Source organism: Tripterygium wilfordii, chromosome 3, assembly GCF_013401445.1.
Source record: "Tripterygium wilfordii isolate XIE 37 chromosome 3, ASM1340144v1, whole genome shotgun sequence".
Lineage (NCBI taxonomy): Eukaryota > Viridiplantae > Streptophyta > Magnoliopsida > Celastrales > Celastraceae > Tripterygium > Tripterygium wilfordii.
In genome coordinates, this window is record NC_052234.1 from 6,626,045 (window position 1) to 6,732,060 (window position 106,016).

Below are 106,016 nucleotides of genomic sequence, written 5' to 3' on the forward strand. Positions count from 1 at the left end.
CAAGTGAACTCTCTTACTCCTAGTTGTATTATTTGTTTTTGAATTTATTATACATGTGTTAACATCGTGGGGATTTTGAGAACTTTTTGAATTGGTTGGTATACGTGGTTACTGGTAAGTGATTATAGTCCACTGATTTTGTTATTAGAAGTTGGATTTCGACAAGTGTTGGGCTGTTAGTACATTTTTTGGTTGTAATAAAGATTGCTCATCAAGTGTTTGATTAAAGTCCACAACCAATTTGTATTAAGTTGTATTTGAGAGCAAGCTTGTAACTGATACTTGCATAGTGAGATTCCGTTTGCATCATTCTCCCATAACTCTCCTCTATCCTTCATTTTTCATCCAAGTAAGCCTTAAGAATATATTTTCTTTTAAGGTAGTCATATTCACCGATAAATTGCTTTATTTTCCTTCATCATATTTTTTCGTATGAAATACACCGAAAAAATAAAAAAAATTAAAAATTAAAATTAAAGCTAGGACCTACACTAAAACCAAAACAAATGATAATTAAACCTAATTTGTCATATTCAAACATGAATTATTGGCTTATATGTGATGTGAATCATGTGATATTCTCTAAGTTTATTAATTAATCAAAGGAAGTTAAGGTTTGAAGGGGAGATTGATTGATATCCGGTACATTAATCATCTTAATTAAAATGAGAAAGAGTTTAACTTATGCGTTTTGTTCACGAATACCGCTGTATTATTTAATTTGCACAATTAATGTGGACCCGAAAAAAATGCTAATATCTTTGCTTAGTCGAACAAAAACTATTAATAAGAGGGGGCATTGGTACTTGCTTTTGATTTCTTCAAAGAAGTTGAGAAATTTTATTTGCACACCACAAAAATATTAAGTTTACACCACTTACATCAAAATTTAATAAGTTTACACCTAAATTTTAATGAATAGACAAAATAAATTTTAATGTAAACTTAGTATTTTAGTGGTGTGTAAATAAAATTTCTCAAAGAAGTTTAATATATAAATTGTATTAGTTTATACCTATATATATAGTAGCAAAATTAAATGAGATGTTCTTGACTGAGATGGATTTGGAGCACCTCTTCAATGGTTTGTGCGCACCACATCAACTCGTTGATGTGGTGCACAAAGGGATGTCCACAACTGATCCACAACCGAGAAACCGATCAACAATCGTGGTTATTCGGTTTGCGAATTCGGTTTTTCGATTACGGTTATGGTCATGGTTATAACCGAAAAAACCAAAAAATCTTAATATATATTAGATTATATATAAATACATATATATACAATTTTTCTCTCCTAAGGACACTATTTGCGGACACAAATCACAGCTATTCAATCTGTGCAACGGTCAAGATCAAATCACTCAAATAAACCCATTCCACGTGCATCTCTCTCCCTCCCCTCTCTCTCCATGTAAACCCATCCCGCTTCTCCTTCTCTCTGTTATGATACTGTTTCCATTATGTGTTCATTAAGTCTGGAAACTATGCGTTTCATTGTTAGTCTTTAGTTTGTGGTTTTACACGTGTAATGTTGGTATTGGTTAGGCCATCATTAGGTCGGTTAATCAGTTACTATAAATACTGATTACTGTGTAATGTTTGAGGTACGAATGAATATATGAGAAACTCTATCTTCCACATTCTTCTATAATGTTCCATTTCCTCCATTGAACCATCTTGCTAGGTCAAGGACGTAAGTGGTTTAACATTGGTATCGAAGCCTCGATTCAGTGCACCTTCTGTTCCCTTCCTTTGTATGACTCGTCGCCATACTCGATCTTCCACCATGGATACCAGAATGTCTACTGTTGAAGCTAGTCTGGAACAATTATCAGTTGCGTTCCAAAAATTGCACTCTATGATTGACGGCGACAATCTCGACTCTAAACTGGCAGTCGGATTTGAGAAGTTGCGTCGTGAGATGATGAAGCAAAAGGATGTTGAACTTGGATCTAATGAAGATGTTGATCGCTCTGAGTTAGGGTTATCACATTTCCAGAGGCGAAATGAAGGTTTTGATGGTGAAGGATCTTCTCTTCGACAACCTTGGCAGAAGATTGATTTCCCTAAGTTCACTGAAGGAGCAGATCCATTGGCGTGGGTACATAAGGCTGAGTAGTATTTTCAGTTTTATGGCACTCTAGATCACCAAAAAGTAGTTGTGGCATCTTTCAATTTGGAAGGAGAGGTACTCCAATGGTTCAGATGGATGGATTGCCTTCAGACCACTCCACGTTGGGATGATTTCACCACAGCTCTGTGTAAGGAGTTTGGTCAATTTGAATTTGAGGACAGTGCTGAATCCCTACTCAAACTACAACAGGTTGGTACTCTCAGTGCTTATATCAGTGAATTTCGTAGATTGGCCAATAGAACCACTAGTTTGAGTCCAGCATTGTTGAAAAGTTGTTTCATAGGAGTTCTTAAGCCAGAATTGCGTTATGATGTGAAATTATTAAAGCCAGAAACTACACAGGATGCAATTGCCTTAGCTGTTCAGGTTGAGGCTAAACTGAATCATCTGAAGAATGGCACAGTTAAGCCTATTCCTTATAAACCTTTGGGTGCTCCTACTACATCTAGTCCTTTGATACCAGCTACTCCAATGATAACCAAACAAAATATAATTCCAGCTAAACGTCCTTCCAATGACTTGCCTCTGAAGAAAATTTCTCCAGAGGAAGTGCAAGATAGGAGGCAAAAAGGACTTTGCTTTTATTGTGATGAAAAATTTACTAGGGACCATAAATGTGATAGAAGGTAGTTGTTATTATTGGAAATACATTTTGAAGATGTAGTAGAGGAGGAACATAAGGCCAATAAGCAAGAAGAAGGGCAAAAAATTGAATTTAACCAGTTGGCTCTAAGTAGTTGTGCTTTCTATGGAATATCTGAAGAATTGCCTATGCAAACCATGAAAATTAGGGGTTTCATTAAAAATCAGCCAGTTCTGGTATTAGTTGATTCAGGCAATACTCATAACTTTGTGGATTCCAGATTATTGAAACAATGTGGATGGCAGTGTGAAAAAACTAGGGAATATGAAGTAATGATTGCGGATGGGGAAACAGTAAGAAGAATGGGGTGTTGCAGGAACATCCAATTGTCTATGGGCACTTATTTGTGTCACACAGACCTTCTGGTTTTGCCTTTAGGTGGTTGTGATGTTGTTTTGGGAGTTCAGTGGTTGTCTACAGTTAGTCCTATTTTATGGAATTTCAAGGAACTTACGATGGAGTTTTCTTTGGAAGATAGGACTTATGTCTTGAGGAGTGAGGTTTCTAATCTGCCATTGGTTCAGGAGGTTTCCTGTCAGCAGATTGAGAAACATTTACAGGAAACCAGCTTAGGGCTGCTTCTGTATTCATTGGAAACTATGGATACTGGTTTTGTTGACAGTATGTTGGAACATCAAAAAGGGGAATTACAGTCACTATTAGATTTATATGATCCAATTTTCCAAACTCCAACAGAATTACCACCTATCAGAACACATGATCACAAAATTCCTTTGATTGATGGGGCCAAACCACCTAGTAGGAGGCCATACCATTATGGTCCTCTTAAAAAACAGAAATTGAGAAGGCTGTGGAAGAACTATTGCAAGCTGGATTTATTAGACATAGCCATAGCCCATTTTCATCTCCTGTCCTCCTTGTTAAAAAGAAGGAGGGAACTTGGAGAATGTGCATGGATTACAGGGAGCTCAACCAGCTGACAATCAAAGATAAATATCCTATTCCCTTAATTGATGACCTACTTGATGAATTGCATGGAGCTCAATATTTCTCTAAGTTGGACCTGAGATCTGGTTACCATCAGATTAGAATGCATGAAAATGACATAGAAAAGACTGCTTTTAGAACACATTCTGGGCATTATGAGTTCCTTGTCATGCCATTTGGTTTGACTAATGCACCAGCCACTTTCCAGGGATTAATGAATGAGATATTCAGAGAATTCCTAAGGAAATTTGTGTTAGTTTTTTTTGATGATATATTGGTGTATAGTGCTAGTTGGGAGCTTCATATGCAGCACTTGGGAGAAGTTTTTAGTAGATTACAGCAGCATCAATTGTGGGTCAAAAGGCAAAAATGTGCCTTTGGACGGCAACAAGTGGAGTATTTGGGACATCGTTTCTAACGAGGGAGTGGCTGCTGATCCTGGCAAGTTGCAATCCATCCAAGATTGGCCAATTCCAACGAATGTTAAGGAATTGAGAGGATTTTTAGGACTTACTGGCTATTACAGGAAGTTCATTCCAGGTTATGGTAGGATTTGTCATCCACTATACCAATTGACAAAGAAGAATAGGTTTTTATGGACTGATTTGGCTACTGCAACCTTTGAGAAGGTTAAAAGAATAATGATGTCACCACAGGTTCTAGCATTGCCAGATTTCTCATCAATGTTTGAGTTGGAGTGTGATGCTTCTGAGACTGGTATTGGTGCGATACTTCAGCAGCAGGGTAGGCCAGTGGCATTCACTAGTCAAACTTTGGAACCTAGGAACCAGGGTTTATCTACATATGAAAAAGAATTAATTGCCATAGTTTCTGCTGTCAAAAAATGGCAGAACTATTTACATGGCAGGCACTTTGTTATCAAAACTGATTATCAAAGCTTGAAACATTTCTTGCATCAAAGAGCTAGTTCCCCTTTTCAGTAGAAATGGGTATCTAAACTGTTGGGGTATGACTATGAGATTCAATATAAACATGGTAGGGAGAATGTGGTGGCAGATGCTTTGTCAAGCTTGCCAGCATCTCCATAACTTCCAGAGAAACCCTTGCTGCCTGAAGCTATTGAAACTTGTGCTATATCCTATCCTTATTTTGGGTGGATTGATGAGTTGAGGAGGAATTTGAAGGGAGATGAATGGATTTTGGCTAAAATCCAGGAGGTTAAGACGGATGCTACACCCTATCCAAATTATTGTGTAGATAATGGATTTCTGAAGTATAAAGGAAGAATAGTTCTAAGTCCTAACTCAGAGTGGAGAAGTAAACTATTCGCTGAATTCCATGCAGCCCCAACTACTGGACATCCTGGAGTACTTAGAACTTATCACAGGATTAAGAAGGGCTTTTACTAGCAGGGTATGAAGAAATACATCAGAGTTATGGTAGCTGAATGTGCAGTTTGCCAGTAGAACAAATATGAAACCATATGTCCTCCTGGCTTGCTGCAGCCTTTGCCAATTCCAGAGAGAATTTGGCAAGACATTAGCATGGATTTTATAGTTGCATTGCCTAACTGTAAGGGAAAGTCAGTAATCTTGGTGGTTGTAGACAGATTATCTAAGTATGGTCACTTTGTGGCTTTGTCTCACCTTTACACTACAGCTATGGTAGCACAAGTATTCACTGATAACATATACAAGTTGCATGGTATGCCTTCCTCTATAGTAAGTGACAGAGACCCAGTCTTTGTAAGTTCTTTCTGGAAAGAGTTGTTCAAGCTACAAGGCTCCAAACTTTGTATGAGTTCTGGCTATCATCCTCAATCAGATGGCCAGACTGAGATAGTTAACAAATGCTTGGAGACATACTTGAGGTGTTTCACCAGTCATCAGCCTAAGCAGTGGCTGTAGTGGCTTCCTTGGGCTGAGTGGAGTTATAACACCTCCTTCCATACTACTGCAAAAGCTACCCCCTTTGAATTAGTTTATGGGTACTCTCCTCCTACTGTTGTATCTTATGAAATTGGATCTGCCAAGCTGGATTTAGTTGAGAAGGCCTTGTTGGACAGAGATAAATTACTGGAAGTTCTCAAGCAGAATTTACAGTTGGCTCAAGAGAGGATGAAGATTCAGGTGGATAAACACAGAACTGAGAGGGAATACAATGTGGGAGATTTGGTTTATTTGAAGCTAACTCCTTACCAACTCCCTTCCTTGGCATCCCATAGTTACCACAAGCTGCATCCAAAATTCTATGGACCTTATCGGATTTTGGAGAAGATTGGTGCAGTTGCTTACAAACTTCAACTTCCTTTTAACTCTAAAGTGCATCCTGTATTCCACATCAGTTGTCTAAAAAAACATATTGGACCAGCTATTATACCTACCATATCATTGCGTGTGGTATCTGAGGAAGGGTTGATACAGGAGCCCACTCCTCTTACTGTGCTGCAGAGGAGAATTTATAAGAAAGGAGTTGTGGCAGGTACCCAGTTGTTGGTACAGTGGTAGGATCATGCAGTGGAAGAGGCTACTTGGGAAGATTATGATGATTTTGTAGCCAAGTATCCAGCTTTCCAGTTCTAATGGCTGAGTATTTCTATCATGGCAACTCTTGAATTGTGGTTGTCTTTGTTTTTACTATATTCTTGGGGACGAGAACATTGTCGAGGGGGGAATACTTGTTATGATACTGTTTCCATTATGTGTTCATTAAGTCTGGAAACTGTGCGTTTCATTGTTAGTCTTTAGTTTGTGGTTTTACACATGTAATGTTGGTATTGGTTAGGCCATCATTAGGTCGGTTAATCAGTTACTATAAATACTGATTACTGTGTAATGTTTGAGGTACGAATGAATATATGAGAAACTCTGTCTTCCACATTCTTCTATAATGTTCCATTTCCTCCATTGAACCATCTTGCTAGGTCAAGGACGTTAGAGGTTTAACACTCTCTTTCTCAAACGTGAGAAAGTACTGAGTCGCAGATCTTCAATGAACTACAATCTCTCTCTCTTAAGCTCAAATATCACCCATCCCGCTCTTGAATCTACAAGCTTGACCCAACCTCAAGGGAAGACGACTTCCCTATTCTGACGAAATCGTGCCTCTCCGCTGGACCGAGCTGGACGAAGAAACAACCTACAGGTCTGGCGATTTTGGTATATATCAAGGTATACAACATTCATTTCCACTAATATAGTCACTGTGTTGTGAATCTATGGGATTTATGGATTGTACTTCTGGGATTTCACGATTGTAGATTAGGTTATGAAAATCAATTTATTTTGGGGATTTATGTTTGGGGATTCATGTTGGGATGTAAGTTTAATGGCATGATATAGGAATGTTATGGTTTTCGGTATGCTAGTTGGAATTCATGTTCACTTATATCAATTTTTGTTTCTTATTGTGGTGTTCTGCTACTAGTTTTTGTCATTTATAGGATAATTTTTTATAGTTATAGAGGGTATTGGTACGGGTTATAATGCAGAATCACAAATGAACATGGTTTCGTCGTCGTCTAATGATTTTATGTATGTTCCTCAAATAAGGTTTGAGCAAATTCCAAAAATTGGGCAAGAATTTGATACATTAGAAGAAACCCACAATTTTTACAACGAATATGCAAGGGAAGCTGGGTTTAGTGTTTGAATGTGGAGTATGAGAAAAAATAGTTGTAAAGAAATTATTAGACGGGAATTTGTACGCTACAAACAAGGGATTTGAGATGTGAAGAAAAAAGTATGCCTTTTCTAGTGCCATTGTTTAAATACATTATCCAGATTGATGGGGGATGAGTTGTAGATCATGAATTGAGTCGCAGATCTTGGCTCAATACTTTCGCACGTTCGAGAAAGAGAGAAGGAGAAGTGGGATGGGTTTACGCGAAGGAGGGAGAGGGGAGGGAGAGAGATGCGCGTGGGATGGGTTTGTTTGAGTGATTTGATTTTGACTGTTGCACAGATCGAACGGCTATGATTTGTGTCCGCATAAACTATCCGCAAATAGTGTCCTTAGGAGAGAAAAGTTGTATATATATATATATATATATATATGTAAATATATGTTACATATTCAAGTTGTTGAGACGTCATGGGAGGCCAAGTAGTAGATTACGTCTCTATAAAAAATTATAAATTAAGATGTCAATTAACCTAATCAGTACATAAATTATAAATTAATATTGATTAATTGGAAGTCATGGTTTATCATTTTAAGTATGATGAGATAATATATTTATTATCATTATCATGAGTTTTTATCAAATGTTGTTAGATGGAGTAGGAGTCGATCATGGGTTATTTTCTCCCTCTATTTAAGATTTATTCATACTTCCTCTATTTCTTCAAAAACCAAAAACCAAATTGATCTGATTCGAAAAATATTATTATTTTGGTTTGGTCATGCGAACATATATCCGATTATGGATTCTAAAATATCATAACCGAATCAATTCAGACATTTTGGTTTAAGTTAAAAACCGAACCGAAGACTGAATGGACACCCCTATGTGCACATTTTGCACCGAACATTCGACAATGGCGTCAATAATCTCAGTCAGCAAATTTTGGATGACATGGCATATACATGTAATTTTAGATAAAAAGAAATATTATGTGTGATGTTTTGAAATTTAAAAAAAAGGAAAAACATAAGCACAAACCCATATCTTCTTGCATTGTCGTCCAACTAGATCTACCTCTTCCATCTTCAACTGCACCATTGCCGTCCATGCGTTGTCACCAAAAAGTGGCTTAAGGTGATGATGATTTGCAGGTGTGTCAAGGCTTATAGTTTTCGACACTAATTTGAATGAAATGCACCAAATGTAAATAAGACTTCTATCTAGACAATTGAACGAACTATCTTAGGACCTCGATAGTTCTAGGTTCCCCAACTCCACTGAAGTGCGCTTTGTTGAGATTGAAATGAGAAAGACTAACTAGACACCAAGAACAATTTACACAACAATGGTTGACATTGAAACTTGACGAGTAATAAATACAAGAGAATTTGGAATGAACAACATAATATTTGCTTGAAATTGACAAGGATCTGGAAATGTAATTCAAATGCTAGGAAGCTTGAAAGTGCCTTTGGGTTTGAGTTTTTGTTGTCTGTTTGACTGATTGTTTGTGTGTCTTCCATTTATCTGTCTACCATCTTTTATACCTCTTGTCCTGCATGAAATTCTTCCCCATAAACTATGATCTTGTTGCAGTTATCCTTGATTTACTCCATGTTCTGTAAGTTAGAAGTTACTACCACATTCTCACAACAAGTTGCCTCATTTCTCTCATGTACTGCCACCTGGACCATCTTGTTATAACTGCCACAACTTCTTTGCTTTTCGTGGGCCACTCTCAGCACTACTCCACCTGGGCAGTTATACTCATCAATTGGGCTTCTTCTCCTTCCAAATATGGGCTTACGGGCTGTGATTGATGATGGGCCGTATGGGCTGCAACTTGGGCCTTGTACATGGACTAGGCTTAGCCCATAATATTTTTAGTGCCAACAATTGCCCCCTCCAGCTTGAATTCAACTGTTCAAAATTGGATTCCAAACTGATTTTTCGGCCCTTCTTAACAGTCCTTCAAATATCAATTACTATCAAATAAAATCCATTTAAAATTCAAACTCTTCTCTTACCTCATTTAATTTGATCAGCTGCTGCTTTTTCATCTCTCACTCTTGCACGCCTCTTTCTTCCATAATCTGTTTGAGAAATCCTTTACCTTTTCCTCTCTTCTTTTTCTTCAATCGATGGCTTCCTTTCTTCCAAATACTGCTTCTATTGACTCCCATCTTTCCACTGAGAAGATGACAAGCTTTTCACCAATCTCTCGTGAAGAACTCCTTGCCAATCGTGTAAATGAGTTACCGCTATTGGAACGACATCGTTCTTGGCCCAAACCACCTCTGGGATGGAGAGACTGGGTTAATCGACTTCGAACTACCTTTGGTGTACAATGGATGAAGCAAGGACTCGATTGATTTATTGACATGACTCTTGAGCCAATTCCCTTCGACCCAACTTTGATTTCAGCGGCCTGCTGTTTCTGGTCCCGTTCGACAAATTCTTTTACTTTCCCGATGGCCATATGACCATCACCCTGAGGGATATGTATGCCCTAACTGGATTGCCCATTACAGGTCCAAATGCTCCCTACCTCTTTACTTCCGTTAGAATCACCAAGGTAGGAGTAATGGAGGAAAAGAAAACCTTTTCCTATCAAGGTTTAAGCTCCACAAAGCACCTTGGAGAACCTACCTTCAAAGAGCATGCTCTATTCTTGTGGGGTCTACTCTGCAGGTATGTTTTCGGCGCCTTTGCTAATCAACTTCGCGCCTTTGCTAATCAACTTGCCAAAGATTATCATCCCCTTGCATGTACCCTAGCTGAAGGTCAGAATGTAGCTTTAGGGAGTATTTGGCTAGGCTGTATTTATCACTATCTTTCTTTGCTCACCTTTGAGAAACCCTACTACCATCCTTTTTCTGGTAGCCTTTGGATTCTTCAGCCTTGGTTGTTCAATTACTTCCCCGCTCTACGTGCTCCTGGTTATCAACTACCTACCAAATTCACTTAGTATGGGCAGTCTGTCTTTGCTTGCACCAGTGATAGGTCTTTTGTAGAAATCTTCAATTTCTTCTTGTCCTTGCCTTCAGATCGACCTGATTCTAAATATTTCTTGTTCACTAACACTTTGCCTGGTGGTCCTTTGATGCCATTGTTGTCTTCAAAAGTTACCATATCTATGGTAATGGACCATATCCTTTGTGATTTCTGGGCCAATCTTGTTACACCCAGGTATCTCCATGAAGGTGTCAATATCGATAATCCTATGAACCCTACTTGTGGCTTTGAGGCCTACAATCCTGAACTCTGTGCTAGGCAATTGGGTTATACCCAAAATATGCCTCTTAACCACCTTTCCCATTACAATCCTTCTGGAGAAGAGAGGACCAGTGTTCAGTCCAGAGAAAGGATTTAAAACCAAATGGCTGCAATAATAACGCTTTGAGAGGATTTGTGTTTCAACTGCTACCACCTTTCAGTCCTAGTTGTACTTCTGACTACCTATCTTGGAGGGAAAGGTATTACACAGATCTGTTTTCACTTGATCCGCTTCCTTCTCTCAATACTGAATCTGAGGCAGACATTGTAGATGTTACACTTGGTATGCTTTCTTCACCTCTTCATCTATTTGCTTGTCTGTCTATGAGATTTTGATCTGGTAACATACTATGCAGCTATTCTTGCTATTCCGATTTCCTCTAGAAAATTGAACATTAAAAGTGAATCAATCTCCCCCAAGAAGAAGTCAAAAATCAATAGGAAGGTGGTGGCTATGAGAAGATCTCAACGATCTTCTACCAGAATTAGAAAGACCACCCAATCCAGTTTAGAGCCTGTTACAATTTTAGGAGTTGATGATAGTGAAGCTTCTGGAGATGAGAGTGAAAACATTTACACTAGCTATACAGGAGTTCCTTCATCAGATGAGCCAATTGTCACTCCCAAAATTTCTAACCAACCTTCTGGCTCAGTTACTCCTCTCTCTTCTCAGGTTGATGTCTTTCATTTTCTTTATCTTGCTACCACAAATAATTCTTTGATACTTATGACATTACTATATGTATGCAGGCAGCAACATCATTTAAAATGCTTACCTCCATCATTCCAACCAGCGTGCTAAATCCGTTAGCAGTCTGGATTTCTCCTTCCTAACTCCACCTCCTCTTGCTAGCAAAGTGCCAACTGAGGAAGAACTGTAGCATGCCACCAATAGGTTGGTCCAACTGTTTGAGAAAAATCTTCCAGATGTTCAAGAAGCAGATGGTAAGGAAGCTTTAAAACATATGAAGACTCTGCTGGCAGATCCTCAGATAGCTCTCGAGAGTAAAAGTAGGCTCATTTGTCTGGAGCATGATTTGCATCATCTACCCACTGCCTTTCATCAAGATTATTCTTTGGAGCAAACTTTATCTAGCAAGTTGGAAGGTTTATCTAACGATCGGGCTGCTTATGAAATTTTACTTGCCAACTCTAAAAATATGGCTGCTAAAGACCTTGGTATTCAGAAAGATATCATTGCTGCTCAAGAAAAAATTGAAGCTTTGGAACTCAAAATCCAAGGTTTGAAAGATAAGATTTTGCTGCAATATGATGCACGAAACCAGGTGCATGAAAAATTTCAAGATGCGCAACAAAATCTCAATACTCTGGGTGCTTCCAAAAAGTCACAACTATCATATGCTCAAGCTTGGTCTTTAGATTTGCAGCTAACTCAAGCACGCCTTCAAGCACATCAGAATACCTGGTCGGGTCTGAAGCATATGTTGTCTTGATTTTTGGATTTTGGCCATTATTTGGCCTCGGTTGGTTTATTAGAAATAATTTTATTGCCATCTGTATTGGCTTCTCATACTTGACTTTGGCCATTATTTGACCTTAATTTCTGATATTTTCTTTTATAATTGCTAATCACTTATTTGCAATTTCTTTTGTGTGTGGCCTATGGCCATCTACTATTTTTATTCATAATATGCGGCCGCTAAGGCCAGCTTATGGTTGTGGCTAAATAGCATGCTTTTACATTCTTTATACCATTACAGATACAGATTCCCAAATGCTTGGGAAATATGGCTTTAAGTATTAGCCATTGATAAATCTCTTATGTGGCTGACCATCTAGGTCTGCCAGCCAATATGCATTGCCTTTGAGGATTCTGCGGACTTTGAAGGGTCCTTCCCAGTTTGGAGACCATTTGCCCAACTCTCTGTCCTTGACTCCTGGTGGTAGGATCACCTTCCACACCATTTGGCCTTCATGGAATACTTTCTTCTTTACTTTCTTGTTGTAGGCCTTTGCTATCTTCTTCTTTTGGACTATCATCATGTTCCAAGCCTCCATCCTACTTTCATCCAATTGTTCCAGTTCCATGTTCATAGCTTTCGAATATTCTTCAGCAGATAGATCATGTTGCTTCATGATCCTCAAAGATGGGACCACCAGCTCCATAGGGTGCATCATGCCCATAAGTGAGAGCAAAAGGACTAGTTGCAGTGTTTGTTCTCTTGGATATGCGGTAGGCCCATAAAGTCTCTGGTAGTATCTTGTGCCATGCTCTGGGATTATCCTCAATAGTTTTTTTGTAAGATAGAGATGATCACCTTGAAGCCTCTGCCTATCCATTGGCCTGAGCATAGTATGGAGTAGATGTGAGCAACTTGACTCCATAATCTTCTAGAAATGTTTTGACCTCCCCTCCAGTGAACATTGTCCCCTGGTCAGTTGTGACGGTTTCTGGAATGCCAAATCTGAAAATGAGGTGTTCTTTGATGAAATCTACCACCTCTGCTTGTTCGACCTTTTTTAGGGGTATTGCCTCTACCCATTTTGTAAAATAATCAGTAGCCACCAAGATAAAATGATGACCCTTAGATGAGGCAGGAAAGATTTTTCCAATGATATCAAGTACCCACCCTCTGAATGGCCATGGTTTAATGATAGGTTGCATGTCCGTTGCTGGTGCCTTTTGAATGTTGTCAAATTTCTGACATTGTTGACAGCCTTTTGCATATTTAATGCAATCTTTCAAGATGGTAGGCCAATAATAGCCATGCCTCTTGATTAACCATCTCATCTTTAGACCGACTTGATGTGCACCACAGATACCTTCTTGTACCTGTTGCATTATTTTCATACTTTCAATAAAACTAGGGCAACGAAGTAACAAACCATCAGCTCCTTTTCTGAAGAGTTCACCCTCGATCATTACATAGCTCTATGCCAATACTTTAACCTTTCTGGTTGCTGGATCATTGGGATATGTCAAATGGTTAATGATATCTCTCCTCTAATCTTCCATCTAATCGTCAAGAGCTAGGTATTCAACTGTCATGCCTCTTTCTCTGATAGATGGATGAGATCGTCTTTCCACCTTGATGATTTGTTGTATCAAACTTTCTGGAAGTATTAAACCAAAAGCTAGTTGGGCCAATCCGTTGACCTCATGATTTTGTTCTCGTGGAATGTACTTCAACTCTATCTCCTGGAAGTCAACAAGCAATTGCAAGGTTGTACTGTAGTATGGAGCCAATGTAAAACTAGCACATTTGTATTCTCCAACCAGTTGTTTTAGCACCAATTGAGAATCTCCAACCACCAGAATATTTTTGGATTTTAGTTCAAGCAAGATCTCCAAGCCAATGATTAGCGCTTCATATTCTGCCTGGTTGTTAGTGCAATCAAAATCCAAATTAAAAGCTAAAGTAGTTTTTGTACCTCTTGGGGATTGAATGACTACCCCAGCTCCAGCAGCCATCTCAGTGCTAGACCCATCGAATTTTAGCACCCATTCACCTTCATCTTCAAAGGTTGGTGTAGTGTGCGCATCTATCATGCCTTGTAAGGTCTCAGGAATTTCCAGGCATGGATGGCCAACAAGGAAATCAGCAAGTGCTTGCCCTTTGACTGCCTGTTGTGGTCTCCATTTGAGGTTGTATTCTGTCAAGGCCAATGACCATCAACCTATCCTTCCTGTCAGCAATGGCTTGGTCAGCATGTGCTTGATCAAATCCATCTTTGAGATCACGTACACCTTGGTTTGAAGCAAGTAGTGTCTCAATTTGGTACATGCAAAATATAATGCAAGACATAGCTTCTCCACCACATAATATCGCCCTTCATTATCTGTCAGCAATCTACTCAGGTAGTAGACTGCTCTTTCTCTTCCAACATCATCATCTTGGGCTAGTGGGCACCCAATTGAATCATCAGTAGCTGATATATACAACTTCAATGGTTTGTGCCTGTGGTAGGTGGCGTAAGAACTGGAGGTTTGCTTAGGTAGGCCTTGATGGTTTGAAAGGCCTCTTCATGTTTTGACTCCCATCTGAATGCGTCCTCCTCTTTAACTTCAATAATTCTGAGAATACCTTGGACTTACCTGTAAGATTAGAAATAAATCTTCTAAGGTAATTTACCTGACCAAGGAAACTTTGGAGCTGTTGTTTGTTCTTCCGTGGTTGAACTTGGCATATGGCTTTGGCTTTGTTTTGGTCAACCTCCATGCCTCTTTGATGGACCAAAAACCGCAGGAAGTTTTCAGCTTTAACTCCAAACGCACATTTCAAAGGATTGAGCTTTAGTTGCACTGCCTCATCCTTTCAAATACAAGTTTGAGATCGGCCATATGGTCATTGGCCTTGACTGACTTGACAATGATATCATCAATATAAACTTCCAGTTTCCTACCTATCATGTCATGGAAGATAGCATTCATTGCCTGTTGGTAGGTGGCTCCGGCATTTTTTAGGCCAAAGGGCATCATTATCCATTCATAGGTACCCAATGCTCCTCGACATCTTAATGTCATTTTTGAAACATCTTCTTCTGCAATAAATATCTGATTGGCCGTATAAAGCCGACCTTAACCAACTTATGTATTTCTTCTTTGACACGCAACTCCACTTCTAAAGACATTCTTCTAGATAGTTGCTGGTATGGTTTGTATCCTGGCTTGATAGGCAGTCTGCGTTCTACCAGCTTTCTATTCAACCCTGACATTTCCTGGTAATCCCAAGCAAAACAATCACGAAACTCGTGAAGTAAAGCTATTAGTTTTACCTTGATATATTAATCCAAGGTAGAACTTATGTACGTGACTCTGAACTCTTCTTGCCCCCCCAAGTTCACTTCTTCCAAAAGATCTTGGGTTTCGACCTTCAAATCATCTAATTTGGCCGGTGCTATTTGCAAATCATTCCAATTCAACTCCTCTTTATTATTCGTGGCTAAACAGCCATCATCTTCCATTATCATTTCTTTTTCACTAATTTCTTCTGTTCTGTCAATGGCAGTTTGTACTACAATCTTATTTATTCCAGCAGCCACTATCTTTTCTTCATCTTTAGACCACATCATGGAACTTCTTCAATGATTGGCTCTGATCTCCTCGGCCTATAAGGAACAATGGTCGTTGGTTGCAATAATTGTCTTGCAATTTTCTGCATCTCTTCTTTCTTGGTTGCGAACTGAATTGGTCCACATTAGGCATGGTAGTAGCGAGCTTCCACCTGATCTGATGTAGTGTTGAATGGCTGGTTGTCTGCCCAAATGATTTCTACATCATTTCCTCTCAAACACACCAAGAGTTGATGTAGTGAGGATGGAATGCACCAATTGGAATGAATCCAATCCCTTCCCAATAAAGCTTGGTATTTGGCCTGGCTGTCAATGACAAAAAAGGCTGTCATGGAACATTTTTGCCCGACAGTCAGCTCCATTGGTAGTATACCAACTACCTTCGTAACTTCCCCTGTAAAACCTACCATAGTCACGTCAGTTGGAATTAAATCTTCTTCTTTCTTACCCAGCAGCCTGAGAACTGATCGTGGAATGGTATTGACTGCAGAACCGTTGTCCACCAAGACTCTGTCTATTGGTTTGCCATTCATCTGTGCTCTGACATACAATGGCTTGATGTGCTGTGACATTTGGATTGAAGGTTTCTCTAAGATCACCCTTTTGGGGGTCTCTTCATCCACTATCTGCACCTTCATTGAACTGAAAGGTTGATCACCTTTCCCTAGCTGATCGAGCTTTGGCATTTGATTTTCTTTTATGTACTTCTTAGCTTGCTAAGCAGCTGGCAAAACTAAAATAATAGTAGAACATTCATATGGTACCTGAATTGCTCCCACCATGAACTCCTTTGTAGGTGGTTGATTCTTTTTCACTTGATGGTTATCCTCTTGCTTCTTCTCTTTGAGAACCCATGTCCAGCTCTTTCGTTGAATCACTGGAGGTTTGTAATGGCTCCTCATATAGGCAGCATACTGCCTCTGCTGTCTCCTCAACTGAGTTGTAGTTGAAGGTGTTGGAAACTTCTTATGTTTCACCAACTGCCATCTGTTAGCAATGGTGCTAGCTGGTGGTTGCACATAGTGCGGTTTCCATCCCTTTTCTCCTTGTGGACCTGAGAATTTTGAGAATTATGAGCTTTTGGTTCTCATACCTGAGATTTCTCCTTCAGTTTCCTTTTAAGCTCCAGGTAGTCAAGAAGATCTACATCAATTGCTTGCATAGTGGTCACCACTGGAGGAAATGGATCTTCATCTACCAGCATCGACTTCTTATCAGGGAATCGCAGGACACCCTTGTTTATTTCCTCCTGAATCATATTCTTTAGAGTCCAGCACTTGTTGGTAGTACAAGACCACAGGTCATGGTATTTGCAATACTCATTCCCTTTCATATCCTCTTGAGATGGTATTTTGTGTCCAGTTGGAAATGTAACAAATTTTCCCTGCCATAAAAAATCAAAAATCTCCGTTTTGGTCACATCAAAAGTATAATTGATGTTACCACCCATGGGTTGTTTCTTGACTGGCTCAGTTGCTTTCAGTTTGGATAGTGCGGGGCAAACCCACACTTTCTTTTCTGAAGTCACCTCCGCAGCAGTCATCTCCATCTCCTGGTAGTAAGTTCCCATAGAAGATTTTTTTCTCCTACTTTCTTCTTTCAACAATTCTTCATACTCTACGACCTTTGCTGCCATTTCATAAAAGTCATAAAATTCCATACCTTCAAACTTTTTGTGCAATTTAATGTCCAATCCTCGTTGGGTCATTTTGACAAATTCTAACTCAGATAGATAGATGTGGCATCTATTCCTCAGCCTCTTAAAACGAGCAATATAAGCATCAGTGGTTTCTCATACCTTCTGCACCAATCTGGATAGCTCAGCCACAGACACCTCTGGTTCAGCCTTAAAGAATTGAGTGTGAAATGACTGTTCCATCTCCCACCATGTGTTGATGGAATTTCTTGGTAATGTAGAGTACCAAGTAAAAGCAGCTCCTGTCAAAGAGCTTAGAAATAATCTGAGACGAAGGTTGTCAAAGTTGTCATAGTTCGCCAATTCATCACATTGCACAGTGAAAAGGCCGATATGCTCCACCGTGGACAACCCTTCTTCTCCAAAGAATAAAGTAAAATCAGGTACTCCAAATCCTCTTGGGTACGGATTCTCCCTATCCACAACAGCTGGATAGGGTTTGATATACTCTGGCTGACCAACCTGTCTAAGACCGTGGCCATATAAATCTTGAACTAATTGTTTGAGAGTCTCCAGATCAACAGGTGTTGTTTGTGGTGGAATAATAGGTTGAATCCTACGAGCAGTACCCACCCCTGCAGCGACGTTGCCTCCTGGTCCAGCAGGTTCAGTGGTTGCATAGGCAGTTGGATTCTTCATAGGATTAGTATTTCCATATGCAATAGGCTTGAAATTCTAACCATTACCAGATGGAGAGCGCATTGGAGGAGGAGTGTATTTGCTGTAACCACCATCAGCCTGGTAATTTGCTCCTTTCTGTGATGGGAATTGCCCCCCCATAGTCATATCCTCAAACTTCTGCTCCAACTTTCGCTCAACCTGCTTCATGGCATCTTCAATTGTTTGGTTAGAACGTACCTCTAAATTCTTGATGGTTTTGACCAAATGTTCAAACAAAATGGCGGCTTCATCAGATAAGCCAGCTGGTCGTTCAATGAGCTCTTGCTTTTCTTCAGTGCTACCATCATTGGCAGCCTCTTCCATTTCTACTAGTGGGTTTTGCTCCTGCAGATTCTCCCTAGCAATTGGTTCTTTTCCTGACAAGCAAGTGCACGGTGCCATGGTAGTTTTCAGATGCTTCTTCTCCAGTCCCACCAGGTGTGCCAAAAAAGGTTGTTATCACCAAAAAGTGGCCCAAGGTGATGATGATTTACAAGTGTGCCAAGGTTTATAGTTTATTACACTAATTTGAATGAAATGCACCAAATGTAAATAAGACTTCTTTCAAGACAATTGAACGAATTATCTTGCGACCTCGATAGTTCTAGGTTCCCCAATTCCACTGAAGTGTGTTTTGTTGAGATTGAAATGAAGAAGACTAACTAGACACCAAGAACAATTTACACAACAATGGTTGACATTGAAACTTGACAAGGAATAAATACAAGAGAATTTTGAATGAACACCATAATATTTGCTTGAAATTGACAAGGATTTGGAAATGTAATTGAAATGCTAGGAAGCTTGAAAGTGTCTTTGGGCTTGAGTTTTTGTTGTCTGTTTGACTGATTGTTTGTGTGTCTTCCATCTGTCTATCTACCATCGTTTATACCTCCTGTCCTGCACGAAATTCTTCTTTATAAACCATGATCTTGTTGCAGTTATCCTTGATTTACTCCATGTTCTGTAAGTTGGAAGTTACTACCACCTTCTCGCAACAACTTGCCTCATTTCTCTTATGTGCTACCACCTGTACCATCTTGTTATAACTGCCACAACTTCTCCACTTGTCATAGGCCACTCTCAGCACTACTCCACCTGGGCAGTTATACTCATCAATTGGGCTTCTCTTCCTTCCAAATATGGGCTTACGGGCTGTCATTGATGATGGGCCGTATGGGCTGCACCTTGGTTCTTGTACATGGACTAGGCTTAGCCCATAATATTTTTAGTGCAAACACCATGTAATATGTGCAGAGCCCACCACGTGATTCCCCAGATTCCTCTGTCTTGTTCCTTCGATGGCTGCCTAACAAGAACGCTTCAGGTGACACATCGGCCACACTTGATTTTGCCATTTGTTTCCTTCTCTGCACTCCCTAAGAGAAGACTCAAGCAGGTGATGCAAGTTGGAGAGATTCAAGTGTCATCGTAATCCACAGTGATCCGGTATTAAAATTCAAAGTTTGTTCTTGATATGATCTGATAAGACTTTTGTTCGCTTTTTACCAAAATTCAGCCTCAAAATCACAGAAAATCTCGATTATTCAAGCACGTAAGGACGTCTCATCCGAGATTTGCCAATCTTCGAAGAAGAATAAAACAAACAAACAGCTAACAAATGAAAATGAAAATCACATATATTTGGACAGAGATAACAAGAGAGAGTAAGAGCAGAGAGGGTTGTCAAGTATATCAATCTATATATATATATAATGGAGGATCCAAAAGGCTTCTCCTTAGTGCCACGTGGATGTCTCTAAAAAAACCTACACAAAAAACAAAAGAAAAAATTAAATATATTAAATAACTTTAAGACACACAAGCACATACAATTAATAATATACAAATAATTTTAAAATGATATTTAATAATAAAACAAATAATCATATCAATTATCACTTATTAAATGCATATAAAAACAAAAAGATAAAAGCTTAAATGAAACATATTCACAATATAAATTTAAAATAACACACAAAAACATATAATATCACAATAAAGTTCTAAGACATAGTACAAAAATTTCATGTGAAAAATGAACAATTTCAACAAAATTCCTAACGATATGTCCCTACAAATCATAGAATTAGTTGTCAAACAACAACCAATGATGATGGAAAAGATCTAGTTTAGGATGCATTCTTAGGAGATTTCATAGAGAATGATCCCAATGATCCCGTATAAGATAATCCCTTAGTGGATGATCATACAAATGAAAAATTTAATCAAATGTGAGATACATAGTACAACAAATTATATATTATATATGCTTATTGACATAGTATGAAAAATTGTGGCTTACTGACATAAAAAGCAATAATAAATGAGATGTAAAAATTAGGAGATAAAGAAGTTGCGCTATATTTTCTATATAATTTATAATTTATGAGATGTTTTTAGTTATTTTACAACTTTGTTAAAAAAACCAACGTAAAAAATAATTGTTAAACTCTGAGCATATTTTTTCTTTATGCATCAAAGTTTTCGCTCATTCTTAGAAAATTATTTATTAACATATTGAGAAAAATGTATTGTAGTTATTTGTTCATCTCATAATTATTTTCATTTTCTATAATTCAAGCTTTGTTATTTATTATGGTAATAAAGTATCGAAAAATTATCAAAAATATTTATTTTTTAAATTAATTATGTGTCGCGCGAAGCGCGAGCATGCAACTATCAATCATCAATCTATATATATATAATGGATGATCCAAAAGGCTTCTCCTTAGTGCCACGTGGATGCCTCTAAAAAAACCTACACAAAAAACAAAAGAAAAAATTAAATATATTAAATAACTTTAAGACCCACAAGCACATACAATTAATAATATACAAATAATTTTAAAATGATATTTAATAATACAACAAATAGTCATATCAATTATCACTTATTAATTACATATAAAAACAAAAAGATAAAAGCTTAAATGAAACATATTCACAATATAAATTTAAAATAACACACAAAAACATATAATATCACAATAAAGTTCTAAGACATACTACAAAAACTTCATGGGAAAAATGAACAATTTCAACAAAATTCCTAACGATATGTCCCTACAAATCATGGAATTAGTTGTCAAACAACAACCAATGATGATGGAAAAGATCCAGTTTAGGATGCATTCTTAGGAGATTTCATAGAGGATGATCCCAATGATCCCGTATAAGATAATCCCTTAGTGGATGATCATACAAATGAAGAATTTAATCAAATGTGAGATACATAGTACAACAAATTATATATTATATATGCTTATTGACATAGTATGAAAAATTGTGGCTTGCTGACATAAAAAGCAATAATAAATGAGATGTAAAAATTAGGAGATAAAGAAGGTGCGCTATATTTTCTATAAAATTTATAATTTATGAGATGTTTTTAGTTATTTTACAACTTCGTTAAAAAAATCAACGCAAAAAATAATTGTTAAACTCTGAGCATATTTTTTCTTTATGCATCAAATTTTTCGCTCATTCTTAGAAAATTATTTATTAACATATTGAGAAAAATGTATTGTAGTTATTTGTTCATCTCATAATTATTTTCATTTTCTATAATTCAAGATTTGTTATTCATTATGGTAATAAAGTATCGAAAAATTATCAAAAATATTTACTTTTTAAATTAATTATGTGCCGCGCGAAGCGCGAGCATGCAACTAGTCTTCTAGGTAAATCTTTGGACGGAGATAACAAGAGAGAGCTCCTCCGTTACCGAAACCATCCAGATCCGATTGGATCTTGATTGTTCTTATTTATTTCTTTTTTAATTTACTAATTTTTAGTCTTTGTCGGCTGGGTATAGAGATGTTGTAATACCTCATACTTTTATAGTCTTTGTACAAATGATACGTGTTGAGTACGTATTCATTTTAGTATAGTAGACAAATGTGAATAGTTAAATAGGTGGTTTAAAAATATTATAATTTAATATTTTGTTATTCGAGATAGATTATAGGGGTTTGGGACACATTTTGGAGTATTAAAATTTCTTAGAAATAAATACGGATTGAGTATGAGAGGCGTTGGTAGAAAAGAGGTGAAAGGGGACTATGGTGTCCAATTTCGATCGATCGGAATTGGTCCTGATTGATCAGAATTCGTTACTGTGAAAAAAACCTACACGCGTGAACCTTGTTAAAAACACTCATTCCGCGATTCTTTCTCAAACTACCCGACTTAAACACCCCCAAACTTCATTTTCTCTCAAAATCCATCACCTCCATCACCCTAGAGCATCAAATAAGGTAAGATTCTTCTAACTTAAGTTATTTCCAAGTTGGATTATGGATTTCATCTCTATATTACATGTTCTTCAACTTCTCTCTTTGTTCTAATTTTTAAGGTTTGAACCCAAATTCGAATCCATGGGTTCTTGCATCATTGGAGGTCTAAAGGAGGCTTGAATGCCTCTCTTTTATTTGTTTTTATACCCTTGGTAAGTCTATTTAATCTAAATGCTTGTATTTGGGGATTTAGATGATTTGAGATTTTAGGGTTCAACGGATATTTTAGGATTTTTAGTTGGAATCAATTATTTTGGTTTGTTAATCATAAATTGTGTTGTTTATGGGTAATTGGCTCAATGTACAGTACTCGAAAAGTAATTGGTGCGCACATGAGACGATTTTGTGAATTTTGCAAAAAAGGCTAAGGAAGAGAGGTAGGAGATTTCTTATCTTTGGGCTCCTAAGCTTTAATATTGTTTTGTTGTTGCTTATTATTGAGGTGGTAATCCTTGTGTAAACCACTCTTTGTTTGGCTATAAGTGAATTCCTTGAATAAATGGTTTGTATATCGTTATTTTGGCTTGATGTTTTAAATGGCCATGCTATATTGTTCATGAACTTCTAATTTATTTAATTCCTAGTCCTTGGGGTATTTTGATCATTGATATTTTCGGACTCTTCCTATTGATTAAATTCATATTCTTTGGTGTATTAGGGATTGATGAACTTTTTATCTTCCTTTGATTAGGTTGCTAGAGTTGTTTGTGAAATCTTGCAAAATTCTTGGACTCATTATTATAATTGTTGTCCGTGGTGTCTTCCTTGGAGTTTGTCGAGCTCCCAATTGATGAACATTCTTGATTTCTCCTATAGAAGAAGGTGGTACATGCATGCATGATTGGATATGATACACGGGTTTTAAATCCCTACATTGAATGAAATTATATTTTATATATATGTTTAAATGCATAAGTCTGAATATTATATGTAGTTAAATATTTAACACTCGGTTTTTCTGGGCTTAATGTGGTATAGTTGGGCCTCAAAAGATAGAGTTGTGCAGACCTGTGAGTCCCGTTGTGACTAGGGTAAAGTTTAACTACCTATAATATTTGCACTTGGTTTTGTTAAAGTTCCATGTCTTTGGAAAATGGGTGGATAAGGGGATATTGATATGGAAATATTTAAGCTTTTGAAAATACAACATGCATTATGAATTTTGATGAGATTTTTACATTGGAATTGTGGATTGGATAAATAATTGACACAATTGGTATTCTTGGACCGGATTGAGCAAAGCTCTTGGTCAGGAACCAAAGTTGTGGGGGTCTAGGATTGAGCAAAGCTCTCAGCCCAAGATTCTTTAGTCGGAAGTAGGCTATTGGAATGGTATACTCCAATACCTAAGGTAAGGCTCTGGATGTCCTGCTAGTTGTACTTATAACCTAGTTAAACAATAACTGGTGATTGGTTTTCGGTGAAAGATCGATAAAGGATCATGGCAAGGCTAAAGAACGGTTGACTGTTTGAGGTTATTATTATTATATCCTCGGTGACCGGTGATGTTTGAAATGTAATATTTTACTTAATAATTACCTGATATTTGAGCATATGTTGAGAAAATATTATATCATTAATTGCATGGGCATGATTGATGGATCGGCACATCCGGTTTATTCCTGTTGTCTTCAAATTCTACTTTTAATTCCTTTCTGACATAGGTTATTAGCTTTCTATATTCTACTAGACATTTGGCTCACCCTATTATCTTTCCTTGTTCCTTGTTTACCTTTGTTTTCAAGTGAGCGGGTGAGGAACAGTTGTCGGGCGCGTGATGCGGGCATAGTGCATTTGTTGTACTTGCATTTTGAAATTCTAGTAGAACTACTTGTTTACTATTATATTGGTCAATTACGCTCTTAGCATATTAGGTTGTTGCCATGTTGGCATGGTATTCTTGGATATGTTTTTGTATTATGTTTTATGTTATTTAGGTGTTTAGACACCAGATGAGACATTCTTATTTTTGGATGTCTGGATGCGTGAGGTGCATGGTTTGCGTATTTAATTATGCTTTTGAGAAAAATAAATTTTGGGCCACTTTTGACAATTTTTCATGTTAGGGATTGGTTCGACGGGTTGATGTCATTGTTATGCAATGTTGCGTCACGTCCATCTTTTGATCCCAGTGCATTTTTGTCATTTCCTCACGTTCTTTTTTTTCTGTGGAAATCAGGGTGTGACAGATGCCATATGTCATCCATTCAATGGAACATGCCCACCACATTAGCGGGACGACGTGATGCGCAGAAACCACTAAAGATTTTCTCCCCATAATGGTCACCCAACTCATTCCCAAACTCAATTGTAGTTGACAGACATGTGAGAAGTTGTAACTTCTCATGGAGGAGCTACAAATCCCTTTGAAGGAAACTTCTTATTAATGAAACAAAACACATAAAAAAGAGATTGAGAACAAAACAAACAAAAGCTCGTGCTCATTCTTATGATGAAATATTGCTGCCTGCTGCGAGAATCACGAAAGCTAAGCTTTTAATGATTTTTATAGCATGAGAAAATCAGCTAGAGGATACTCTTACTAAGACATCACCTATGTGAGTGTAAAACGTGGCCACCTCAATGCCAATAGTAATCAATTCACTCCGTAACTAATTTGAAATAGCTTCCTTTGTTCCAGATGTACCACCAGGACTTTCTTGCATCTGCTCATCCCGTTTTCCTTCCGAGTTAACTACCAAAGAGCATCTTTACAACTCATACATGAATAGTTTATCCAATTCTTGGTACCTTTCACTTAATTATTTTTAAGTCAAAGTCTCTATAATTATAAAGTATAAGCAAATAATTTTTTCTTTCGGGACCCTCAATCAATAATTATTTTTTTAAAAAGTCCCTGAGGCCTAACTTGTCCTTCACTCTACTCTACAGGGTCCAAGTTAGGATTTGTTTAACCTAGGACCCTTGAGCCCAAACACTTTTGGAGTGGCCCTAAGAAAATCATGGTTTTTAAAGAGCCCGTCAATCATTTGTACTTTCTTCATTTCTACGCTTCAAGTCCAACTTTAAGATGAGTATAAAAGGCATCTCTCACATTTTTCTCTCATTCATAAATATCCAACTAAATTATCACTCTTTTTTTTTTTCCTTCTAATTTTGGAACAAAGAGACAAAGATGTTCTTCAAGGATGAAACATCCTTCATCCTTGATAGGTACGGCATTTGGGTATTTTTTCCTAGAATTAGCTGAAATATTTTAAATCACATACATTGATATCATCTAATGACCCTTCAAATGACATGCATGTTACACTTATATCTCTATCCTCTTCTCTGCAACACCATCAACAAGACCCATTACCTCACTGCGGATTAGTAGGACGTCAAAGGTAAGCAGTTGTTTTCTTTTAGATGTTCATTTGAACTCGCGTAGGGATTGTTTCGTTGGTATCATAACTTTTTATGTTGTTTTTCTTATATGTTTACTTCGTCGGTATCGTGTTTTTGCTGCTGTTGTTCTTTTGTGTTTACTTTGAGATTTGTGTGTTACCCCATTGGGGAAATTTTCGATTTTCCGAGTCCTCGTAAGGATAAATTCATATGTTAGTAGTATGATCGTTATAGAATGATTCATTCGTAGACCCGAAATTTTACGTCATACTTTAAATTGTGACGACTAGGTATTTGTTTAGTTATGTTGGAGTTTGTTGGCTTTCCTGACATCCTCAAGTTGAACTTGTTGGGCGACCACCTCGGTGGTGGCCGCCAGCCTGAGATGGAGTGGTCCCCACCAGTGGCGACCCCGATCGTCGCCGATGGTGGAGATGCAACTCCACCGAGTCATTAAAAGAGAGTGACTTGCTGACAACGACTCTGTTCACTGTTGGGGACGAAAGTGGTCTTGGACCCGTGGGCAGGGCTGGGGTATTCCCTTTGACCCAAATGGTTATGTGAGACCCAAAATGTATGTACATGGGACTAAAAGAGAGTCAATCAATTCACTGTTGCTTGGACCCGTGGGCAGGGCTGGGGTATTCCCTTGGCCCAAATGGTTATGTAGATGGGACTAGGCCCGTACAGGCCTCTAAGGGGAAAAAAAAGTGTGTGGGCCCACTATTAATGTAAATATTTAATTAGAAATTTCGGCCCACATTGCTACTTTCAAAGCAATAGGCCCATCAGAGAATTAATTTGGTCCATTGACCATGTATATTAAGTTCGAGGGGTGTCTACCGGGTACCTAAACCCGATTGACCCGGATACCTGGACCGACCAGGACCTTATCGGGCTAGCCCTGAAACAAGTCTTACCGGACCGGACCTTATGTAGCCCATTAATCACTTAAGAGGATCGGGCCTCGGGTTCAATATTTGTGTATTTCCCGGTTATCGGGTGACCCGGTAAGTTATTTAATTAAATTAATATTTTAGTTTTACATATAATATATATGATAATGTTGTGACTAATTATGATTACCTATTAAGTATTAACTAATATCAATTAACTGTAAGTCACTAAGTCTAACTATTTTATTTTATTTTTTTGAAGAGAAAAACCATTCATTAAGAAGAAGAAAAGAGACGGTTCGTCTCGATTACATGAACAATAAAAGGAGGACTATTCCCAGTCCATAAACTAGGTACATTACTAAGCCAACTCGTCTACAGCTTGGTTTGTTGTCCTCTTAACATGGTAGCATCTCACTAAAGAAAAGTGACCAAAAAAAGTTTTGGCCTTTTGAATACAAAGTCCCACATCAGACAAGTCATTGACTGCACTATTCAGGGCCTTAATTACCAATAAAGAGTCACCTTCCAGCACAATTGAACTGTAATTTAGGGGCATAGCAAACATCATACTTCTCTTGCTGCTAGACTTTCATCAGCAAAAAGAGGATTCGATGGGCCATTAAACCAGAGGGAAAGAGAAGCAATATAAGCCCCATCCTCATCTCGAGCTATCTATCATACCCACCCCCACTATTGACTCTCGCAAAGCCGCATCGAAATTGATCTTCACAACTGAACTTGGAGGGGGCCTCCATCTTGATGGGGAAGGAGCAGGTCTAGGTGATGTTGGAGAATTAATTACAAGAGCTGCCTGAAATCCATCTAATAGGCTTGCAGCCCTCCTTTCCACTTCTTCAGGAGCGCCTAAGGAATTAAGACGAAGAGCTTGGTTTCTCATACTCCAGCCAAATACAAACTATCAATCTAGTAAAGTCCTGATTGTTTAGAGACAACACTACATCGCTAAGCCAATGCAGAATTGGGACACCCCCACTGAATAAGGCTAAGTTGAAGGAGTCGAAACTCCTGAAGCCATGACCCCCATGTCTTTTGGTTTACACATAGCCTACCATTTTAGCCAACAAATTCCTTTTTCACCTCTGTGCTTCCACCAAAACTTGTTCAATGCAACCATAATCTCCTCGAAGAAGGATTTTAGGAGTCGAAACACGCTCATGGCATAGGTTGGGATCGATTGAACAACAGCCTCGATAAGAATTTCTTTGCCCGACAGAGACAAAAATTTCTCCTTCCACCTATTAATACATTTCATAATTCTCTCTTTCAGGTGATTAAAAGATCTCCTCTTGTCTCGCCCAATCATGGCTGGAAGGCCAAGGTAATTTTCGGGGCCGCTCATGTGATGTACACCAAGCAAACCTGAGATCCGTTGCTTGTCACTAGCACTGGTGTTAGAGTTGAAATATGCCCTTGACTTCTCAAAATTTATCTTTTGCCCCAAAGTTTACTCATACGTATGAAGTATCTCTTGAAGAACATTGCATTCCTGCAGGGAAGCTTGCAAAACAATATACTGTCATCCGCAAAAAAGAGATGGTTTACCTTTGGGCCATTCCTACTAGCAGCTACACCACTTATGAGATTTCTTCCTTCCGTATTATCAAGAAGAGCTGAGAGACCCTCAACACAAATGAGAAAAAGGAAGGGGGAAAGAGGGTCTCCTTGGCGCAAACCCCTTCCGGGATGAAACTTCCCATAAGCATTACCATTGATTAGGATAAAAAATCTGACAGAAGATAAGCATCTCATAATTATAGAGACCCAATATCGGTGGAAGCCAATCTTAATCATCATTGCCTCAAGGAATCTCCAATCAACCCTGTTATAAGCCTTACTCATATCGAGTTTTAAAGAACATAACCCATTGGGACCTCTTCGCTGATTCTTCATAGAGTGTAGAAGCTCATAAGCTACCAATATGTTGTCAGAGATGAGTCTATTAGGAACAAAAGCACTTTGTGCTTCTGAAATAATAAAGGGAAACATACCTCGCATCCGGTTTGTGAGGGCATTGGCTATGATTTTATAAATGACATTACAAAGGCTTATTGGCCGGAATTTGGTCATGTCTTATGGGTTCTTCACTTTCGGAATGAGGACAATGATTGTAAGATTGAAATCTTCCAAGTCTCGGCCTCCATTCAGCATATCCAAGCAAATCTCTATAACTTCCTACTTCGCAATGTCCCAGTGCTTTTGATAAAATAAAGCATTTAACCCATCAGGTCCTGGAGCCTTAAGGGGATGCATTTGGAAGAGGCTTTTCTCCACCTCCACCTCAACCGAAGTAAAAGGCTTCATCAGCTCTTCATTCATAGACTCAAAACACCCAAGGAAAGACTAGATCAATTATGGAATCCATGTCTGAGTCTACCTATTGAGAAAAAAGCTCCTAAAACTAATCAATAGCAACTTTACCAATCTCAGAGTCCCCTTTCACCCACACACCTCTCCTATTTTTAATTTGCTTAGTATGGTTTCTTTTACGATGCTCAGTAGCAAATTTATGAAAATAGGAAGTATTTTTGTCCCCCATAGTGAGCCAATCTACCCTGGATCTTTGTCTCCAAACTATTTCCTCCCAAAGACCCATTTTGTTGATTAGGTGTTTTAGTTCTTTCTCTTTCAAACTCATGTCCAAGGTATTAGCAGCTGACTAAACCTTTAGTAGCTCCGATTGAAGTTCCCTGACTTTGTGCTAATTTACCCAAAAAGAACACCTACTCCAGTAAGATAAGTCAGCACAAGTCTTACGAACCTTACTGAAAAAGGTGGACATGCATTTCTAATGATCTTACTGCACTCAGGGGATCTTGTCCAAGCCTCTTCAAACCAAAACCTGTTCCTGCGTCTTCACTCCCCCAGCTACTCCGGCTCAGTCAGATTAATAATCAGAGAACTATGATAAGATTTTGCATAAAGGACAACATTAATCTTGTGGTGGGGGAATTTTAATCTCCACTATGAATTAGCAACAGCCTTATCTAGTCTAACACAGATATTTTCAGAGCAATTATGCCATTCGACGAAGTGAACATAGGCCCATGAGAAACCAGGGAATTCAGATTACAAATAGATAAAGAATCGTGGAACCTAAAGGTTATCTCCCACCTTTGAAATATCCACCCCTTTTACTGGTTTCCAGATAGACCTCAGAGTTGCAAACATGGCCTCCTGGTTGAAAGAACTGGAAGATAGAAGGCACCCCAAAAGGTTGAATCTGGCGTCATTCTCTTGTTCCTTCACTTGAATATGAGCCACAACTACTTCTTTACTCTCGTCAGTGGTTAATGATAGCCATTGCCAACGGGTTTCCAAGTCCTTATCCATGGTACAAAGAACTTTACAAGACAAACCTTACTACTGCCGCCACCAAACCCTCACCTAAAGAAGAGACAAAAGCTCACACCAACCCTAGGTTGAGAGAGACCGACCTAAGTCTGTACATAGGGCAAATGCAATGGTGAGCTTTAGGGCAAGAATGGATGGGTTAAATGGATCTTTAATGGGGAATGGAGAGGTTGAATCCATACAATGATGGGCTTTTTGGCAATCAAAGTTGTTGGACCAATTTTGGGAACAAAGACTTCTATTGGGGCTTCAAATTGTTGGATTGGTGTGGCCCACACAAACATCAACTGCAAGCTTATTCTCTCCTCTGCGAATCCTCACTTCGTCTCTTGCTCTCTATCGGATCCGCGAATCCTCACAGCCCATCGCTGCGACCTGTGTTCCAACTACGGGTCCTCGATCGTTGCTCGTCGAAGAAGAAAAATATCAGGTTTGTGGATCTACTTCTTAATTTAACTATAACCTCCGTTCTATTTATTGGTCTGAGTAAGATACGACTTATTTAAAATGAATTGAATGAGCAATTCAGAAAAAAAAAATCTCTGCAGTATTTCATCTATTCTATAGGTGCAAATTTCCAGTTCTGGGTCATTGAGATTCATGAGTAATACAGATTAATATTTAAGGATAGATATTACCTCTCTTTTTCTCTTTTCAAAGAAAAAATGGAAATGATTGAAGTTTTTCTATTTGGAATCGTCTTAGGTCTAATTGCTATTACTTTGGCTGGGTTATTCGTAACTGCATATTTACAATATAGACGTGGTGATCAGCTGGACCTTTGTGCCGTTTGACAGAACCATTTGAATCAAATAGAAGAAGCATCTGTTTGGTATTTTTTGTGAATTTCAAAATTCATGTTTTCATGGACTTATAATTTCGTTTTTGCGTTTCTTTCGTCAATTCAATTGGCCTGTGATGTTTATGGATTGTGTTTTTTGATTGTTTTTCATTCATTCTCCTCTTGATCATTGTTTTTTTTATTGTACTAGCTCAGTTTTTGAATTCGGGAGAATAGAAATGTTGTTTGGTTTTTACGATATAGCATAACTTCATAATATAGTGGTGCAATTTCGAGCCTGACCCCTTCCAATTATTTTGCAGTAAACGGTGCCATTGCCATGAACCCAAGCCAGCCTCCAAATTCCCAACATCCACCAAATCATCAACAAATGATTCAAGGTGACAATTCTGCTTTTTGGAATTCCTTTGTCCAAATGGTGCAATCTGGATTTGACCCATCAACACTCCAGCACTTTGTATATATCAAACAACCAAAGTTATCCAAATATGACCCACCATCCAATTGTTAATGCACCCAATGTGAACCAAAGCCAGTAGGTATTTGATCAAACTATGCCAGCTTTGGGTCCTACTGTATTGCCAAACGAGACTGGAGGGTCAAGACGCAGGAGGAAGTCACGCCTTCCTCTTGAGGAGCGCACCCCAAGACCACCAAACTGGTCACTAGAGGAGGACGTCGATTTGTGTAAATCGTGGGTCACCATTGGAACAGATCCGATCACTGGAATTAATCAGGATAAGCAATCCTTCTGGACACGTGTCAGGTCAGACTTTATTGAACGAAGAGGACCGGCAGCTGGATGCAGGAATGAGCAGGCTTGCGAAAGTCGATGGGGGCTTATTCATCCATGGGTCACTAAATGGACTGCAATATGGAAGCAAAGCATGGAATTAATCCCTAGTGGCTACACCATACATGATCAGGTACATTATATGTGGATTTTCTTAATAATAAGTGTGTTTATACTATGTAATTATATAAGTGTTGCCTTGTGGTGATTTGTATCAAATCTATGCATACATATAGGCATAATTGGGTATCCAAGAGATTAACGTGTGTCACAGAATCCACCTTTAATATATGTCCCGTTGGGCTTCACCTTTTCCAATATCGAAAGAAAAGAAAATGTTTAATAGAGAGACTCTGTGGGTATGGTTAAATGGCCAGGTCCCCCTTTCTGTCGTTACACTTCCTTGACTCAGGAAAAAAAAGTTTCTTTTTTCATTGCACACTCGCACAAAGGTACAGTCCCACAGAGATGCAGAGAGGGAGAGAGGTGTTGAAATATTGAAAACTTTTTGTTCAATAATTGTTAATGGGTAATTGAGTTGAGGCCTTCTACGTTGAAATTTGCAGAAAACTGAAATGTAGAGTGGACTAAAAATATTTGAGTCCAACAATATCTCCATTGCCAATCATTGAGATTACACAATTTGTTCTTCATTGGCTTCTCAAGCATCCATTCACATTTCCATCTCAATCATATAAACTTTCATTAATAACCATTAATTATTGTTATCAGATGATTAATCTTTATCTGGGTTCAATAGAGTTGAAGGAGGTAGAATGGTTTATTTTGGACACATGAGATATTTTAAGTTTCTCCACCAAATACAGTTGAAATTTTGGTCCCAATGAATAAACAAATGAAACTTCTATTTTATCTTATTATCAATATTGATTTTGCACAACCCAAAGATGCCAAAATTGTGACAGAATCAAGAACACTATGAAGTAATATATTAGATTTCTCGAGCAAATTTTCAATGGAAACTGACAGACATGGTTATGGGCTTGATGAGATAATCAAGCTGCATTAATTATGTTCTTTAAAATAACATACACAGAGTTCCATGCTACTGAGATTTTTTCTTGGAAAGTTATCAGTTTTACAAAGCAAGAGATTAGGTTTGGTTCCATGGTTATTTTTGTGAAATATACCTTGTAGATGTTGATATAAATGGCTCTTGCTTTATACATTTTGGATGGCCTTTTAACCATTGTTTTATTCATCTAAAAATTGCTCATTAAAATTTAAATTTCTTTAAATGTATCCTAATTTTCTGTACTTCTCCGAACTACTTATTAAGATATGTTTAACTTAATCTTGTCTTCTTCTTTTTTCTGCATATTAGAGGGCCTTTTATTCTTCATTGAACTGATATTTGGTTTGGATTTACTTGTCTTTCGGAAAAATGTCCTTGCCATTTTTATGAAGCTTTTTAGTTTTTACTCAATGTTAGTTGATAGTTGTTTTTATGTTTCCCCAATCGTATACAGGAACGAGCTGCAAGATCACTATTCCACAAGACATACAATCATCAATTCAAGTACGAGCATTGTTGGTTGGTGCTGAGGAGCTGCTCCAAATGGCAACAATATAGTGCTGAGAGCAAAGCTGGTATTGAAGTTGGTCTTGACAAGCGAGGACCGTTTGTTGACACAATGTCAGATCGGAATGTTGGTGGGTCACATGGGGATGATATGGAAAGGGAAGTGACTGAGACAGGGCTGCCCGATCATAACTTTCAGCCAACATTCCCCGAGACACCTATCACGGATGAATCACCATTTCAAGCATCGAATGGTAATGGTAACGAGAGAAACGATGAGGATCAAAGACCAATTGGTACTAAGGCTGCCAAAGAAGCGAAACAACGTAAGAAGTCTAGGAAAGGAGAGGCCTCAAGTCAAGTTAGCGAGAGTATAAACGCTGGATTCCACGAGATGATTGAAACAAGCCGTTCAAATTGGGAGTTATTGGTGAAGAACCGCGAAGATACACGAAGGGAAAAAATAGAATTTGACCGGCAGCGCCATGAGGATGATAAAAAGGCGTATGAAGAGGAGAGACAACTTACCATGAAGGCCAAAAAATCAAAGATCATGAGGAACATGGCCGGGATCACAAAGGATTTGATATCCGCAAGAAGGGAACTTAGGCATGTACAATCAGAGACTGAGTATAGGCAGCTAAATGCTTTGGTTGCTGCCCTAGAGGTCGAGCTAGAAGCGGAGATGGAAGGTACAATCATATTAAATAATATATGTTTCTATCAGCTTTGCTTAATTGTAAGCCTTATTAATGTATATACTAAAGCTTATTCTAATTCTACAGATATGAAAAAGGATAAGAACGTGGAAGTAGTACGTCCTCCAATTCACACCGTTGAACACGGAACGCAACCCTTAAACTTAGATTGGCGTCAATGTTGGTAATTTTAATCATTGACAATTTAATATACTTGGTAGATGTTGATATAAATGGCTATTGTGATTCTATGACAATTGAGATACTGTTTTGTATGAGATATTGTTTTGTATGTGATACTGTTTTGCCTGAGATACTGTTTTATATGTGATACTGTTTTGTCTGAGATACTGTTTTGTATGTGATACTGTTTTGTATGAGATACTGTTTTGTGTGAGATACTGTTTTGTATGTGATACTGTTTTTATGAGATACCGTTTTGTATGAGATACTGTTTTGTATGAGATACTGTTTTGTGTGAGATACTGTTTTGTATGTGATACTGTTTTTATGAGATACTGTTTTGTATGTGATACTGTTTTGTCTGAGATACTGTTTTATATGTGATACTGTTTTGTATCAGATACTGTTTTGTCTGAGATATTGTTTTGTATGTGATACTGTTTTGTGTGAGATACTGTTTTGTATGTGATACTGTTTTTATGAGATACCGTTTTGTATGAGATACTGTTTTGTATGAGATACTGTTTTGTATGTGATACTGTTTTGTCTGAGATACTGTTTTGTATGTGATACTGTTTTATATGTGATACTGTTTTGTATCAGATACTGTTTTGTCTGAGATACTGTTTTGTATGTGATACTGTTTTGTATGAGATACTATTTTGTATGTGATACTGTTTTGTATGTGATAATGTTACTATAATGTTCTGAGCATGTTGGGATGAGTCATTTACTATACATAGTCAAATATTAAATAGACTAATATCTCCAGTAATCTGGATAAGATCTCATTCCTCCGATTCATATATTTGTGATTTGCATTTGTCTATACAAGATAGAAAGGGGTGGGGGGCCTGTCACTAAAGTTCTAAAAAGGACAACCATGAATATGTGTTTTCATTGATTTATTTCTGATTCATTACTATTTTAGGGGTGGGGGGCCTGGCACTAAAGGTCATTGTGTTTTCATTGATTTATCTGATTCATTACTATTTTAGGGGTGGGGGGACTGGCACTAAAGTTTTTAGAAGGACAACAATGAATATGTGTTTTAATTTATTTATCTCTGATTCATGACTGTTTTGTCAAAAACTTTAATAGATACCAACTTATAGCCAAAATGTTTCTTTATCTTATTTGTGACAATGAATACATGTAGGATGTCGGACGACCATTGGCTCGAGAGGGAGAGGGAGAGGGAGAGGGAGAGGGCGAGGGAGACACATGCTTCTGACGATGACACTAGCTAGATGTAACCTGGAAACCGAGTTCACGTATTATTAATTTGGATACTATCTACTTTAGCATGCAATTGAGATGGTTGGATGTTTTCTCCTTTGTATTTCAAAGACTAATATATGTTTATTGTGAAGTTTATTTATTTGGAATGTGATTCACGTTGGATATTATTCATTTGGAATTATTTATGTATTTGATATGATTGTTCTATATTGAGTAGATGTTTTGTTGTGTTGTGAAAACGCATTATTGATGTAGGAAATCTTATTGCTTTGATATCTATGGTCAATATTTCATTTTCATGCTTCAAAGATAGTAGATTCCTAACTAGGACTAGACTGGTTCCAGCTGAGGAGTTGGTTACAAGGAGTTCACATATTATATTTGAAGGTTGCCATGTAAACTCCATATATGAGCCATCAAATCCATTTTCAGACTTGCATTGATCTGGTCATCACGTATCTGTTCCATACGCGAGTGAATGTATTGTGCAAGAACCTCTGGGGTTGTAATGGTGTCAAAGACGGATACAACCTCATCGGACGGAGGCATCCATGGATCGATATCAATATGCCTCTCATCGTCAATAATCATGTTATGTAGAATGATGCATGTAAGCATAATTTTTTTAAGCTCAGAAGTCTTGTAGTAACGAACTGGTCCCTTTGTGATGCCCCATTTAGCTTGTAGAACGCCAAAGGCACGCTCGACATCCTTTCGAACACTCTCATGTGTTCTTGCAAATACTTGTTCCACAGGTGTGTGTGGATGAGGGATTGATTGCATTAGTGCAGCATATCGCGGATAAATTCCATCCGTCAGATAATAGGGCGTGTGGTAAACGGACCCATTGACAATGAATGGTACATTTGGCGTGCGACCTCTTATGAAATCGTTGAAAATATGAGAGTGTCGTAATATAGTAATGTCATTATAGGAACCAGCCATACCGAAAAATGCATGCCAAATCCATAAGTCATACGAGGCTACTGCTTCCAAGATTATCGTAGCAGATCTAGTGTGACCAAGGAATTGACCCTTCTAGGCGGAAGGACACCCACGCCACTCCCAGTGCATGCAATCAAGTGATCCTATCATCCCAGGGAATCCCCTTGCTGCATTTTCTTCCATTAGGTGCATAGTGTCATTCATGGTAGGTGTCCTCAAATATTGATCCTTGTACAAAACCAAAATATTTTCACAGAATTTGTTAAGCGCTACCTTCGCAGTTGACTCACCAATTTTGATATATTCATCAAAACTATCCATTGGACCACCATATGCAAGAATTCTAAGTGCGGCCGTCATCTTCTGAATGGAAGATAAACCCAATCGTCCGGTGCAATCAGGAAGACGCTGAAAATACGTGTCTGTAGCTTCTAGATCGTCCTTGATCCTTAGAAATAATTCCCGTCGCATACGAAATCTTCGCCGAAACATGTGAGGAGGGTAAGTACAATTTGGTGCAAAGTAATCTCGCACAAGATCATTGTGAGCCATCTCGCGATTTCTATGAATGGTAATGCGTGTCCTTGGTTGGACTGGACCAGGTGATACCATCATGGTAAGCATTTGAGTAGCATTTTGTATTTCCTGCTACTCAAAAGCATACAAATCTTCATCTGAATCATCACTCGACTCCTCCTCAACAATGTTGGCTCCTCGATGAAAGAAACTCCACCTTCTATGAGAAGAATCTCCAGCCATTGTTATGTATTGATGACTTTCATAAATGAAAATTTTTTGAAGTAGAATGGGAAGTGTATTTGGCTCTGCTCAAAATATTGAGTGTATAGGATATATATAGGCAAAGGAGGATGCATGTATACAATAAAGGGAAATGTAGATGTCGTCATTTACATTTTTTAAAAAAAATTTTCTTTCATCATTTACTATTTTTTTAAAATATTGTATTTATTTGCTGTAAATTTTTATTAATTAAAATAATTAATTATGGTTAATGTAATTTTATAGAAAATCATTTTGAAGAGTATATATATTGTTGTATGTTATTCAAATATTTGCCACCAAAATTAACTAACTCACACCAATATCTATTTAACACCATTGTACAATGGCAAGAGACAATACATTTCTATTCCTATCCACATCAGCAAAACACAATTCCCAATATAGTTTACTATTCCCATTACCTACCAACCATTGCATTTGCCCTAACTAATAGTCTAATAAGCAATATAAATCAAAAGTTCAGAATGACACAAAATCACAAAAACCTAGGTTACTTAGACACTCACCTAGTCACCCTTCTCTCCCAATAGAACACATGACATAAGTCACTCTCTGAGTCTCTGTCTTGCTTTCACGTCGACGCCAACTCGTCAAGAGAGAACCAGATCGGAGATTGGAGAACAACATAGGCTTCTTGTTTTCACCAATAAGGGATTGACTTCTTGCATACTCACACTCAGCCACTCACAAATCACAATCTCTCACAGACGCATACTTGCACAACGCACAGTCTATCAGTCTCTTGTGGAGTTGTGGGTCGTTGACTCGTTGATTTGAAGATATCAGATTTTTGGTATGATTTCTAGTTTGATTTTGTATTTTGAAGGAAGATAAATTGTGGCTATGTATGTGGCTATACTGTGTTGACGTGTTGTTGGATTAGACTTGAGTGTGGCTATCAAGCTATGCAAATACAACTATGCAACTGCAAGTTAATAGGTTATCTTATCTAGTTACTTAAGCAGGCGCAGCACAGTAGTAGGAGCAACTGAGCATTGAGCAAGCAATTCATTTTTTCCCTCTTTTAATGTCAATTTGTCACAAATATGCAGGCAAATAGGCAAATCAATTCATTTTTTAACTTGTTTTGTTTACTGTTTTAATGTCAATTGACTCAGGTGGGCTAATTTGTATTGGGCCTATTACCCGGTACCCTAACTGAAAAACCCAAGAACCCGAAGACCCAATACCCGGGAACTCAGAACCCCTTAATAGGGTTAACGGGTGGGTCAGCACCCTATAAAAAAAAACTGGATCGTGCCAAACCCGATTTGATAATCCGAAACCCGGCGCGGTGGACATCCCTATTAAGTTTTATATACTTTAAATGGTGGCCGAAAAAGGGCTTTAAGCCCAAAGTAATAAGTTGGCCCACTTGACCTAATTTATTTATATGGTCAGATTATTAGTTTGACTATATTAACAAGTGTTTTGACCAAATAAATAAATGGATTTATGACCCAGTAGGCTAAGCCCCATGGGTCAATATAGGTCAGATAAATAATTAAAATATTTCAGAAATTAGTTTAGACAGCTTAATCACCTGCTATATGTTGGTATATTTTTAGAAGATCAAGGAGACACAGTAAACACTTAGCTTTGATTGCACTACTGTCGAGGTAGGGGTTAAGCTCTCTTTGGCCTTCTATACCCAAATTTTCATTATGTATAAATTCTGAGATATTATTCTCCTTATTATTTGCTTGCTTGATAAATTACTTAATGTCATTTACATTACGAATTATTAGTATTCTATCATCTCTGATTTGACTAGTGTAGTTCCCGTTTTTTTTATAAGCTAGTTCTTGTTCATTGTGCTGTTGGTTTGGATTCCTTTCATGGCATGTAGATGTGTGTCTTTTATTGGTCTCAAGTGCCCAATATTTTGTGTTCTGAAATTTCTGAGATATATTTACTTGCATGTTAAACACCCGCTTCATTAAATCATATTCATTGATTCACATATTTTTTAGCTCATATATATTCTTCCGCCATGTAGTTAGGCTTGCACTATTTTGGATATTGGGATAAATGTTTTGTTTGGTTAGAATTCCTCGTAGAAACTTTGGATTATATTTAGGATATAAAAATATTTGTTAACTATTTCGATTGTATGGGAAACTTATTGAAAGTTCATGCATCATGATACATTGCTGATTGTATGTTTGGATGGACTTGATTGTGATTGAGAATTGTATGAGTGGTTGTTATAACGTTGTTTTGTTGGTTGGTTTGTATGGTGGTTGTGCTTGCGACATACCACCATGATACGTGATCATTTTCCGGGATTATATATCCCCTTTCTGTTACCACGTGATTATATGGGGTAGTTGAGTGCCACGATCTCCGATGGTGGTTCCAGACAGCCGTGTGCTGCCTTTGATGGTTGTTGATGGGTTGGATGTCACGATCTTCGATAGTGGTTCCGTACCATCGTGTGTTGACTTTGATGATTGTGGATGATTTGGGTGCCACAACCTTGACTAGTGGTTTTGGACGGCTGTGCCCACGTGGAGTTGTGATGTATGATTGCATATGTTTTTGCATGCTCGTATGTATGCATACTAGATGGTGATTGTGGCATGATTCATATTCATATTGTCTCTGCCCATTCTTTTGCTTCGTATGAGTTGATTGTGTTCTACAGACTAGTTCTACTCTTGTTTGCATCTTGATATTGTTGTGGTTGTTCACTCGAGTATCTGTATCATGGGTATCCGGGGTCTTATCGGGTATTACACCCCTATTGGGTTATTTAGCTCAACCTCTTTTTTGTGCTTCCCTTTTAAGTGAGTATGCAAATGACGACCAAGATCCCTAAGCGTGAGTGATATGCCATGGATATCAGTTAGTGGGTTGATGGATAGTGTTTAGGTTTAATTATATTGGATTTCTGCATGCTTCATTTCGTAGAGACACAATAAATTCTATCTTAATTGTTGCTAGCTTAATTTAGTTTTATTTTATATTTTTAACAAATGATTTTGGATGATTTTGCATACAGATTTGTACGTTTGTGATATTTTGGTAATTTCATAGACCCCCTTTCAGGACGGGTCGTTACACAGGGGGACTCGCTCACTCGCATTAGAGTTTCTAACATATTTTATATTTTACCTAATCAAATATAATTTTTTGACAATTTACAACATCTCTATTCAATAATAACTAAACCGGTATATCTCTATCCTAAATTCCTACAACATTAAAATATTATTTATTTATATTAAAAATTTAAAGAATGACGTGCCTACAATTTGTTTTGGAGAGAGAAGAGAGGAGAAAATATTATATTTTATGTTTAAAGATTGCAATAGTAAATCTCTATATGTAGAGACTCACTCGACAAATTCGTGAGGTATTGACATATAGTTGATGAGCTTTTGTTCAAGCAACAACACTGGACTTCGCATCACCAATGAGAGGGAGAATAGTCCCATCAATTGACGCTTCAATGGCATGTAGGATGAACTTATCCTGATTTTGCCATTTTTGAAATGCAATGACTGATTCTTCAGTAGATTTAGCATTGGGTAGAGGGGGGCAGGGGTTGGTTCTATCTACATATCCGACCAACTTATAGGCATGAAGAAGAGAAAGAAGTTGGAGTCTCTAGGAGATGAAGTTGGTGGAGGTGACTTTTAGGGGAATAGAAAAAATAGCATAGACAGAGACAGTTGATGTATTTCATGGAACTGAGATGGTGATAGCATTGATGCTGGAAGGAAGCGTAGAAGATGGGTTTGCCATAGGTTCACTAGAGTTGAACTTGTCGGAGCATCGAAGCTTAAAATCCATAAAATGATTTTGATATATTATTTTCACGAATTGTAAATAGATACATAATTACAATATATACAAGATGAGACTGACTTGCCGTGTGAGTAACGACTCTCTTCTGACATAAATAAGGAGAAGCTTTTACAGAGAGTATGATGTATTATGAGAGGTAGTAGAGATGCGTTAAGATACACGGATCTCATTTAATCTAGATGGACTTACATGTTTGGGCTATAATGACATGCAATTGCATGAGCTTGCATGTTTGGGCTTGATTATCCTCGTTATCATTTTTTTTTGTCTAAAACAAAAATCAAATTGAATATGGAAAACATGAAAATTATGGACCGTCAATTATAAACTTGAAATATTCTTTGTCTCCCTTGCGATGTATTTGATTTTTATTGTGGAGAATAAAATATGATTTGTCTCGTACCGATCAAAGCGCATTTTTTATTTTTTTTTTAAAAAAATTGTGGGCGTAAGACCCGGTGCAACCAGCAAGAGCCCAATTTCTTTTTACTCAGCTAAACAAATTAAATCAGGATAAGTTTGAGCCAAAGTAAAAGATTAGGAGACAAAGTCAAAAAAAGTGTGACTAATGGGTCCAATGCATCATCAATTTCATGGAAGAAACCAATGCAAAGATGACCAATGAGAACATTAAACATGAATGAGACCCCATTAGGATAAAAACAAACGGCTATGTAGAAAAAAGTGTCTTGAAAACTCTAAAAGCCGACCCCTCTATCTTGTGCATTCTCCTCTCTCTGCCTTTCCCTCCACAGCTAATCCATCACAAATACACATTTCCATATTCCGCAAGACCAAGAAAAGGAGAAAAGTGGAGCAGACGTAAAATATTTTCGACCCCAACCGAAAACTGTCCTTCAAAGCAAGAAAGTGAAGAACAAAGAAAAGACTGAAAAGAAAAGCTGCCTCTCTCTGTCTCTCTCACTCGCAGAATAGATGCCCCATAGAGCCCCAATAAAGAAAGAAAAAGATTGCCCCAAAAGTAAAGAAGTAACAAAATCAAGAAAAGCAGGGTAATGGTGGGAATCTTTTGTCATCTTTCACTGTTTAGAAGATCCCACATGGACACCTTTAACTCTCCAGCTGTTCCTCTTTTTCTTTCTTGTTTAAAGCTCTCACAGACAGACACAAAAGTTGGATTTTGTGTCCCTTTACCCTGAAGTTCTTAGTCTTTTCTTGTGAGGATGGTTTGGTAAGCCATTTGTCTCATTTGGGTTTGTGGGTTTTGTTCTAATAACTTGGTTTGTCTCATTTGGGTTTTGTGGGTTTTGTTCTAATAACTTGACAATTTCTTCAACATTGCACTAATGTCAGCAGATGTTCCATGCCATGATAATCAAGAACTAAGTGAAGCTCTACTAACAGATGAAACCAGAGAGCTCAACAGACAGAGGAGTGGCATGGATTTGTACTATCATGGAGTACATTTCAACATCGAGTTCGGGCCGCTGGAACATCCAATGGAGCCACCGGACGAGGATCGCCCGGTGAAATGCCCAATGCCTTCTTCCTCTGTCATCAATGTAAGTAAAAGTTGAGAATTAGCAATCTTTGCTTTTAAATGTTCCATTTATTCACAATATAAAATGAGGTTTTTATCGTTGACATGGAACACATAGATGGATAGAGAGATGCAGGAGGAGCGGCGGTTTGGAGAGTGCTTTGGGAAGATAACAGAATTGTCGGCTGGGGTGAAAATGGATGGCATTGTTTTTGAAACTACAGAGGCACCTGGACGAGCTGTGCGTAAAAGGCAGCATAAGCTTACTCATGGTGATCACATTATAACACCTTTAACCAGAATGCCTCCTCTCCCTCCTTTACCAACCCAGAATTTCACCGTCTTTCAAATGCTTCAGCAGTTGGACAAGTTCGAGTCTTGACATGCATATCAATGACGTCTTCATCCTAGATGAGAAATTCATCTTGATTGCAAGTAGCTTTCTTTGACAGAAATGTTCCTAGATATGGGTTTTTTTTTTTTTTTTGATAAAGAATTTTCCTACGTATGTGATACATAGAATGTACAATATTTTCCTACCTAATTCAAGCTCATCGTCTATGAGGACATAATCTCAATCCGCATCTTACTGTTGTTTCAGCACGAACCTCCTGCACGGCTGAGCGGACATGTACGATACCAAGTAGGAGTGAACGTGAACCTTGTGGGCATAATCGAATATAGTTTCTTCACTAACTATGTGTGATACTACTCATGGCTGCTCGTCGCAGGGTGCCCAATCAAGGGTTACCAAACGAGTCGAGATAGAATCTCTTGGCAAACCCATTTATTAAACGAGTAATGTCATTGATTATAAACACACATACATACATGTAGGATGAAACATTATTCTTATTAAACAGCTCGAATTTAAATTGAAAAGAAACTCATCAGAAAAATTTTCAATTCTCCATTTGTCAAACCTCAAATAAAGTTTTGTTTCCGCAATTCAAAAGTATAAGAGGTTTTTTAAACTAATGAATCCATATTCAAAATCATTCATTCCATTTGGATCCTTCTCTCTTAAACATGGCCCCCGGGAGTTCTTTCCAGAGCTTGCTGAATATTTTTAATGGAATCTCTTGATTCGGACTAAATAATAAGCTAATGAATTGCCTTCTTTATGCCACGGGACTTCTCAATCAAATTCGTTGTAACATTCATAATGAAACAAACAAGTCGCCAGTCAACATGAGTCTCCTTCCTTTTGCTTGGCACATGTATTTTCTACTCAGACTTGGCATATTTCCCTCGTATAACTTCCTAGTCTCGTCTATATGCTTGTCATGGGGGCGTTTGAAATTGGATGGTACAAGGGAGCTTCGAACAAAATGCCCACTTCCCAAGGCATATTCTTTAGGCATTTTCCTCAAAACAACCACAATGCTATGATTTTTTACTAGGACATGAATAATGTATAAAGATTCATATTTTGTTGATATGACTGAGAATGAAAATAAGATGCCTTTTGTATTGATACAATGATCTATGTTTTGCTCATGTGATTGAAAATGAAAATAAATTGACTTTTGTATTAATAATAATAGTATAAATTTGTTAACTTGATTTTATGTAATAACGGTAAATCCAATATTGATTTTTTTTGTAATAGAGGTGACATTCAATATCGATTTAAAGATAAAAAATATGTTTGCACGCGAGACATGTGAACCCCATGTTGGGGAAATTAAAAAGAGGCCAAATAGCCCTTGTTGGAGCACAAAAAATTTTAATGGACCAACAAAATGTCACTTTTTTCCTCCCATACCCAAGCAAAAGTTCACCATTGCATTTGCTCTACCCAAGAAATATGCAACAATAGTGTAGCAGATATAAGAGATGCATTCGGCCGCATCTCAAAAATGACACTCTATGCGTAGGCCACTATATAGAAAGAAGTAAAAGAGTAGGCAATCATAATAACAAATATCATTTGAAAGATAACCACTAGCCTTACAATGACATCAAATTACACAAGCAATCTAGTTCACAGCTCCCAAGTTGTTTTTAGAATAAATAGTAGGCTTTAGGCTTCTTTCATGTTACACCTCTCAAGTCCCACCAAGCTCTAACAACTTAAACCTCCTATGAAGGATTAGGGATAAAAAGACACAATTAAAGCTACATGAAACTGATCCCTGACCTCATAGGATAAAAAAAATAATCATTGCATGAATTCACAAGTGGGTATGCCTTCCGAACTCCTTCTTGCTTTATGCCTTCGATGAACCAAATGAAAATACTAACCACAATAGAGGTGGGGCATGAGAACATAAATCCTTGATCCTGTGCAAATAATTTATAGTACAACTACACCTACATGCATGCAATCTTATTCTACAAGCGAGATACATAGGGCAACAGCCATCCCTATTATGAGAGAGGTTAACTGGATGGCTATACTTCTGAATGTAGTCTTACCACTACTATTCATCTCTGCAAGCACTCCAGCAACAGCTATGTATATAAATCCACCAGCAGTAAATCCCTGTAGAATGAAGAATACTTCATACTGACTGGAAGCCGAAATTGCAACAAAAAAAGAAGTGAAAAATAACTAAGACAATTATATTCCTCAAGGGATAGTTTCACCTCTATTAAAGATGACTGTCCTGGATCATGTCCTAAGAGCAAAGCCTACAGAAAAAACCAACAACTTTTATTTCCATTCCCATTATTTGAGGTTACCCTAGAAGAGGTTTGCCCTTATCCAGCCAAAAACTACTTACCGAGGCAGTTCCTGCTAGTGCAACCAGCGCCGATAGGAAATTGAAGAAAAGAGCTTTGGGTATGGTAAAACCTGAACTCACTAAAATACCAAAATCACCAATCTGCATGCGACAGAAAATAAAAAACAGTAAGGGTTAAGGAAAATAAAACAAGATACAGCATCTCACATGATTATTCATTAAAACTTTACATCATAACACTTTAGGAATTCTACGTCAAGAACTGAATATACCTAGTAAAAGAGAGAAAATTAAGTAGAATGACATTGAATTCTCGTAAATTCTTGTTGGAAGGAAAAGCAATAAATAGATTACGGTGTACTAACTATAAGTAAACATATTTCAAACATTCCAGAAAATAAACAAACACACACACACACACACACACACACGTATAAAGCTTTCATATAATGAAGAAGTGACTGCAAGGGTAGAAGAAACATTACTCAAAATTATACCAGCGCCTAGACAATTATAAGATGTTAATGGTACTACTACATTAATCTCAAATGTACTAGAAGAAATTAACCAGCATAGTAGCACCATAGTCCTCACAGGCTCACCATGATACAGAGCAGTGAAACTAATATGTGAACGATCAACATTGATTCCACTGTTTTAGGTCCCAATTTTTCAAATAACCAGAACAGAGAAATCACTAACACATCACATAAATTTCCCACGGCATTAACTGCAGAAACTGATGCATACTTCTCAAATCTCAAGGCAGTCCTGCATATACATGTGGCTGTTTTCTATCAAGGTGTTGAGATCATACCGAAATTTTAACAACATCAAAACTTGCAGTTCCAAAATGACCCGGTCCTAAACCTTATGACTATTTTCTTTCTACCACAAGGAACCCTGCACTCAGCAAGAAGCATTTGTGCAAAATAAAATGTGTAGGAGATTCAAGATTTACCCTCCCCAGATTCTATTACAGTGGAATCACTATGAGACAGCAGCCTCTCCTAAGAAGAGATGCAGGGAAGAGAGAGAAAGACCACTTCAGCGGGCCACAAGGAGTCAGCAACCTTTTCTAAGATCAATTATGCCTTTGCTACCTAACCAAATTGTCAAGTCCGCATAGAAATTTGCAAGCTCAACAGGGTAAAAACTAAAAAAACATTTATCCACAATGACCTTTTTACACATAAGAGGAGAGCGGATAAGCCAGTCAGAGAAGGAAATGGTGAAACAAGATATGGGAATTTCTTTCACTTCTCAGAGTAAACAAAGCTTCTACATTAGCTAGTTATTAAAAAGAATTTGGCAAATGTCAAAGCTGAAAAAATAATGGTTTCTAGTTCAACTAAAACTAGTAAACAGGGTAATCTTCCATCACTGATTTCTTTAAACAATTCACATGACATAACTCTAGTTCTCCATCTTTCAAAGTTGCTCAGAATAAAGAATATTACAACCCTAGACATTTTGTCAAATTCTCTAAGAAATTATACCTGTAGCTAAGTCTCCAAATTCACAAGAAGATTTCAAAACGTTGCATCAGATCAATTTTGTTACACGGTACTGTGCGAAGATACCTTGAGGTACAGATTATTGATTTTCGGCCAAAGAATTTTCAACTGATTCGAAATGTGCATTACATAGAAGTAACATTAAAATAAAAGGACTAGTAATGGTGGGTATCCCTATTATGCAGGGTCTGCAGATGAATACAAGTATACCACTGAAAACCATTAATATGAACATGTCAGCAAACAAAAAAGAATCAAGACTTATCATTTCCTGACTGTAACATGAAATTGCACATTCACAATCAATGGATTCATCAATCCCATGCATGTTGCAAAAATCCCAACTTTCTTTTAATTGAAAAATTATCAATGCAACAGAGTCATACCATTTAATTCCTTCCCTGATAAGCCATGCTTCATAATATACAAAGAAGATGCTTAAAGAGAAAAGGTCAAAAGAAGTCTGTGATCAAACCTCTTGGGGAAGTTCATGTGCAAGTAAAAATAGAGTTCTAGACCATCCACCAACTGATCCATAGAGAAGGAAAGCACTTCCTAAAGCCATTCCATCCGTAAAATTGTGCTGCAACATTGACAAACATTCAGCCTAAAGGAAATTTTCTTTTCGGTCAATGTTTATATTAATATATTTCTTTTCCATTGTTTTTGTTTTTCTATTGCTTTGTTAGAAAGAGATTTTAAATGGTAGGACTTCAACTCAAGAAGGACTAGATGATAGCTCAATCATAAACAACACAGGTCTACTTACAACACCATCAGAGAAAAGATTGAGGTATCCAAACACAAGATTTGATGGTGATTTTGCGGGCTTTTCCTTAGTCAAGGAAGCAATACCATCACTGAAGCTATTATCAGCATCTACCTCTGGTTTGACATCCCCGGTACCAGAGGTCATCTTTCTCTAAAGAAGCAAGCAGACCAGGTCATGAGTGATATCATAAATACCGACATTTATATCAATTAAATCATTCAATAAAATTATTTTCTATTCACCAGGAGTTACAACTTAACAAAGAAAAAAAAAATATGCTTGTAATTAATTAAGACCACTTACCTTCCAAAGAGATTCATTTTGACTTAAATTATCTCCATCCAAAGAGTCATCTGTCCTTTCATGCAACTCTTTTCTCTGTGAAGATCGAGATGATGTTTTTTCATTATCATTATTATCATTGTTCAAGTTTCTATTCATCTTATGGTGATGATTATGATGACTATGACTCCAGGTGTTAGCTGCCCCTGAGTTATCTTCAACATACCTCACCAACTTCTCCACTACAAGAAAGAGTAGAATTCCGGCTGCAATAACCAATATTTTCAGTAAGAATTCGAGGTGTATCAAGGTTAACGTAGGACAACAGAAAATAGGTTGGCAAGATTATAATACATCACACAACTTTGACACTGCATTAGACAGCACTAGATCAAGACAAGAAAACTTCAAGTTGTTTTTTCCTTTGTTCTTCTTCTTGAGCTGGAAATTCCAATACAACCATGAAGAAGAAGTATCCAACACTTTATAGTGAGGTAATGCAGATCTAACTCCAGAAAAATCCCAAGGCACATTTTTTTTTCTGGAAAATCATCTTCGCATGCACAAGAGATGGTTTTCTGGGAGATATCACGGCAAACAAGGCTTAGATTTTGAAGAGAGAGCATTAATAGAGTTTGGGACCTACAAACAGAAATAAGAAGCAAATAGAGTTAAAAGGAAAAATATTTATGAAAGGAAAGGGAATGACTGAGACTTGCAGGATAATAGAAAGTTTGAAGAGATTTGCAAGCTATGAGCTTTTAACTCGAGAAAGAAATAAAGCCAGATCTAAAAGAGAGAAAAACAACAGAGGAAAGAAGAGAGGAAGGTGAAAGATGGACATACAAGGAACACATGTTGAAAAAGGAAGAGAACTTTATTCATTAAAGAGTAAGGAATTGACTACTTCCATTAGGGCAAATGATTTAAAATGCTGGGAAGACAAAAGTGAGGGTTTTGGAAATACAAAACACGGTATAATTTGGATCAATCCTCAGGCACTTCATTAATATACCATAGTTCAAATTAACCATAAAAAAGAAGCAAACAGGTTGATTGTCTAATCCTCGATACTCTCATTATCTGCTGACAAATGGTAGGAAAGGAAACAACACCTTATGTACATGGCTCCAGAGGGGTCTGAGATGGGGCATAAATATGCAACCTTAACCTTGCATAACAAAGATACTATCTTCAAAGTTTAAACCTATGACCCCTAAGATGCAACGAGGCAACTCTATCATCTGCTATAAAATGAAATTTTATAAAAAAAAAAAAAAATAGTTATGAGGGGATATGTGGCATAGGCAAACAGGTTACAGGTATTCCTTACCATACACATTTTGAAATTTTATCACATTATTATTCTAAAATGATTCAACAAAATTACATAGCTAATCCATGAAAGAACACTTCAAATTTGTCAGGACATACAGTTCTCTGTCTAATGCTTGAAAATCCACATCAAGCCATTAGACATGTGTAGTTGCAATTGTTTGAGGGAGAGAGAATTGTCTCTACAGAAATGGTTTGTCTTCACTGAGATTAAATGCCCTAAGAAATATCCATTATAGCAATATCTTTAAACTTAAAATATAGGAAAGTATGGAAGTATTAAACCAAGTAAGACCTCAGTTAACTAGTCCAAACAGAAACTGGCCATAGAGAATAGTATCACCAAATTAGATTAAAAAAAGGGCCAGTTAAGTATTTCCACTAGTATCTTTATTCTCATCAGAGAAGTATTGTCAGGGGTAAAGTTCCATATCTAGAAGCTCTCCATCTGCCCAGAAGGAAGAAAGCAAACTCATCCATCAGAACTGAATGGAGTTCATGAATGGAGGCATGACCACAGACCAAGTGCGTCCCGTACTCCTAAATGAAACATCATACTGCCTCCATGTTACCACCCAACATCTGCTAAAAATAACCTTCCAAGGGGCTTTTTCCTTACTTGATCATATCCAGCTTGCATAAATTTTAAGTTAACCAAGTTGATTATAAGTTGTTGCTACATAGCTACTAGGTTATTTTGCCATTTGAGATACCCACTTAGATCAATTACATTTCCACCAAAAAAAAAACCCACATTATTTTACATCTAATGAAAATTCATTTCAGACAATTTACATGATTGTATCTACTTTGCTTGTACTGATGAGCATTGTATGTAAACTGATTGACAGAAAGTGCATACTTACACAAAACAGAAATTCCCACAGAAAGGTCTGTCAGAGAATGAGAATGTGAATGTCCACTTCCAACATGAAAATGATGTGGAAGGTCTGCATGTTGATCATGCGAGTGAGATTGTTCACCACCTACAAAACATAGTTTGTTAGTTTAGATACATGACTAATTCTAGCATTAGGACTTAATAGTACATAATCAATGCATATCTTTTTTTATTCTGGCATATGCCAACGAATGAAGAAAGCACTCAAGAGCAGTTCTTTAGTGATCACCCCAAGAGTTTTCTACTTAATCTTTTCACTGTGTCTTTGATTCTGACAATCTAACGCAATGTTATATATTTCCTACTCTCTTTCGCTCTCACACACAAACATATAACTTGGTATCATGCCTCATCGACCAGTTTTCCTTTTCATATTTAGGCAAATACACATTCTTTTGGTCCCTTGTGTAAAAGCAGTTCTGGAGAAAGGCTAAATGGATTTAGGAGCAAAATAAGACAGATATCCCCTTCTTAGTAAAGTAGCAAGCTCAAGGCAAGATAGAAGAAGAAGCTGTTCTCAGACATCTCAGAAAGATATAAGAATCCAATAAAACAGTCCTGCCGACAAGTAGCCCCGGTACGGCCGACAAATACAAAGAGTGAAGGTGCAACACTATTATACCCAAAGGTTAGCCCAGTCACTTGTGAGTTAATACGAGTTATCTTTCTCTTTCTTGATACAAAGAACCTCATTTTTACAAAGGCGGATTAGAAAAGATGCAATCCAGGTCACCTGATTCATCAAAAAAAAGAGGGGAATCTCAACTGACAGAACCAAATAATACCTTTAGAGTTCTATGGCAAACCAACTACCTACAAGAGTCACATCTCCCAATTGATCTAGTTTGAATCCCCCTCCCAGCAAAAACACGGAAAAGAACAAAAAAAATTGGAACGGGGGGTGAAGAAAAGCATCTGCATATCCAGAGTTCTCATAGATTGCCATAACCCCGATGATTCCTGTTTTGGAACCGTTGCTTGCAATGAAGGACCATTTTACAGAAGATTCGGAATTCGGCAAAAAGCAAGCCTTTAACAGTTGTTAATCATTTCATAATTTGAATAATTTACAGAAAAAGAAAAGGCAACCATAGGAATCTAAAGCATTGTTAGCAAGATAAAAAATCAGCCCACTGCAACTGTCCATAAATCTGTCTGCCACAATTCATTTGTTGAGAGAGAGAGAGAGAGAGATAGTGAGATTGAAGGATTTCCTTTTGCAAGAGAGAAGAAACAAATGGGTTTGGTGGAATGTCAATAATGAGAAGTAGAACAAAATGTCATAATGCACATTACAATGTCAGACACACACAACAAACAAATGTTGGATTTACATACTTTCACTCTTCTTATGTATTTTAAAGAAGCCTAACCCTTTGCCAGAATGTTCCATAAAAAGTGGCAGATCATGTTCCTATTTTCAGTGCACATTCCTATCTGGGTTTTCTATAACTACTAGCTTCTTAACGCCAGAAGACATGTACATAATGTGACACAAAACTTTCAAAACCGTACATCGTTCATACATGATGAACACTTTACTAGAGAAAAAATTTAAGCAGGAGTGAGAAAGACGCTCTCCAGTAGCCTAATTAAATATCTCCAGAAGACATATCTACTGCATCAAAATATGTGCAGATAGAGACTTTCCTTCCCTTTGTTTAATAATAATCGGCAATGTCATTGCATGGTACAGATGGCAACCATTTTCATTTTTCAGAACTACACAAAAAGAATAAAAAGGCCCATACAATCAGAAGCGGAACAGCCTAGGCAAATGTACACTCCAAAATCATGAAAAATTTTCCAGCAACGAAAAAGAAATATCTAAGAGAAAAAGCATGCTATCAGTGTCATACCAAAAGCATGTGGTAGTTGGTGAAGAAAAGCATCGCCTAACATAGCTCCTGCCTGCAAATAGCAAAGTTATAAAAGAAACAAAACCACTCAAAATAAGCAATAACACGAGGAAAATATCCAATTTAAAGCAACTACAATTACTAACAATGGCAAATTCACTTGAAAATCAAACTCACCAGCAACAGGAATGGAAAATAATGTAAGATTATTTTAAAAAAATGAAAGACATAAATGTGCCGGGATTTTTGACAAAAGAAATGCACATGTCAAGGGAAAAGAAAATACATTATATTATGCAGAGTGCAGGAGTTACATTTGAATGCAAACCATTTGTAAACATACTAAGAATATTTGAAGAAGTGTAAATCTTTAATGCGTCAAGCAATGTTAAAACTGTCTCAATGGGTATGTAATTTCTGTTCTGAAGGGAGAATTCTAAAACTAAACTAGTAAACGGAGTAGGATATGGTTTATTCTGTTTATCAACATCCCACCATTCAAGATGATGGACACAGCCTTCCAAGTAAAATAAGTACCACTGATACAAAAAAAGAAAGGGGGAAGGGGAACCTGATTGTAATGCAATCGCAAGAAGAAAAAAAAAATGAAAATCAAACAGAAATATGGTAAAAATTCTAACACAAAATCTGTTACCCTTGACTTACATTATGAATATCAGTATATCACCTAGAGGAAAAGAAGATTTATATAGAACGATGAACACCTAAGCATAAAACTCCCGTAGTAGGTAGGGTCAGATACTGGCAAGATGTACGCAGACCTTACCCCCACAAAATATGTGGAGAGGCTGTTTCCATGAAATGAAATTGTGACCTCAAGGTTGCACCCCTACAACTCCACTAGGCCACATGTTTGCAATTCTCGTGCACACGCCTATTGCAATGGGCAGTGTCAGAGAAAGGCAGGATGTACGCAGACCTTACGTCTACATAATATGTCGAGAGGCTATTTATAGAAATTGAACCCGTGACCTCTAGGTTGCACCCTTGCAACTTTACTACTGGGCCACATGATCGCCTATGGCCCAATGGTAGACATTTTATATTTGACAAAACCAGTATTAAGTTTTCTCAGCATTATAGAACAATTGAGACACATAAGTATCATATTTAGAAAATAATGGAAGTACGAAACAACATTCAAATCATGAAACCCATATAAATCTATTATCAGACAATCTTTGAACTGAAAGAAAGCAAAACTAGAGATGAAACAAAGAATAACTCATTCTATATTGATGATAATAGGGAAGAAATATCATGCAAGATCTCAAAAAACACCCCGTATAGTAATAGTTAAGAATAAAACTGAATAAAATTAATGATGGAAACAAAGGGTGTGAAGCAGCTTCAATGATGAAAAAAAATGGAAAAGTAATATTTAAGCACACAATCCATGATCTATCAAAAAACTTACAATCAATATTCATTATTAAGTAATAAGGTGAAGGATCTAACCCCAAACAAGGCCAACGAATCAACAACTGCCTTGGACAGTTTTCCTTGTACTGAAATAAATCAACAAATGCATTGTTTGTTCACCCATATAGGTAACGATAACTAAAGTCATGAGCTAGCTTCAAAGTATATCTAGGCAAGTTACTTACTGAATATCACCGGCAAGATAATCAAGCAAATGAAGGAAGCTAAGCTCACCAAGAGTGAGCAGCCCAATGCGCGAAACCAAAGGCCTAGCATAGGGAAAAAAAACTAAAGTAAGAGAAACTTTTAGATCATATGTTCAACCCTCACTTTCAACACAATAATAGGAGATAGAACACACATTTCAGATTATACTGAATGCTAACAAGTTAACAAAACCCAGAATAATCAGTTATATTTTCACTTTTCAGTAAAAGAAACAACACACCATTGTTATAAAACATTAAGCAAGTTCAACTAGATTAAACAACTTTAATTTTGGTCTGGGTAATCCACCTTTTTGCTTGTCACCAAATGCACACTTTTCCATTAGGTAGTATGCTTTTCACTCATCAGGTTAATTTCCCAGCTCATATATGTAGGCTTATATGCAGGAACTAACATACATTTCCCATATAAAAAGTACTATATGTCCCATCAAGCCTCATCGCATAACTCACTAATGGAAACTATTGGTTTCTCTTCTTTCCACCCACATTCAAGAAACAAAACACCTCAATCAAAATAAATCCTTAAAAAAATGAAGCAGTCCGAGTACTAACTATGTGGACAAAGTAGGCAATGGAGTAGAAACAAACAGTAAAGCACTTAACTCATCCAAATAAACTTTGTAACCAACACAATCTCGTAGAAGGGAATGACAGCAAGTACCTAAACCGGAGAGTTTCGAACTTCCATGATGCTCATACTCATGATCATCGTCATGACGGTAGGATCCAAAACCATTCCGCATCATATCCTCCTCTTCGGCCAATTCTTCCGGGAGCAGCATTCTCTTCTTCTGTTCATGACTATCAACATGGCGGTGCTGGTGATTGTGGTGGTGATGATCGCCGTGTCCATGGTCACACTGATGGTAGTGATGTCCGTGAAGGTCCTCGTGTTGCGGCGTAGAACAGGATCCACTTCCCAAGCGCAGATCGAAACAAAGGCAGAGAACCACCGCTAGCAATAGCAAGGAACTCCATTTATGACGAGACGACATTCGCATTCTCGCGAAAAAAGGGCGTGTTTGGATGGAATCAGGAACGCCGGCCCTTGCAGGTGCCTTCGATTGTGATATAGCAAACAGCGCACAAGAAGAGTACGATTATGCCGATTATGATGCCAAATGTGACCACATCCATTCAATACCAGTTCTACTTGTACCCCTCCCTCTGTTTCTTTTATCCTTGGAGGAAACCCTTCTGTGCTTTAAAACGGTTTCCTAACATGAAAGAACTCCCCCATTAAAACTTGGGGCTTCATGGGCCCCATCATCACTCCATTTGTCTTGCACCCTTGTTTCAACCGTCCGATGCATTTAGTAGCAACCGCGGTTAACGGAGCTAAACAAACTTTGGCACGGATTTGGGGGCTCTCAAATTCTTCCAAATTTGAGTCTCTCAAATTGCCCTCATCTCTACCGTCCATCTAATTCAAAGACAGCAAATAAGTCACGTGGCCTCACTATTCCCAAAATTCATGAAAAATAAGAGGGATTTTTCCCACGCAAAACATTCGTCCAAATTTGAGACCCAAAACAATAGATAGGCTCTCTCGTCCTGTTCCACAAAGTTTCCATGAAATCTTTTGCTGAAGGATATTTTGCTGACTTCAGATCACTTTGTGCCCTCTCCCTCCTAGATCTGAGTATGTTTCTCCTTTATCTTTTTTTGTGGTAATTAGATGGAATAACATTCAGAAAATACAATGGATTTACTCTCGTCCTTTCTAATGTGGTATTGCTTCGAATGTGCCGAAATTAGTATTTGTGCATCTTGTTTCTACATTTGTGGGGGAGGAGGGTGGGCGAAGGAAAGGAAATGAAAGCCCAAAAAAAATTGTTCTCGCAACAGTTATTGCATAAGAGAATTTCAAAAAATTCTTTATGGGTTAGTTATTGCAGTGTCATTGTTGTTATGAATGTGATCTCTGTTTGGTCTTTTTCAGAGTTCATTGTTTTTTTTTGGCATTGGCTTTATAGGTATTGAATATGAATGTGATCTCTGATAAAGGCAATTTGACTCCTGAAATTGGTTTGGAATTTAACACACTCGATGAGGCTTGGAATTATTGGATTGATTATGGCAAACATATGGGATTCTCTGTTAGAAAAGCGTTTGTGAATAAAAGTAAAAAAGATGGACGGGTTACTACGAGGGGTTTTGTTTGCTCAAAAGAGGGTGTGCGGAGAGTAGACCAACGTCAACTCAATCCTGATAGTCATAGAGATGAGACAAGAACCAATTGTCCTGTGAAATTGTCTCTTTCATTGGTGCAGGATAGTGGAAAGTATAGGGTTTATGAATTTGTGGCTGAGCATAACCGTCTCCTAAATCTAGCAAACACCACATATATGATGAGGTCACAAAGAAACATCTCTGAGGTGTAAGGTTTTGAGATAGATTTGGCATGTAGTGGTGGCATTAAGCTTAAGAAGGCACATGAGTTGATGAGTAGACAAGCTAGTGGGAGAAGCAACCTTGGCTTCACCAAAGATGATCAAAAATACTACCTCCGAACAAAAAGGGAAAAGGATATGGAGTATGGTGAAGCTGGCTCTATTCTCAGGTATTTTCAGGAAGAGACTATTTGAAAACCCTTCTTTTAACTATGCTGTTCAGTTAGATAATGAGGAACAAATTACGAATATATTTTGGGCAGATTCTAGAATGCTTATTGATTACATTTACTTCGGTGATGTGATTATTTTTGATACAACCTATGGTACTAACAAAGCTTTGAGACCTCTAGCTGTTTTTACTGGTTTTAATCACCATAGAGGTATTATAGTTTTTGGGGCTGCACTTCTATATGATGAAACAATAGCATCATTTAAGTGGCTTTTTAAGACATTTTTAGCTGCACACAAGGAAAAAATGCCTCAAACAATTTTTACAGATCAAGATGCTGCAATGGCTAAGGCAATAAATGAAGTGATGCCAAACACATTTCATGGTTTATGCAGTTGGTACATAATGCAAAATGCCATTAAGCATTTGGCTTATTTGCAAAAGGGTGATTCTACTATTCTGGAAGAGTTTGCGAAGTGCATGTTCCACTATGAAAATTCTTTTGAATTTGAAGAGGCTTGGGATGCCATGAATGATAAATACAACACTCATGAAAATAGTTGGTTGCAGGGAATTTACTGCTTGAAGAAGAAGTGGGCTACATGCTACTTGAAATACATATTTACTTTGGGGTCAAGGAGTACTCAAGCAAGTGAAAGTATGAATAGTGATGTGAAGGATAATTTGCAATATGATGTTAGTATCGCCAAGTTTTTTGGTCACTTTGAGAGGGTAGTGCAAGACAAAAGACATAATGAGTTGAAAGCTGATTTTGATTCAAGGGAAAAGTCACCTACATTAGCCTACAAAAACTCACCTATGTTGCAACAAGCTTCAAAAGTGTACACACCTAACATGTTTAAGAGATTCCAAAAACAGCTTGATTGTGCAACTGCAGCAACCATAGTATATTCTGATAATAGCAAGGAAGTAGAGGAATACAAAATTAGCCTTTTAAAATCAAATGGACAATGGGTTGTATTGTTCAATCCCAAAGACAAAACAATCTCATGTAGCTGTGGTCTGTTTGAAAGTCTTGGAATTTTATGTTGCCATGCGTTGAAGGTCTATGATCGATTTGATGTAAAATACATTCCCGAAGCTTACATTATGAAAAGATGGACAAGAATGGCAAAGAGTGGTTATACTGAAGATGAGGGACAAATTATTGTTGAAGATGTTAATCTTCAAGTTACAAAAAGATATAGAAGTTTATGTCCAAGGATGGTACGATTAGCATCACGAGCTAGTGAAGATAAGGAGATATTTGCTATGGTCTTGGCAACAATGGAGGAGCTGGAAAAGAAAGTTGATAACCAGTTGACAATGAAACAGGATATTATACGTGAGTCATCTCAGAATGAGCAACCATCCCAACTTGTAATGGGGAACATTAAAGGGATTAAGAAGCGAGTAGTAGGTCGTAAGGGTGGGAAACAACCTTTATCTTTTCTGGAGAGGCAACTAAATGGAAAGGGAAAAAGAACCTCAAGAAATATATCCAAGGTATATGTTTTATTATTCATGTATCCTCCATATTAGACTTTATTATTGTTATTCATAAATTGACACTAACCTTGAAAAATGTTTATGCAGGACGATGCTTCTTGTTCTCAAACTCCAACCAATAACATGGAAATGCAAGGACAACTATCAATGCCAATTTCAACATTTGAATCTCCTTTGGTGCATAGGCCTGCAACCAGTTTCTTGGAATTGTTATCAGTGAGTTTATATACATAAATAAAAAAATTTATCAGTGAGTTTATATTATGTGTGTGAGCTTCGTGGACCAAATTACTTCATGGATTCAACTTTTACAGGGACAAATCTTTATTGGTGCTATTCAATCCTCCCAAGCACCATATGACTTCATGGATTTGTAGTAGCTGAAGTGTAGATTAATATGAGCTAAAGATTTTGGTTTATTTTGCTGCTGTAAATGGAATGAATGGATATGAATTTTCCATTTTTGATAGTTGGGATTCTGTTTTGTAAAAGGATGTTATGCTTTGCTCATATTGTATTGCCTTGTGGGCATTTTATGTATATAATGATATAATGCTTATTGGAAAGGATACTATAATGCTTTTTTTACAATTCTTTTGTAATTTGGACATAACATTGATAGAATGATCATTGTCCTGTAAGTTTACAAATCTGTTGTAACAAGCTTTGATTTCATACTGCAAACAAATACAAGCTACAAGCATAATGTTCACTAAAGGACACAGCAGACAAGAATAGCAAAAGTAATGGCAATAGTGGAAATAGAAATCACCCAGCAGTTGCAATCAAACAAAAGGAATTTGTCATCTGGAAATAGAATCGCCCAACAGTTGCAATCAAACAAAAGGAAAGTAACTCACAAATTTTTCACTTGAGATTAAAACCACTATTGGTACATACAGCTAAATTAGTTCAATACAAAGAAAGGTGGGTTTTTTTGAAAAATAACCCCCGCTAATAAAGAATTTTTAAATTTAACATTTCTTTTCAAAACACTTAAATATAACCCTTTTGACAAAGGAAAAGACAAAATTACCCTTGCACGGTTCAAAATGTTGAAAGCCAACAGTAACCGTCTCGAATTGCGTAATACCCATACTTTCATCTTCTTCTTCGTTTATTCACACACGAGCAAGATAAAAAATTCTCTCACATCTGCATCTTCTTCCTTCATCTTCTTCGTTCTTCCGAGAATACCACTTTGTTGGAATTTCTTCTGGTTTTTTACCAACGAACAACAACGACAAACGTGACTAAGGTTAGTTTCATTTCATGGATTGACGGTGTTGGTTTTACGTTATCTTTGTTTGAATATTCGTTCATATGTATGAGATTTTTGAAAGATGTTAGTGAAACAGTCATGCGTGTAACATATATGTTATAGGGTGTTGGGTTTCGTTGGTAAAGGCGTGCATGTTGGTTGTTATCAGTTTTATAGTACACGTAAAAAGGTGTTGTACTATTCATGAAAGTTTGTACCTTTTTCGTTGATAACTGCTTTTATTTAAGTTGATAACTATATTACTTTTAGGTTGATAACTGTATTACTTTTAGGTTGATAACTTTATTACTTTTTCGTTGGGAACTGTATTACTTTTTCGTTGAGAACTGTATTACCTTTTTCGTTGATAAATACATATATATTTAGTTGATAACTGTTTTGGTTTTGTGTTTATGTTTGATAAACTTATTTTACACTTTTCATATACATGCAGATTTGACATAAAATGGCGTACAAGATTCCAATCAATGAGAGATTTGGTGCCAAGGTTCTTTCTTTTTCAAAGTTATATGAAACAATATGCGATATCAGGAGTAAGCTGAGCGAAGATCAGCTGACTTTGTTTAGGGGAACCTGTTTTGGTGCTTTCTTACAACTAAAAAACATTAAATGGGCTCCACAGATTGTACATCAACTCCTCCTTTGGCAAGTACAATCAAAAGAGGATGAAAAGAAAGGGAAGTTGGTGTTTTTGATTGGTGGAAAAGAATCTAGTTTTTCAATAAGGGAATTTAACCTCATAACTGGACTGAGGTGTCACTCCCTACCAGACATCTCATTATATTTGAAAGAGATGGAGAAGTCTGGTGAACCTAGAGTGGGCTTGCAGAATAAGTATTTCAATGGAAGCTATAATATTTCATGCCAAGAGTTACGAAGGACTTTTATGCAGTGCCAAGATCCAGAAGATGTCTTTAAGTTGACAATTGTATATTTTGTTGAGTATGTACTCTTAGGTAGAGACGTGAAGCTGTTGATTGATGTTGATTTCATGAATCTGGTTGATTATGTTGATATGTTCAACAAGTACCCATGGGGGACTTTGTCCTACAAGAAGATAATACAATCCCTGACTAATTGTCTTGTTGGAAGGTCCGACAAATTTAAGGCCAAGCAGAATGATTATGAATGGTAGAATCTACTGGGCTTTCCAACTATGGGTATATGAGGTTATTCCCAGTATTGCAGCAAGTTTTATAGACTGTGTTAATTTGAATTTGTTGCCTAGAATGTTGAAATGGTCATCAACTAAGGCACCAAAGTCGAAGACTGTCGACGATATATTGGAGGTGGATGAGGAAATTATATTTTTCTGGTTTATAATGAAAATGTTTAGTTTGATGATTTACAATTTAGATGTTTTATTTGTTATTGAGAATTTTATGTTGGTATTGTTATATTTACGTTGGTATTGTATATATTTACGTTGATAATATAATTTAGATGTTTTAATTTATATTATTTTTTCATCTTCAGGTTACAGTCTTTGAAATGGTCAACACACACTCAGAAAGTGACCAAGACTACACATTTAATTGTGAAGGGAATGTAAGTGTCTTGTTAAAGAAGGCAAAGAAAGTCAAGCAACCCATTTAGAACCCTGGAGCTGACTCTAATGTCAGTTCAGTTAAAAAGTCAGATGATACATTTGAGATGGGATTGCTTGTGAGTTCGTTGATCAGGTGATTGGTCAAGGATACTCTTGCTGCATTAGAAAATAAACTGGATGGGAAGATAAATGATATCTCGGTGAGACTCAGTTCTATTGAGCACGAGATTGTGGGCCTAAAATCTGCTCAGAAGTTGAGCAAAAAAGAAGAAGAAAAGAAAATTGTACATGATCAAGTTGAGGAAAATGAAGAAAAGGTGGGGATTAAGAGGAAGATTGTGAAGATGAGAGCGATAAGAAAGGGGAAGCATGTAAAGAAAAATACTCTAAGAAGGAGCTCACGTTTAATGCCGAAGGCAGCCAAAGAAATATCAGAGTTACAAGAGTTGGAGAAGAAGAAAAAAGTGGGTTTGGAATAGCTGATTTCTAGGAGAAAGAAGGCTTCAATGAAGAAGAAGCCTTCTTTAAATGATGATAAAGATGGAGTTGGAGCTGAGCATGTGGAAATTGGGCACCTGGAGAAGGGTGATATAACATCTATCGAGGGGGAAGATCACTTGACAACTGGATCCAATGAAGTTTTCGATAAAATTATTAGCGATATTATTGAGAAGGTGGATCAGTTGCCAACTGAAACAATCGATGATGATGATGATGCAAATAGATTTTATGTTGCCCCCCATGTCGATGAGATTGTTGATGATGATGATTGTCATCTTGATAATCCTTATGTAGCAATTGAGAAGGGTTACAGTGTTGATATCATCGTTGATGATAAAGTTGATAATGACCAGTTTGAAGTTGATAACAGTAAACTTAAGGTTGATAGCTGCATTTTTTATTTTTTATTTTTTTAATAATAACACACTACCGCTACCGCATACTACTATAAGAAAATACCCCCCCACACTTGAACAACGCAGTGTCCCCAATGCGTAAAAGATAAAACAAAGAAAAGCACACAAATGGGAACAACACAACCTGAGAGTAATCACGAGGGAGGTGGAACATTGTGTGGCGGACGCCCCAAAAAAACCGTAAGTGCCTCCTGGTGATGACGCACATGCTCAGCAATACGTGTTTCCTTTTCGAGAGGAGCATCAGTGTACATATCGGCACCCGTCTTGGATGAAGTGGTAGGTGCAGCAACAGCCTTGCGCTTTCCCATATTCCCTACGAAAAGAACAAACAAGTTGGTATGGAAACAGTTGATATAAAACACCGGCAAGAAAATAGATTTACAATCAACAATGTTTCCCATTGAACGGCACACCAGCATATAGGGACACCATACCGCACACTCAGCCATGCAATATACAAAATATTTCAAGACCAAGATAGGCCTCTGGGTAGCCAAAACAAAGGCATAGGTAGCACATTTCACACGATAGAGAACTTAGTAGGAATGAATCTCCTAATTAGAGAATGAGTGCATAAATTGTGAGAACATCCCAAAAGATGAAGACTAGTTCGGTGTGGCATTCTATCAAACACATTGTGCTCAATTGAAATTCGCAAGAGAGAGCACACAAATTAGAACCCATATGAAGCATCACCACTCAGCGAAAACAAGAGAAGAGAAAGATGTGCGAAATTAGTATAGAAACAGCAACACATTTGCACAATCAGTACTCAAATCCTACGAATTCATATGCCATAAGTTAAATCTAATACCCAATTGATACACAGAACAGTGCCATACCAGAGAGGTTGGAGCATGAGAAAGCAATGGCAAGAAGACACGATACCTGGTCCGTGGGAACAGTGGCTGTGCAGGACAACGGTGGCAAGGAGGAGGGCGGCCCGTGGTGTGTGTACGAATGAAGGAAATTGGCCTAGTGTGGGAACTTAGAAGACAAGGCCGATGAGAGGCCCATATGATAGAGTAATTTCACCCACTTACCCGGAGTAGCCGCTCAATCGGCCAGGGGCGCTCGAGCAGCAAAAACCGAAGCTGCTGTTCCAGAAGGCTGATAATTCGCCGCTCGATCGCTACGTACCACTCGAGCGGACAAATTAACCAGTTTATTTATTTATTTTTTTTAACAATTGAAAAGAAAAGAACATAGACGCACACAACACGAATCATGGAAAATTAATGAACACAAACAACTAAAAATAAGACGGTCGGAGACTTAGCTGATCGATTTAAGCCGTGACATGTAGTCAAGAAAAATGAACCAAGCCTTCCCTTGGGTTACCTCCCAAACAGTGCTAAATTTAACGTCTTCAGTCAGACGTGGCACTCCAATCCATAAATCACTTCGAATCGTCGAGCCTCCAAGAAGCTCGTTGGTGATCAAAATCCGCCTCAAAATATGGTTTCAAGCGATGCCCATTGACTTTAAAACTAGCGCTGCCCGAATCTTGCCTAATCTCAACAGCTCCATGTGGGAACACTTGTACCACCGTAAATGGTCTTGACCATCTAGATTTCAACTTTCCCGGAAAGAAACGAACTCGAGAGTTGAATAACAATACTCTTTGCCCAACAAAGAAGTGTTTCTTGATGATACGCTTGTCGTGCCACCTCTTCGTACGATCCTCGAAAATTCTCGAACTTTCATATGCTTCATTCCGGATTTCCTCCAGTTCGTTCAGCTGCAAAAACCTCTTCTCACCAGCCCTATTCAGGTCAAAATTAAGTGCTTTAACAGCCCAAAAAGCCTTATGTTCTAGCTCAACCGGTAGGTGACAAACTTTTCCGAAAACAAGCCTATAAGGCGACATTCCAAGAGGAGTTTTATAAGCAGTCCTATATGCCCAAAGAGCATCATCTAGATGTAAACTCCAATCTTTTCTGGATGCATTGACAACTTTTTCTAGAATTTTCTTAATTTCCCGATTCGTCACCTCCACTTGTCCACTCGTTTGCGGATGGTAGGGCGTAGCCACTTTGTGGGAAACTCCATACTTCGCCAAAACTGACTTGAAGAGTCGATTACAAAAGTGCGCGCCACCATCACTAATAAAGAACCTTGGAGCTCCAAAACGAGAGAAAATATTTTTTCGTATAAATTTGACCACCACTTTTGAATCATTGGTGGGAAGTGCGGCTGCCTCTACCCATTTGGACACGTAGTCCACCGCCACTAGAATATATTCATTGCCAAAAGAAGAAGGAAAAGGGCCCATAAAATCAATCCCCCACACATCAAATAGTTCTACTTCCAGAATACTAGTAAGAGGCATTTGAGTACGACTCGAGATAGTCCCCGTTCTTTGACAACAGTCACAAGCAGTGACAAAACTATGAGCATCCTTAAACAGAGTAGGCCACCAGAAGCCAGATTGTAGCACTTTCACTGCAGTTTTTGCTGAACCGTAGTGACCTCCGCACATCATGGCATGACAATGCCGCAATATATCCTCCATCTCTGACTCAGGTACACACCGTCGAATGATCTGATCCGAGCAATGTTTCCATAGGTAAGGATCATCCAAATAATAATGCTTGACATTAGAAAAAAATTTATTTCTTTGGTGCGTAGACAAGCCTGTAGGTACTACTCGGCTGGACACATAATTTGCAAAATCAACAAACCAAGGGCCTTTCAATTCAACTGTGTACAGCTGTTCATCCAGGAAATACTCAATAATGGGGACCACATCTCCGCCATCTTCATACACTAGTCGTGATAAATGATCAGCTACAACATTTTCGGATCCCTTCTTATCTTTTATCTCAATATCGAACTCTTGTAGAAGAAGAATCCATCTTAAAAGCCTCCGTTTAGCTTCTTTCTTGGACAATAAATATTTCAAAGCTGAATGATCAGAATAAACAGTCACCTTTGAGCCAATCAAATAGGAACGAAATTTGTCTAAAGCAAAGACTACAGCCAACAGCTCTTTCTCCGTAGTAGCATAATTCAACTGAGCAACGTTGAGCGTCCGACTAGCATAATAAATTACTCGCATTACCTTCTCTTTTCGCTGCCCCAAAACAGCCCCAACGGCATAGTCACTCGCATCGCACATAATTTCGAATGGTAGACTCCAATCGGGTGCAATAATGACAGGTGCCGTAGTGAGCTTCTCTTTGAGCAACTCAAATGCCTTCAAACATTTTTCATTGAAATCAAAATTGGCATCCTTGAGAAGGAGAGACCATAGGGGTTTTGTAATTTCTGAAAAATCCCTAATAAATCTCCTGTAAAACCCCGCATGTCCTAGAAAACTTTGGACAGCTTTAACACTTGTCGGAGGAGGCAATTTCAAGATAATCTCTATTTTTGCCTTATCAACTTCAATGCCCTTCGCTGAAATTTTGTGCCCAAGCACGATGCCTTCTTGTACCATAAAATGGCACTTCTCCAAGTTTAAAACCAAGTTAGTTTCCACACACCGTTGAAGCACCAGTGATAAATTATGTAGACACGCATCATAAGATGAGCCAAAGACTGAAAAATCGTCCATGAAAACCTCAATAAAAAGCTCCACCATATCTGAAAATATGCTCATCATGTAGCGCTGAAAAGTAGCGGGTGCATTGCATAAACCAAAGGGCATCCGCCTATATGCAAAAGTACCAAAAGGGCATGTAAACGTAGTCTTTTCTTGATCTTCGGGAGCTATAGGGATCTGATTGTACCCGGAGTATCCATCCAAAATGCAATAATAAGCATATCCGGCCAATCTTTCAAGCATCTAATCAATAAAAGGCAAGGGAAAGTGATCCTTGCGTGTACCGTTGTTGAGCTTCCTATAGTCAATACATACCCTCCAACCTGTGACAATACGTGTAGGTATCAACTCATTTGCTTCGTTTTTGACCACCGTCATGCCTCCTTTCTTCGGTACAACTTGGGTAGGACTCACCCAACTACTATCTGAAATCGGATAGATAATTCCCGCATCTAAGAGCTTTAACACTTCAGCCCGAACAACCTCCTTCATGTGTGGATTTAACCTTCGTTGATGCTCGACCGAAGGCTTATAATCATCCTCCATTAAAATGCGGTGCATACACATGGAAGGGCTAATCCCTCTAATATCTGCAATGGTCCACCCAATAGCAGTCTTATACTCCTTTAAAACACGCACAAGCTTCTCCTCTTCAAGTGAACTCAAATTTTCAGCAACAATAACTGGAAGTGTATCATTCTCACCAAGATAAACATATTTTAAGTGAGTTGGCAGCGGTTTGAGTGTCAAAGTAGGTGCTGAAATTACACTCGGTAAAGGCTTTGAAGGTGCCAGACCAAGTTCTTTGAATTTTTCTCTCCTCCATGGCTGAGTTGGCTTGTTCGAATCAAGATAATGAACACATTCCACAAGTGAAGGGTTGCCATCAGCTGTTGTAACACTTCTTCTCAGGGTTGTCTCCAAGATATCAGCTGTCAAGTGTTCTTCAAGATCTTCCACGACCGAGCTATCAATAATATCTATGCTGAAGCAATTTTCTGTATCTTGCGGTGACTTTTTTACTTCATTAAATACTTGAAAAGTGGTTGTTTCCTCTCCCATCCTCATTGCTCCACGTCAATAAGTGTGCGAGCCGTGAGTAAGAAAGGACGACCCAAAATCAGCTGCGTATCCGAATCTCCCTCCATGTCTAAGACCAGAAAATCAGCTGGAAAAATTAGCTTTCCAACTCTCACTAATACATCTTCAATAATGCCTTCTGGATAGGTGATAGAGCGATCAGCCATCTGCAAAGAAACTGTAGTTGCCTTAATATCTCCAATGCCCAAAATTTTTGCAACAGATAATGGTAAGAGATTGATGCTAGCCCCCAAATCACATAAGGCTCGCTGAAATAATTGGGTGCCGATCACATATGGAATTTTGAAACTCCCTCTGTCACTCAATTTTGGTGGAAGTTTTCGTTGCAAAATAGCACTACATTCTTCATTGAGTTGAATCTTCTCATGATGGCCGAACTTCCTCTTCTTGGAAAGTATGTCTTTCATGAATTTGGCATATTTCGGCATCTGTTCAAGAGTGTTAGCAAAGGGAATATTTATTTCCAATTTTCTGAACATAGAGAGAAACTTAGAGAATTTCTCATCATCATTCTTCTTCTGCAGCCTTTGTGGAAATGGAATGGGTGGTACATAAGTAGGAATTGGCACAGTAGCCTTCCGAACTGTAGTATCAACTGATTCTTCAGTAGGTGCTGGAGTATTATTTCCTATGTCAGATTCTACCCGCTGGTCATCCTTCTCTGCATCGAGATCAACGGCAGTTTTAACTTGCTTTCCTCGCCTCAAACTGATGGCTTTCGCCTGTTCTTGATTTTTAGGATTTATTTCTGTCTGACTTGGCAAGGATCCTCTATCCCTGCCACTAAATGCCTCAGCTATTTGTGCGACTTGAATCTCCAAGTTTCGAATGGATGCTTGTTGATTCTGAAAGTTGGTCTTTGTTTCCGCCATGAATTGTGTAGAGACTGTAGTCAATTGAGTTAAAGCCAAATTTACCTTATTTTCTTGAGGAGCATAACCAGGTGGTGGTCTCTGAACATTCTGGTTATTCGACCATGAAAAATTCGGATGATTCCTCCAGCCTGGATTGTAAGTGTTAGAGTATGGGTCATTGCGCTGTCTGTTGAAATTTCCAATTTGACTAGCTTGCTCCATAGTGATCGTACACTCAGATATGGAGTGAGGACCTGCACAAAAATCACAAGTATTAGTTGGAGAATTAGTGGAATTAACGCTCAAAGAATCAACTTTTTTAGTAAGGGAAGAGATTTGTGCGGTTAGCATAGCCATTGCATCAAGCTCAAACACAGGGGCTGGTTTAGGATTGATCCTCTTGCTCGGCCATTGGTAGTTGTTTGTGGCCATTGTCTCCAGCAAATCCCATGCTTCTCGATGGTTCTTTCCCATGAGTGCTCCACCAGATGCAGCATCAACCAAAGTACGGCTGTTAGCACTTAGCCCATTATAAACGGTCTACATCTGGATCCACTCTGGAATCTCATGGTGTAGGCACTTCCTCAGTAGCTCCTTGAACCTCTCCCATGCCTCATAAAGTGGCTCCTTGTCATATTGATTAAATGTCAAAATTTCTTGGCGAACCCTTGCGGTCTTCGCAGGTGGAAAATATTTTGCCAAGAATCTTGTTTTGAGATCATCCCATGTCCGAATTGAATTTGTAGGCTCTGAATACAGCCATGTCTTAGCTTTATCCTTCAAGGAGAATGGAAATAGTCGTAATCTGATAGCGTTATCAGAAACTCTTTGTATTTTGAACGTGTCACATATCTCCAAGAAAGTCGCCAAGTGGATGTAAAAGGTGGAAGCCTACTACAATAGTTGAATGGTATTCCGCCGAATTTCAAAGGTTTGAATGTTAAGTGTCGGCCTCTGACTTGCTGATTGAGTAGCTGTTGGTGTAGTATATTCCCTTAAAGTCCTCAACGACAAATTCTCTTCAGCCATAGTGATTGTTTTGGTGGTCTCAACTTGCTTCTTATTTTCACGTTTAAGTCTATGAAAGGTCCATTCGATCTCAGGATCAAAGAGGACTCGCTCCAAGCTTCGCGAATGTCTCCTCTCAGAGTTCATGCACAATCAAGAGCACCTGAAAAGAATACGAAAATTAAGATTAAAAGTTAAAATCCAGAGTAAGTCTTGAATTAAGCCAATACCAATAGTAAAATATCCTAAGATAGTCCCCGGCAACGGCGCCAAAAACTTGTTGGAAAAATTATTTGCAAGCGCACGAAATCGCAAACAAGTAATACAGTGATCAAAGATCGGATATCGAACCCTCAAGAACTATCTCATTCAATCAACTAAGGCTATCAATTTAATCACAAACAGTACCTGGATACCAAATTGAGTTTGAATATCAAAAGAATAAAAGAGCAAACACTAATTAATAGCAAACTAGTAAGTGGGATAAAAGTCAAGATTTAAAAGGCACTAGAGCATATGATTTCGCCGTAGCTATCTCAATTGAATCTCAATTTGAATAAACCTTGGACAATTATTCTTGTTATCAATGGGTTTCCCTAACTTACTTCATACACCCTTTCAGGCTGTATCAAACTACTTCTAATCAACACCCGTCTCTTTCAAGCATGAGTTAGGAAATCAGAAGCACATTAAGATCATAGGAGAACCATTAAAACACTGCATAAACTATGGATCTATGTCTGGCATCCATTCAGTTTATGGTATTCATGACACGATCACTACCATATTCTTCCTTCCAGACAAAACAATGATAAATCAATCAATCAAACATTGGCCAGATGTTTAATAGCATTAAGAACAGTCATGAACACATAACAATGAATAATTTTTAGGAATTTATTGAAACGTCGACTTCAATCGAGAAAAGCTAGGCTACATCATAGCCCTAGCAAAATAGTTTTAGTTACAATTCATTCTCTAAGTAATCCAATCAATTCTAGGAAAAGATAACATAAATAGAGATGAATGAAAACCCCTTGAATTGATGAAACTATGGTTGACAGCACGCTCCAATCTTGAGTCTTACAAAGCCTTGGCAAAGAGTTGCTTCGTTTCTTGGAAACCAAGGGAAACTTGTTATTTTCTTTTCTTCTCCCTACCCTAAAGGCATAGCCTCCCTTTTATACTAAACCTAGGAGTCAAAAGAAACCTAATTCTAGTCAAACTCAGAAGACTGCTCGTCAAGTACCGCTTGAGCGGTTACAGTCGCTCGATCTGGAAATATACTAGCCTCTGGTCCAACAACTTAACTCTCTTCCGCTTGATCCTTTAGGAGCGCTCGAGCGGCCTTACACAATAGCAACTCCACTTTGCACCTTTCCTAGCACGCGACTACATCCAGATCTCTCCAAATTGTTGTGCAGCTCACCTACAATAAAAACACAGAACCTTCATTGTACTACCAACCCCATTTCACTAAATTTACCGAGAACAAATAAAAAATTACTCTTCAAAATGTGTACAAATATATGCACATCACTTGCCTCCCATACTTGGCTCAGGCATGGCCCGTTCCATTGTTCTATGGTCGTAACTTGAGTTCCTCTGAATGATTACCTTGCCTGGCCTTAAATGATTTTACTATTATTTCTTCTGAGTTTGATATTCTCATTTCTTCTTTCCCTGCCTTGCCTCCCATACTTGGCTCTTCATCTCGTCATTTTATTTTTAATACTTTTTGGCATGAAGTTAGTCAATATTTGTTTTCTTCTATTATTGGCCATCCTTGCTTGGCTTCTGAGTTGGGTCTCTCTAGGGTTTTATCCCCTACTCATCCATTGGCCAATTTAATTAGGCCTATAAGGCACGGAAAACTACCTATAGATGATTCGGTCAGCATTGCCCGACGCAAGGTATTTCTTCTAATTTCGCATTATTTCCATTTAACATTTAAAAGCTAATAGCCTTCTTTCGTACTTCGTAGAGATTGCGAACTCATCCCACTACTACTTCTTTTGGTTCTCAGGGGAGATTATGTGTGTATGAATTTTATTTCAATAAATAGATCTGACCTTTTTCTTTTAGCAGGACGAAACATCTCTAAGGCATCGCGTTTCGGACTGGATCTCAACCTGGAATCAATTGCAACTCACACCCCCCAACACTCATTTGACTTCCAATGAAGCCGTTAATCTAGACGAGGCTCGTAATGTCGTGGCCATGTTTGCTGCATTTCTTGAACTAAGTCTTGGTTAGATTGCTTTACCTGAGAACTTCATACGGCTTGGCTTGATAGAGTCCTCCATGCCTTCTGTTGCGGTTCTTAATGCTCTTCCTCTGAGTGCATGACTTTTAATATCTAATGGCATGCAGGAAATTCGTACTCTTGTTGAAAGACATCGTCAATCCCAGTCTACTGCAACTTTGGTTGAGTCACTTACTACCTAGAGGTTACACTCGTCCAACGCAGTCAAAGCCAAGCAGGAAACTATCCTGAAATTGTTGGACGCTCTTGCTATAAAAGACTCTATTTTAGAGCTTTTAAAGGTTCAACAAAATAATGTTCGACATGATGTTGAGAGAATTCAGTAAGAGAAAGAAGATTTGCAACAGATTTTGGCCGCAAAGCTAGAGGCAGCTTCGGACTGATCAAGGAATTTAGAGCTCTGAATGAGACCAACACTTCGACCGAGCCCATGATTGACTATGACATGATCTTCCGTAATTGGCAAAAACTTTGTGCTGATATGTTAAACCTCCAGCAATTTTTAGGCCATTAAATTTTTATATTCTTACTCTTTTTTTTGAAGTATTGTAAGATGGGCATTTTCATCTTTTCGTTTAATGGCATGATTTCTTCTTCTTTGGGTTACATTTATGACTATGACTTTTCCCATGCTATTTTCTCTTAGAACCATTTTCCAACACCATTCATTTGTATTTGGTTCATGATCATAATGGTACCATCTTTTGACGTTCCAACTTCTAATAGCTACCACGCCATGCATTCAAATACCATCTTTTTTCGGTAAGGGCACTACTCAAGGTTTTGTTTGGGGAGGCTAATATGTTTGCCTGGTTTGGTGTTCCCCATATTTTTATTTATATATTTTTCATTATGGACTTGTCCGTCTTCCTCTTCCTTATAGATTTTCATGTTCCCAAACTGATGGAACATACTTTTTCAAATATTTGTCATTTGTGGCACGAATATGCATTTCTCCATCTTGATCCTTCAAATGGTACGCACCATTAAGCAACGTGGACTCCACTTGGTATTGTCCTTCCCAATTGGGTGACCACTTTCCATACCTAGGGTCTTTTATATCGAGAGGCAATCTGGCCTTCCATAATAATTCCATGTGCTCAAAGGACTTGGCCATTAGTTTTTTACTGTAACACTTAGCTACCTTTGCTTTTTGTTTCTCAATCCTATTTAGCGAGTCTAACCTAATTTCGTTCAATTCTAACAAATTTTGTATCATAGCCTCTATATAATCTTCTTCACTCAAATGATCTTGTAAAGTTATTCATATTGATTGAACATTTATTTCTACAGGTAGAACTTCTTGCCCGTATACTAATTGAAAAGACGTAATATTAGTAGCTGAACGAGGACTCGTCCTGTACGCCCATAGCGCTTGTATTAAAGTTTCATGTCATTGTCTGGTATTTTGTTCAATCTTCTTTCTTATAATATTTTTTAGAGCTTTGTTGGACGATTCAGCCTGTCCATTAGACTGAGCATAATAAGGGGTCGAATTGACTAGTTGGATGCCGAATTCGTCCAAGAAACTTTTTACCCTTTCTCCATTGAGTGAAGTTCCATGATCGACCATTATAGTTTGAGGAATCCCAAACCTGTATATAATATGGTTTTTTATGAAATCAATCACACTTTCTTGAGTTATTTTGTTCAAAGGTATTGCTTCGACCCACTTGGTAAAAAATCTATAGCCACTATGATGAAAGTATGTTGTTTGGACGATGGGGGATGAATTTTTCCTATCAAATCTATGGCTCAACCTCTAAATGGTCGTGGTTTGATGATAGATACAATCTCTTTGGCAAGTCCATGTTTCTGACAAGCTTGGCAACCTTTAGCAAATTGGGCACACATTTCTCCCATTTTTGGCCAAAAATAACCATGCCTTATAATTAACCATCTCATTTTTATATCAGCTTGATGAGCCCCACATATTCCTTCGTGCACTTCAACCATTATAGTTTTGGCTTCTTACAAACTCACACATTTCAGCAATACTCCATCTAGGCGTTTCTTGTAAAGTGTCTTGTCCACCAACATGAAATTTAGAGCTTTCAATTTTCTTTTCCTAGTCACTGTCATACTTGGATTATTTAAGAAGGTGGCTATTTCCAATCTCCAATCTAACTTGTTTAATCCGATTGTTAGGAATAACAGGGATTTGTATTAAAAATACTTTCGATGTATCTAGAAATAGAACATTGAATAGGTGGGAAGATCGATTGTCAACAATTGGATTGAGAATTGGGGATTAATGGATTAATGGAGTTCGATTGGATAAGAGGAGGTGAAATTAGGAACCCTAGTGTTTGACTCTCTTGAAAACTCACTTTCGTGTTTGTTTGTTTGGTTGATTGATTCAATTGTTAATTAGTTGTTAATCTCTTTAAATACTTGTTTAGTATTAGATAAAACAAACCCAAACAATTCGCTTACCCATTTTAGTGTGAAAATTGCTTAGGTTGATACTTAATTGAAATTTGTCAATACATCCTCGTGGGAACGATACTTTATTCACTCTTTATTACTTGTGCGATTTATGCGCTTGCAAATATTTCACATCAGTATCCTTAAACTACTATTTGAATTGAAATATGTATTGGTATCTAGAACTTTGTTTAAGGGGGAGTGCATTTGCTATGTTTGGTGAGAAGTATACATGCTTAAAGTGAGGGGGAGCATATGTGTATTTAAATTGATATCTTATAACTCACTTAATTTATATGATGAACAATTTGAGCATGAATTGGAAAGACTATATATATTAAGGGGAAGTCCTTACATTCAATCTCAGACCTTTTTGATAATAACAAAAAGGGGAGAAAAATTGTAGTTTTGAACATTGTTATATCTTTAGAAAACTACATTGCACATTTTGTCATCATCAAAAAGGGGAGATTGTTGGACCAAGACTTAGTGTCTATGTCAACATTGTGTTTTTTATGATTGTGTGCCAAAATGTGTGTGGGCATGCTTAACTTGAATATGTCTTAAAATGTGAAAAGATATGTTTTGATGGTTGCTTTGCAAAATACATGTTTAATGTTCCGACTATGATTACATCTTGATTCAATGATTCATTTGCTAAATGCTTATGCTTATAATACTCTATGTGCAATGGAAGATTATTTGAACTATATTAACCTATGTTTCAAGCATGAAGCTCAAATGAGCTTACAAGCATTTTTGAGATTGTTTCAGGTTCAGTTTTATGTTCATGTTTCCGGCAATCCAAGAATGGTCTTGGAAGACCTAGGACGTGCTAAGAAATACCTAAGCACCTTGTCAATCCACTAGAAGCAAATTGAAGTAAATTTGTAAAATGTCATATTGGCAATTGAAGTGGCTGAGTATGCAATAATTGTGTGCATGGATGATTGAATCGACTATTAAGGAAAGAAAATCAAAGGAGCTTTCCAAATATATTCAAAGGAGTTGATTTCAACATTAAAGAGGAGCTAGCCATTGCAACTAAAGTCAAATTGAAGAACTTGCTTTCCTAACTTCTGAAGACCATAATTCAAGACATGTTCCCAAACAAGAAAAGATTACATCTAATCTCATGAAGCATTATTGCTAATTCAATGGAGACTATGGAGCCAAAATTACATAGTCAAATGTGAAGAGGTAATTGCTGAAATCAAATCAAGGTGATTGAAGAGTCTCATTCAATCTTAATAAAGAAAATCCTCGTCTTTTACTTGAAGCAAAATTGGAGAGCCTGGTTTCCTATTTTGGTGAAGGCCAAGTGAAGGCCAAAATTAAAGTATTGTTTCCTAAACTTGAAGAGTGCGCTAGCCATTTCTACAAAGTCAAATTGGAGGTTCCATTCCCATATTCCTGGAGAACAAAATCAAGGTTGGTTTCCTATTCTACATAGAGAAGATTATGGAGATCATTTCCGAATCAAAAAGAAGCATGATTTCCGAAATTAAGGGTCTCAAACTCAATTACCTTCTTTGTTCCTGCTTAATTCTATATAGCAGCCCATGAATTCAACAAGCAGTAGTGGAAGAGTCTGGTCAGATTTCCTCTCAACTAATTCATGAAACTTTGCAAGCAAACATTCCATCTATTCTTCTCTCCTCCCGAAAAGCTTTCGAGTCTATTCAATACCTGTTCTTGATTAGAAAGAGCTCCTACACTCTTGAGTTATACTCTATCCGTGAGCTTTGAAACACAAGAGAGTTTCATCTCCTATTATATCTACCAATCAATTGAGTGGAACCTTTGAGTCTTTATTGTAAACCCTTTTGTGGGTATTCTCTTTGTGAGTTGTGAAAGTTTTGTGATTTGTCTTTAAAATCATGTGTGTAAAAAGTCAGGAGGTGACTTGTTGAAAAACAGTTTGGTGGTTTACTCCGGAAAGACCATCGTATTTCCTTAGTGGATTAAAAGCTTAAGCGGGGTGCTTAGGGAGTAGATATAGGAGAGTGCTCCGAACTACTATAAAAATCGATTGTGTGCTTTGCTTTCTGCTCTTTACATTCTATTACTTGCCTTGCATGTTTGATTGAATACTTGTCATAATTCTGATATTTATCAAAGCTCTTGATTTCAAACTAAATCTAATCATTTTCTAGTATAACATATTTGAACATCACAGTTGTCAAGTTATCTTTCATAGTTGATTTGTAATGCGATACTTGATGATTGTTTTGGTTTCAAATACTATTAAGGTTCGGCTACTAGTTCAATTATTGACAACTTTGGCATATAATAATTTTGTTAACTTAGTATTCACACGGTTCAAAACCTGATTTATAGTGCATGCTTATTTGATCTTTGTGCTTTCGTGTGCTGATTTTGTATTTGAGGATTCCTAATAGGAATTTGGGGATACAATTCACCTCTCTCTTGTGTAGCCTAGGTCCTTCAATATGTACCATGAACTTGTACGCATTATCAGGAAAACGAACATCCCATTCGACAAACATGACTTCAAATCAAAAACAAATCTCTATTTACAATCTCAAATTGCATATATGAATACGTCCAACAACCAAAACCCCTACAATAGCTCATCCTGTACTACTCAGTCCTTATTTTGAATGCACAGTACAATAAGATTGTCGTCGTCATTGTAGAAAGCCCCAAATTGGCAACTAAATCCCTAATATAAATTTCTGCACGTTTTAGACAGTTGAGCTACAAGAGAACGTACGTTTTGTGACCGATGAAGATCGATGCTTAGAGCTGAGATAAGACGACCGGAGAACACAGTCGTATGCTAAAGGAACAGAGAGGCCACATTCTGCCAAAGGACAGAGGAGGTCGTAGTCTGTCAATGAGCGGAGGAGGGCGCAGTTAGCCACGTGGTGGAGGATGCCATGGTATTTTATTTTATAATAAGAAAACTTGTATTAAAACAAACCACATTAGTTATAGGATACCAATGGGAGGATCCTCGTCTAGAAACATTACAAGAAAATAAAACTCCTATATCAAGAATAAAGAAAATACTCAAAACAACTTATAGAGTCAAGAAATGTAACTCTTTCTTTAAAGCGGGCAACGGTCTTGAAGCCGCAAATTTTTCACTATGGTGAACTATCTTGGAAGCTACCAAAAAACAAACAAGATTGGAGAGTATACACCGAAGTCTTGGGATATTTTGTTCACAACCTCTTGATCAGTGCCGTCAGAAAAAACCCACATCATCGCCTAGAAAAGGTCAAATGTGAATAAGAGATGGACAAAATCACCAAATCAATGGAGGAAAACGTCAGATTTGATGAGAAAACATCTAGGGAGGAGGAGAAGCGTCGGATCTCGACTCCACCCCCGTACTGCCATGGAGAAATGATTGGAGAAAGATTTTTTGAGAGAGATTGTGATGTATGATCAAATCAAAGATACATCCGCTCCACTTTTTGTTATGTACAAAGACAAACAAAATTAAGTGCCTAATCTCACTTTTTTTTTATTAAGGAAGTATAGGAAAAATAAGACAGGGATGTTATTGTGTGTTACATTAGAGTGTTTGTCGATGACGGCGAGATTAGATTCCCTAATTTATTGTTCGAAGTTAATGCTATTTATGAATGAATATTTTACATTATTTAGGCTTGAAATGATAACTTCATAATGCACAAAAACAGAAGTAATACGTATTTGGTACTTGGACACTATTAAGATCGATGTGAAAATATTCTTCATGATTATTTTGATGTATAATATAATATTATGACGAGGTTCTCCATCAGCTTTTGATACAAAAGCAACACCGTACGGGTGGGTATCCTCTATGTATTAATTATATCTTGCATTGGTATTTGTTGAATGAACAAAGACTTGACATGCTCCTTCAAATTCACTGGATTTGAATATCCATCTTCCTTCTTGTAGACAACATCAATGATGCGTGTTAGGTTCAGAATTGGCATCAGAAGATGAAGAGAAACAGCAGTTGGTCTCACACATTCTTCATTAATATCCTTCCAAGCATTTGCAATCCTAATTTGGAAATCTTGAACCACCTCTTCCTCACTCGACACACCATATTGCTTCATAAAGCACTCAATACTTGAGGCAACATGCCCCCTCTCTTGCTCCTCCTACAATCACATACTCAATTTAGTTTCAATTAACAATTATTAATCAACTTATACAATACAAACTCGTTATTCATACCTTGTGTGACATTATGTCGTCCATAAGACGACCGATCATTTCGGAAGCCCTAACAATTTTTGGGATGCTTTTGAGCCATTCAAATTCTTTTCTTCCTGCAATTTCTCCCATGCCTAGAAAACATGCAGCTGGAATTGCATGATAACAACTTGTGATCAATGCATTCTCCATGTACTCATCAAATGTTGGTACGTAACCTTTGTTGCACCACTCGGCTTCGATGTGGTAGGCTTTCACCATTTCTCTTAACTATACACATAAACATAATTAACAAAGCCATAATTAAGCATAAGTGAGGTTAATTAGTGACGTAAATCGTACCGCATCTCTAGCATAAGTGACACAAGAAGATCTTCCTTCATTTTTCAATTCGTTCTCGAATTCATCGTAGAGATTTAGAATCATCTTGTAAAAAACTTTCATGTAATCGGGTAGTTGATCAATGGCACCAATGTCCCACCTAGGAATCAATTTAAATTCACATATTTAAACAATTATAGATACACATGTGCATAAAAAGAAGATCAAGAAGTAGAAATTAATATCAAACCTCTCAACTGCATCGGTCAAGAGTCGGAGTTCTTCAATTGTACCGTATGCATCATATGTGTCGTCTAAAATTGAGATCATTGTCACACTTTTAGTAAGAAAAATTCGGACACGTCCATAATGAGGTTCAAAGTTAGACCCAACAGTCCACATGTAGATTTCAGCAATTCTATCTCTTGCATAAGGAAATTTTGACACAATCTGCAAGTCTTTATACCACCTACAATGACAACGATTAGTGCTAAGCCAATCAAAGTAATTGAAAAATGTTTATTAGAGTAAAAGAAATTGCACCTTGAGACATGACTTAGCTCTTGTTGGTGCAACAATTGTACTCGATTAAAATCGATTTTCGCTAATTTGAGCAGAATTTCATTTCGAGACTCGTCTTCTTCGTAGAAATTGATGTATTGCCTTGACTCGATTCTTGGTATGCCCTTGTGATAAGGTTGTTGCAGTGCATGAGAAACTCGGTTTGCAAAGTGTGGGTTCAATTGTGTCACCATGGAATGAAGAGAATTTTTTGAAAAACCAAGTGCTTCATCCAAAACATCCTCTCCGTGCATGCTCAAGTGAGAAGCTTCATACAAGCTTAGCATCCCATTCACATCAGTAGCTAGACTCATTTTCAACTTTCCATCATCTCCCTTAAACTTCTCAAACACGGCTAGTTTCAATAATTCACAAAGCATCTTGTCAGTAAAAACATAAAAATTTTAATTTTGTTTCATCAAAAAATTAGGTTTATATAAATATTATTGATCGCTTACCACAAGATATTTTGTAACCATATTGTCTAAAGACACGAAATAGAAGTGCAACAGTGTATATGCTGTAGGCATTGGCATCGACGAGTTTAATTTTGATTATATCGAGATTTTGCATAAGCTGGTCTTCAATCTCTCTTTCAAAGTGGTACGAAATGCCAAGACGACCCAACAAGTCGATCAACTCAACTTTCTCCACAATGTGATCATTTGTAGACAACAACATATCTTTGACTTGTACTTTCAGCTCGTCCACTCTCTTTGTGTACGATCCATACACCTACAAATTCAACCATATATAAATGTCTATAATTAGCCAAAAAAAATACACTATATATCAAACACATAGAAGTAAATTAAGATTAAAGTGTCACGCACCGAGTCTTGATCAGAAGCAAAAGAAGCAAAGTCATCGTGACCCCAAATGGCAGGAGCGAAGTTGGCCAACCGCCGTGGAGCCTCCGCGGATTGGGTTGTTGCCGCCATTGAAATCAATATATGATTATGATATCAAGAAGTGTGTGTTTATGCAAATATTATAGACAGAAAACAAAGGGTAAGGGAGTGCAATGATGATTTATCAACTTAAGTGTGCTGTGTGCTGTGTACATTTGGTGGTCTTGCTAATTATAGACTTCAAATGACATTCGCAATCATGTGTAGCAGTCTTTTTTTTAAATAATTGAAGTTGGCATGGCATGACACATTGACAAATGCAAGTCTTTTAGTTGGGACCCTTTTGTTGACCACCATATACATTATTTTAGGGAATGAAGATTAAAAGTCATTATATTACGTAACACCACTTAAATGCTTAGTTTTGGGAAATAATTAATATTAAATCGGAGATTGAGGATCCTTCTTTTGACCATATTTATATGTCTTTAGGATCTGCCCGATAGCCTGTAAAGTACTGTAGAGGGTATGGTTGTATAGGGATAGGGCGGGTTGGAATTAGTCCAGCCAATTCCACTAAATCATCACCATTCAAAGCATGATTACATTGGATTTGACAACACCACATCCCATCATTCAATGGTGCAGATTTGGTGGAATTGATAGAATAATTCCAGTCAATCTTTTTCCGGTTGTATAACCTACATACATGATAATTTAACAATACTTTAGAATATTCATATTTTCTGACATAATAAATATTCACAGTGTTGAATATTGGCTCACAACACTATTGATTTGGTGGCTTGGAAAAAACAAAAACAATTAGTTGTCTTTGCCTTGAAGTCAAATATCACATACTTGTGACAATTAATTGTCTTTCATTTAAAGTACAAAGAGTCTCATCTCCTATATCTATGAGAGGGTTTTGTCGATGGTGTGAGCAAGTGAGAGCTAGTAAACCGAGTGAGTCTGTGAGAGCTTGTAAACAGAGGTGAGAGAATACTCTGTATTTGTGAGACATTGAGTGTGTTTTGGCTTTTGGGTTTGTGAGTGGCACGTGTTCTTGTAATCTGATTGGTGAAAAAGTGATTAATCTCTATCCTCCGTGGAGTAGGTGTTGGTGTTGGAAACATGCAACTCGCAGAAGCGTATAAGGACCTCAAAGACATAAACGATAGCTAGACAAGTTTCAAAAATTTCTTATCAAATACTAATCACCATAGCACAAACCATATATCAATTAATTGCAAGAAGATTATATACCTTGAGATCTCTCTAATTTGATCTCTAATAATCAGGAACGAATGATGGAGTCAGCGAGTTTGATACTAAGCTCAAACCTGCGGATCTTCCACCGTATGCACCAATTCTCAAACTTGGATTGAGAGGGTGGTCTCTTTTCTCCAAGAACCTGAAGAACACAAACCAAAACTAGTGGAAACAATTAGAGAGTAGAGAGACCAACTGGTGTCTCAAAAACTTGTGTTAACAAAACACACACTATGTGTGTATTTATAGGGTTCGGCCAAACCTAGGGTTTTCTCCCTAGGTGGGCCGACCCCTAAGCCTCTCCCTCTCCTAATTTCGGTCCGTTTTGGTTTTCCTATATCTTCTAGTATTGGGCTTCTGGGTTACAGTGGGTAGGAAAAATAAAACACAGGCTTCCTATGAATTTAATTATCAACCCAAACCCATAGACATAATTATAATTCATAAATTATAATATATTCCACTAAAATATTATAATTACACTCCCCGTTTTATCTCAAATTAAATCTGAGTCTTTCGTTATACTTATTCATAAATTCTTTACATTTAGTTACAGATACCTGTCAATTAAATATGTCACTGACATATAATATTTAATTGACATCTTTAAATATTTCCTTGATCTTACCGCTTAACTTATTTGAATGTGTCGGATCAATGAAAATCCACCTGCAGGGTTTTGACACAATCTCAAATCCTACAAGCATTCTCAAGAGGGTATCATCAATCCATAATTGGACGTGAATTTTATTAACATATTATTTTCCATCGTACCATTAATGCGGTGACCCAACTCACTTGGTGTTTGTTGGCCTATACAAAAAGACCTCACCCTTTAGTAAATCAAAGTCCCGTATATTAAATGCACATGTACCAATAATCTTTAATAAATTAAGAATATGAACAATTCTATAACGTCTGTGTGAGTGTACAATTTTCCATATAGTCAGACTAGAAAAATTGACTCATACGTAGTCCTGATCAATACACTCCAAGTGTACTGGTATAGTAAGTTCAAGCTTTGCCGCTCTCCGTAACCAAGATAGGTATACTGAAATACTATACCACAGTCAAGTCGACGGTTTGTCCAATTCCATCTTAGCTGTGATCACTTACTTATATTCGATAGGAACTTATGAATTGATCTTCCGTGTGCAAGCTTAGACTCTACACTACACACCAATTCATATACCATATAGAATAAAAGACACTGATGCCAATATGTCTTTTCTCATTTTAAATGCTAAATATATTTTATTCAAATAAATAAATCGAGTTTGAATATTACATAAAATAATGGCCTTTAGCATACTATTCCTATCAATCTCCCACTTCTGCTCAAGGCCATGACGATACACATCTTATTGCCAGGCCCTCCAAGTGTCCCTCAAATTGTTTTGTTCGTAAGCACTTGGTGAATGGATCCGCCAAGTTATCCTTTGATGCTATCTTCATCATTACGACGTCACCTCTCCATACGATCTCTCGTATCAAGTGATACTTGCGTTCAATATGTTTTCCTTTTGAATGAGCCCTTGGTTCCTTTGAATTTGCAACTGCTCCGCTATTATCACAATAAAGTGTAATAGGCGACAGAGCTGTAGGCACCACATTCAAGTCTATAAAAAAATTCCGGAGCCACACTGATTCTTTAGCTGCCTCAGAGGCTGCTACATATTCAGCTTCCATAGTGGAGTCAGCAAGACAAGATTGCTTGACACTTCTCCAACTAATGGCTCCATCTCCCAATGTGAAAACATACCTTGAAGTTTATTTCCTGGAATCTTTGTCTGATTGAAAATCTGAATCTGTATACCTAGTGGGTATAAGCTCATCAGACTTGTAAACCAGCACATAATCTCTCGTTCTCCTTAGGTACTTGAGTATGTGCTTTACAGCAATCCAATGTTCCATACTTGGATTAGATTGATATCTGCTAAGTAGACCAATTATATAACATTTGTCTGGTTTAGTACACATCATGGTATACATGAGGCTTCCCACTATCGAAGCATATGGTACTTGACTCATTTTCTTTATCTCTTCAGCATCCTTAGGACACTGATCTCGAGATAAAGTGACTCCATATCTATAAGGAAGAAATCCTTTCTTGGAATCTTTCATGCCGAATCTTGCCAGGATGGTGTCAATGTAGACTCCCTAAGATAGGCCCAACATTCTTTATTTCCGATTTCTTAGTAGTTTGATCCCAAGAATGTGGCCGGCTTCTCCTAAATCTTTCATTTCGAATTGACTACTCAACCAGACTTTAACAGTAGATAATATAGCTACGTCGTTTCCGATGAGTAATATATCATCTACATAAAGTACTAAGAATACCACCACACTTCCATTGCTCCTCCGATAGACACAAGGTTCATCAGGACATTGCTCAAATCCATGGGATTTTATGGCCTGGTCGAATCTCATATTCCAAGACCTAAATGCCTGCTTGCGTCAATAAATGGATCTCTTAAGCTTGCACAACAGGTGCTCTTGGTTTCTCGCTACAAATCCATCTGGTTGCACCATATAGATGCTTTCGTCAAGACTTCCATTTAGGAAAGCTGTCTTGACATCCATTTACCATATTTCATAATCATAATATGTTGTAATGGATAAAAGTATCCGGATAGATTTAAGCATTGCTACCGACGAAAAGGTTTCCTCATAATCGATCCCTTCTTTCTGAGTGTACCCTTTTGCAACAAGCCTAGCTTTGAAGGTTTCAACCTTCCCATCCACCCCCTACTTTCTCTTGTAGATCCACTTGCAACCAATGGGTTTTACACCATTCGTTGGTTCTACAAGTTCCCAGAGTTGATTTGAGTATATGGACTTCATCTCATATTTCATAGCTTTCTTCCAAGATATTGCATCTTTATCTTGGAGAGCTTCTTTGTAGTTACTAGGATCAATATCTTGTTCAGTTGGGATCATTTCATACACTTCACCTAATAGAGCATACCGACTAGGTAATCTAGTTACCCTCCCACTACGACGATGCTCTATTTTTCGTTTAGAGTATTTTGGTGTGATGATTCTGTTAGATTTGTATCAGGATCTTCACGCTGATCTGGTTGATTCCCCAGCATGTCCTGATCATCCCTCTGAACATAATCAATTTGGGATTCCACAATCCTCCCACTGTTATGTGGTACTGGATCATTATCCTCAACTGGTGTTTCTTGAGTTGTTTGGTTTCCTTGTGTCTCCCCTCTTAATTCTTCAAGAGCAATCTTACTTTTGGGTTTGTGATTCATCATATAGTCTTCTTCTAAGAATCGGGCATTGGTGCTAACAATGACCTTCTGATCCTTAGGACTATAAAACAAACCACCTTTGGGCCGGACTACCCCATATCCGTATATGGGCCAAGCTGGGCTTTTGCCCTATCCATAATTCAGTAGGAGTAGTTGGTACTGACTTAGAAGGAACTAAGTTAACAATGTAGGCAGCTGTTTCCAGGGCATTGCCCCAGAAGAATTTAGGCAACTCAGAAAAACTCATCATCGATCTTACCATTTCCATAAGAGTCCTATTCCTCCTTTCTGCCACACCATTTTGTTGTGGTGTGCCTGGCGCAGTCAGCTGGGATGAAATCCCCTCTGCGTTTGAGTATTCCATAAACTCTCCCAAGAGGTATTCGCCACCACAATCAAATCGTAGTGTTTTGATACTCTTTCCTAAATGCTTCTCCGTAACTGCCTTATAGGTTTTGAACATCTCAAAAGTTTCAGACTTACGGTGCATTAGAAAAATGTATTCATACCTTGAGTAATCGTCTATGAAAGTGATGAAGTACTCATAACCTCCTCTTGCTTGGATAGTCATTGGACCACAAACATCAGAATGTATCAACTCCAAACATTCTTTGGCTCTATACCCCTTGGCCGAAAATGGTCTCTTAGTCATCTTACCTTCCAAACATGATTCACAGACTGGAAGTTCCTCAACTTCTAATGAACTCAAAGGTCCATCTCGTACCAGTCTAGTAATCCTGTTTAGATTTATATGACCTAAGCGTAGATGCCAAAGATAAGTTTGATTTGGTTTTGAAGGTTCCTTTCTCTTAGATAGCAAAATTGTTGAGTTATTCAATTCATTACATCTAGCAGAATTTGGACTTATAATGTAAAGATTATCTACCAAAGTACCAGAACAAATAAAACATTTATTGTACCTGACAATAATAGAGTTATCAAACTCAAAACAATATCCATTCAAAGCTAAAGATGGAACTAAAAGTAAATTTCATCTCATAGCTGGTACGTAAAAACAATCGTTCAAAATTAAAGTCCTATCACTACTAAAACTCAAATCAAAAACGCCTACTGCTTCTACTATTAGTCTTGTTGCATCTCCCAAAAGCATGTAACTCTCTTCTTTATTTGGTCGTCTGGTTTCCTGGAACCCCTGCAATGAATTGCAAACATGATTAGTGGCTCCAGTGTCTACACACCAAGATCCAATAGACACAACCGCTAATTGTGTTTCGACAACAAATAAAAGGAAGTTACCTTGAGTATTCTTGCTTAGCCATGTTTGACATTGCTTTTTCCAATGTCCCTTCTGGCCACAGTGAAAACACTTGCCTTTCGGCTTTTTCACTCCACCTTGAATACCCTTGGAGTTGACTGACTTATTCTTCTTTTGAGTCTTTTTCTTCTTCTTACCTTTGGTATAGTAGAAGATCCTTTCTCATTTAGATTGACCTTAGCTTGCTTAGGTTGAAGTTTTTCAGCTCCTTTAAGCTCATTGAGAAGTTTCGGCAAGGTATAAAACCTTTTGTTCATGTTATAGTTCAGCCGAAAATTCTCATAGCTATCAAGAAGAGATTGAAGTACGATATCGATCTCGCTTTCACCATCAATATCAGCACCAAGTACTTCGAGCTCATTCAAAAGACTCATCATCTTAAGAGTGTGCTCACTTACATTGGCTCCTTCCTTCATCTGGGTGTTTATGAGTGTTTTCATGGCAGTCTGCCATGCGGCTCTACCTTGATCACCAAACATCTCCTTTAGGCTATAAATGATGTCATATGCACTTGTCATATTCTGGTGTTGTGTTTGCAACACGTCTGACATTGATGCTAACATGTAGCATCTAGCCATTTCATCAGCCTTCTTCCACTTCGTGTGAGCACTGATTTGCTCATTAGTGGCACCCTCCTCAGGCAATTCAGGGCATACTTCAGTCAACACAAATTTGTACTCTTAAGAGGTGAGCACAATATCCAAATTTCTTTTCCAGTTGACATAGTTTGTTCCATCCAACTTATGGTCTTTCAGTATAACAGATAATAGGTTGAATGAAGGCATTTTGAAAAACTGAAAAAATGACATATTCAGAAATTTATTTATGGCATACATGATTCGAATTATCTAAGATTGCACCCATAATCAATCATATAATTCGTTAACAATCAAAACGCTTTAGCATGAAATTTCCTATCTTGACGGGAGAATAAATTCCATGCAATTTAGTTCACATTAATTTTCATTGTCTAGACAATACGCCGTGTCAAATGTAAATTTAATTAGTTAACTTGCTTTGGTCCTATAAATAATGGTATTGATTTCGATGGGAAATATTTCCATAATTTATAGTTAAGTGTATAACCATCACTTGATCATAATCTCACTATCTTCATAAAATTTATTCTGATAGGGAAATAATTTTATAATAAATGACTACTCATTATGACTATCAAGAAAACTAATAATCTGAGATATTTGTAATCGAAAATTTTCGATAGGGAGGAAGGTCCAAGCCAACACATATTTTCAATTACATCTCTATTATATTTTCTTATCAATAATCCAAACTTAAAAAAATATTTCCGTAATTCCAAAACTCCTGGAATTGAGATATCTCAAAAAATGCATTGACCGGAATTTACGCATTTTGGTATCATCGCCCAAAACTGAGATTCGTTACGGATTTTCTCCATGAAGTGAAACCGTTATCGCAGCACCATAGGTTTTCAATTTAACAATTAACAAATCTAGCAACCAGGTTGTTCCCAGGAAAGAGGGGGCTTTCTGAAAAACGGCGGTCAATTAAGTAACCTCAATCCTTGACAGAACTTTCTAGACATTGCATTGTTAATCTTAAATTAGAATACTTAAATGCATGGGTCAGAATTACACACTTTGGTTCTGAAAAGAATCTTAAGTTAAAAATGGATTTTTACCAAAATAATACCATAGTCACGTTTAATATCTCAACTTTCCGAATTACATATTTTTCTTTGAACCAATAGTGGAGACCGTAGGGTGTTGTGTAACCCTTCTCCCACTTAATATTTATTTTTGGATGATTGGTATTTTATTTTCCATGTTTAGATAACATCCATAAATAAATAGGAATCCTAATCTAGCATGGCATTTAATTACAATCATACATGCAATTAAAATAAGAGACATAGTTAAAATAGGAAATCAAATCAATCAAGAGTCCTAGCTGTAGTACCCGGTTTTCGTCCGGCCAAAAAAATACAAAATACAAAAATAATAATAATAAAAACAAATATATTAAAAATATATATATATCATATAAAAAAAATATATATATAAAAAATATAAAAAAGAAGGAAAAGATAAAGTGGCCGAAAGTAGGGTAAAAAAAAAAGGAAGTGAAAAAAGAAGGAAAAGATAAAGTGGCCGAAAGTAGGGTAAAAAAAAAAGGAAGTGAAAAAAAGAAGGAAAAGATAAAGTGGCCGAAAGTAGGGTAAAAAAAAAGGGAAGTGAAAAGGGGAAGGAAAAGAGAAAGAAAAAGAATAAGAAGAGGGGAGAAGAGACTTTGGTTTGGGGGAGAGAGAGGAAACAAAACAAAAAAAAAAAAAGAGGAAGAGAGGAGGCGTGAGAGAGAGGAAGAAAAAAAGGAGAGGCTTTGGCTTTTGGTGAAAAAAAACAAAAAAAGAAGAGAGGAAGAGAGGAAGAGAGGGGAGAGGAAGAAGAGAAGAAGAGAAGGAGAGAAGGAGAGAAGGGGAAAACCGATTCTTTGGATTTTTTGGTAGAAGCTTCATACCCCTCATATCTTTCACTCAAGTATTGCTCTATTTACACTTGATTTCAATGTTTGATTCATTTTTAGCATCCTCGGATGTTGACTAAGAATAGACATGGTGTTTCTTGCATTCACCTTGGACATATGTGATGCTTGGGAGTGTTTTCGATACTAATATGTTGAGCCCTTTCTCTTTGCATTTTTTTTCTTCTATTTCTTGTTGGAAAAAGCGGGAGAGACCATATTTGGATTTGATTTTCTTGGTTTGGATACGTGTGAATCTCATAATGTGGTCTTGATTCGATTTAAATCTTGATTTACATTTGAGTATTCTATTTTTCCCTCTCTTTATGTTTGTTTTGTTGGACGGGGCTCGGGCTTGGATATTATTTGGACGAGTTGATGGAGGCTTGAGCAATTTCAAGATTTTGTTTGGTTTATTACAATTTGTGTATATTTGGCCCCCCATATTGTGTAATTTATCTTATTCATGTCGATTTGTATAATTTCGACATTTATTATTTGGATTATTTGTACAAGTGTGGATTATGAATATATAGGCTTAAAATTGAATATAGGTCATTTCAATTAAAAAAATCATAAGTTGATTTCCTTTATTTGAATTATGAACCTTATTTGATTTCATTTATGAATTTGCCATAAGTTGGCAATAATAGGTTAAATTGATAGATGACACTTTTCCAAATAATCATTTATACCATAAGTTGGTATTTAAAATTAAACCTACCAAAAGTTGGTATGTCATTTTATCATTTATGCCATAAGTTGGTATTTAAAATTAAACCTACCAAAAGTTGGTAGGTCATTTTATCATTTATGCCATAAGTTGGTATTTAAAATTAAACCTACTAAAAGTTGGTAGGGCATTTTATTAAATAAACCATAAGTTGGTATCTAAAATTAAACCTACCAAAAGTTGGTAGGACATTTTATCATTAACACCATAAGTTGGTGTTCAAAATTAAACCTACCAAAAGTTGGTAGGACATTTTATCATTAACACCATAAGTTGGTGTTCAAAATTAAACCTACCAAAAGTTGGTAGGACATTTTATCGTTAACACCATAAGTTGGTGTTTTAAAATTAAATCTATCAAAAGTTGGTAGTGTGTCTCCAAATAAAAAAACTATCATAAGTTGATAGTAATATTACAATTTTTTTTTAATGCTATCATAAGTTGATAGTATTCTTACAAATCTTTTCCCAAAACTATCATAAGTGGATAGTGTTATTTTAAACCTATTTTCAAATAAAAACTATCATAAATTGATAGTAATATTCCAAGCTTTCTTTTTCAAACACTATCATAAGTTGATAAGTGTGTTGAAAGTAATAATTCAAACTTTAACAATTACACCTTGCAAAGAGCAAGTTTCCATAAGATAGCCATTAGATTAATCCGGGTAACCGTTTTCAAACGGGAGTTGTGGGGTGCCTAACACCTTCCCCACACTCAATCGATCCCCGTACCCTTTTCTCTGGTTCGCAGGTCTTTTCGGTGTCCAATTGCACCTTAAATCAATTGGTGGCGACTCTAAACATTTTTCATCCTCCCACGCCGGTCCGCGTCGTGACCCCGGTTGCGACAACTGGCGACTCTGCTGGGGACACCAGGTTTTTTAAACCTAAGAGGGTCAAGCCCATATGATTAAATTGATTGGCTACGGTTACTTCTTTTTGTATGATTAATTGTTTGTTTCCTTTATATGTTAGGGATGTTGATTTATTTTGTTGTGGTAAAGTATTTGTCATCTCATACATTTACACTCACTGTAGCCCACCACCCGGGCTCTACCTTTAGTATTAGAGAGGGTTGACCACTATTCTCGTGAGATTCCGTCTCCGCATGGATAGTGGAAGATATCCTCACCGGATCGACTTCCCTTAAAAGTTAAGGGAGGAGCTTTTGTCCCAATAGTTGGGATTTTAAAAGCAACATGATCTGGGACCTCGCGGAGTAGTTAGATAAACTTACCCCTGCACTTTATAAAGCCCTAGATCCATGGCCGAAACCTCCAGAAAGTTAGGTTACCCCATATAATGGCATGTTTTATTTTTGTGTGACTTATTCATTTGCGGCTGATGTTTTGTTGTACACATTCTTAATTGTAATTTCCATTACTGGTTTCCTTTCCCATGAAATTCACATAGGCACAGTCATTGCAATTTGGTTTGATAATATTGTCAAAACATCTTTCAATTGAAACAGGATGGCGTCAAGGGTGTCCGTATATGAAAAGGTGGACATCTATGACGTAAGAGATGAGTTGAGCAGAATGCAATCCGAGCATGGAGATAGTTTGAAAGAGGATGTCTTATTACCAAGGGTAATGAAGACAGAATTTCAGAGTCACACATTGCCACGTCTGATAAGTTTATGGGCAAAGGAAAGTCCGCAGTTAAGCCCGGAGTTCTCAAAAAAATATGGTCTCATAGGGAGTCTGCTAAGGGTCGATACACCAGTGACATTGCTTCAAGCAGCCATTTCATATTGGGATCCCGCATATAGGTGCTTCACATTTGGGCAAATAGATTTCTCACCCACAATTGAGGAATATGCTCAGTTACTACAATTGGAGCCTCATAATACAAAAATGTATTACTTCCAGGAAAACATGTCAGCTGAAAAAATTATTGCCAAGATGTTGGGATGTGAGAGTGAGAATGTCAAGAGGATGGGTTCATTCAAAGGGAGCAAGTGGTGTTTTCCAATTGAGGAATTGATGAAATACGTGGAGGGAAAGCCGAAGACAACATTGAGACAGTCAGCATTGGCACTTGCAATATATGGAGCTATATTATTTCCTTGCACTCAAGGATATGTGGAAGGGAGAGTGATCAAGCTTTTTAATCAGGTAGATCGCGGTGTGAACCCAGTTCCTGCAATAATATGTGAAACGATTCGTTCTCTCAACTTTTGTCGTCGCAATATAAAAGCAAGGTTCAATGGATGTTCAGCTTTGCTCGGAATCTGGTTAGTAAGTCACATTAAGTATTGTAGGGAGCTTGATTTTCCAAAGATTGGCTTTAAGGATCATACGCGGCCAGAAAGGAGACCGATATTGGAGTTCACAGAGGCAAAGTGGAAACCTGGCCACCCGAATATTGGAAAATGGGAAAAGATCTTGCAATCCCTGGATGTTCGCAGTGTAGAAGGAAAAGCACCTTGGTTTTTGCCTGACACATTTCTATATAGGTGTGGAGATTTTCCTTGGGTCCCTCTTTTAGGCCCGTGGGGAGCTGTCAGTCAAGCACCATCATTAGTATTTAGGCAAATAGGGTCTAATCCTTGTATTCCAGCAACACATGGGTTGTTAGATCTTGATTTTTCTTATGATGATGGAGAAGATTTGGAGTTGATTGTACCTACGATACGAAAAATACTTCAGGCATGGAAAAATCTCAAGATTACGAATCGAGGCAAGCACACATCAGATGGTACCCTAATTTACTTTAAATGGCATGAGAAGAGGGGCAAAACTATTTCTGAAGATCATATCCAAGGAGGAAATACCCATAAGGAAAGAACAAGGATACCTCAGAATATAGTAGGAGAAAATAAATTGAGGTTTCAAGGAAATGAGCATACGGGTCACAGAAGAAAAGGGCCTGACACTGAAGAAGTCGAGGACTTAACTGTGAAGAAGATTCAGAATTTGGAAGAAGCATTACTGAGGATGACTCAAGAAGCCGAAAGCTATAAAAGGAAGTATGAATTAACACAAGAAGAGCTCTCTCAAGCAAAGATACAAGAGATGGAGGAAATGAAAGAATTGGAAATGGTGAGTAAGAAGAGGAAGCAGCTGGAACAAAATAACCTACAAATACAATTTGAACTCCAAAGGGCAAAAGTGGGGATGTCACATGCATTAGAGGAACTTAAAGCGTGGAAGTCCCAACACCAAAGAATTGAGCAAGCAAATGTCACAATGGAAGCAGCCATGAGAAGAATGAATGAAGAAATTAAGCGGCTAAGAGTGTTACATCAAGAGTTGCTAAACCATAATCGGACTGAGATGGTCAGGCTAGCAGATGAGAATGAGGCATTACTTGATGGACTTGTAGAGAATCGTGAGGCACGGTCTACGCTTACCCGTCGAATTGAGATAGCAATGTGCCAAGTGACAAAGTTGTCTGCATGGGCTATTGCCTTTGAGGAAGAAGCTGCAAAATTGAGCCAAGATGAAGTGCTTCAGGGGCCAGAATTCGGGAAAGTCCTACAATTCTTGGCCAATCTTCGCAAGGACCTAGAGATGATTGGAGTGCTCCGGCATGGAGGGTTTCCAAACTAGGGATTAATTTTATTTTCAAGGCTATCATGTAAAAATAAAATTCGCTTTAATGAAATGATGTTTTGCTTTTATTGTCTTTTTAAATTGCAATGACTATATAGGATTCACACACAAGCATGCAGAAGAAAAATAACAAAACAAGAAAACTAACCTTGTTACATTTTTTTCAAATCAGGGGATTTAAGTGCATCATTAATCATAGCTTTCAAGAAGCAACATCGTCACCCCTATCAGACTCGCCTACAATCAAGAATTATTGAGAATATGGAGCAGGAAGTGGGTGAGCATAGTCAGAATCAGGATATAGCTGAAATCAAAGAACAGATGGCCTTATTGATGAAGAATATGGCGTTGCTGATGAAAGGAAAGGGAGTAGCTGAAAATTCTGAAACACTAGAGATTCCTGAGAATCATCTGCACCAGGAAATACCAACTTACCCACCCGGGTTTACTCCTATTCGTAATCAGCCTTTGCCTGGTTTGCATCAGCATCAGTATGTTTCCCAACAGGCAACCACTCAGAACCCGACATATATTCATTCAGCTGAGACCCATGTGCATGATAATCCCTTCCCAGTCAACGCTAATATTGCGGAAGCTGTAACCGCCAGAGTAGTGAATGAGGAAGTTCAGAATGAAGAAAATAACTCAATAGTTGCCATTAAGAAGTTGGAAAAGAGATTAAGAGCCATGGAGGGTTTTAATGTTTCAGGGATGTTGAATCCGGCCAATTTGTGCCTTGTGAAGAATCTGAATATTCCGCATGATTTTGTACTACCAAAATTCAATTTGTTTGATGGCACTGGAGTTCCATTGGATCATCTAACGATGTATTGTCGACGTATGCAGCCATATGCAAGCAATGAGAAAGTGTTGATGCATTATTTCCAAGATAGTCTGATTGGGGCAGCTCAAAGGTGGTTCAATACCCTTAATCCCTCATCAGTAGCTTCGTGGGAGGATTTGGCTGAAGTGTTTATGAAGCAATATAAGCACAATGAAGAGAAGATCCCTACCATTTATGATCTGCAGAATACAACAATGAAGAGTGGGGAAAGCTTCAGGGAGTTTGCTCATCGATGGAGGGATTTGGCAGCCCAGATAATTCCACCACTGTCAGAGAAGGATTTGTTGAATGCTTTTATTGATGCTCTTCAGGAACCTTATACTTCCAATTTGGCAGGAGGTGGCCACAATAACCTAGCTGATATGATACAGGCAGGAGAGCGAGTTGAACGATGTATGAAGAGAGGTACTCTGCATTATCCCACCCTTGATAAACCGGACCCAGCTAAAGGAAGTAAAGGCAAAAAGACTGAAGTGCATTCTGTAAATTTTGATCCCGCTGTTTATGGTGCGCTTACTTCAGACTATCGCCCTAGAAGCAATGCCCCAAGGATGTCAAACCCAGAAGTCTACTATAACCAACACCACATCCGAAATCCTTACCCACCCCGATTCAATGCACCGCTACCCAATCAGTACTCGCAAAACCCAAACACTTACCCAAACTTTCAGAACCCAAATACCTACCAAAACCCTCGTCCAAATTTCCAAAATCCAAGACCCAGAAGGCCGGTGGAACGTTTTGACCCTATACCTATGACATATACGGAGTGTTTCACTAAGCTACAAGCCCAAGGGGCGGTAGTACCAATACCTGGAAGAGTTCACCAGCCTCCATATCCTACCTGGTATGATCCAAATTCTACATGTCTTTACCATGGGGGCGCACCCGGACATTCAACTGAAGCATGTTTGACTTTCAAGAGGTTAATTCAGGGGATGATTGAAGCAAAATGGCTCAACTTGGATGCTGTGGACAAACCAAATGTTAACAACAATCCGCTGCCAAACCATGGAAATGAGGGTGTGAATTGTGTTGGTGAGTCTCGTGTTATCAAGAGATGGGTGTCAGAGATTACGATGCCATTGAGCCAGTTATTTGACATCTTAAAGGAGCAAGGGATGATTGAAATGATGAGTTCTTTCCGCCAAAGTAATCAACTTGACACAATTAAGACTTGCAAATTTCACAGTGGAATGGAAGGTCATACTATTGAAGAATGCAATGATTTTCGAGAGAACGTACAAGAGTTGATGGATTTGAGGAGAATTATTTTTGAAGAAGGAGAAAGCCGAGAGGGCCATATCAATGTCTTAGGGGGTTACTACCAAGGACCAAGACCGAATTGTGTGAAACCTTGTGTTCTACAATACTCTACAGAGGACAAGCCAATGACTGTGACTCCAAAAATAGATCCTTTGTACAAGAATGACAAGGCTGTGCCATGGAATTATGAAGCAGGAGCTAGTGGAAAGCAAGGAGAAGTGGTAGATAATATTTCTGGCGTCGGTGGAGTTACCCGGAGTGGAAGATGTTACACGAGAAATGAGACAGAAGGGAATCTAATGGTGGACCTTGAAGCAGAGCGTAAAAGGAAAGGGAAAGCAATACCTGAAGTTGAAAAGTCAGGTTTTATTCCAGAAGAAGGTCTTTTTGTACGCCCAGAAGAGAAAAAGAAAGTGGTAACTGACGTGGAAGTTCAGGAGTTCCTGAAAATTATTCGGCAGAGTGAGTACATGGTGGTGGATCAATTGAAGAAAACCCCTGCAAAAATTTCGATCTTGGAGTTGATAATGAGTTCTGAACCACATCGACAAGTCTTGATGAGAATGTTAAATCAGGCATATGTATCAGACAAGATTCCTACAGACTCTTTCAATGGCATTGTAGGAAATGTGTTGGCCTCCCATTTGCTGTCCTTTACTGAAGATGATATTCCACCTGAAGGGATGGGGCACAACAAAGCTTTGCATATTTCAGCCATGTGCCGTGGAAAGGAATTAGCAAGTATCCTGGTGGACAATGGGTCATCCCTCAATATTTTACCAAAGGAGACTTTTGAGAAGCTACCAATTGACAGATCTTATCTAAGACAAGTACCAATGGTAGTGAGAGCATTCGACGGAACACGTAGAGAGATTATGGGAGAAATTGAAATACCTTTACAGGTTGCAAGTGTAACGTTCAATGTGCCGTTTGTGGTAATGGATATCTCACCAACCTATAGTTGCCTGTTGGGACGCCCTTGGATTCACACTGCGGGAGCTGTTCCATCATCGTTGCACCAAATGCTCAAATTTGTTTATGATGGAAGGGTTTACATAGTAAAGGGTCAGTCAGAATGGATGGTTGCCAGCTTGTCTAATAGTTCTCCTATTGATGCTCCGACAGAGGGGATTCAGAGTTCATTCCAATCTTTTGAAATTGCTAGTGCTAGCTACGGGAAGGAAGGACTTTCTCCCCTAAAGCCACAAATATCAAAGGTTACGAAGAATGTAGCAAAATTTATGTTGAAAAAGGGGTTTCGCCCAGGAGAAGGACTCGGTAAGAATCGACAGGGAATTAAGAAGCCAGTAGAAATGGTGAAACATCCAGAACGTTGGGGTTTGGGTTATAAGCCAACTAGGGTTGACAGAAATCGTGTGCAAGCAGAAAAACAGGCGAAGAGGCTTGCCCGTCTGGAAGGAAAGGAATTGGAAGTTGAAAAGAAACCGATTCCCTGGCTTTATGACAGTTTTGTGTATGGAGGGATGCAAAACAAGATAAGTTTGACTGACACTGGGGCAGTTTTTGGAAAACTGTCATTTCAAAACTCGACTGGTGTAACTAGGGCGATTTTGGCAAATATATGTGATCCGTTTGAAAAATTCCAAGTTGCTGTGGTGGAAGGGGAACAGAGTTCAGCTGCTAGACCTTGCTTTGTCATCTCGCGTCCTTCAAATTTCAAACTTAGCAACTGGACCAGTTTGGAGCTCCCAGTATCTCTCAAGAACCTGCAAGAGTAATCCCGAGTGCACTACCATCGTGGGCCTAGCTCACGGCTTTCGTTTGGGTCTTTTGTAATGAGCATGCTTTACTTTGCTTTCAATAGATTTTATAGTATGGCGATTGCATGTTCTATCTTTGTTCACATTTCCTTTTTCCATGAAATGAAAATCTCTTGATAGTCATCCATATTCATGTTTCTTCATTTCCATTCAAGTGTTATTCTCCATTCTCAAAACCACTTTCATTCATTTCTTTAACAGGATTGGAAATGGTGATAATAAAGAGGACGAACTTAATGACCCAGATTTTGATGCACCCATTAGCAATGTTGAATCTGACTATGAAATAGACGAAGAAATTGAGATTTTTCCTGAGATATTAAGACAAGTCAATCAAGAAGAGAAAATAATACAGCCGCATCAAGAGTTAACTGAAGTCGTGAATTTGGGAACTGAAACGGAGAAAAAGGAAGTCAAGGTAGGAGCTGCCTTTGAAGGAGAAAGCAAAAAGAAGTTGATAGATCTATTGCATAGTTACCAGGATGTTTTTGCATGGTCTTATCAGGACATGCCGGGTCTTGATACAAACATTGTTGTTCATAAGTTGCCATTAATTCCAGAATGTACCCCTGTGAAACAAAAATTGAGGAGAATGAAAGTAGACATGTTGTTGAAGATAAGAGATGAAGTGAAGAAGCAGTTTGATGCTGGTTTCTTGGCAGTGGCTCGATATCCAAAATGGGTGGCGAATATTGTACCTGTCCCCAAAAAAGATGGCAAAGTTCGGATGTGTGTCGACTATAGAGACCTTAATCGCGCAAGCCCAAAGGATAACTTCCCTCTTCCTCACATTGATGTTTTAGTGGATAATACAGCCAGACATTCTACCTTCTCTTTCATGGATGGATTTTCGGGTTACAATCAGATCAAGATGGCACCAGAAGATCGCGAGAAAACAACTTTTATTACTCTATGGGGAACCTTCTGTTATAAAGTCATGCCTTTTGGTTTGAAGAATGCCGGTGCCACTTATCAAAGGGCCATGGTCACTTTGTTTCATGATATGATGCATAAAGAAGTTGAAGTATATGTCGATGATATGATAGCAAAATCCAAAGAAGGTGAAGATCATATTGTGAATCTCCAGAAGTTGTTTGATCGATTAAGGAAGCATCAATTGAAGTTGAATCCAGCTAAGTGCACATTTGGGGCAACCTCGGGGAAGTTGTTAGGTTTCATTGTAAGCAGGAAAGGAATCGAAGTAGATCCTGATAAAGTGAAGGCGATCTTGGAGATGTCACCCCCTCGGACAGAAAAGGAGGTTAGGGGTTTCTTGGGAAGATTGAATTACATTGCCAGATTCATTTCACAGTTGACGGCTACTTGTGAACCTATCTTTAAATTGTTGCGTAAAAGTAACTCTACTGAGTGGAATGAAGATTGTCAGGTAGCCTTCGAAAAGATCAAGCAATACTTGAAAAGTCCTCCAGTGTTGATGCCTCCTGTGGCTGGCAGGCCGCTTATTCTCTATTTGACTGTCTCAGATAGTTCGATGGGATGTGTGCTCGGACAACATGACTCATCAGGAAGGATAGAGCATGCCATTTATTACTTAAGCAAGAAGTTTACCAGTTGTGAAGCAAATTATTCGATGTTAGAGAAGACTTGTTGCTCGTTGGTTTGGGCTGCGCATCGACTTAGACAATACATGCTTTATCAGACTACATGGTTGATTTCCAGGATGGATCCTATCAAGTACATTTTTGAGAAACCTTCTCTTTCAGGGAGGATAGCTAAATGGCAAATGTTATTATCAGAATATGATATTTTATATGTCACACAGAAGGCAACCAAGGGGAGTGCAATAGCAGATTATTTGGCAGAGGGAGCGATTGATGATACTCAAACTATGGATTTGAAATTTCCAGATATTGATGTCATGACTGTGTCCATAGAAGAAGAGAATCAAAAGAATTTGGCAAAATGGACTATGTTGTTTGATGGCGCTTCTAATATTATAGGATGCGGAATTGGTGCAGTGTTAATATCACCTGAAGAGAAGGTTATACCGTTTACAGCTAAGTTGTATTTCGAATGTACCAACAATGTGGCTGAGTATGAAGCATGTACGATGGGAATTCAAGCTGCCATTGATATGGGGATTAGGAGGCTACAGGTTTATGGTGATTCACAGTTGGTGATTAGGCAATTGAATGACGAATGGGAAACCAAAGATGACAAGCTTATTCCATACTACCAGCATATCAAAAAATTAATCAAGTTTTTTGATTGGGTGGAGCTGGATTATATCCCAAGGGGAGAAAATCAAATAGCAGATGCTCTGGCAACTCTGGCAGCAATGTTTGATGTAGATCCAAAAGGGGAAGTGCAGGTGATTAAAATCGAGAAACGAGAAGTTCGAGGTTACTGTTTAAATTTGGAGGGAGAGCCTGATGGTAAACCGTGGTATCATGATATTCAACAGTACATTGAGAAGAAGGAATATCCATCAGGAGCATCAGAAAATGATAAGCGTACCATCAGGAGATTGGCGGGATCTTTCTTCTTGAGTGGAAATGTTCTTTATAAAAGGAATGATGGGATAGTTTTCTTACGATGTGTTGATATTGCTGAGGCTAAGCAAATCATGGAGGAAATTCATGAAGGGATATGTGGGACTCATTCTAGTGGATATGCAATGGCAAGGAAGATTATACGTGCAGGGTATTATTGGTTAACCATGGAGAGGGATTGTATAAGTTATGCAAATAGATGCCACAAGTGTCAGATTAATGCAGACAGGACACATGTTCCCGTTAATCCATTACATGTGTTGACGTCACCATGGCCTTTCTCTATGTGGGGATTAGATGTCATCGGTTCAATTGAGCCAAAGGCTTCTAATGGGCATCGTTTCATTTTGGTTGCCATTGATTATTTTACCAAATGGTTGGAGGCTGCTTCATATTCTAATGTGACGAGTAGCGTGGTTGTTCGGTTTTTGAGGAAAGAGATTGTTTGTCGATATGGAGTCCCGGAAAGAATTATTACTGATAATGGCACGAATTTCAATAGCAAAATGGTGAAAGGTTTTTGTGACCAGTTCAAAATTCGTCATCATAATTCGACGCCATACCGACCAAAGATGAATGGGGCTGTTGAGGCGGCGAATAAGAATATCAAGAAGATCATCAGGAAGATGACAGAGAATTACAAAGATTGGCATGAGAAGCTCCCTTTTGCTCTATATGGTTATCGGACATCAATACGCACATCTACCGGGGAGACTCCTTTCTCTTTGGTGTATGGTATGGAAGCAGTTTTGCCTATCGAAGTGGAGATTCCATCCCTTCGAGTAGTTCTGGAGGCAGGTTTGGAAGAATCAGAATGGACTCGAACGAGATATGAGCAGTTGAATTTGATAGAAGAACGAAGATTAAGAGCAATTTGCAAAGGGCAATTGTATCAAAGAAGATTGATGAAAGCACATAATAAGAAAGTTCGGCCTCGCAGCTTCAGGGGGGGAGAGTTAGTGTTGAAGATGATTTTGCCACCTCAAAAGGATCACCGAGGGAAGTGGACACCGAATTATGAGGGACCATATGTGGTGAAAAAAGCTTTTGAAGGAGGAGCATTAATATTGACAAGAATGGATGGAGAAGAATTGCCTAATCCGGTGAATGCAGACGCCATCAAAAAATATTACCCCTAGTAAAAAAAAAAAAAAAAAAAAAAAAAAACTCGCTAGATTGAAAACCCGAAAGGGCGATCTAGGCAAAATTTAGAGTAAAAAGCTCGCTAGATTGAAAACCCGAAAGGGCAGTCTAGGCAAAAATTAGAGCAATAAAAATCCCGCTGGAGTGAAAATCCCCCGTGGGCGCTTCAGGCAAAAATTAGGGAAAAAAGAAAAGTCTCTACTATAGTGAAAACCCTTCATGGGAGCTTCAAATAATATTGAGATCAGAAGGGTGTGGTGAAAGCAACTAAGGGGAATGAGGCAGAGGCCTTTCGAGGATTTGAGATGAACATAAGGAAATACAATGAATGACAGATGGCGAGGCTGTACACAGGTGAATTGGCTATGTTCAGGGGTATGCATGATGAGGCTGCGAAGGAGACGAGTGATATGGAAGTAGTCAGATTCAATAATTGCAAAATGGGGGCACACAAAACTGGGGCAGTTTTGTGCGGAATCGGAATTATTTCATTCATATCTTGCAAAGATTTCTGCTATTTCCTTTGTTTCTAACCTTCTGGAATCATATACGTACCTCGTCAGTTTCTCTTGTTATCTATCCATTTTAATAAAATGCTCTGAGGTCATTCATTTCTGAGTTCCTAATTCATTGATTGTTTTCATCAAAATTTTGATTGCTTGCGCAAAATTCTCATATAGTACAAGCATCGCCATGCTATTGAATTTATTTGAAATTGAGTAAAGTAATAAAAGAATTATGACAAGTGCATTAGGATATTGTTCTTCACAGGGACTTGAAAGATTTTGGTGTTCTTGGCTATGACGGAGCTAAAGGAAATTAAATGACGCTAAAAGGCATGGGGGAGTCGGAGAGATTGTGGTGTTCTTAACTCTAGGAGGGCTAAAAGAAATTAAATGGCGTTAAAAGGCATTAGTGGAGGCCAGGGAGATTTTGTTTAGCATTAAAGATACGTCGGATTTGATGGAAATCAGATGTAAACAGTAAATCGATGGGAAGATCAGACAAAAGAGAATGAAAGATACAAGAATAAGGGTAACATGGCAGATTGAAGATAGGATGGAATCAAAAGATGCAGTCTTCTCATGAGGGATAATGGCAGGATGATAGGGGTGATGGTGCTGACGACAATTAACCGAAGTCGAATTTTCAAAATGAAAAAAATAAAATACAATTTCTCTTCATACATTCATACACTCATGGATATTTTCTTGCATAAAGTTCACACAAACATTTGGCCAAGCCGGGAATGGCCTCGTGATCCCGTGCCATTTATTTTTCTGCACCAACATTTGGCCAAGCCGGGAATGGCCTCGTGATCCCGTGCCCTTTATTTTTCTGCACAAACATTTGGCCAAGCCGGGAATGGCCTCGTGATCCCGTGCCCTTTATTTTTCTGCACCAACATTTGGCCAAGCCGGGAATGGCCTCGTGATCCCGTGCCCTTTATTTTCTTGCATAGACATTGGCCAAGCCGGGAATGGCCTCGTGATCCCGTGCCCCTTTATTTTCTTGCACCAACATTGGCCAAGCCGGGAATGGCCTTGTGATCCCGTGCCCCTTTATTTTCTTGCACAAACTTTTTGGCCAAGCCGGGAATGGCCACAATGATCCCGCGCATTTCAGGCCCGTACGAAACGCGGTTGACTACGCCTTTGTTTGCCTTTTATTTCATAAAAGACATACAAAGGGGGGCAGCTGTAGTACCCGGTTTTCGTCCGGCCAAAAAAATACAAAATACAAAAATAATAATAATAAAAACAAATATATTAAAAATATATATATATCATATAAAAAATATATATATATAAAAAATATAAAAAAGAAGGAAAAGATAAAGTGGCCGAAAGTAGGGTAAAAAAAAAAAGGAAGAGAAATAAGAAGGAAAAGATAAAGTGGCCGAATGAAGGGTAAAAAAAAAAGGAAGTTAAAAAAAGAAGGAAAAGATAAAGTGGCCGAAAGTAGGGTAAAAAAAAAGGGAAGTGAAAAGGGGAAGGAAAAGAGAAAGAAAAAGAATAAGAAGAGGGGAGAAGAGACTTTGGTTTAGGGGAGAGAGAGGAAACAAAACAAAAAAAAAAAAAGAGGAAGAGAGGAGGCGTGAGAGAGAGGAAGAAAAAAAGGAGAGGCTTTGGCTTTTGGTGAAGAAAAACAAAAAAAGAAGAGAGGAAGAGAGGAAGAGAGGGGAGAGGAAGAAGAGAAGAAGAGAAGGAGAGAAGGAGAGAAGGGGAAAACCGATTCTTTGGATTTTTTGGTAGAAGCTTCATACCCCTCATATCTTTCACTCAAGTATTGCTCTATTTACACTTGATTTCAATGTTTGATTCATTTTTAGCATCCTCGGATGTTGACTAAGAATAGACATGGTGTTTCTTGCATTCACCTTGGACATATGTGATGCTTGGGAGTGTTTTCGATACTAATATGTTGAGCCCTTTCTCTTTGCATTTTTTTTCTTCTATTTCTTGTTGGAAAAAGCGGGAGAGACCATATTTGGATTTGATTTTCTTGGTTTGGATACGTGTGAATCTCATAATGTGGTCTTGATTCGATTTAAATCTTGATTTACATTTGAGTATTCTATTTTTCCCTCTCTTTATGTTTGTTTTGTTGGACGGGGCTCGGGCTTGGATATTATTTGGACGAGTTGATGGAGGCTTGAGCAATTTCAAGATTTTGTTTGGTTTATTACAATTTGTGTATATTTGGCCCCCCATATTGTGTAATTTATCTTATTCATGTCGATTTGTATAATTTCGACATTTATTATTTGGATTATTTGTACAAGTGTGGATTATGAATATATAGGCTTAAAATTGAATATAGGTCATTTCAATTAAAGAAATCATAAGTTGATTTCTTTTATTTGAATTATGAACCTTATTTGATTTCATTTATGAATTTGCCATAAGTTGGCAATAATAGGTTAAATTGATAGATGACACTTTTCCAAATAATCATTTATACCATAAGTTGGTATTTAAAATTAAACCTACCAAAAGTTGGTATGTCATTTTATCATTTATGCCATAAGTTGGTATTTAAAATTAAACCTACCAAAAGTTGGTAGGTCATTTTATCATTTATGCCATAAGTTGGTATTTAAAATTAAACCTACTAAAAGTTGGTAGGGCATTTTATTAAATAAACCATAAGTTGGTATCTAAAATTAAACCTACCAAAAGTTGGTAGGACATTTTATCATTAACACCATAAGTTGGTGTTCAAAATTAAACCTACCAAAAGTTGGTAGGACATTTTATCATTAACACCATAAGTTGGTGTTCAAAATTAAACCTACCAAAAGTTGGTAGGACATTTTATCGTTAACACCATAAGTTGGTGTTTTAAAATTAAATCTATCAAAAGTTGGTAGTGTGTCTCCAAATAAAAAAACTATCATAAGTTGATAGTAATATTACAATTTTTTTTTAATGCTATCATAAGTTGATAGTATTCTTACAAATCTTTTCCCAAAACTATCATAAGTGGATAGTGTTATTTTAAACCTATTTTCAAATAAAAACTATCATAAATTGATAGTAATATTCCAAGCTTTCTTTTTCAAACACTATCATAAGTTGATAAGTGTGTTGAAAGTAATAATTCAAACTTTAACAATTACACCTTGCAAAGAGCAAGTTTCCATAAGATAGCCATTAGATTAATCCGGGTAACCATTTTCAAACGGGAGTTGTGGGGTGCCTAACACCTTCCCCACACTCAATCGATCCCCGTACCCTTTTCTCTGGTTCGCAGGTCTTTTCGGTGTCCAATTGCACCTTAAATCAATTGGTGGCGACTCTAAACATTTTTCATCCTCCCACGTCGGTCCGCGTCGTGACCCCGGTTGCGACACTAGCTATCATGGTCTTCAATCAAGCCCCAATCTCAACTTGATTTGGAATCCTGTTTGGAAACTACTCGAAATACTACAGCCCGGACTGCCCCTCGCCAGCTGCCCTATCTGCCCTCTGCCCTCTGCCGCCCACATCTGTCCGGCAGTTTCCGGCGGTGACCGTCGGCTATCGGATGCGTTATAGCAGCTGCTGCCAGCACTTGCTGCCTACACTGGCAGTAGTAGCAGGCAGTGGCAGCAAGGCTGTCAGTGTCATTCCTCTCTTCGTTTCTTCATCTATTTTTACAAAAAAAAAATCCTAGCCTCATTCAAACCGGAGTTCACAATCTAAAAATTCGATTTACAAAAATTCCTACTTCTTTATTCGGAGTGAACAATTCTAAAATCAGAATTAAAAAAAAAAACTAGACCATGATAGTCAGAATTTCAGCCTGCAAAAACAAGCTAGCAATAACACCGAAAAACATAGATTATGCTAACAAATTAAATTTGATAAATTTTTTATTTATTTAGCATCGATTACGTATCTATGACCGTCTCTGATACCAATTGTTGAAAACACACAACTTGCGGAAGCGTATACGGACCTCATAGACATAAACGATAGCTAAACAAGATTCAAATTTTTTTTATCAAATACTAATCACCATAGCACAAACCATATATCAATTAATTGCAAGAAGATTATATACCTTGAGATCTCTCTGATTTGATCTCTAATAATCAGGAACGAAGGATGGAGTCAGCGAGTTTGATACTAAGCTCAAGCCTGCGGATCTTCCACTGTATGCACCAATTCCCAAACTTGAATTGAGAGGGTGGTCTCTTTTCTCCAAGAACCTGAAGAACACAAACCAAAACTAGTGGAAACAATTAGAGAGTAGAGAGGCCAACTGGTGTCTCAAAAACTTGTGTCAACAAAACACACACTATGTGTGTATTTATAGGGTTCGACCACACCTAGGGTTTTCTCCCTAGATGGGCTGGCCCCTAAGCCTCTCCCTCTCCTAATTCCGGTCCGTTTTGGTTTTCCTATATCTTCTAGTATTGGGTTTCTGGGCTACAGTGGGGACCAACTAGGAAAAATAAAACATGGGCTTCCTATGAATTTAATTATCAACCCAAACCCATGGACATAATTATAATTCATAAATTATAATATATTCATCTAAAATATTATAATTGCACTCCCCATTTTATCTCAAATTAAATCTGAGCCTTTCGTTATACTTGTTCATAAATTCCTCACATTAAGTTACAGATACCCGTCAGTTAAATATGCCACTAACATATAATATTTAATTGACATCTTTAAATATTTTCTTGATCTTATCGCTTAAATTATTTGAATGTGTCGGATTAATTAAAATCCACCTGCAGGGTTTTGACACAATCTCAAATCCTATAAACATTCTCAAGAGGGTATCATCAATCCATAATTGGACGTGAATTTTATTAACAGATTATTTTCTATCGTACCATTAATGCGGTGACCCAACTCACTTGGTGTTTGTTGGCCTGTACAAAAAGACCTCACCCTTTAATAAATCAAAGTCCCGCACATTAAATGCACATGTACTAATAATCTTTAATAAATTAAGAATATGAACAATTCTATAACGTCTGTGTGAGTGTACAATTTTCCATATAGTCAGACTGGGAAAATTGACTCATACGTAGTCCTGATCAATACACTCCAAGTGTACTAGTATAGTAAGTTCAAGCTTTGCCGCTCTCCTTAACCAAGATAGGTATACTGAAATACTATACGACAGCCAAGCCAACGGTTTGTCCAATTCCGCCTTAGCTGTGATCGCTTACTTATATTCGATAGGAACTTATGAATTGATCTTCCGTGTGCAAGCTTAGACTTTACACACCAATTCATATACCATATAGAATAAAAGACACTGATGCCAATATGTCTTTTCTCATTTTAAATACTAAATAAATTTTATTCAAATAAATAAATCGAGTTTGCATATTACATAAAATAATGGCCTTTAGCATACTATTCCTATCAGTTGGTGCATGAGTACAAAATAGTAGAAAAAATACAGAAATACAACTTCGATCGTAGTGAACTGAGGCTGGGTATCTCGCTCTCTTCAAGGCAATTTGGACGAGTTGTAGTCTCGTGAGGGTTTATCAGAGTGATACCCACAAACACTTGCCAAGAGATCCACCATTACTTTGAAGCACTATAAATAATTCTTAAGTTCTCACATGCAAGGAGTAGAGTTAATCCCCCAATTCCCCCGCTAATCGAAACATGTAAAATCTTTGGACAACCAATCTCAACCCTCTCAAAGATGACCAATAACATTTTATACTATGAAAAATATACATGCAATCAAATAAGGCAACTCAACACATTCACACGAGTAAAACCTTGTTATGGACCCTTTTGGTGTTCATAAATCCCCAATCCCAATTGTAAACAAAAACGTTAAATGTTGTGCTAAGTAAATGACTAGCATAATTAAATTGAATGTATGTGTTTATGAAATACAATTGGGATGGGCATAGCTTTGAGGAAAAAAAAATCACCTACAAGAGCAACTAATGCAACCACCAACTCACTTGCTTACCTCGTATCAAATTCATCACTAGGTTTTATCGGGTTGTAATGTGGCTAAGGGACAAGGTAGGAAGAATTTGGAACTAGGTAACAAGTTACAAGGTTAAGTTCAAATATGGGAGCTAGACTCTCATTTTGTCACCTCTTGTATATAAACCACAAATTCAACTACTTCTTCTCCTTTAAACACATTAGGGATAACTTTATTGTATACTTCTTTTTTGGTGTTTTTCTTCTCTTTTTTTCCTTCTCTTTTTTTTAAATTTATTCTTTATTTGTACACCGTTGATCAATCCCTTTTTTTTCAAAATAAGGAGGAGTAGTATCAACACTGACTTAATTTCAAGCTCCTACTTAACCTTGCAACCAAAAGTGAGAAAATTTTGGGAAATTGGCTCACATAAGGGCTTGTAAGTGAATTCAAGAGGCTTAAAGAAATTTAGTGCTTATAATCACTCACAAATAAATAGGCTAAGCTCAAATCTCACAATCTAATGAATCATTCAATCCTAAATTCACAAGCAAGTGGCGAATGCAAATAGTTACACTTCTTGGTAATCAAATGTAATGAGTGCAAAACTATTGAAAGAACACGCTTAAATGATGAGCAATGAAGAATATCAAGAAAAATCACCCAAAACCCAATGTATATCCATGAAGAATGGCTCAAAAGAATGAGAAGGGTACAAAGGTAATTTTTCATACAAAAGGATCCAAAAACGCAATCAAACAAATGCTTCAATGCCAAGATGCTTTCTTAACTACACAATTTTGATATCAAACTAGGTTCCAATCAACCCAAGAGAAATTGATCATAGTCATCCCACTCAATCACATGCATCAATTTCGTAAAAGAAACAAGAAAGCTACACTACACTTGCACGTTTGAACAAGAATAAGAAATTAACGTTGAAATTGATAGTGAATCCCAAAAACGTCTACCCAACCCTTCCTAAAGTCCATCTAGCATGTATGAACAACAAAGCACAACACAATAGGATGGAGGGTAGAACGTCATACCTTACTCTTCAAAAGTGGTCGGAATCATGAGAAATAAAGTATATCCTGAAAAAGTTAATACCAACCACACGATCCAAGCATGACACAATAAATTATTTTTCAAAATTTTGATATTCACAAAAGCACACCAAAATAAAGCTAGTTTCACAGTGGATTTATAATTCCCTCACCCCCAACTTAAATGAGACATTGTCCCCAATGTCAAGAATA

The 106,016-nt window shown here is 37.7% G+C and overlaps 8 protein-coding genes and 1 pseudogene across 10 annotated transcripts; 3 read left to right on the forward strand and 6 right to left on the reverse strand.

Annotated features, from left to right (window-relative positions):
* The first annotated feature begins 30,025 nt into the window (after nucleotides 1-30,025).
* LOC119995555 (glutathione S-transferase T3-like) lies at nucleotides 30,026-33,939 on the forward strand. Its single transcript, XM_038842070.1, has 4 exons — nucleotides 30,026-30,330; nucleotides 31,005-31,628; nucleotides 32,986-33,730; nucleotides 33,824-33,939. Exons 2-4 carry the CDS (start codon nucleotides 31,257-31,259, stop codon nucleotides 33,922-33,924), a joined length of 1,218 nt encoding a protein of 405 aa, XP_038697998.1. The 5' UTR covers nucleotides 30,026-30,330; nucleotides 31,005-31,256; the 3' UTR covers nucleotides 33,925-33,939.
* Nucleotides 33,940-35,536: 1,597 nt separating this feature from the next.
* Nucleotides 35,537-36,106, reverse strand: LOC119995557. Its single transcript, XM_038842071.1, has one exon. It carries the CDS (start codon nucleotides 36,104-36,106, stop codon nucleotides 35,537-35,539), a length of 570 nt encoding a protein of 189 aa, XP_038697999.1.
* A 93-nt stretch (nucleotides 36,107-36,199) lies between these two features.
* Nucleotides 36,200-36,718, reverse strand: LOC119995558. The gene has a single exon (XM_038842072.1). The coding sequence runs from the start codon at nucleotides 36,716-36,718 to the stop codon at nucleotides 36,200-36,202; it is 519 nt and encodes a 172-aa protein (XP_038698000.1).
* A 5,044-nt stretch (nucleotides 36,719-41,762) lies between these two features.
* On the forward strand, nucleotides 41,763-42,768 carry LOC119995345. Of its 3 annotated transcripts, none has more exons than XM_038841817.1 (3): nucleotides 41,763-41,915; nucleotides 42,041-42,246; nucleotides 42,343-42,768. In XM_038841817.1, the coding sequence occupies exons 2-3, from the start codon at nucleotides 42,124-42,126 to the stop codon at nucleotides 42,604-42,606; spliced, it is 387 nt and encodes a 128-aa protein (XP_038697745.1). In that variant the 5' UTR covers nucleotides 41,763-41,915; nucleotides 42,041-42,123; the 3' UTR covers nucleotides 42,607-42,768. The 3 variants fall into 3 exon arrangements, with proteins under 3 accessions (XP_038697745.1, XP_038697747.1, XP_038697744.1); XM_038841819.1 differs by having other exon boundaries at nucleotides 41,825-41,915; nucleotides 42,038-42,246; XM_038841816.1 differs by lacking the exon at nucleotides 41,763-41,915 and having other exon boundaries at nucleotides 41,925-42,246.
* Nucleotides 42,769-44,129: 1,361 nt separating this feature from the next.
* Nucleotides 44,130-54,585, reverse strand: LOC119995177 (IAA-alanine resistance protein 1-like). Its single transcript, XM_038841594.1, has 11 exons — nucleotides 53,915-54,585; nucleotides 53,209-53,292; nucleotides 53,060-53,109; nucleotides 51,581-51,632; nucleotides 49,687-49,806; nucleotides 47,507-47,751; nucleotides 47,201-47,353; nucleotides 46,907-47,014; nucleotides 44,954-45,055; nucleotides 44,817-44,861; nucleotides 44,130-44,712 (listed from the first exon to the last, which is right to left on the reverse strand). Exons 1-11 carry the CDS (start codon nucleotides 54,252-54,254, stop codon nucleotides 44,557-44,559), a joined length of 1,455 nt encoding a protein of 484 aa, XP_038697522.1. The 5' UTR covers nucleotides 54,255-54,585; the 3' UTR covers nucleotides 44,130-44,556.
* Nucleotides 54,586-55,791: 1,206 nt separating this feature from the next.
* LOC119995559 (protein FAR1-RELATED SEQUENCE 5-like) lies at nucleotides 55,792-57,704 on the forward strand. The gene is made up of 3 exons (XM_038842073.1): nucleotides 55,792-57,324; nucleotides 57,415-57,543; nucleotides 57,642-57,704. Exons 1-3 carry the CDS (start codon nucleotides 55,792-55,794, stop codon nucleotides 57,702-57,704), a joined length of 1,725 nt encoding a protein of 574 aa, XP_038698001.1.
* Nucleotides 57,705-65,689: 7,985 nt separating this feature from the next.
* Nucleotides 65,690-67,609, reverse strand: LOC119995560. Its single transcript, XM_038842075.1, has 3 exons — nucleotides 67,479-67,609; nucleotides 67,137-67,385; nucleotides 65,690-67,091 (listed from the first exon to the last, which is right to left on the reverse strand). The coding sequence occupies exons 1-3, from the start codon at nucleotides 67,607-67,609 to the stop codon at nucleotides 65,690-65,692; spliced, it is 1,782 nt and encodes a 593-aa protein (XP_038698003.1).
* An 8,380-nt stretch (nucleotides 67,610-75,989) lies between these two features.
* LOC119990402 (probable terpene synthase 6) lies at nucleotides 75,990-78,393 on the reverse strand. Its single transcript, XM_038836296.1, has 7 exons — nucleotides 78,182-78,393; nucleotides 77,807-78,083; nucleotides 77,331-77,703; nucleotides 77,038-77,256; nucleotides 76,809-76,947; nucleotides 76,488-76,736; nucleotides 75,990-76,411 (listed from the first exon to the last, which is right to left on the reverse strand). The coding sequence occupies exons 1-7, from the start codon at nucleotides 78,287-78,289 to the stop codon at nucleotides 76,100-76,102; spliced, it is 1,677 nt and encodes a 558-aa protein (XP_038692224.1). The 5' UTR covers nucleotides 78,290-78,393; the 3' UTR covers nucleotides 75,990-76,099.
* Nucleotides 78,394-82,479: 4,086 nt separating this feature from the next.
* Nucleotides 82,480-83,386, reverse strand: LOC119995561 (annotated as a pseudogene).
* Nucleotides 83,387-106,016: the final 22,630 nt, after the last annotated feature.

Excerpts from the sequence above, each read along its gene's own strand:
- LOC119995555 (XM_038842070.1), top strand. The coding sequence starts at position 31,257 with ATGCCAGCTTTGGGTCCTACTGTATTGCCAAACGAGACTGGAGGGTCA. Across the intron at positions 31,629-32,985 it reads GCTACACCATACATGATCAG|GAACGAGCTGCAAGATCACT; the intron begins GTACATTATATG and ends AATCGTATACAG. Across the intron at positions 33,731-33,823 it reads GCTAGAAGCGGAGATGGAAG|ATATGAAAAAGGATAAGAAC; the intron begins GTACAATCATAT and ends CTAATTCTACAG.
- LOC119995557 (XM_038842071.1), bottom strand. The coding sequence starts at position 36,106 with ATGGCTGGTTCCTATAATGACATTACTATATTACGACACTCTCATATT.
- LOC119995558 (XM_038842072.1), bottom strand. The coding sequence starts at position 36,718 with ATGGTATCACCTGGTCCAGTCCAACCAAGGACACGCATTACCATTCAT.
- LOC119995345 (XM_038841816.1), top strand. The coding sequence starts at position 42,031 with ATGTCAGCAGATGTTCCATGCCATGATAATCAAGAACTAAGTGAAGCT. Across the intron at positions 42,247-42,342 it reads CTTCTTCCTCTGTCATCAAT|ATGGATAGAGAGATGCAGGA; the intron begins GTAAGTAAAAGT and ends TGGAACACATAG.
- LOC119995177 (XM_038841594.1), bottom strand. The coding sequence starts at position 54,254 with ATGCGAATGTCGTCTCGTCATAAATGGAGTTCCTTGCTATTGCTAGCG. Across the intron at positions 53,293-53,914 it reads TTCGAAACTCTCCGGTTTAG|GCCTTTGGTTTCGCGCATTG; the intron begins GTACTTGCTGTC and ends TCCCTATGCTAG. Across the intron at positions 44,862-44,953 it reads CACTAGCAGGAACTGCCTCG|GCTTTGCTCTTAGGACATGA; the intron begins GTAAGTAGTTTT and ends TTTTTTCTGTAG.
- LOC119995559 (XM_038842073.1), top strand. The coding sequence starts at position 55,792 with ATGGTGAAGCTGGCTCTATTCTCAGGTATTTTCAGGAAGAGACTATTT. Across the intron at positions 57,325-57,414 it reads CCTCAAGAAATATATCCAAG|GACGATGCTTCTTGTTCTCA; the intron begins GTATATGTTTTA and ends ATGTTTATGCAG. Across the intron at positions 57,544-57,641 it reads GTTTCTTGGAATTGTTATCA|GGACAAATCTTTATTGGTGC; the intron begins GTGAGTTTATAT and ends CAACTTTTACAG.
- LOC119995560 (XM_038842075.1), bottom strand. The coding sequence starts at position 67,609 with ATGGCTGAAGAGAATTTGTCGTTGAGGACTTTAAGGGAATATACTACA. Across the intron at positions 67,386-67,478 it reads CGGAATACCATTCAACTATT|ATTACGACTATTTCCATTCT; the intron begins GTAGTAGGCTTC and ends TAACGCTATCAG. Across the intron at positions 67,092-67,136 it reads CTACACCATGAGATTCCAGA|CCGTACTTTGGTTGATGCTG; the intron begins GTGGATCCAGAT and ends AAGTGCTAACAG.
- LOC119990402 (XM_038836296.1), bottom strand. The coding sequence starts at position 78,289 with ATGGCGGCAACAACCCAATCCGCGGAGGCTCCACGGCGGTTGGCCAAC. Across the intron at positions 78,084-78,181 it reads TTGCTTCTGATCAAGACTCG|GTGTATGGATCGTACACAAA; the intron begins GTGCGTGACACT and ends TTGAATTTGTAG. Across the intron at positions 76,412-76,487 it reads ACGACATAATGTCACACAAG|GAGGAGCAAGAGAGGGGGCA; the intron begins GTATGAATAACG and ends ATGTGATTGTAG.